Source organism: Anomaloglossus baeobatrachus, chromosome 2, assembly GCF_048569485.1.
Source record: "Anomaloglossus baeobatrachus isolate aAnoBae1 chromosome 2, aAnoBae1.hap1, whole genome shotgun sequence".
NCBI classification, from domain to species: domain Eukaryota; kingdom Metazoa; phylum Chordata; class Amphibia; order Anura; family Aromobatidae; genus Anomaloglossus; species Anomaloglossus baeobatrachus.
The window spans coordinates 739345790-739479051 of NC_134354.1; the positions used below are offsets into that span (position 1 = coordinate 739345790).

The 133262-nt window shown below is 47.8% G+C and overlaps 1 protein-coding gene across 3 annotated transcripts; it reads right to left on the reverse strand.

Annotated features, from left to right (window-relative positions):
• Positions 1-10758: 10758 nt before the first annotated feature.
• On the reverse strand, positions 10759-109244 carry C2H11orf65 (chromosome 2 C11orf65 homolog). Of its 3 annotated transcripts, XM_075334646.1 has the most exons (9): positions 109126-109244; positions 89225-89342; positions 76938-77030; positions 57788-57841; positions 52053-52262; positions 50920-51053; positions 48391-48561; positions 20283-20338; positions 10759-11047 (listed from the first exon to the last, which is right to left on the reverse strand). In XM_075334646.1, the coding sequence occupies exons 2-9, from the start codon at positions 89324-89326 to the stop codon at positions 10947-10949; spliced, it is 921 nt and encodes a 306-aa protein (XP_075190761.1). In that variant the 5' UTR covers positions 89327-89342; positions 109126-109244; the 3' UTR covers positions 10759-10946. The 3 variants fall into 3 exon arrangements, with proteins under 3 accessions (XP_075190761.1, XP_075190762.1, XP_075190763.1); XM_075334647.1 differs by lacking the exon at positions 89225-89342; XM_075334648.1 differs by lacking the exon at positions 20283-20338.
• Between the last annotated feature and the right edge of the window lie 24018 nt (positions 109245-133262).

Consider the following 133262-nt stretch of genomic DNA (forward strand, 5'->3'; position numbering starts at 1 on the left):
ATAAACAATATATCAGATCAAGATTTTTGTCCATAAGGGGCTAATATTAGGCTATGTTCACATGTTCTGTGGTCATCCGTTAGAATGGATCTGTTGGGAAACTGATTTCTGTCAGATACATGTTTTTAAACATGGCAATTTTCACAGAAAAATTCACTTCTAAAATATCGATTGCACAAAAAAAATTAAATATTTTTTTTTACATAGAAATCCTCAAGGATACACACATAGACAACAAATAGCCAAATATGAAAGACTCCAGCTGGTCATACAGCAGAAAGACCAGTGATTTACCCCAAAAAAAAAATTTGGGGGTAAAAAATCACTGCGCCAATCGACCTACAATATATGCGATTGGACTATATTGTATGCATATATTGTAGGTCGATTGGCGCAGTGATATATTTACCCCCAATTTCTATTTTTGGGGTATATCACTGGTCTTTCTGCTGTATGACCAGCTGGAGTATTTCATATATGGCTGTTTGTTGTCTATGTGTGTATCCTTAAGGATTTATATGTAAAAATATTTTTAAACTTTTTTTGTACAATAAAGAATCGATATTTTAGAAGTGATTTTTTTCTGTGAAAATTGCCTAGTTAGATCACTTCAAACTACTTTTTCTCTGTGAATCATGTTTTTACACATGGGAGTCTATGGACAACAGATCCGTTAACAAATTGCTATTGATATATCCTTTGAACTTGTATGTGGAATGGATCCGTTGTTTTCTTAACAGATCCATTTCAAATGGACGATAAATAGCAATCCATTAACAGATCCATTGTCCATAGACTCCACACGTTAAGAATGGATCCGGTATGTGGCGATTTTGATATCAAGAACCTGTCCCATTCAAGTTACTACCTCCCTGGCAGACCCACAGGGTAGATACCTTATCCTACAAGGGACATATAAGGAAGTTCCAATCCTTTTGTGTAACATTTATGCCCCTAACACCTCCCAGATCCTCTTTTTGAACCGGGTATTCCTCAAACTCACACGCCTTCCCTCCTCAGCGTGGATTGTGGGTGGAGATTTTAACACTATTTTCTCTGACTCTTTAGACAGGTTGACCATTAACAATCAATTGTCGAGCCCGTCTCAGCGTAAATTGACAGCTGCCTTTCGAAGACTGATCCGCAGGTTTGCCTTATTTGATTTGTGGCGAGTTAAACATCCCTCAGAAAAAACCTTTACCTTCTACTCTCCCCCTCATGGTACACACACCAGGATCGATTTCTTCTTTGGCAACGTTCAAGCCCTTAGATTGACGAGCAGTGTAGATATTGGTGCAATAACGTGGTCAGACCACGCGCCAATGACTTTCACCCTAGATCAGACAACTTCACGTACAAGAGTCTGCCACTGGAGGCTCAATGAGTCCCTCCTCAAGAGAACTCCCTACAGAGACAAACTGGAAGCAGGACTGATAGAATACTTCGAGAACAACGAGGGGTCAGTGCCTAATTTTTCCACTGTTTGGGAAGCCCATAAGGCCGTCTTTAGAGGGCAATGCATAGCATTAAGCTCCCGTATCAAAAGAGATAGACTATATCAGAGAAATCAGCTTCTCAGAAGTCTCAGAGACTTAGAAAATAGGATGGCCCTTAACCCATCAATATGTACCCTTATAGGTATAGTAAAGACTCGTGCCCAACTGAAGGACCTAGAGGTCAATATAACAGAAAAATTACTACTTTATAGTAGGCATAAATACTATGACAAAGGAAATAAATCTCACTCCCTTTTGGCCCGCCAACTTAGAGAGGATAGGGGGAACTCATCCGTTTATGCCTTGAGAGATTCGGGGGGCAATATTTTCTATGACCCCACTAAAGTTGCAAAGATCTTTCAGGATTATCTGTCGAGACTGTATTCTTTGCCTAGCTCGCTCCCTGCAGACCCAGGAAAGCAGAGGGAGCTAATCCACTCCTTTCTTGAGCAGTGTAAGCTGCCTACTCTTACTCAGAGTGCTGTAAATACACTGAATAAAGAAATCACGTGTGAAGAGGTAGAAGAGGTGCTTAAATTACTTCCTAATGGAAAATCACCGGGTCCAGACGGCCTGACATACTTCTACTACAAGGCATTTGCGGATCGACTTACCCCTTATTTAGTTAAATTATTTAATAGCTTCCTCATGGGCTCCCCTATACCCACAAGTATGTTACATTCTTATATTACGCTTATACCCAAACCGGGGAAGGATGCTATGGAATGTGCCAATTATAGGCCCATAGCACTCCTTAATGCTGATTTGAAAATCTTTACTAAACTACTGGCTCTACGTCTTTCGGTCCTGCTCCCTCACCTAATACACAAAGACCAGGTGGGTTTTGTCCCATGTAGGCAAGGGGCGGACAACACCAGGAAGATCATTGACTTAGTAGAAGTTGTTAATAAGACAGAGAGTGAAGCACTCCTTCTTAGTTTGGATGCGGAGAAGGCGTTTGTCCGTCTGGGGTGGCCATTCATGTTCGAAACATTGCATCATTTTGGAATTTCGGGTGCATTCATTACTGCCCTGAAAAGTCTATATTCATGCCCCTCAGCCTCGGTCAAGCTTCCTTATGCCACATCTCAACCCTTTCAAATACACAATGGCACTCGTCAGGGATGCCCTTTGTCCCCCCTTCTCTTTGTTATGTGTATTGAGCCATTGGCTGCTGCTATTCGCATTGACCCTAATATACGTGGAGTAATGGTGAGAGACAAGGAGTTTAAGCTATCCTTATATGCGGATGATGTCCTATTGATTTTGTCCCAACCACATACCACCCTCCCGAATTTGCATTCCCTATTACTACAATTTGGAAGGCTGTCAGGGTATAGGGTCAACCAGAGAAAAACGGAACCCTGTCTATTAATATTCCACAGGGGCGAATTTCCTCCTTACAGGAAAACTACAATTATAAATGGAAAAATATATCCTTGACATACCTGGGGATACAACTAACATCTAAAGGTCCAGTCACACTAAGCGACTTACCAGCGATCCCAACAACGATAGGGATCACTGGTAAGTTGCTAGGAGGTTGCTGGTGAGATGTCACACTGCGACGCTCCAGCGATCCCACCAGCAACCTGACCTGGCAGGGATCGCTGGAGCGTCGCTACACAAGTTGCTGGTGAGCTCACCAGCAACCAGTGACAAGCCCCCAGCGCCACGTGGAAGATGCTGCGCTTGGTAACTAAGGTAAATATCGGGTAACCAACCCAATATTTACCTTGGTTACCACCGCACGCAGCTACACGTGCAGAGAGCAGGGAGCAGCGCACACTGAGCGCTGGCTCCTTGCTCTCCTAGTTACAGTACACATCGGGTTAATTACCCGATGTGTGCTGCAGCTAAATGTGCACAGAGCAGGAGCAGCGCACAATGCTTAGCGCTGGCTCCTTGCTCTCCTAGTTACAGCACACATCGGGTTAATTACCCGATGTGTGCTGCAGCTAAATGTGCACAGAGCAGGAGCAGCGCACAATGCTTAGCGCTGGCTCCTTGCTCTCTTAGTTACAGCACACATCGGGTTAATTAACCTGATGTGTGCTACAGCTAAATGTGCACAGAGCAGGGAGCAGCGCACAATGCTTAGCGCTGGCTCCTTGCTCTCTTAGTTACAGCACACATCGGGTTAATTAACCCGATGTGTGCTGCAGCTACATGTGCACAGAGCAGGAGCCGGCACTGACAGTGAGAGCGGCGGAGGCTGGTAACAAAGGTAAATATCGGGTAACCAAGGACAGGGCTTCTTGGTTACCCGATGTTTACATTGGTTACCAGCCTCCGCAGAAGCCGGCTCCTGCTGCCTGCACATTTAGTTGTTGCTGTCTCGCTGTCACACACAGCGATCTGTGCTTCACAGCGGGACAGCAACAACTAAAAAATGGCCCAGGACATTCAGCAACAACCAACGACCTCACAGCAGGGGCCAGGTTGTTGCTGGATGTCACACACCGCAACATCGCTAGCAACGTCACAAAAGTTGTTCGTTAGCAGCGATGTTGCTAGCGATGTTGCTTAGTGTGACGGGGCCTTAAGTATAAGCTCTTGTACCAGCAGAACTATCCTAGCTTATTTACTGAGATAAAAAGGCTCCTGCTCAATTGGAGCAAGCTCCCATTTTCTCTGTTTGGAAGAATCTCTGCAGTCAAAATGTCTGTCCTGCCGAAGCTACTTTACCTATGAGACCCTTCCGGAGTGTGTACCATACAAAGAATTGCGCAACATTCAGTCTAGTATACTTCAATTCGTTTGGGCCCACAAGAGACATAGAATTAAGAAAGCGACTTTGTTTGACAGTAAACTGAGAGGAGGCCTGGGGGTCCCTGATATTACTAAGTACTATTGGGCAGTACACTTACGTCACATCCCTGCATGGTCTAATCGCAGTGCCTTCTCTAGATGGATGGAAATAGAGAAGTTATGGCTCGCCCCAATACACCCTAACTCCTACCTTTGGGGCACCTCATCAAACAAGCCTGACCCACATACTCTGGGCCCTATAGCCTTTACGAAGAGGATATGGGACTGTTGTGTCAAAACGTTTCCACTTAAATCGGAACACTCTCCATTGACTTCTTTTCTTTTTAATCCCAGAATGCCAGACGGTATGCAGGGTACAGGGATTAAAACATGGTTTGACAGGAAACTCTTTTGCTTTGCTGACATAGTAGACGCACACTCCAGAGTCCTTCTCCCCTATGCCACCATAGCTGCTAAATTTAATCTCCCTGGCAATTCCCAATATCGGTATTCACAAATTAGACACCTGATGCACTCCCTTTTTACCTCCTTAGAAGTCTCTATCCCTACACTTTTTGAGAGATTATGCAGAGCTGGGGTCTCTACTAAAGGCCTCATCTCAGATATATACCGTATTTTAATTACCCCCTGCCCAATAGACAAGCCAGATCATACATATATGAGGAAATGGGAAGATTTCCTTGGTGAGACCATTCCCTTGTGTATGTGGAAACGGATCTGGGATACGGCTTCTAAGACATCCTCATGCTATGTCTATAAGGAAAATCAATATAAATTACTTATGTATTGGTATCACACCCCATCACTACTACATAAACTAAACCCAACTATACCCGACAATTGTTGGAGGTGTGGAGCTACAGGGGGAGATATACCACACATATTCTGGGTATGCCCCATTATCCAGTGCTTCTGGAGGTTGGTGCAATCTCTTATTTATAAAGTAACTGACCTTCGGGTTTCCCTGGATCCTAAATTCTATCTATTAAATATACCACTTGCTCAGCTGGGGAAAAGAGTGAAGCGGTTACTGTTACATATAACTACAACAGCTAGATGTCTGATTGCCCGTAACTGGAGATCGGCCCATCCACCCTCACTTACAGATCTCCAATCTCGGATCCAAGATGTGAGAAGGATGGAGTATCTATCTGCCCTGTCAAATAATACAGTAGATCACTTTGAGAGCGTTTGGTCACTCTGGGACACTTATTGGGCCAATAAAGAATAATAGTGAGGTATGGTCTTGATGGAAGCCTGATATATTCACCCTCCCCACTCCACCCCCCCTTCCTTAAACTTCCCTGTTTAGTCTTGTATTGTTTGTCTTGTCACATCCCCTGTTTTTATTGTATCAGTGGATAATAAGATATGTATACTGATTTTTGGTTTACAGTTATTGCTCACATGCTTGTGAGACATACCTATGCATCCATGTACTTTTTCCATGTCTGTTAAAAAATTTAATAAAACATTCAGTTATATAAAAAAAAAAAAAAAGAATGGATCCGGTAGACATCCGTTATTTAACAAAGGACAAAAAAGTTGTGATTGCACAATTTTTTTGCAAACTCATCCATGATAACAGATGACTACAGGACATGTGAACACAGTACTGTATACTACTAGACGATAAGAAAATTCATCCTATTTGAGACACTTTGCCGATCCAAAAGTATGGATTGGAGCAATTGACTTCTCTCTTATGGGCCATTTACACGCTGGGACATCGCTAACGATATATTGGCGGGGTCACGGTGTTTGTGACGCACATACGGAGTCGTCAGCGACGTCGCAACGTGTAACACGTATGAGCGACCTTAAACGATCGCAAAAAAGGCAAAAATCGTTGGTATGTGAGACGTCGTTCACTTACCAAAAATCGTTGTCTATTAGGTAGCGAGGTTGTTTGTCGTTCCTGCAGCAGCACAAATCGCTATGTGAATGAGGAAGGAAGGAGGTGGGCGGGATGTTCGTCCCGCTCATCTCCGCCCCTCCGCTTCTATTGGATGGCTGCCGTGTGACGCCGCTGTGACGCCGCACGTACCGCCCCCTTAGAAAGCGACGTCACAGGGAAGGTAAGTCCATGTGATGGGCGTAAGCGATGTTGTGCGCCACGGGCAGCGATTTGCCCGTGACGCACAACTGGCGGGGGCTGGTATGCTCGATAACGATATCGATAGCGATATCGCAGCGTGCAAAGTACCCTATACTCCTCATTTAAAGTGCATTTCTCCCCTGAGAGGGTGAAATAACGCTGCCCGGATGGTTACTGCACAAGTGATACTAACTGTGATAACATCTGTGATTGGAAATGGCCTTGATGTAGGTTTTTGTATTTGTACAAGACCCGAGAGAGCTGAGAACGTATGAAGCTGTCACATTTACGAGGGCGGCTGATGACAGGCCGGCTCCTTTATGTCCAAGGCTGATATTTACATATTGCTGACGTGCAGTATTATTTTTATTTTTTCTTTTGCTCCTCGATAAAAGCATTAAGATGAGACAAGGACTGACGGATGCATTGAAGAGACTCTGGCACTGTGAGAAAGCGGTAATCGTATGTCAGCATAAAACTCAAGTGGTGAAGGATTAGGTTTGGATGCAGAACTACAAAGCTATAAACATGACTTTGGAGGGTGATTTGCAGCGTAGGAAGAATTTTGTTACATTTTTTCAGAAATAAGTATGTCTATGATACCATTTACTGAGGCTCATCCTTCTCAAAACCAAGAAGGAAAATTTATGGACACGGATTGACATGTCACAGGATGGATAGACATGGTAATGATAAGCAAATTCTGAAAAAATGGAAACAAAATAAATACTGTATTTTTCATTTTATAAGACACACTGATTAAAAGACACAGCCGAAATTTAGAGGAGGAAAATAGGAAAAAATACTTTTTAATGTTAAAATGAGGGTCCGTCTTATAATCCTAGTGCGTCTTAATCCTAATGCTCACCAGGTGGGAGCGGCGGTGGTGGAGCGGCTCAGGAAGGTCACAGGAGGTAGGGTAAGTGATGCTGTGGGCTCTTAGGAGGGGGTGTGGCAGCTCAGTGATACTGCGGTTTGGGAGGGTCGCGGCGGGAGCGGTGCTATTGATCTGCCGGCGTGCTGTCATAGTGTGAGCGGGGGCCATTGATCTGCTGGCAGGCTGCAAGGGTGTCACTGCAGTGGAGCGACTCAGGAGGGTCATTGGACGGGGCGTCTGGGTGGCGGGTGATTTGACTACATGCTCTGTTGAATCATCCGCGGTTGACAAGATGGACTTGAAGAAAATGGTTGTGGAGGTGGCTCGTGTCCAGATAGGACTCCGTGGCCATTTTCTTGAAGTCCTTTGCATCAATCTGCCCATGTGCTGCCTCCGAGGCCATTTTTTTGACGTCCATCGCATCAACCGCGGGCGATTCAATAGAGCCCACAGTCAGAACAATCCACCCGCCGCCAAGACACTCCCTCCTGTGACCCTCCTGAGTTGCTCCACCAACCCTGCCTCCTATGACCCTGCTCCACCATCTCCGTCCCGGTAAGCCATATCTGGATTGTACACACCCCCATTTGACCCCCAGTTTTGGGGGGGGGGGAAAGTGCATCATATAATCCGGAAAATACAGAATATTGATTTATTCAGTGTCAAGTATGAGCACTACACACAGAAATCCCGGCATTTACACACTTTGGCTGCAATCAATGTGGTTGTTAATGTTTTTTTGAGGAAAGTTCTGCCACACTGAATGCACTTGGGCGAATCATCAAGATCCACTGTTGGCAGCTCCCTTTGAAATGACCAACCAATTACATCCCCGATGTGCTCGATGATAGATGTCCAGAAAATGCAGACAATGGTAGCATGCTTAGGCCACATAGGCTGTTCACAGTAGCATCTACAATCCGCAAGATCAGTCCTTGAGTAGGACTGGCACTGCTCACATGGTTGTCGGACCAATCTAGCTATCATTGTGTCCAAGACAAAAGTGGGACTGATCACTGAAGAGAAAAGACGTCTGTTAGAGACTCCTTCGTCATATTCTCTGCATCATGATAATTTTTAAGAGTAGTTGAATACAGTAAGGTTTATGCAACAGCTGTAGCTGGACCTGTAGTCCAAAAAAATGCTATTGCAGTGTACTGCCAGCATAATGATATATAAAGAGCATGTTTGCTAAAATAATTCACCTCCGGCCCATTGATCTCCCAGCAGCGGACTTAAGGAAAATTGCGAGGTGGCGTGTGCACAGATGAGATCTCGGCTTGTCATTCAGCCAATAGCTAAATCTGCACACGCGCTCAATCCGGGCGCTATTTCTTTGAAGCCTGCACTGCCAACATCTTCTGGATGTCCCCTGTCTCACCACAGCTTGCAGCACACTGCCCACCCACAGCACAAAGCACTGCCCGCCCACTTCACAGAGCAGAGCACCGCCCGCAGCACAGAGCAGCGCAGCGCACCGACCATCCGCAGAGCACCGCCCACAGTGCACCACCCGCAGCATAGAGCAGCTCACAGCCAGCAGCATTGCCCCTGCCTCCTGTGACAGTTCCTGGATGTTTTCTCTGCCTCACAGTGCTGCAAGCATCTAGGACAACCGCCTCACCATCGTCCTGCTCCACAACTGCCCCTGCCTCCTGGGACCTCCGCTCACCATTGCTGCCATCTCCCCGGTAAGACACCACCGGATTATAAGACGGATCCCATCCCCACCCCCTTTTTTTTTCTTTAAATTTGGGTGCGTTTTATAAAATGAAAAATACAATATATAATAATTGTAAGAAAATAATTGTTAACTTATTGGTAAAGCTCTGGTAAACTTGGTTTGCAATTAATATGTTCATAAGCGCTATCTTTTAAGGCTTATAAGTATTTTGGAAATTATTTCCTGATTGCGAGGGTACGACTGTTTGAATGGAACAGAGGCTGAACATGTGCACTTGTGCTCCATTCATTCTCCATTGTACTGATGGAGCACTGTCCTTGGCGATCTCCAGCAGTTTTATAGAGAATAAATGTAGCAAAGGTGAGAATGCTTACGTTTTCTTAATTCAGACAAGACTCTGTTGAGCCCCATTTTTGCGGTTGATTTGGATCGCAGTTGTTGTGTAATGCACCCATTTCATTTTCATGGCCGAGATCTCTTTTTCTCTCCTACGGTCACCACTCTTTCCTATGCTCCACATCAGTTCTTACAAGTGGCTAGTTTTCAGTGACAATATCTCTCAAGGCCTTTTATGGCCCACTTGGACACATCTCTCTGTCTGGTAAATGACACAGTAATGTGTTCAGTTGCTGTTGGTATGGCGTTTGCCACCATCTAGTGTCTTCTGTTGCATTCATCTTTGCGACCTCCTGTGATTTCTACAAACCCTCTGATCTGCTTGTTTACCCGATGGTTAAGTAACCATCTCAAGCTGATATTTAGAGCCTAGTCATACTTAGAGACTATACTGCATTCATCTTGAGAATCATGAGGTCAAAGTAACTTCCCAAGGGAGCTCAGACAGAATTGTGGCAAGAAACAGATTTGGCCAAGGTTACGAAAAAATTCTGAAGTACTCAAGGTTCCTAAGAGCACAGTGGCCTCCATAATCCTTAAATAGAAGAAGTTTCCTAAAAATCCAAAGACCTGCTGGTTAACCCTCCTCTTGCTAACTGCTGGTTAAATCATTTCTTGCAAGTAGAATTACGAACTGATATTTAGAGGCTATTCATACTACACTGTACTCATCTTTGCAAATGTCTATAGGGTACTTTACACGCTGCGATATCGGTACCGATATCGCTAGCGAGCATACCCGCCCCCGTGGGTTGTGCATCACAGGCAAATCGCTGCCCGTGGTGCACAACATTGCTAACACCCGTCACACGGACTTACCTTCCCTGCGACGTCGCTGTGACCGGCAAACTGCCTCCTTTCTAAGGGGGTGGTTCGTGCGTCGTCACAGCGACGTCACACGGCAGCCGTCCAATAGTAGAGGAGGGGCGGAGATGAGTGGCTGGAACATGCCGCCCACCTCCTTGCTTCCTCATTGCCGGTGGACGGAGGTAAGGAGATGTTCGTCGCTCCTGCGGTGTCACACATAGCGATGTGTGATGCCGCAGGAACGAGGAACAATATCGCTAGTGCCCAAACAACGATATATGGTGTTAGAACGACCTCTCCAAAACCAACCAATTTTACCACTTTTGGGATCGTTGAAGGTCGCACGTACGTGTCACATGCTGCGAAGTCGCTAACGACGCCGGATGTGCGTCACAAACACCGTGACACCGACGATATATCGTTAGTGGTGATGTTGTAGCGTGTAAAGCACCCTTAGTTTTACAAACTCTCAGACCTTCTGGTTAACCATCCACTTGCTACCTGCCAGTTAACACAAACACTCAGGGTTTGTTTATATTCTGTTACCTTGGAGACATTTAGGTGTATATAGGAGCTACAAGCACAAAACACCTGCATCATTTAAAGTGGATATACCCTTTAATGGTCATGTATGTCCCAAGTCTTATGTCCGTTCTTTACGTATAAGAAGGAATAATTTGGTTAGACACATTTTAGGACGGTAGATCTTATTCATAATAAATATAACTATTGTAAATGAGGTGCTGTCTGAAAACCAAGAAGAAGAAGGGATTACACATCTGTCCATGTCACATTCAGGATCCCAGGTCTCTAATGTTATTCTACTTCTTCCATACTGGTGGTCAGCGAGAACAAGGCTGGTGGGGACAGCTGGGAGAACTCATAGACGTCGTACGGAGAGCGGACAAGTGCTGTTCCTGTAAATTAATAGGGATTACAGCCATGAAATGTCCCAGAGAAGCACAGACCTGTTATATTCTAGCAATAATTGTACTTATAATATATCCTAGAAATGTCAAAAGGGAAAGAACAAAATGATTAACTGCAAATTACAACATTTACTTTTTCATCATATTGTGATCTTGTAGAAGACATCTCTGTTATGTAGAGAGATTGACAATAGGCAATGGCCAACTTAGGAAAATTGTTCTTGAACCTTCTATTTAAATGTCTGGTCTGCAGTTTTACTTTTTCATTGGTGTGTTCTTCAGGCTTCTGGAGTTTAGCGTGCTTAGTAAAATACATGACTTCCTATGTGCATGACCATGATTTGAGTACACATGAAATCATACTAACTGGCCTATACAATGGTACAGAAAGTGTTCAGACCGCTTTAAATTTTTCCCTCTTTGTTTCATTGCAGCTATTTGGTAAATTCCAAAAAGTCAATTTTTTTTCTCATTAATGTACACTCTGCACCCCATCTTGACAGAAAAAAAACAGAAATGTAGAAATTTTTGCAATTTTTTTTAAAGAAGAAAGACTGAAATATCACATGGTCATAAGTATTCAGACCCTTTCCTCAGACGCTCATATTTAAGTCACATGCTGTCCATTTCCTTGTGATCCTTCTTGAGATGGTTCTACGCCTTCATTGGAGTCCAGATGTGTTTAATTAAACTGATTGGACTTGATTTGGAAAGGCGCACACCTGTCTATATAAGACCTCACAGCGCACAGTGCATGTCACACCAAATGAGAATCATGAGGTCAAAGGAACTGCCCAAGGAGCTCAGAGACAGAATTGTAGCAAGGCACAGATCTGGCCAAGGATACAAAAAAATTTCTGAAGTACTCAATGTTCCTAAGAGCACCGTGGCCTCCATAATCCTTAAATAGAAGAAGTTTGGGACCACCAGAACTCTTCCTAGACCTGGCTGTCCAGCCAAACTGAGCAATCATGGGAGAAGAGCCTTGGTGAGAGAGGTAAAGAAGAACCCCAAAACCACTGTGGCTGAGCTCCAGAGATGCAGTAGGGAGATGGGAGAAAGTTCCACAAAGTCAACTATCACTGCAGCCCTCCACCAGTCGGGTCTTTATGGCAGAGTGGCCTGACAGAAGCCTCTCGTCAGTGCAAGACATATGAAAGCCCGCATAGAGTTTGCAAAAAAACACATGAAGGACTCCCAGTCTATGAGTGATAAGTTTCTCTGGTCTGATGAGACGAAGATAGAACTTTTTGGTGATATTTCTAAGCGGTATGTGTGGAGAAAACCAGGTACCTCATCACCTGCCCAATACAATCCCAACAGTGAAACATGGTGGTGGCAGCATCATGCTATGGGGGTGTTTTTAAGCTGCAGAGACAGGACGACTGGTTGAAATTGAAGGAAAGATGAATGCGGCCAAGTACAGACATCTCCTGGAAGAAAACTTCTTCGAGAGTGCTCTGGACCTCAGATTTGGCCAAAGGTTCACCTTCCAACAAGACAATGACCCTAAGCACACAGCTAAAATAACAAAAGAGTGGCTATGGAACAACTCTGTGACCATTATTGACCGGCCCAGCCAGAGCCCTGACCTAAACCCAATTGAGCATCTCTGGAGAGACCTGAAAATGGCTGTCCACCAACGTTCACCATCCAACCTGACGAAACTGGAGAGGATCTGCAAGGAAGAATGGCAGAAGATCCCCAAATCCAAGTGGAAAAAACTTATTTCATTATTCCAAAGAAGACTCATGACTGTACTAGCTCAAAAGGGGTCTTCTCAATACTGAGCAAAGGGTCTGAATACTTATGACCATGTGATATTTTGGTTTTTCTTGGTTAAAAAAATTAGCAAAAATGTCTACAATTCTGTTTTTTTTCTGTCAAGATGGGGTGCAGAGTGTACATTAATGAGAAAAAAATGAACTTTTTTGAATTTATCAAATGACTGCAATGAAACAAAGAGTGAAAAATGTAAAGGGGTCTGAATACTTTCCGTACCCACTGTAGTACCCACTGTATATCCATGTCACTGTATATCCATGTTCTTCTGTTGCAACCTCTAACTTCACCATCTTTACTGTAGAATGGCAGCACCTCTGGTAATATACACGTCCCTGGTGCCTTAATAATGTGTAGCCATATTACATCTAGCTGAATCTGTGTCCTGACAGAGTTTTACAGCGCTCTGCGTGTAGTGCAACACAAGGGTAACAACAGAAATGGTATAGAAGGAAGGACCTGGCGTTAGGGAGCAGGGAGAGAAACACCTATTGCAACTCACCTGAGTCTGTACCATTTGTTCCCTAACGTCCCTAAACAGGTCCTTTACCCTGTCACCGTCATGTGCCTAAGCCCTCGCTTGCCCTGACCTCATGGTGGCTAGTGAGAAGGCTGGCGAGAACACTAGTCTCACCACTGCAACAATACAACACAAGGTAAGGGAGAGAGACAGCGTGAGAATAGACACTAAAAGGAAAACACTCCAAGCTCCTCCAATGCAGCTAAACACCACCACTGCAATGAATGAATAGCTATGAGTGCCAAGCTTCTTCCAGACACAGGCTGATTCCAAATTGGTCAGCATAGAAATAAGAATCTATAACCAGCATCGCCTGATAAGACATGTGACTTTTTATAGTGACGGGGAGTGAGCACAAAAGAGCTGCACCTGAAATTAAGGCTACAAAGGACAACCAGATAGGAAAGAGTCCATAACCCCTACATAAGTAAAATCAAGTAGCTTTATTCAAATACAAGTTGTAGACCTGCGAACAATAAGGCTTTGTGACCTTCTAGTCCCAGACTCGTCAGAGGTTTCCCAGAGCAGGACACACTCATGACACAATGGTGATATAGATGATTCCAAATGCTGATCAGGTTTCTGGTCTACCTCACAGGAGAAGGCACAGACTGTACCTGTGCAATAGCACGCAGGTCACAGGCAGGGTTTCTCACCAGCCAATAGCACAAAGAGGCAGCCATGCTACAGCAAGGGTCTACAACTTGTGTCTCAAAGACCACGTGTGGCTCTTGATAGCATTTTGTGTGGCCCCTATCCATGCTGGTCTGTAGTTGCTCACATCTATTTCCCATGCAAAAAATGAACAGTATGAAGTAGTGTGGATGCAGGGATGGAGAAGTACAAATAGTGCACTGTGACCATTTGTTGGCATACTTAGCAACATTTAAAAGTCAAAATTAAGGATATTTTAAGCCCCACGGCAATGAATGTCTCTACATAAGCCACTTTTGCACTTGGTCCCTCTTTTGTTTGGGCAAAAAAGGGACTGTTAAAAATTATGTCAGTGGCATCAACAGAATGCGGACCACTGTGTTTCACTCCAATAAGGAGCAGATGAGGTGGAGAGGTGTCTAGTATGTTTTTGGGAGTAGTGGAACAATATGCATTTGACCCTGGTTTCATCCTTTCTGGAGTGCAAATAAAGAAGAAAAAGAAGACCACAGGTCTCCCGATAATTGCAGGTTTCACTTTCAGGACTCCCACCTAAGAGACATTTATAACATGTATAATTTCAACATGCCATAAATGTCTTGGATGGTAATACCTCTTTAATTTTACTGCAGTCCTTGAGAGTGGTTCAGCCTGACAATATTGCCCTTTGAACAGAAACGATTGTGCAGTCCTGATCTACAGGAAGCAGCCGGGAAGAGATTCATCATAAATAGTAGAATACTTAAAGGGAACCTGTCAGGTGCAATATGCACCCAGAACCACGAGCAGTTCTGGGTGCATATTGCTAATCCCTGCCTAACTGCCCCTGTATACACTAGCATAGATAAAGAGATCTTTAGAAAAAGTATGTCTAAAGATCTCATATGGAATGTTAATGAGGACAGCAACTAGTCCCCTGGGCGTTTTTTTCCTTGGCTAGTCAACCCCCCTTAACATGTTTCCTTGGCTAGTTAACCCTCTTAGTTCTGGGCACCACATTTTAAAAAAGACATCAACAAACTGGAGCAAGTTCAGAGAAGAGTGACTAGAATGGTGACTGGACTGCAAACCATGTCCTATGAGGAACGGTTACAGGATATAGGATTGTTTAGCTTGAAAAAGAGAAGACTGAGAGGAGACTTAATAGCGGTCTACAAATATCTTAAAGGCTGTCACACTGTAGAGGGATCAGTTTTATTATTATTTTCAGAAGGAAAGACTAGAAGCAATGGGATGAAACTGATGGGGAGGAGACACAGATTAGATATTAGAAAAAAACGTTTTGACAGTGAGGGTGATCAACGAGTGGAACAGGCTGCCATGAGAGGTGGTGAGGTCTCCTTCAATGGAAGTCTTTAAAAAGAGGTTGGACGGACATCTGTCTGGGATGATTTAGTGAATCCTGCTTTGGGCAGGGGGTTGGACTAGATGACCCAGGAGGTCCATTCCAACTCTAATATTCTATGATTCTATGTAAGCACACCCCTGTAGGCGTGCTAACATGCTAATGAATGCGCAGCGTCAGAGGATGATCTCACTCCCCTCTCTCCTGCTATCGCATTCGACGCTGGACTTTGGCTCAGTGCACATGATCCCCGCACTTGCGGTCATGCGTACTACACAAGTTTGAAGCCAGGACGTGTACACCCGGCTTTATAGTATGCATGACTGAAAGTCAGGGATCATGCACACTGAGCCGAAATTCAGGAGTCGGATGCGATGGCAGCAGAGAAGTGAGAGCGACCATCCTCTGACACATGTTAACAAACCCACAGGAGCATGCTTACATGCTAAGGGGGCCGATTAGCCAAGGGAACTAACGCCCTTGCGACTAGTCCCCGGCCTCATTGGCATTTCATATGGGATCTTTATAAATACGTTTTCTAAAGATCTCTTTTATCTATGCTAGTGTATACAGGGACAGTTAGGCAGGGACTAGAAATATGCACCCAGAACTGCTCGTGGTTCTGGGTGTATATTGCACCTGACAGGTTCCCTTTAAGGCACCAAAGTGTTTGTCACCCACTCCATTCTTGGGTTTTGCTATGACGAAGCCCAGATATTTTATATTTTAACCTCCTAAATGCTGCTCTCAATCTCAAACAGCAACATTTAAGGGAGCAATTTGGCTCAGGCGTCCATTGCCTCCTCACCCCTAATCTTCCTAAAACGGTGCCGATGGGCTGCCATACAAGCTGTGGGATGAGGGGCTTCCTAGAAGGCCGTTATTATACTACATACCGCAATATTGTAGTATTGCATTATAACAAACAAGTCATCAAATGATTGCAAAAAATAGTGTATAAAGCAACATTTTAAAAATACAAAACAAATATTTCAATCACTATCTCTTCTCTTTTTCCCTCCTAAGTTAAAATAAATGAATTATATAAAAGTATGGCTGGAAGGGAGCATGGCGAAGAACAAATTGAAGAACTGTATTACTGGTGAGCTCCTAAAGTCCTGCAAAGTCTTTTATGTGTTCAGGGGCAGTGTTACAGGTTTTTTTGTCAGTGCTCCAGTTGTGTAGTTATAAAACTTGTGTGGTGAGAAGTCTGGCAGATTGCTGTACAGTTATAAATGAGATAAAAATCATGCCTTTTCCCTGGAGAGCCGGAGATCATCAAACTCCAGTTACCAATCTCATCCACTGTAGGGAACGGCTTGACTGCAGACTAAGGGCGGCTTTGCACACTACGACATCGCAGGTGCGATGTCGGTGGGGTCAAATTGAAAGTGACGCATATCCGGTATCGCATGCGACATCGCAGTGTGTAAAGCCTAGATGATACGATTAACGAGCGCAAAAGCGTCGTAATCGTATCATCGGTGCAGCGTCGGCGTAATCCATAATTACGCTGACGCGACGGTCCGATGTTGTTCCTCGTTCCTGCGGCAGCACACATCGCTGTGTATGAAGCCGCAGGAGCGAGGAACATCTCCTACCGGCGTCACTGCGGCTTCCGTAGGATATGCGGAAGGAAGGAGCTGGGCAGGATGTTTACATCCTGCTCATCTCCGCCCCTCTGCCGCTATTGGCCGCCTGCCGTGTGACGTCGCTATGACGCCGCACGACCCGCCCCCTTAGGAAGGAGGCGGGTCGCCGGCCAGAGCGACGGTCCCAGGCCAGGTGAGTGCATGTGAAGCTGGCGTAGCGATAATTTTCGCTACGCCAGCTATCACACGATATCGTACCTGCGACGGGGGCGGGAACTATCGCGTGCGACATCGCAGCATCGGCTTGCGATGTCGCAACGTGCAAAGCCCGCCTAAGAGCTATGTATCAAAATATCCTGCGCGCTACAAAACTGCAGATTTATCAAAGATCATCATCCCAGGGGACAGAGCGAGGTCTCAGAATGAAGAAAGAATCTTCAAAATTGCAGTTATTTAATGGCAGCTGGTGGAAATATTCATGGACTTTCTTTAGACTAGTCTTCATGGTCAGTGACCACATTTATGTAAGCCGTCTTCTCATCCATCATCTACACTGTTAAGGCTAGGATTGATAAAACATTTTGTAAGTACGTCCACATGTGGAACTGTCGCGGGCGGAGGAGGGGACGCTGCGCTCGCCCACTGCTCGGGTCCGGCTACTTCTGCTGCTGCTGCTCGGTGGTGGCTCGAGTGGTGGGCCGGATCCCGGGGACTCGAGCGGCGTTCCTTGCCCGTGAGTGAAAGGGGGTTTGGTGTGTGGTTTGGGGGATATTGTCCGTGATGCCACCCACGGTTGTGGTGAAGTTGTGACACCACCGCTGCTCTGGACGGGGATCCCGGGAGCGATGACAGGGAGCAGCTTGGATGTTGTTTTCTCCCCTCCGTGGGTAGGGGGATTGGTTGTCCCGGGGCCCGGTGAGGGTTTTAGGGATGGCAGGCGGGTTACGGGGCCTGGTGAGGTGCAGGGTCGCGGGGGCAGCGCTGTGCCGCACGGCACGGTGGTACTCACTCAGCCTATGAATAATGCAAAGTCTCCGGTAAAACAAACGGCTGGATGGACGGGTCCCACAGACGGCTGCGGTGTTTTTCCCCTGACCCCAGGTTGGTAGTGTAAGTCCTTTCCTTCACCTTCGTGTACGCTCCTCCTGCGCTCCGGTTTCCAGCTGGCTCCCCGGTTCGGTACCAGTGGGCCACCGCCCAGCCCCGGCTACCTACGGTTCCACCAAGACTGTCTTCCTGGCTCCCGCAGACGGCCACTACCGTCTGCCTGACTCTCTACACGAGGGCCCTAGGCTCCAACCTAGGCCCCAGTCTGCGTCTGCCTCTCTGCAGACCTCCTCTCTCTTCCTCTGCCTGGACTTCACTGCGTTGTTTCCTGCCTCAGACCAGCTAGACTCCTGGGTGGGCGTCTCCATCTGCCTGACTCCGCCCACCTGGTGTGTCTGTCTGAGCCCGAGGGAGGAAATCAGGTCTCCCTGGGGGTGCCCGCTGTGAACTGCTGGGGGTGGGTGTGTGTGTGTGTGTGTGTTGTTACCTGTGGCCCCTGGCTTGTCCAGGGCGCCACAGAACTATGAGGGGGATTATGGAGATATTTATGGAAACTTTGGCCGGAGTAGATGTAGACCATGACACTCTTTAAACAGGAACATGTACACTATAAGGGCAAAAGTATTGGAACAACAACACTTCACACTCACAGGAGATTTTATGACCTCTCATTCTAAATCCAAAGGCATTAATATGGAGCCCATCCCTTATTTTCAGCTATAACAGCTTCACTCTTCTAGGAAGGATTTCTACAAGATCTTGGAGGTGTCTGTTGGAACATTTGCCCATTCATCATCCAGAAGAACATTTGTGACGTTAGACATTGATGTTGGAGGAGAGGGTCAGGCTCACTATCTCCATCCTAGTTCACAGGAAAGGTGTTGAAAGGGGTTGAGGTTCAGGCTCTTTGAAGGCTGTCATGTTCTTCATGTGACCCTCCTGAGCCACTTCACTGCTTCTCTGAGCCCTCAGTTTTGCTGACCCTGCTTACTATGCTCCTGCTCTACCACTACTGCCCTGGTAAGCCATATCTGGATTGTAAGACGCAGCCCCATTTTACTCAAAGTTTTTGGGGTAAAAAAGTGCATCTTATAATCCGGAACATACGGATGCGGATACGGAATATATGTATATACGGATACGGAACATAATTGTCCGAAATGTCTAGGTATGCTGAAGCATGAATATTTCACTTCTCTGGAATTAAGGGGATTCAGCGACCCCTGGAAAATAACCCTACAACATTACCCTTCTCTTACAGTTTGCACAATGCACTCAGGCAGGCAACGTTCTCCTGGCATACTCTAAACCTAGACTCGTCCATCAGACAACAGATAGAGAGGTGTGATCTGTCACTCAGAAGGAAAAAAAGATGATCCAGCTCAGCTGTGGTAAGGTCCAGCATGCAAGGAAAACACTCTGGCAGTGCAGGGATCCAATGAAAGAAAAAACAATCCAGCTTCTGGAATAATATAAAATCTTGTGCAAGCTTTATTTTAAAGGACGTAAAAATTATAATTACAAGGGACAAAATAGGGAGCCCATGTGCGGCTACGCGTTTCGAATGCTGCCTGCATTCTTTGTTAAGCCTGAATCTGGTCTGTCACTGCACAGAACCTGTTTCCACTGCTCCAGAGTCCAGTGGTGGTGGCTTTACTCCCCTCCATCTGACACTTGGCATTGTACTTTGCGATGTAAAGTTTACATGCAACTGCTCAGCCATGGAAACCCATGTCAAGAAGCTTCTGGTGGGGCCCAGTTTTGTGATCATGTTAATACCAGAGGAGATTGGACTCTGCAGTTATGGAGACACAAGAGTGGTGGTGACTCTTCTGCCCTCTGCTCCTCAGCACTTGGCCATCTGCTCTGTAACGTTACGTGGTCTCCACTCCGTTGCTGAGTTGCTGCAGTTCCTTACACTTTTTAATCATCACTCACAAGTGATAGTTGAACATTTAGGTGGGAAGAAATGTCATGAACTGACTTGTTACACCAGAGGCTCCTATTTTAGGACCGCACTGGTATCAGTGAGCACTCTACCACCAGCCGTTCTGTCACCCGTTGGTAGAGGCAGACACTATGGCAAGGGGATGAATTTTAAACACCTGTGGCAATGGCTGAATGAATAACCTGAATTCAGTGATTAAGATGTGGGTCCAAATACTTTTTCCATATAGTGTGGGTATTCATCTATATCTTTTTTTGCGTCATAAAGACCACACATCTTGCTGTATAAGGTGATCTTCCGTGTTCCATCAGTAGATTCAGAGATGAATCCCTTACCTGTGAATGCGCAGGATGATTTACTCGTTCCTACTGCCTTCCAGCTGCTTATATACCTGCAGGGGAAATTGACAAAATTACACTTATGATAAAATTCCTGTTCTCGGACGGAGATCAGGACAAGAATGTTCATCGCTCTGCTAGATGAATGGTGGTGTCAAAAACGCCCAGGGATTGTCCTCAGCTGTTTCATCTCACCTCTAGGTATGATGCAAGGTTAAACAGCCCAATTCTTCAAGGCTTTCTTTAAACACAACGGGGCAGATTTACTAATCCTGTCCTATGTTAAAAAAGACAGTCTTGGAAAGTGTCAGATTTATCAGTGGCTCCTGGTCTGCATTTAAAATCTGGCACATGTTATTTTAAGCAATGCCCAAAAAAATATGCCCCACCTCTGTGAAACTGCACCCCACACCCTTTTTAGTCCATGTGCACATGTGATGCCCTGGCAAAACCAGGTAGTCACACATTAGGCCCCCGCATAACACCATCCCTCACAGGGTTACATACAGCCGACCTGAAACCCTAGTCACCCCCCCTCAGGGCAAGATAGCCACACCAGTGGGCAGGACCAGGCGGTTAGGAAACGCCCACCTAGGGATCTAGACAGCCCGGGGCGAGAAAACAAACAGTCAAGTTCAAGTCTAGAGTTGAAGTGTAAGGTTCAAGTTGAGAGGAGTGGAGGCTGGGGCTAGGTGTAGCTCCAGCAGAGGAGAAGCTCAAGTTGAACGGTGCCAGGGTTGGAGCTCTGGTACCTTGGCTAGGTGGCAGACGGTGGTCTCCGTCGGCAGGCGACGGGAAGATGGCAGCCGGAGATTCGAGGTGGACCGGCACAGGGTTGGAGCCCGCCGGTACCGACACCAGATACCCGACCCGGAAACCGTGCACAGAGGGGGTACTCGGATCCTGAAGTCAGGACCGGAACCAACGGCCTAACTAATCAACCGATTGAGGGCAGGATTATAGGTCCTTTCCCAACCAAAGTCCTAAAAGCAAACAACCACCCACAGAGAGGGATAGGGCAACCGCCAGGGCCCATAGATCCCACTGGTCAGCGTCAGCGTGCACGGCTCCTCAGGTACTCAAAAATCCGGGAGCGGACTCCCGTGTTCCATACTGGGAAGTCTAAACAAACAACAGAACTAGTGCAGAGGAAAAGACGGCGACCACCAGCCTGGGTGGGGGACCAGAGTACAACCGGCCGCGGCGGCCGGCCACCAGCACCTTGGTTTACCAAAAGACTCGTGTGATTCATTTAATTGTGAGTAACCAAACATCCCCTGGTACATCCGGGCGCGCAAGCCCCTGCCATCGCCATACCCTGCACAGAGACATTGGGTCTCGGGGCAACCATCCGTACCCACGGAGGGGTTAACATCCAGCTGCCACTACATCTCCCCCGGGTGTCCCACAACAGCAGCGGTGGTGTTTCACTTCACCACACATTGTGGGTGGCGTCACGAACTGAATACGGCCAAGGCCGTACAACTACGTCCCCCTTTTCATTTGGCATGTCCGCGTGACCCCCAGGTCCGGAGGATCCCTTGAGCCACACAGCGGGTCCGGATCCGAGCAGCCCGGCTGCTACAGGCGTGGGGGCGGCACACACACGTTGAGTATTTGTGTTATGGGGTGTGGTGGGATGACCGGGGCTCCTAAACTGGCCCCCAGGCTAGGGGGGACACTAGCTGTCCCCGATACCAGAGAATCATCTGATGGTGATGATGTCTGAACCTCCTTCCTTCCCCTACCCCTGTACAGCCCTGATTTAATACCCTTCTATATCACCCCAGGGGAGGGCCAGGACAGGATTGGTAGAACGGGCGGGATGTTATGTCCCACTCATCTCCGCCCCTCCGCTTCTATTGGCCGGCCGCTTAGTGACGCCGCAGTGACGTCGCTATGACGCCGAACGCCCCTCTCTCTTGAAGGAGGGATTTTTCAGCGGGCACGGCAACGCCGCTGACCAGGTATGTGCGTGTGACGCTGCCGTAGCGATAATGTTCGCTATGGCAGCGATCACCAAATGTCGCACATACGATGGGGGCGGGTGCTATCGCGCTCAACATCGCTAGCAACCGCTAGCGATGTCGCAGCGTGTAAAGCACCCTTTAGAGTCTGTCGTGTGAACAGCATTGATACCGCCAGGACACACGGCGAGTTATGGACCATGTGACAGTTTGGTGAATTTTTTATCTCAGTATTTGTTAGCCAACATCCAGAGTGGGTAAAAAATACAGAAGTGGTGCCCGTGTTTCTATTATACTTTTGCTCTGATTTTGCAACTACTGGTTTTGCCTTACAAATGCTGAGGTAAAAGACTCACCAAATACTCAGTGTGTGCACGTGGCCTTAAGGGAACCAGACAACTGATTGATGGTGCCCATACTGTATATGAAGAATGAATCAGATACTGGCTCTGTATTTCATGTGTGTAACGAGACAACTGTCACTCAAGGGGTACAAGGTGGGGAGATGCTGCCAGAGCCCGCTTCAAAACTAATCACCCAAGCCACTTGGTACTGGCCAGCTGTTACATGTACTGTATGTATGTCTTATCTGGCTTTAGTGACAGAGACAGTGCCTGATTCATGTTGCACATTGGTTCGGTTACACCGTCTTTGAAAAGTAAGATTTTAATCAATCCTCAATCCTCAACACTGAGGACATTTTTTAGATATTCAATTGGGTTCAAACCAGAAGACATATTGTCACACACAGAATAGGGGATGTCTGGAGCACGGCGTAACACAGAGGTTACAACAGGGATTTAAAGGGGGTGGAAGGCTCTTACGGAGGAAGAGGGGAGACGGGTCACCACCGCCGATCACTGCAGAAACACCAGCCGCTGCCGACCCCAGCAGATGCACCGGCCGCCAAGGCACACAGCAGCTCCGCCGGCCACCGCACAGATTCTCTGACTCCTGTGACCCCTCTCAATCACCACCTGGTAAGCTACATTCGGATTTTAAGACGCACCCCTCATTTTCCTCCCAAATTTTTGAGGGGAAAAGTGCGTCTTATAATCTGAAAAATACGGTATGTCAGTGTTTCATATCAGTGTACAGAGTAATTGCCAGGAGCCGATCACGAGCCTTCTGACCCAAATTAATAGTATCTAAGCTTAGGAGGCTAATACTTCGGGTCAGGAGATTCCCCATCGGTTTGCGGTCTGTAAGTGGATTGTGAAAAATGGACATAGGAATGCAGCATAAAGGAAATCATACTCATCATACAGTTTCAGGATGAAATCCAAGAAAGATAGGCGGTGGAGCACTGGGGGTTATGTACTCAGAAATAGGCTTCAGACAACTTTAGCAATGACTGGTCCATTATGAAAAGGAGGTGCCGCTGTACACAGGGACAATGTATGAGATATGAAAGCCTGTAACATTAGCGGGATTTAGTGCAGCCCTGTGATATCACTAAGAAGCAGAATTTGCTTTCAGGCACAAAACTGGATAATATCGGATCCTGCGCAGAGTAAACACAGATGTCCTTATGGGTTTTTCCTCTGCTAACCAGCTTTTCTATGAGAATATTCTGTTTATTGCCGCAGCCCCGGTCCCAGGACTCCGATTATTTCCCTGCTTCTGGCGCAGAGACTTAAATTCTTATCTCATTGTTGGCACTTAAAGTGAATTGCAAACATCATATTAAGGGGGTGCTACAGTAATAGGGGGGCCGCACTACCGGAGAGCTAATACACAGTAGTCCACAGGGTGGTATCTGTATCCCGAGGGGGGTACTGCAGCCTGGGAAACTCCGGACGTGCAGCAAATAACACACAGATACTGCCAGCAGCACGAACCGCACTAGATTATATTTTCTATCATTTTTTGCATTTATTCTCATACCGCCTTAATATCTTCACTGTCAATTCTAGCAGAAAGACATAAAATACCATAGAGCAGAAGCTGCAGATCTGTATAATAATGGTTAAAAGATGCAGCCGCAGAGATCTGATGTCGGCTGAGCTGGGCTGTGGACTGTCTCCTCTATATGCAATAGAGGTGAGGTTACACACAGCTCATCAATGAGAAAACTAGCAGAGCTGCAGCAGAAAAAACTGTATTTTTTATCAAAATTACAGCAAGAAGCCCAGTAAGTGAAACACCACTGGAATAAGGGTCTGTGTCTCTACTTTGTGCTGTCCTTGGAGTGAAAAGTAACATCTGGTGACAGATTCCCTTTACATAGTTACCGTACATATTTACTTAGGTTGAAAAAAGACCCCGGTCCATTTAATTCAACCTTCCTCCACCAATTATACACTTTGTCACTAAGGCTGAAGGAAGACCTTATGTTCATCTAGCCTATTTTTAGTGCCGCTATTCTCTATTGTTGAACCTGTGGAAGGCAAAAACCCACAGAGTAGAAGCCAGTTTTCTTCATAGGGAAAAAAAATATTTCCCGACTCCTAAGCTGGGTCAACTATCTACCTGTAATATTGTTATTCATTACCTTCTATACTGTTGCTATCAAGAAAATCATCCATTCCTCTCTTAAATTCATTCAGTGAGTTGGCCATCACCACTTCCTCATTAAGAGAGTTCCAGAGCCTCACTGCTCTTACCGTGAAGAACCCTCTTCTATGCTGGTGCAGAAATTTTCTTTCCTCCAAATGAAGAGAACGCCCCCTTGTTCTTGTCATAGTCTTTGGTACAACCAGATCATGGGAGAGATCTCTGTATTGCCCTCTGATATACTTGTACAAATTTATTAGGTCTCCCCTAAGTCTTCTCTTTTCTAGAGTAAATAGGTAAGTCCGTGTGACGGGCCTGGCGATATTGTGCGCCATGGGCAGTCATTTGCCCGTGATGCACAAACGACGGGGGCGGATGCTTTCACGAGCGACATTGCTAGCAATGTCGTTGCGTGTAAAGCAGCCTTAAGTCTTTTTCCATGTCTGATTTCCCCTGCAGTTTTCCATTTAGTAAGTAATCGTAGCATCTGTTTCTCCTTCCCATGTGCATAACCTTACACTTATCTGTGTTAAACCTTATTTGCCATTTTTCAGCCCAATTCTCCAATTTAATCAAATCCATCTGTAGTTCCAAACTGTCCTCCTTTGTGTTAACTACCTTACATAGTTTTGTATCATCTGCAAATACTGATATTTTACTCTGTAAGCCATTCACCAGATCAATAAATATATTAAAAAGTAGAGGGGCCCAATACAGACCCCTGTGGCACCCCACTAGTAACCCTGGCCAAAACTGAGTATGCACCATTAATAGCCACTCTTAATGCACCATTAATAACCAACAATGTTGTGTACTGAGGAAATCATCCAGCCCTTTTATAAAAAGCTGTTATAGTATCTGCCATTACTACCTCTTGAGGTAGGGTATTCCACGGTCTGACTGCTCTAACTGTAAAGAACCCTTTCCTATTTAGCTGCCGGAATCGCTTTTCTTCCACTTGCAGTGTATGCCCCCTGGTCCTTAGTATTGTCTTTGGAAGGAAAAAGTCAGGTGCTAGTCCTTTACTGTATATTGGCCACACATGTATTTATACATATAAATGAGATCTCTAAAGCCTGCTTTACACGAGACGATAGATTGTGCGATAGCACAATCGATCGTACCCGCCCCCGTCGTTTTTGCGTCACGGGCAATTAGTTGCCCGTGGCGCACAAACTCGTTTAACCCCCGTCACACGTACTTACCTTCCGGACGACCTCGCATTGGGCGACGAACGTCCACTTCCTGGAGTGGGAGGGACGTTCGGCGTCACAGCGACGTCACACGGCAGCCGGCCAATAGAAGCGGGGGGGCGGAGATGAGCGAGATGTAAACATCCCGCCCACCTCTTTCCTTCCATTAAGCCATCGGATGCCACGGGACGCAGGTAAAGCTGCTGTTCATCGTTCCCGTGATGTCACACGGAGCAACGTGTGATCCCACGGAAACAATGAACAACCGCCGCCATTTTAATTAAACAATTTTATGAAACCTAGCGACGAGTACACGATTTACGATTTGTGAGCGATACTGTGTTGCTAGGAGGTGTCACACGAGACGACGTTGTGTGGTATGCCGGATGTGCATCACGAAAACCGTGACCCCAACGACACATCGCACAATCTATCGTCTCGTGTAAAGCCCGCTTAAGACGTCTTTTTTAAATTAATCAGATGGAACTGATTTTGAACCTGCTTTTATCAGATACTTTACATTTGCACAGTCTGTTGTTGCCTATATCCTTGAACCTGCCCATCTGCGTTGGTCAACATATGTGCGATTTTACAGTAAGCCATATGACCATTGTCCTATGTAAGTTGGCACGGTAATGGCTGATTGCAGCACTGGACCATGTGGTTATGCCCTAAGGGTATGTGCGCACGTTGCTTTTTACCTGCTTTTTTGCTGCTTTTTTGCTGCTTTTTCTTCTGCGCTGTTTAATGCCAAAATGGATGTGTTCTTCTATTCAAGCAAAGTCTATGGGAATTTGGGTTTCTTGTTCACACTATGTTGTTCAAAATGCTGCCTTTTTGAGGCAGAACTTTGGTCAAAAACTCAGCTTTTCAAAGAAGCAACATGTCAATTGTTTTTGCCATTTGGGTTTTGCACTGCAAAGCTGAGTTTTTGACCAAAGTTCTGCCACAAAAAGGCAGCATTTTGAACAACATAGTGTGAACAAGAAACCCAAATTCCCATAGACTTTGCTTGAATAGAAGAACACATCCATTTTGGCATTAAACAGCGCAGAAGAAAAAGCAGCAAAAAAGCAGGTAAAAAGCAGGTAAAAAGCAACGTGCGCACATACCCTAAGAGAGTCTTTCAGTTTCTGAAAATTTATCTGAGTGACGAACTACACCTGACTACAGCTTTGGAGCAACACAACTCCGATGCTTTCATTGAGATATGTTACTGATATATACAGTAATGTGCAAAGGCTTTAGTTAGGTGTAAAAAAATGCTGCAAAGCAAGAATGTTTCAAAAAAGAAATGCTAACCACTGCTCGTGGTCCTGGGTGAATATTGCACCTGACAGGTTCCCTTTAAGGGGTACTTTGCACACTGCGACATCGCTAGGCGATTGCAGCGATGCCGAGCGCGATTATCCCTGCCCCCGTCGCAGATGCGATATCTTGTGATAGCTGCCATAGCAAACATTATCGCTACGGCAGCTTTACATGCACTCACCTGCCCTGCGACGTCGCTCTGGCCGGCGACCCGCCTCCTTCCTAAGGGGGCGGGTTGTGCGGCGACACAGCGACGTCACATGACAGGAGGCCAATAGAAGCGGAGGGGCGGAGATGAGCGGGACGTAAACATCCCGCCCACCTTCCTTCCTCATTGCAGGCGGGACGCAGGTAAGGAGATGTTCCTCGCTCCTGTGGCTTCATACACAGCGATGTGTGCTGCCGCAGGAACGAGGAACAACATCGTACCTGTCGCTGCAGCGCAATTATGGAAATGACTGACACTACACAGATCACCGATTTACGACGCTTTTGCGGTGCTTCTAGGCTTTACACGTTGCGACGTCGTTACCAGCGCCGGATGTGCGTCACTTTCGATTTGACCCCGCCGAGATCGCAGTAGCGATCTCGCAACGTGCAAAGTACCCCTAAGTGAACTATAGGAAGTCTGGAGAGCAAAATTAAAGAAAAACTGTCCAAGGAACAATTGAGTAAGCTCAATTCTGACCTGGATAGTGAATTTCAAAAATGGGACAAGTCTATACGTGAGGTCAAAACCAAAAAGTTTCATAGAGATTTGAATGATCTCACTAATATAATAAATAACAATAGAATAAGGGTCAGCGCTAGACCCAATGTTGCAATGATTCTGCAGCTAATTTTACTAGGCTAAAAACCCTTTAATGCCCAGAAATAAATTCATCTGTATAATATAGAATTACCTATATGTAAAAATTTGCGCTGAACCACAACAATGCATTGAGAAATAATGTTTTATTCTGTTTTATTCTCCACTCACACCAAAAAATATATAGAACCTCTACTAAAACATCACATAACATAAAAAACAAATATACAAGTACTTGATTATGATTTAAAACTACTGAATATAAGTCTCAAGAAAGGGTTTTATATGAGTCTTTACAAAATACACAAAAGCCCATAATATAAATGAATAATAATTTGTATTACTACACCAGAGTCCTCAAATGTCACTTTGAGTCACGCACTTCACATAAGCTGCAGTTGCCTTTATAGGGTTAAATATTAACACCACATCTAGCGCATTAACGCCAGATGTGTCCAAAATGTAACAATTCAGCAGGCAATGAAAGTCTCTGCACTATATGTTTGTTTCTTCAGTGCAAGGCTCCAGCAAATTAAAGACAACTTATGCTCTGTGGATTTCAAAGTGTGCCTGAATACAAGTTTACAACGGGACACCACAGATTCTTCCTTTGCAGGCTCCTGGATTCCTAAAAAGCAGATAACACTTCAGTGTTTAAATAACAACTTAAATACACAGGCTCCGGCAGATTAAAGGAATTTCTGCGCTGCCGGTTTTTAATTGTGCCTGATTGCAGGTCCACAGCAGGGCACTGTAAACTTCTCCTGTGCAGGCTCCTGGATTCCTAGAAAGCAGACACCGCTTGATTACCAACCACGGGACTCCAGGGTATGAATGCCTTCCCGGGTAAGAAGTTTGAATGAAGGACACAGTCCACTTATTCTGCCACGGGTAAATTAACACTTTGACAGGTAGACAAGTCTCTATATTGTGGGTTATTATTAAAGGTACCTGATCGCAGAATCTTCAGCGGGGGTGCAGTGATTCCTCCCCTATGTGAGCTCCTGCGTTCCTGTAGTGGAGATACCGCCAAGGCTTTTAGTTTGCAGCAGAGCTCCAAGGTACAAAATCCTTCTAGATTCCGAAGAATTGATTAGGGCATTCACTCTTTCCAGCAAAGTTAAACTTTGGAGGTTTGAATCCACACACAATCCGGCTGTTCCGCCGTAGAAAGAAAGTAGGTGCAAATGAGCTTGATCCGACGCGCGTTTCGGGGGCGTTGCCGGTCCCCTTGAGACTTATATTCAGTAGTTTTAAATCATAATCAAGTACTTGTATATTTGTTTTTTATGTTATGTGATGTTTTAGTAGAGGTTCTATATATTTTTTGGTGTGAGTGGAGAATAAAACAGAATAAAACATTATTTCTCAATGCATTGTTGTGGTTCAGCGCAAATTTTTACATATAGGTAATTCTATATTATACAGACTAATATAATAAAGTCTATAAATGGAATTATAAAAGGAACAGAAACTTTAACAGCATGTCGTGAAGTGGATCTATTTTTTCGGTCTCAGTGACCTCTGGAGAAGGTGGACAAGAGGAACGGACAGAGTTAGCGATTAGTAAAAGGTTACGATCCAATAAAAATCAACAATCCAATTCAAGCAAGACATCTAAGGGTAACAACAATCAGGGAAAGGGGGAGAGAGATGATTAGATGCAGGTAATTAACCAATCCGCACATAGGCTCAATAAATTCCAGTTAGAAGTTTTAAGGTACCGTCACACTAAGCGACGCTCCAGTGATCCCACCAGCAACCTGACCTGGCAGGGATCGCTGGAGCGTCGCTACAACGGGTTGCTGGTGAGCTGTCAAACAGGCAGATCTCACCAGCAACCAGTGATCAGCCCCCAGCCAGCAGCGACGCGTGGAAGCGATGCTGCGCTTGGTAACTAAGGTAAATATCGGGCAACCAACCCAATATTTACCTTGGTTACCAGCGCACACTGCTTAGCGCTGGCTCCCTGCACTCCTAGCCAGAGTACACATCGGGTTAATTACGCTGGTAACGAAGGTAAATATCGGGTAACCAAGCAAAGGGCTTCTTGGTTACCCGATATTTACATTGGTTACCAGCGTCCGCAGAAGCCGGCTCCCTGCTCACTGCACATTCAGTTGTTGCTCTCTCGCTGTCACACACAGCGATGTGTGCTTCACAGCGGGAGAGCAACAACTAAAAAATGGTCCAGGACATTCAGCAACAACCAGCGACCTCACAGCAGGGGCCAGGTTGTTGCTGGATGTCACACACAGCAACATCGCTAGCAACATCGCTGTTGCGTCGCAAAAGTCGTGCCTCAGCAGCGATGTTGCTAGCGATGTTGCTTAGTGAGACGTGGCCTTTAGAGAGAGGGCTAACCTTTTCACCAGTGGCTAATTTTAATCTTTTTACAGCCATCAAAGATACCCAGCTCTTCTCTCGTAAACTTGTCCTGAAGAAATTACACTCAAGGGGTAAACAAGAAAATAAGATGGAGCCTTTAGTTGGAGACAGTGCGGAGGAAATTTTGGAGAGTCTTTTGGATGAACAAGAATTGGAGTCAAAAGGTATGTTTCCTCTATATACGGCCCCTAAAGTAACCACATTTCCCTCCTTGTCCCTTTGTCCGGCAGTGGAGATGTTCACTAATTTAGTAATAAAGGAGTTTGAGCAGATCTCCACAAAACGCTGAAGGAACAATTTACTTATAACCAAAGAAGGGCCCTTAAGGAACTCCAATCCTTTGATGATATAGTAATTAAACCAGCGGACAAGGGGAGAAATGTGGTGTTTTGGCCCAAAACTATGTATGAGAGGGAGGCACAGCGGCAGTTGCATGACAAAAAAACCCCAAAAACATACTTAAAATTAAATTCCGGGGTGTGGCCTGGCCTTGGAGGAGACAAGACGCGTGTAAGCACAGCTCCTGGCCCGAGCCAAGAACTAACAGCGAAATAGAGCAGGAAACCAGCCCAAAGCCAGCCCATGGGAATCAAGAAGAAACGGGGACCGAAGGCAACGCTTGTGGGACAGTCTGCAACAGTAACTGGAGGCATAACCTGGTACCTAACAGGCCCCAGGCAAGCAGTCATGGCAGAAGTGACACCCAGCACAGCTTCACATACTTCTGACCGAGTGACTCCAGAGACGCAGGAAACCCTAGCGGGCGGTGAGTCAGCGTCCACGTGGAAGCAAGATGGCGCTGTGAGCTCAGGAACTGTACAGCAGACAGTGTCATGGTCACCAAGTGAATGTGAGTCCCTGTCAGGGGAGATACAGGAGCCGACCGAGCTGTGCAGCGGCAGCATGGGGCAGACGGAGCAGCCACAAACATTGGCTCTAAATAACAGTGCAGCAGGCACATGCAAGGCAGGGATCAGTTCAGAGCAGGAGATAACCCGTTCCTGATGGGGGAGGGGGGGAATAGTGGAGCAGCTATCAGAACACACAGCTCCTTCCAGCAAAGTTCCCTCTCACATCTCAAATTACCTAACACAGAAGCCCACTACCAGGTGGGTCAGAGGTCTGCAGGCACAAAAATGCTAAATATAAATACAGCACCAAGAAGTGAGCTCACATCACAGCTCCAAAGCACAGAGGCTGAGACAGACAACAAGGGGGACTCACGCTGGCCATGGATATTCAAAGCCTTGCTGCTTATATTAGGAACATTCCAACTACACATGATATGGAGCAGTATGTTGAAAGATTAGAAAAATCCTATGAAGCTGAATTGACAGTGCTGAAAGATGAGGTTCAGCACTGGGGTGGAAGAGTAACAGCAGTCGAGGCAACCACATCCACATTGTCTGCCCAAATCACAACACAAAAAGAGGACATGTCCTTTCACTCTTTTCCACTTCACTACCTGGCAGATAAGATAGATGACGCCGAGAACAGAGGAAGAAGAAACAATATAAGAATCAGAGGGCTCTCCCAGAATCGGTGTCCCCAGGCGAGCTGCATACTACACTTCACAAAATATTTAACCCCTTGCTCGGCTCCCCCAGAGATTCCCATCTGGAGCTGGATAGAGCCCACAGAGCCTTGGGCCCTAAACCTGTAGACCCAAACTACCCACAGGATGTAATCTGTAGAGTTCACAGATACCAAGTGAAAGACTCAATAATGACACAAGCCCGGGCGGCCGGAGATATTTGCTTTCAGGGATCCCGCTTGCAGATTCTCCCGGATTTGTCGAGATGGACCCTACAGAAAAGAAAAGCCCTGAGGCCCTTACTAGATATCCTAAGACGAGATAGCGCACATGCCGATGTCAGCTGCTGGCCACTGCACACCTACTACAAAGTATACTGGGCGGTGAGGGAGGTGAGTAGAATGGGGATTTTTTTGCTGTTTTTTTTTTATGAGCTAGAGACAGAACGGGGACTGTATATACCAGAAAATGGCTCAGGATAAGGACATATAGATACCAAGATGGGCGTAAGAAAGGGTCCTTATACACCAGGATGTGGATCATTTATATCAGGATGGGCCCAGGATAAGAACATATATACCAAGATAGGCCCAAGATAAGGCATAAATACCAGGATGGGCCCAGCATGAGGACATATATACCAGGATAAGTACATATGTGACGCCCTGGCTATACCAGGGTGTTGCGGGGGTCTGCACTGCCTTTATCTTAGGTGTAGGGCCCACCCTCCTTGGTTCTGTGAGCCTTGACCCGGGGCACTGAACACCAGCACACAAAATCCTAAGCCACCTCACACTACACCCTGCAAGTGTGCCGCCCCCGTGCCAGCAGCCAGGCTGCTCGGATCCGGATCCGCGGTGGCTCGAGGGGTCGCCAGCCCGGGGGTCGTGCGGCCACTCAAATGAAGGGGGTATTTACAGGGGATTGTATTAAAGTTCATGACGCCACCCCTGGTATGTGGTAATTTGGAGTACCACCGCTGCAGTTGGGAGTACCCGGGGTGATGGAATAGGGCAGCCAGGTGTTGTGACCCTCCACAGGTAGGGGGGATACCCCGGGACTCGGTGATGGTGAGGGGGAGTGCCGTTGGGTGTGAAGGGGTCACTTGCGTACTCACTCAGTTCATAAAGCTGACACCGACAACTGGATAAACCTACGTTCTGGATACAGCTGCAGCTTAGGGAAGCTCGTTCAGGTCCCGTCCCCGATGGTGCTACCTGGTGATCCGAGACCTGCCTCCTGGCACTAAGTTTACTTGTCTGTTGGTCCCAGTAGTATGGAACTTGCCGGGTCCCACTCCCCACTATGGCTAAGTGTGGGATCTTGCTCTCAGGGTTCACGCTTGGGATTTCCTGGACCGTTTATGTGGAAAGTCCTATCCCCCTCGTTGCGCTAGCACCCCGATTTTGGAGCGGGTGGAGAGCGGATCTTGAAGGCTCCGTTCTCGTCGGGTCAATTGTCAGGTTGCCTGAAGCTGCTCCCTGACCTAGGGTCCACGAACCCTGTGGTGCCCTGGTCCCAGCCCGGTGATGGTGCAAGGCCGCCGGCTGTCCTCCTCGACAGTTCCGTGCCCCTTGCCACGATCCCGTGACCAGGGGTCCAGCTCCTCTAGGCCCAGACCACCGTCTGCCACTTAGATCTACTTAAGAGCCCTGCTCCTGACCTCCTCTCTCCTTCACTTCCAAACTACAACTTCCTTGTTCCTGACACTTCTGACCTCCCCTAACCAACCCCCCTAGTGGGCGACCCTATTCCACTCAGGCCGTCCACTGGTGTGTCTGGTGGGTGTGGTGCAGAGTGTACCTAGGATTTTCATTAGCTGATGTTGGCAACACCATACAGTTGGGGACCCATAACCAAGAAGGAGGTGGATATTGCACGGGAGGGCAGGTTGTGCAATACCCTGTGACGACCTGATAGTCCAGGGGCATCAAACCAGCACACCAGTGGGTAGGACCAGTTGTGAATGGGCCTGTCCACCTAGGGGCTAGAAAGGATGGTGGGAGGGATATAGTAAACAGTTCAGGAAGTAGCAGGGAATTAAGTGGTGACTCTCAAGAGGAGAGGTCACAGGGAGTTGGAGCTCCCAGGGAGGGCTTGCAGCCCCTAGAAGACGGCTAGGTTGCAGACAGGTGGTCCACAGGGACCACAGGAGTCAGAGACCTGGTCGCGGTGGACTGGATTGGTGGTCCAGTAACCGGTCCAGGACTGAGCACGGCAGGGTACATGGACCCTAGGTCGGGGTGAAGCTATATGCAACTCGGCAATTAGCCTGTAGCGAGTAGAGTCTTCATGTTCTACTCCCATGCGCCAGCACACCGAGGGGGATAGGCTTCCCAAATAACGGCCAGAAAATCCCACGTGCGTGTAGCCAAGGGCATTGCTCCACATAACTGGGGAGCGGAACCTGGATGGTTTCAAGCCTAAAGGCCGCTTTACACGCAGCGACATCGCTAAAGCGATGTCGTTGGGGGTCACGGAATTCGTGACGCACATCCGGCCTCGTTAGCGATGTCGTTGCGTGTGACACCTATGTGCGATCAAAAAAGGTCGCAAAATCATGCAAAATCTGCTCCCCTATTCCCAAATATCGTTGCAGCTGCAGGTACGCTGTTGTTCGTCATTCCTGCGGCAGCACACATCGCTATGTGTGACACCGCAGGAACGAGGAACCTCACCTTACCTGCGGCCGCCGGCAATAAGGAAGGAAGGAGGTGGGCGGGATGTTACGTCCCGCTTATCTCCGCCCCTCCGCTTCTATTGGGCGGCCGCTTAGTGACGTCGCTGTGACGTCGAACGAACCGCCCCCTTAGAAAGGAGGTGGTTCGCAGTCACAGCGACGTCGCTAGGCGGGTAAGTAGTGTGACTGTTACTAGCGATGTTGTGCGCCACGGGCAACGATTTGCCCGTGATGCACAACCGATGGGGTCGGGTACGCATGCTAGCGATCTCGGCCTTAAGGGTCAACAATTAACAATTTGTGCATGGAGGAGAGCCTTCGGATCACCCAACAGAGCTATAGGAAGAGGCATACCCGGACGGGTTCTCCCAGGAGGCAGCGGCACCTAGAAACTTAGTTTAACATCTGTGCCTGTGAATTCTTCTCGCCTGCTTGCTACTACTATGGTGATCTGAGGAGAGTTAGGGAGATAGAGGTCAGCTTGAGGTACTGAACTCTTGACTTTTGTATTTCCCTTTCTCCTTTTTCATTCTTCTTCTTCCTAAAGGAATTCTAGTCTCCTCTCCACTTATACCTCTATACTTCTTTTCTCCCCACCCCCCCTCCCTTCGTCAACCCCCCTACTGCCCATAGTGTTCTTCCCCTTAGGAAGTAGTGCTGCACTGGGACAGAATGCTGGGGCTCAAAATAGGCTCACTAAATGTTAGGGGACTCAACATGCCCCAAAAGAGGTCACATATCCTATACGAAATGCACAAAGAACCCAGATTCTTATCATTCAGGAAACGCACTTTAAAACTGGCCATATACCAAATCTACACAATAGATACTTTACACATTGGTACCACAGCGCGAACAATAAGTCAAGATCTAAAGGGTTCTCAATCGCAATACACAAAAACCTGGTTCACACAATTTTGAACTCCAAGATAGATGAGGCAGGCAGATACGCACTGCTAAACATCAAAATAGGCTCTGTGGTCTATACGAATGCAGGTTGGTACGGACCAAATATTAACCAAACTAACGCATGCCGCTCTTTTTTAAAGGTTCTATCAGAATTCACTGAGGGGAAGGTGTTGCTGGGAGGAGACTTTAACTTTGCATTAAATCCCACAATGGTCGTGTCGACGGGGAGGAGCGCCATACCTCTGAGACGCCTGAATGGCTAACTCACGTTTCAGGGCAATCTCCACCTGGTTGATGCTTGGAGAATCATGCACCCCACAGACAGGGACTATACATTTTTCTCCAATCCCCACCAGACTTACAGTCGCATCGATTTTATTCTGGTCAGCCAGAGAGTCCTTTCGTGGCACTCGATCTCTGTTATAGGGAATGAGGTCTGGTCTGATCATGCCCCAGTATTCTTGGAGGTTTCTCCGCCAGATTATCCAAACCGAGCATGGACTTGGAGGCTTAACGACTCCTTATTGAGAGACGAATAATGTGTAACAGACTTAAGGGAGTCTATGGAATTCTTCATAGCCACCCACGCAGTGGACTCCACACCCCTACCATTTCAGTGGGAGGCATTTAAATGTGTGCTAAGGGGGACCCTAATAAAGCATGGGACACGGATCAAAAAAAGAGACAGCACAGGAGGTAGCCCAGCTTTTCCAAAAGATCACTACACTAGAGATAACACATAAATCTAATCCCTCCCCGGATGTACTAGCCAACCTCACAACAGCAAGAGATAAAGTAAGGAAGCTTTTGGATTGTAGGCTTCTTAAGGCCCCGTCACACTAAGCAACATCGCTAGTAACGAACAACTTTTGTGACGTTGCTAGCGATGTTGCTGTGTGTGACATCCAGCAACAACCTGGCCCCTGCTGTGAGGTCGTTGGTTGTTGCTGAATGTCCTGGGCCATTTTTTAGTTGTTGCTGTCCTGCTGTGAAGCACAGATCGCTGTGTGTGACAGCGAGACAGCAACAACTAAATGTGCAGGCAGCAGGAGCCGGCTTCTGCAGAGGCTGGTAACCAATGTAAACATCGGGTAACCAAGAAGCCCTGTCCTTGGTTACCCGATATTTACCTTCGATACCAGCCTCTGCCGCTCTCACTGCCTGTGCCGGCTCTTGCTCTGTGCACATGTAGCTAGCTGCAGGACACATCGGGTTAATTAACCCGATGTGTGCTGTAGCTAGGAGAGCAGGGAGCCAGCGCTAAGCATTGTGCGCTGCTCCCTGCTCTGTGCACATTTAGCTGCAGCACACATCGGGTTAATTAACCCGATGTGTGTTGTAGCTAGGAGAGCAGGGAGCCAGCGCTCAGTGTGCGCTGCTCCCTGCTCTCTGCACGTGTAGCTGCGTGCAGTGGTAACCAAGGTAAATATCGGGTTGGTTACCGATATTTACCTTAGTTACCAAGCGCAGCATCTTCCACGCGGCGCTGGGGGCTTGTCACTGGTCACTGGTGAGCTCACCAGCAACTCGTGTAGCCACGCTCCAGCGATCCCTGCCAGGTCAGGTTGCTGGTGGGATCGCTGGAGCGTAGCAGTGTGACATCTCACCAGCAACCTCCTAGCAACTTACCAGCGATCCCTATCGTTGTTGGGATCGCTGGTAAGTTGCTTAGTGTGACGGTACCTTTAGGTTCCACAATCAATTTAAAAGACTACTATACAGCCACTCAGACAAAAGCGGGCGACAACTCTCGCTCCTATTACAACCAAGCTTTACATGTTACTAAAATAAAGACCCAGGGAAACAGACACGCAAGACCCAGTAAAAATCTTAAACCATTTTAAAGAATATTATACAGATCTATACAATATTCGGTGTAAATTCTCCGAAATGGCTCAGTGGGATCTACAGACCCGAATGGATTCATACATTATAGAGACAGCCCTACCTACATTAGACCAGGAAGACGCCAGGGGTTTGGACGCGGCATTTGGGGAGGGGGAGGTGGCCACGGCAATAGAAGACTCTCCAAGCGGCAAAAGCCCGGGACCAGACGGGTTCTCTCCCGCGTTTTATAAACTTTTCAAAACTCAAATTACTCCATTCCTCACAAAATTATATTACTCAGTATCCGAGTCGTACCCATTTACTTCACAATCACTAGAAGCCCATATCACGGTCTTACCTAAACCCGGAAAAGATCAAACACTGGTGGCCAACTACCGCCCAATCTCACTAATAAATATTGACGTAAAAATCTTCGCGAAAGTATTGGCCAACCGGTTAACGCCTCTATTGCCCTCCATTATACACACAGATTAGGTTGGGTTCGTGCAGGGTAGCGAGGCCTGAGACAATGAACAAAACAATACACCTAATAGCCAGAGCTACGTGGAGAGGAGAGCTCCTAGGACGTCTTTCGATAGATGCAGAAAAGGCTTTTGGCCGGGTACACTGGGGATTCATGTATCGCGGGCGGGGAGGACGCCGCTGCGCTACGCTCGCTAACGCTCGGGTCCGGCGCTGCTGCGATGGCTGCTCGGTGGCTCGAGCGGTGCTCCTCGCCTGTGAGTGCTTTCAGGGGGGTAGTTTGGTTTGGGGATTTGGTCCGTGACACCACCCACGGGTTGTGGTGAGGTGGGACACCACCAGTGCTGGTGACGGGGATCCCGGGAGCGATGGTAGGGAGCAGCTGGGATGTTGTTTCCTCCCTCCATGGGTAGGGGTTGGTGGTCCCGGGGCCCGGTGAGGTGACGGGGAGGCAGGGTTGGAAAGGTGCAGGGTCGCCTGGACTGCGCAGCGCGGTGCCGGACGGCACGGTTGTACTCACTCAGCCACAAATGTACGCAAAGTCTCTGGTAAACCAAACGGCTGGATGGACGGGTCCCGCAGCCGGCTGCTGTGACTTCTCCCGGACGGTTGGTGGTGGCTGCCTTTCCCTGCACCTTTGTGTATGTTCGTTCCCGATGGATTCCCACCGGTAACCCGCTCCCCAGCGTGTATATGTGCCGGAGGAGCCCTTTTGCCCGCAGGCTCTGGCCCTTGGAACTCTAGCTGTGGCGGTAGCTGTATTTCCTTTTGCTGGTCGGACGGTTGCCTTCAATCGGGTCTTGGCTGTTAGGAAACCCCTGGGGTTCCGGTCACTGACGGATTTGACCTCTAATGGCGACTCCAAGCCTGGTCGGGGTCCGCAGGCCCTGCCTGTGTGTGCTGGCTTCACTTTGCTCCCCGGTTCGGTACTGGAAGGCCACCGCCCGTCCCCGGTCCTACGGTTCCACGATGATCTGCCTCTCCTGCAGACGGCCACCACCGTCTGCCAACCTTGCTCTTAGTGCCTGGGCCACACACCCGGACACAATCAGTTTACTCCTCACTTCACTCCTCTCTCTTCCACTTCCCTAACTGATCTCCACTGACTTCCTTCTCCCGCCTCTAGGACTGTGAACTCCTCAGTGGGTGGGGCCAACCGCCTGGCTCCACCCCACGTGGTGTGGACATCAGCCCCTGGAGGGAGGCAACAAGGATTTTGTGTCTGGCTGATGTGCCTGTCTCGGGGTGGGGGTGTATGTTGTAGTACCTGTGACGACCTGGCTAGTCCAGGGCGCCACACATGAACTCGGCATTAAGGCAGATTGGTATAGGCCCGAACTTTGTGAGTAAGATAATGGCATTATACTCCAGACCATCGGCCCAAGTCAGGGTTAACGGGGCCCTCTCGGACCCAGTGGAATTTAGAAACGGTACCCGTCAGGGATGCCCTCTATCCCCTCTCTTATATGTCATTGTTATGGAGCACCTTGCGGCAGCCATTAGACAGAACCCCAGTGGGAATTTAAGACGGCTATGTACGCGGATAACCTCCTGCTTTACACGTCCCAACCTCTGATCACCTTCCCTTCCCTACTAAAAGAATTTGAGCGATTCGGAAATCTGAGCAATTTTAAAATAAACTACTACAAAACAGAGGCATTAAACATCTCCCTTAAAACAGAAGTCTCTCTATTAAAAGAAAATTTCCCGTTTTGATGGCAGACATCTTCGATAAAATATCTAGGGGCATCGATTCCATCCAATTTGGGGATGCTTTATTCCTTAAACTACCAACCCTTGTTAAATAGAACCCTAAAGGACATGGAAGAGTACAACAAACGGCCCCTTTCGTGGTTCGGTCGCATAAACGCTTTTAAAATGGATATACTACCACAATTCCTCTACATTTTTCAGACAATACCTATAAACCCCCCTCCAGCCTTCTTCAAGACACTGAGGTCCGCATTGGTACGCTTCCTATGTAAAGGGGGAAAACCAAGGATTAGTTATCAGACTTTGACCAGGCCCAAACAGAGGGGGAGGGCCGGATTGCCGTACCTATCATCGTGCTGCTCTGGTGGCCAGGCTGGTAGACTGGCGATTCCACCAGGAGACCAAGCGGTGGGTGGCGTTAGAGCAGCTTTATATCCCGGTTCCACTTGGTTCGCTTCCCTGGCTGATGCCAAAAGAAATAGAGGACATAAGGAGGCAGGTGGAGCCAAACGGAATATTGCTCAAAGTGACATTAGAGGCATGGGAGGCCATAAAGATGAAAGGTGGCCTGATTAGCTCGCCCACTTCCCTGGCAATCCGGGCTTCCCCCCAGGGTATACGGCGGAGAGATTTCTTGGATGACAAAGGAGATCAGACATCAGATTGGGGAAGATCCAACAGGGCAACGACTTGCCCTCTTTTGTAGACCTACAGGCTGCATTCCCGGGGAGACGATTGAGGTGGCTCGAATATATTCAACTTCGCTCCTTTGTGTAATCCTGGCTGGGAGGGGGGCGGCCCCCCCCCTCCGGACACGTCCACCCAGCTTGAACGTATATTTTTGCGGGATTCGGCTCTGTCACACCAGATCTCCCTCATTTCTGGTATGATGAACAGAAACCTTCACCCTGGGGATCCTAGTCATATTAGAAGATGGGAATCGGAATTAGGCTTCAGCCTCTCCGATGATGAAAAACAGAAAGCGTACGTGTTCTCCCACAAGATCTCAGTAGCATGCAATGCCCAGGAAAAGAGCTACAAGTTATTGGCAAGATGGTACCAATGTCCGGCTAACCTGCATAGAGCCTTCCCCTCGGTCCCAGAGGAGTGCTGGTGCTGTGGCTCAGGTAGGGGCACGTTATCACACATTTGGTGGGGATGTAACAGAATATCCAATTTCTGTATTCAGGTTTTTACAATCTACAACCAAATGACAGGAGAAAACATAGCTCCCTCCATAAAGATTGCTCTTCTTTATATTCTTCCCGGCTCATTGGGGTGTCAAAAGAAGTGCCTTTTGTGGTTCTTTTTGATTGCGGCCAGAGCAGTCATCGTAAGACACTGGAGGTCCACAGTGACCCCTGGAATGGGGGAATGGCAGGCGGAGCTATCTCATCTGTGCCATATGGAGGAACTTTCATCTTGGGTTACGGGCACCAACGAGAAGTTTATCAGACTCTGGCAGCCGTGGATCATGTTCAAGGAGTCCCCTGCCTTCAGGGATCTGTTCCAGTAACAGGACACTTATAACTCCCCTTTTACCTCCCTCCCTAGTCCCCTTGTGAATGCTTTCCCCACCCTTCCTTTCTCCCTATTCTGCTATCGACACACTCTCTAACATAGCTGCTTTCTAGTATGGTATAACATATAGATTGGTGGGCTTAGCAATGCAAAAGCAGAAAATAAAACACTATAGCAACATGTAAATACAAAACTGTCACAAGGGTTCTGGGATACCAAGAGATAGAGCAGATAAACTAGCAAATCCTAAATAAAAGTATATATTGGTCAGTAAGTGTATTATGAGGGCTATATATGTACCAAGGGCAGTAACCCAACTAAGGAAACTGTAGTGGCAAATCCTCTCTTCTCTTTTTTCTGTATGTATGTTATATTTTCTTCTTTTAAAGAATTTCAATAAAAACGGATTGGTTAAAAAAAAAAAATTAAATTCCTCTCCACGGAATTAGACTCCCTTCTTTATGATGCCTTCTCACAGGGTGTAATCACCAAGCGGATATATGAAGGCCTCTTAAATAAAGAGGCCAAGATTCCAACTATATATTTTATGCCAAAAATTCATAAAAATGCCCTTGATCCGCCTGGCCGCCCTATAGTCTCTGGACTGAAAGGCCTTTGTGAGCCTGTATGTAAATTTATAGACTTCTACCTCAAACCGCTTTCCGAAACACTGCCGTCGTACGTAAGAGATACCACCAATATTTTACAACGTATAGATGGTATGACAATTGAGGAAAATATGATTATGGCGACGGCAGATGTTGAGGCTTTATACACGTGTATACAACACGAACATGGCCTTAGAGCGGTGCGTTTCTACCTTATGGGTAGTAGATTGGATGGCAGAGTAGTTGAGCTGGTTCTGGAGCTCCTCGAGTTCGTTCTCACGGATAATTTTTTTGTTTTTAAAGATCAATTCTATATCCAAAAGTGTGGCACCGCAATGGGTGCGGCCTGTGCGCCCTCCTTCGCCAACCTCTTCCTTAGATATTGGGAGAGGGAGGTGTTTGGCGGGGGAGGGCTGCAGGCCATAGCCCATATTAATATGTGGGCCAGATATATAGATGATATTTTTATTATTTATCAAGGAAGTGAGAGCGAGCTCGGGGACCTTATGAACCAGCTCAACATGAATGAATTGAATATAAAGTTGACTCATAAATGCAGTGGGGAGAAAGTGGAATTTTTGGATGTCAGAATTGAGAAGGATTCTCAAAATTTGTTAAAATCTGATGTATATAGAAAACTGACTTCCACGAACTCCCTACTGCATGCTACGTCTAGCCATCCCATCTCTACTATTAGGGCAACACCCATAGGACAATATCTTAGAATGAAACGCATCTGCTCTACGGATGCGCGGTTTGAGGTACAAGCACAGGATCTTCAAGAGGTTCAGGTCTAGGGGCTATAGTGGTCGTTCCATTAAAACGGGCTATCAAAGGGCAAGAAGGACTAAACGTGGGGAGCTGCTCCGAGTTAAAAATAGATCAAAAGATGGGAATGATGTTATAAGGTTTATTTCCACTTATAATGATGGGTGGGAAGAGATGCGAGATATTTTAAACAAATATTGGCCAATAATTAAATCAGATTCGAGTTTTGGAAATTATCTCCCAGATCGTCCTGCCATGACATCTAGGCGCAGTAAAAACTTGCGGGACCTACTTGTGAGCAGCCACTACATTCCGCAAATTCAGTACCCGTTTGGTGAACGGACCCGTGAGAGGATGTTTCCCCTGTGGGGATTGTGTTGCCTGTAAGAACATCTGTAGGGCAACTACCTTCAGGAATGTAAAACAAGATAAAGAATTTAAAATTGAGAGTTACATTACCTGCAACACAAGTAATATAATTTACTATGCGACCTATACGTGCCCAAAAGTATATGTGGGATTAACCTCCCGTACTCTCAAGGTGAGAACCAGAGAGCACGATTTAAAGACCATCTCGAAACATTATAAGAAATACCATGGATCCAATCCCTCCACTTTTAAAGTGCGGGGAATTGAGTCTATACATTTGGGGGTAAGAGGTGGAGACGTAAAGAAAAAGCTTGCACAGCGTGAGTGCTATTGGATCAATATGATAGGATCCATGGCACCAGCGGGTTTAAATGAGAGCCTGAGCTTTTCAAGCTTTCTATGAACACGCCTCCTGGTCCCCCCTCATTTTTTAATAAATAAATAACCCCTCTCCCTTCCTTCTTACCTCCTCTTCTTAAAAAACTCCCCCATTAACATATATCGGGTATTTAATTTTGCATGTTCTTTATTTTCCGTTAATGAGCGTGGACTGTGTCCCTCTGCATCCCTTATCACTTTAACTTATTGCTTTTTAGATTTTTTTTTAAATCATTGTTTTAAGAATCTCTTTTTTTCTTTTCTATAGTCATTATGGATAAAGCCATGCCTGGAGATGTCTCGAATGACCCCTTTTTGAGTGAACTTCATAACACCTGCTTTATGGGAATCGGTATTTTTTTATTGTTATGTAGGTCCTTATGTGTGAACCCTGCCTAAGAGCTGTGGACGCGTGTTTGCCGGGTCTGGTGCCTTCTGGTGACGTGCGCCACTCAATAACGGGTTCGCCTCCTCCCATGCAACCAGCCTGGCCAGCGTGCGTGGGGGGGGTGAGGTCTCGGGAGAGACGGCGTCGCTACGGTGGGGCCGTGGGCGGTGCCCATGCGCCCAATCAGGCTCTCTGATAGGGTGATTTGGACCATGTGATTCCAGAATGGACAGACAAAGAGAGGCTTCAGAGTTCTCCAGGCCACGCCCCCTGACGAAGTGGAATCTTTATGTCTGTGAAACAGTTGTAGGGGCAGGAGCCTTCTTCACACAAACACAGCTCCCTGGCTCCCACATGGGTAATGGCGAACATTGTAACCTTGGATCTTTAATCAGCATTGGTTTAATCTTGTGAGCACAATCGGGGATCATAATAAGAACATCTATGCATATGTATAGTGAAGCACTGCTCTGCTAAACGTTTGTTGATCTGCTCTGTATCTGCATTGTTTTGTATGCAATACAGTGGGAACCTTGGTTAACGAGAACAATCCGTTCTGGGAGTGTGCTTGTTAACCAAGTTACTCGTTCAGCAAAGCAAGATTTCCCATAGGAAATCATTGCAATGCAGACAATTCGTTACACAACTTGTTAAATATCCCATCCTGGTCCCCTATTCTGTCATTCCACACTTCCACACATGCACAAACACGTACAAACTCACACAAACACACAAGCACGCACGCACATATTATGCTCACCTTACCTTCCGTTCCATCGCCAGTCTCCTGGGACTTGCTGTTCTCCGGTACGGGCTGTGTATCGGGTTACCACAACGACGAGGTAGGAACTTCCGCTGCCAGAGCTCTGACATCAAAGGCAGGTGCCGTTTGTCTCTGAGTGGCCAGCGCTCTGCCTTTGAGTAGCGGTGACAGAGGAAGTTCCTGCTTCATCGCTATGGTTGCCGATGCACAGCCTGGAGTGGAGCGGAGCGGCGAACTACAGGACCCAGGATGCCGGCAATGGAACTGGAGGTACACATATTATGCTCACCTTACCTTACGTTCCATCGCCGGCTTCCTGGGTCTTGTAGTTCGCCGCAAGGACGTCGCGATGAGCCGGCGGACTACAAGAACCATGAGGCCGGCGATGGAACGGAAGGTAAGGTGAGCATAATATGTGTGTGTGTATTTGTGCGTGCTTGTGTGTATTTGTGTGGACTGCAAGAGCGGGTCAGAGCGCGGTGGATGTACGGAACCGGAAGTGTGTGCGGTGAGGATTTTGCTCGTACAGCAAGACTTTCTCGTAAACCGAGTTACAAATTTACAGAAAGCTTTGCTTGTTAAGCGAAATTCTCGTTAAGTGGGTTACCGTACTCGTTAAGTGAGGTTCCACTGTATAATGTTGCCAGTTTACTATTGGCTGTGCTATCTGTAAAGAGGGCCCCTTTGTCTTCCCTTTATCCATGTAATTTACCGTTGAAACATTATCTGTGAAATTGTCCATACAAAAAATAATCTGTGTTTTAAGCACTAAGTTATAATAAAATTGATTGCACTTTTGTAAAAGATAAAAAATCGGTGTAATGACTCTAGTTTTTCGGATAATATCATCCCTTTAAGTGTATTTGCTTTCTTTTGGTGCAGCAAGAGTTAAAGACTTTTTTCTTGTCAGTAGTTCCTTGTTACTCCAATCTCAGGTGCAGCCGGTTTGTGACCACTCCCCTTCCTTCTCAATAGTAATGTAGCAACCCTGAGGTATCAGGTGCCGCAAAATATGTAACCATGTGGAAACCCAAACCCTGGAATACCAGTGCCAGGAAAACACACCAGCACCATCAGACACACACAAAACCCAATGTCCAGCCTGGGAGACTGCCTAGTAACAGATTAGAGGGATGGCCACTCATAGGTTGGTAAGCATCCAATCTGCTAGGGAGAGACACATAAAAGGGGCGGAGCTAGTAGCGTGGTGAGGTAAAATAGGCGGAGCTAAGTTTGAAAGTGGACAGTTGACAGAGTCAGTCAGTCAGTTGGAGGGAGGAGTTAAGCTTAAGAGGACATTAGCAGAGTGAAGAAGTAAGGTACAGTCAGGACTAGTGAAGAGTGGAGAAAGCAAAGTGGAAAACCTAAGAAACCAAGAGTTGAAAAAGGAGAGGAGTTGCTGTGGAGTAAGGCGCTGGTACTTAAACTGAAGGTTGCCGAGGAGTGCTGGACCAGTACTCACAGAACTCAGTACAGGCGGGGTGCAGAACCCTAGAATGGGAGTACGTGTCAAGTTACCTGTTAAATCTGCCCAAGTGAGGGGATCATCAGAGTCCCTCACCAACCTGAGTGTCCGGAGCAAAGCAGCAAAGAAGGGACCTGGGAACAGGGACAGTAGTCCAACCCATTAAAATTGTCCAGGCTGCCTGCTATACGGGCCAAGACTGAGAAACAGAGGGAATCCCAGGAAGCTTTAGGCCACGGGAATCCACCAAAAACTGAAGTTGTGCATGGAGGTCAACTCTACAGGTTACCAACTGGCACTGGGAACAAAGGGTGAGGGAACACCTGAGAACCAGCACCAAGCGGGAACTGAACCAGCATAGTGAGTAAAGAACTTAAACTGCAGTTCCTGTGTGGTTTGGTTTATTCCCCTCAATGTGCCCCCACAAGTCCCATTCCACAGCACTACTACCCCCCTTCATCCTCTTCCGGGGCCTAGCCCTACTTGCGGAGGGCCAGAACACCTGAGCTGCGTTATACTACCAGCCCCCGCAAGATCACACAGCGGCGGCTCCCACAAAATATCCGCAACCCACAAGTGTCAAAAAAGTTATTTACTTTATTTTTATTTTTTCACCCTTCTTTGGATCGACCCCCGAGGTCACGGAACCGGGCATCAGCCGCGGCCACAACTCCCCTGTTCACTGCACGCCCGGGACCGAGTATTCCACTGCCCTGGGGCGTCACATCACATGTCCCATCACTTGAAGCCGGCTATAGAATTCATTTTTAAAATGGCCACTGTGGAAGGAGAAAGCCTCTGGAAGCTGCTGGAGCTTTGCCATTTGCAGCCCTGGTGTTTGGCTGCAGCTTTGATGTTGATGTATATATATCCTTTTGTCTATGTTCCCCTTTCCATCTATAATATCCTCTGTGTTGCGCTGTGTACTGGGCATTCCCTTGCCAGAGCGTGACAAATTGATGCTGTTTTAAAGGCAAAGGGCAGTCACACTAAATACTGATTTTATTTTGATTTACTTTTTGTTCACTCACTTTGCATTTTATTAATTTATTAGAAAAAACCCCTCACATTTCTACTTTGGAAAACATTTTGCACAGTATTGTATCCGTATCATGTCTCAATGGAAGCATCAGAGTTGTGCACTGTATGTATAAACACACACAGGATATTAGAGGACAAAAAGGTAAGAGGTCGGCAGAACAATCTACCCTTGTGAAGTATGCTGACCAGGCAAAGCCATACATGCGGACTTCCAGTGGGTGCACAATTGTGGCACGAAAAGTGTGTAGCTGAAATATTTTTTCTCATAGACTGCCTTTTTCTAGGCCTGTCCACAGCCATTCCATGCTCCATAGACTCCCTATTTATAGGCCTCTCCCCAGCCATTCCATGCTCCATAGACTCCCTTTTTATAGACCTCTGCACAGCCATTCCATGCTCCATAGACTCCCTATTTATAGGCCTCTCCACAGCCATTCCATGCTCCATAGACTCCCTTTTTATAGACCTCTGCACAGCCATTCCATGCTCCATAGACTCCCTTTTTATAGACCTCTGCACAGCCATTCCATGCTCCATAGACTCCCTATTTATAGGCCTCTCCACAGCCATTCCATGCTCCATAGACTCCCTATTTATAGACCTCTCCACAGCCATGCCATGCTCCATAGACTCCCTATTTATAGGCCTCTCCACAGCCATTCCATGCTCCATAGACTCCCTATTTATAGGCCTCTCCACAGCCATTCCATGCTCCATAGACTCCCTATTTATAGGCCTCTCCACAGCCATTCCATGCTCCATAGACTCCCTATTTATAGACCTCTCCACAGCCATGCCATGCTCCATAGACTCCCTATTTATAGGCCTCTCCACAGCCATTCCATGCTCCATAGACTCCCTATTTATAGGCCTCTCCACAGCCATTCCCTGCTCCATTGACTCCCTTTTTATAGACCTCTCCACAGCCATGCCATGCTCCATAGACTCCCTATTTATAGGCCTCTCCACAGCCATTCCATGCTCCATAGACTCCCTTTTTATAGGCCTCTGCACAGCCATTCCATGCTCCATAGACTCCCTTTTTATAGACCTCTGCACAGCCATTCCATGCTCCATAGACTCCCTTTTTTATAGGCCTCTCCACAGCCATTCCATGCTCCATAGACTCCCTTTTTATAGGCCTCTCCACAGCCATTCCATGCTCCATAGACTCCCTATTTATAGGCCTCTCCACAGCCATTCCATGCTCCATAGACTCCCTTTATATAAGCCTCTTTCACAGCCATTCCATGCTCCATTGATTGCCCCCAATATGCTATTTGATGCAGGGGCTCAGTTTTATGGCACCATACACAAGAAACCTTCCAAAAGTGCTTTGCAAAAATGCTCCTTTCCATCACATTTTAAGAGGCTTTTGGAGCCCCCACGATAATTGCCGTCTCTTTAGAGAGATTGGGAGGTCTCCTAATCTGTGAGCCTCCCAGATGATCCAAGAGCGTGGGTACGTATAGCAGCACAGCACATCTCTACTTACTCATCATAGTTCAGGGCATTAGTCCAGTTGAGTAGTTCGTCCACCTCCCAGTCCAGGACCGCCTGAGGCCCATGCTGCTTCACAGACTTTATGACGCCCTCCGTGGCTCGTTGGACCAGAACTGCTGTATTGGGTTCCGTAGTCTGTGCATGTAAACTTCCTTCATAATACCTGATGAAGCCATATCAGAGAGAGAGAAAACAATGTGACCATAAAGCCATTCATATAGCAATGCTAAAGATCAGTGTTTCAGACTGGGAAGAGGCCGTCCAGCAGGTGGCGCTGCATGCACAGCTCTGGGAGGCTGCAGCGCGCTCGCTGAACGTGACAAGGCTCCGTAGAGCAGTCGTCACTTGTAGAAGATGATGATTTGCTGCGGCTAATCAATTCAAACAAGAAGGTTTTTTTAAAACTTCCTATAAAAAAGTTACAATCCTGTAATGTGGCCGCATTCTCCCCTCTAGTGCCTAGTAAATGGGCTTTTCAGCTGACGCTGATCCTTTACCGCGTATTCTCTTGCACTGAATGGATGGGATGAAGGTATCATCCACAATGCTGGTACTGTAACATGTAGTGGATTTTCCACCGGGATACAAAATCTGCTGCGTATTTAACCCGTAGGAACATTTCCTTGCAATGACAATGGAGCGACCCCTAGCACTATATATGCATATATCCTAAGGAGTTAACCAAGTTCTGCTGCTTCCACCCACAAGGGAGGAGGTGAACTACATGGTCATCCAAGGAAACGTGCGATATACCAGTACCTGCAAAGGGGAATACTGTAATACTCCGCTAAGCATGTACTGAAGTGTAAAATGTCCGTCTGATAGCAGGGGTGTGACTGTGATTTAGTGTAGATCCCAGCGATCATACTCCATTCTGCTGCTTCTAGATCCAGCCAAGGCAGATTGCGCCCCCCACAGTAACTGACGTGTCATGCGTATGGCACGGATGACAGCCAGTCATGTGGTTTCTGGCAATAGAAGGTCACAGCAATTGGCTGTGCAAAATGCTCCCTGACTTTCTATTGTTTCTGCTCCTAGCATTCATTGTATCAGATAGCTTTCCTGCTGGATTTTCATCTCTGCTCCTTTAGGACCCAGCAGGAGTACACCTTCCACCCAGCTGCTGATCACCAGTATTCTCTTGGTACTTAAATACTTCCCGGGACTGGTGCTGGGGATGTTATTCAGTTCATTCAAGCTCTGGATGCAAGCAGGTGGCTTGTACTCATCTGTGATATCGTAGCGGAAGCGTTGATGAACTTCTGCCTGAGTCATCTATAGATATGTTATTCATGCTTTTTCTCCAGTGTGTCTTCCTTGTGTCTTCCTTTAGTGTTTAGTGGGGTTGACAAAGAGCTCATCCCAACTTTTCCCTATTTAGGGTCCAGCACTAGGGATACTAAGGGGTATTTTGCACGCTGCGACATCGCTAGTCGATTGTAGGGATGCCAAGAGCGATAGTCCCCGCCCCTGTCGCAGCTGCAATATCTTGTGATAGCTGCCGTAGCGAACATTATCGCTACGGCAGCTTCACATGCACTTACCTGCCGTGTGACGTCGCTCTGGCCGGCGAACCACCTCCTTCCTAAGGGGGCGGGTCGTGGGGCGTCACAGTGACGTCACACGGCAGGCGGCCAATAGAAGCGGAGGGGTGGAGTTGAGCGGGACGTAAACATCCCGCCCACCTCCTTCCTTCCTCATTGCAGCTGGGACACAGGTAGGAGATGTTCCTCGCTCCTGCGGCTTCATACACAGTGATGTGTGTGGCCACAGGAAAGAGGAACAACATCGTAACATCGGTCCTTCTGAAATTATGCAAATGACCGACGCTGCACCAATCATACAATTTCGACACTTTTGCGTTTGTTAATCGAAGTAAAAATGATTCTCATACTCCGATGTTGACAGCGACCCCGGATGTGCGTCTCTTTTGATTTGACCCCATCGACATCGTACCCGCGATGTCGTAGTGTGCAAAGTACCCCTTAGGTTCCGCACCTATGTACCGAGCCGAATACCTGACCCTATCTAGGGTGGTGAGGGACCCCAGGGACCAGTAATAGGTCTGGTCAGGGGTGACCATCTCTCCATTCCCTAGACACAGACTTCCCCGTTTCTAGTGTGACAGTGTAACCCTCTATGTCACACTTCTTAATTAGGTTTAATTAAACATTTTACATTGTTTGCCTTCTACAGCCTTTTTCACTTAATATTGCTGTCTGCAGAATGAGTTAACAAAGAATCCTTCAGTGAGCTCATCCCGACAGTTTGAAAGTCGAGTTTGCAACTCTTTTATCTGTCTTTTTCTGAGCTCCTCTCAGCTGATTTATGTCCTCAGGCCACATCAAAGTGAAGGGAAATGAAATGTTTGTAAAAGGCAAAGGGTGCAACATTTTTAATAAAACCCAAATACAAAAATGCTTGTTTTTTTGTCATAATGCATGCATTTAAGGGAAAAAAATATTGTCCCCAAGGGCGCACAACCCCTTTGAGACAATGTAATGTTCCGCTATCTACTTACATCTTTCTCATCCATTCTATTTTCCTTTTCTTCTGCTTTTTTAGCACCTCCTGTTTTCTCTGCAGTTTGCTGTGGCTGAACGGTATCCTCCTCCTATTATCAGCCACAGTCACCTCATCTAATCTGTCAGAGAGCTGAGGAGATAAAGGAAGGATAAAGGACAAAGTGACAAGGTGCAGAAGAAGCCGTCGTGCGCTGGTTTGTTGTGACGCACACATTTATATACAATGAACAAGAATATAAACAACACTTTTTTTTTTTGCTCTCATTTTTCATGAGCTGAACTCAAAAATGTAAGACTTTTTGTATGTATAAGGTGGCGTCTTTACTAAATACCTTCAAGTATATAGAGCAGATGGCTTCAAATAAAAGAATAAGTTACGGTACTTCTTTAACTGCTTCAAGGTTTCCGAACCTGAAACGGTTATAAGACGTGACAGAGCTGAACATGTGCACAAGTAATCTTCATTTTTTTCAGGGGTTTTTGTAGTCAGATGTCATGAGCACAAAAACAAAGCCTAAAAGCTGCTTTACATGCAGCAAAATCGCTAGCAATGTCGCTGGTGAAAGCACCCGCCCCCGTCGTTTGTGCGTCACGGGCAAATCGCTGCCCGCGGCACACAATATAGCTAGTATTCTTCACACGGACTTGCCTTCCTAGCGACGTTGCTGTGGGCAACGAACTGCCTCTTTTCTAAGGGGATGGTTCGTGCGGCATCACAGCGACATCACACAGCAGGCGTCCAATAGAAGCGGAGGGGCGGAGAGCAGCTGCATGAAAGTGACGCCCGCCTCGTTGCCGGAGGACGCAGGTACGGTGTTGTTCGTCATTCCTGGGGTGTCACATGTAGCAATGTGTGCTGCCTCAGGAACGACAAACAACCTGCGTCCAGAACGAGCAACAATTTGATGGAAATGAACGACATGTCAACAATCAACGATAAGGTGAGTATTTTTGATCGTTAGCGGTCGCTCGTACGTGTCACACGCAACAACGTCGCTAACGAGGCCGGATGTGCGTCACGAAATACGTGACCCCAACGACATCTTGTTAGCGATGTCGTTGCGTGTAAAGGGGGCTTTAGGCATGTGAAAGCACATATAGAAATAACTGACCCACTGTAGTCACTGACCCGGAGTGTCAGGAGCCTCCACCCGTTGTTCTCCACTCTGGCGTACCACCCGTTGCGGTCTTGTTGGGGGATCACTCCGTGATTATGGATTTGTCCTGGCAGCAGTTGTTTCACAGATTGTTTGGTGTAATCCTTGGGGCTATTGGCGCACATATCCACAATCGGCCGGTGAGTAAACAGCTTGTAATATATGTTGGGTGGAAATCTCGTCTGCGTAAAGAATGAAAATCTTGTGCTATTACGGACATTACCATTTGATTAGAAGAGATGGAAATTATATTTGCTACTTGTACAACATACAGAGTCCTTCAATGTGGAGTATCCGATCTACAACACCAATCACTGATCATTTACCGGTCAGATTTATGTTTGTGATTTGTATAAATGTCATTGGTATTTATGGTATGTAGTATAACCCCACACCTTGGGTTTGGCCACAACAATAAAAATATGCAAGGTCGTACATTGATAATGATCGCCAAGGACTGTATGATGTTTACGCACTGTAAAAACAATGGTGGGTGTTGGTGGATGTGAAGTGTAGCTGTAGACAGGGCCAGGACATGGGATGGGCAGTGAAGGCAGCTGCCTAAAGTGCCACTAATGGGGGGTGGGTTTGTACTTAATAAAAAAAAAATTGGACAGACAATTGGAAACTAAGTTCAAAACCTGAGAGTATCACAAAAATAGGCAAAAAACAACCTTCCTTACCAACACCAGACCACAATACCTTCATTACTAGGCTGTGAGCCAGATACTGTACATCACGCATATACAGTATATAACAAAAGTGAGTACACCCCTCACATTTTTGTAAATATATTATATGGGACAACAATGAAGATCTGACACTTTGATACAATGTACAGTGTTAGTGTGCAGCTTGTATAAGTGTAAATTTGGTGCCTTCTAAATAACTCAACACACAGCCATTAATGTCTAAACCACTGGCAACAAAAGAACACCCCTAAGGAAAAATGGCCAAATTGTGCCCAATTAGCCATTTTCCCTCCCCGGTGTCATGTGACTCATTAGCGTTACAAGGTCTGAGGTGTGTATGGGGAACAGGAGTGTTACATTTGATATTATCGCTCATACACTCTCTCATCCCAGCCCTAGCCCATCTCCTAAACCAATCATTAAATTCTGGTACCTTTCCTTCTGCTTTCAAACATGCCATGGTCACACCTATCCTGAAAAAGACATCGCTTCACCAGACTTCTACAACCAGCTATTGTCCCATGTTGCTGCTCCAGTTCACCTAAAAACTTCTCAAATTTCCTCAATCTCTCATCTATCTCACTTTATGAAGACCTACAATCTGGCTCCGTCCCTACTACGCTCTGAAATTGCTGTGACCAAAATTACTAATAACTTGCTTAGCACCAAAGCAAACAGACAATTCCCGATACTGCTCCTTCTAGACTTGTCCTCTGCCTTCGACACGGTGGACTACTTTCCCCTACAACAGATCCTTTCTTCCCATGGCGTCAGAGACTTTGCCCTCCCCTGGATCTCTTCATAACTTTCTAACAGCACATTTTGCATATCCCACTCCCATACAACCTCCTCATCACTCCCTCTCTCTGATGGTGTCCCTCAAGGCTCTGTCTTGAGACCCCTGCTCTTATCATTCTATGCCTTTGACTTTGGAAAACTCATAATGTCCCATGGCTTCCAGTACTACCTATTCACTGAAATTTACCTCTCTGGCCCACATGTTACCTCTCTGCTGTACAGAATCACAGAATAACCATCAGCTATATTTTCCTTCTCTCCTTGTTTCCTAAAGCTCAATGTGAAAAAAACAGAACTCATCATCTTTCCTCCATCTCAATTAACTCCCCTACCGTTTCTACCTATCACAACAAGTGGCATCACGCTCTCCTCTGACCCAGAAGCCCAAACCAATGCCTCAGAGTAATATAACTCTGCCCTGTCCCTCAAACCGCACATCTAAGCTCTTGTCACTTACAACTCAAATATTTCCAAAATTGGTCCTTTCTTTAACCCTAAATCCACTAAATTATTAGTGCATGCCCTCATCACTTCCTGCCTCAACTACTGTAATATCCTCCTTTGTGGTCTCACTGCTAACACTCTCGCTACACTTCAGTTCATCTTAAACTCTGCTGCCTGACTACTCCACCTCTCTCCTAATCCTCTGCTTTTCTCCTCAGCAAATCCCTTAATTGGCTCCCAATTCCCCAATGTATCCAGTTCAAACTACTAACACTGACCTACAAAGCCATCCATAATCTGTCTCCTCTGTATATCATTGACCTAATCTCCTGATATATTCCAACACGTAATCAATGGTCCAGCCAAGAGCTCCTTCTCTCCTCCACACTTACTGTATACGTTCCTCACTAATCGCCTCCAAGACTTCTCTAGATTATCCCTCATCCTCTGGAATTCTGTGCCCTAACACATCCGATTATCCACCACATTTGGAACTTTTAAGCTGGAACTTGAAAACCCATCTCTTCAGAAAAGCTTACAGCCTGCGATGACCATCCTCACCACCACCGGAGCTGCCGCAACCTCCCATAGCCAGCCGTCTCATCCCCCATTATATCTTGGAAAATGTAAGCCCGCGAGGGCAGGGCCCTCTCCCCTCTGTACCTGTCTGACATTGTTAGTTTGTTTACTGTAATTTATATCTGTATTTTGTATGTAACCCCTTCTCATGTACAACGCCTAAACGGGATACTTAGTAAATATAAGCTGATCTGTGAGATAACAGGAGGCTGAGAAACTAAGTCCAAGTCTGATCTCACGTAGAAGAAGACATCGACCATCTGGTGATATCTGTACGTCAGGATATGGTCACCACCAACAGAAGAGGCGCTCACCCAACTGATGTCATACTCTCATATAGAGCTGGTGTACCAGTGACTCGAGATAAAGGGTCACACAGGAAATATTATCTTATCTGAACTTTACACTGTCAGATTAATACACATAACTGCTGATCTTTCAACCTGGAAAAACTGAGAAAAATACAGAGGAAAGTGATATCATTACAGACGGTTATTATCACCAGAGGCATCAGAAGTGTCCATTGCTTTAAGAGGACATTACATTTTTAGCAGCATCACAATTTTAGTTCTAATATTCTGTGAAAATATATGTTTTAGGGGTCAGTGCTCTATATTCCTCATAGAGATCTCCTTCTCACTGCCTAAAGAGACCACTAGGGGAGCTAATGAGTTCACGGTTATACAATTGAAAGGGGTTCAACCATGAACCTAGTCACAGAATAAGTGGTAATCGCTTGTTAATTGAGCTTGGACACTTTGGCTCTATTCACTGTCTATCAGACTGACAGATGTAGCAGAATATGGTGCTCAGCTAGCTCTCGCAGACAGTGAGTAGGTTGGCGGTGAACATCCAGAACCATTAATCCTTTCAAACTGGGCAAAACAGAGCTGCTTTCTAAGGAGTGATGGGAATCCAAGGGATAGGACCCCAGCAATCATCAAGGTATCACCAATCCTGTGTAGACTTACTTATGAAAAAAAAACCTTTAATAACATAACTTAGGGCAAACAAGGCCAAAGAGATTGAGTAGAACATAAGTCAATCTAAGGCCAGGGTCACACAACCGTGCATTCTCTCAGCCGAGAGCATCGGCTTGATTATGCTATTGACACTCCGATCAGAGTTTGATCCGAGTGTCAGCATAGTGTGATCCGATTCTCTCTGATGAGCACACTGAGAGGAGAAGATGAGGAACAGAATTCTCCATCTTCTCCATTGGGGATCAGTGCACGGAAATCGGACTGCAATCTGTCATCAGAGTGCAGTCCGATATTTTCCAAGCACCTATAGACTTGAATGGGTGAATCTCATCTGATTTTGGAGTGAAATCACAGGCTGCGGTGATTTTTTTCATCAACAGTGAAAAATATATCGGTCATCAGCCCTGCCCCATTGAATAACATTGGTCCCAGTGCTAACCGGTAGAAAATCATACAGCACTCATCCAATTTATATGGTGGTGTGAGTGAGCCCTAAGGCCGATTTCACACCTCTGACATTCACGACCTAAGTACGGACTGGTTGCAGGTCACCTGACCAGAACTCAACAACCTCATATATGACTACATCCAGGCCGGTGTAAGTCACAGTCCATATTTCAATTGCCAATGTCGGATGTGTAAAACCGGCTTTAGGACCATGTGCGCACACTGCGTTTTTACCTGCAGTTTTACCCGCGGTTTTGCTGCAGAAATTTCTTGAGAAATGTTTGTAATCTTTCTGCAGACATTTCCCAGCAAAACCTATGGGAAAAAAAAATAGCTGTGCGCACGCTGCGTTTTTTTCTCAAGAAAATTCTTTCTGCAGAATTTCTTGCGAAAATTTCTTGAGAAAATGTGCATGTCACTTCTTTTCCGTACCTGCGGTATTTCACTCCATTCACTGTAATGTAATCACGAAATACCACGGGTATAGGTAGCAAATGATGTGCGGTATACCCTCGGTATAGCCGTGGTTTACCTGCGGTAATGCTCATCGCTGCCTGCGTTTTGCAGGGAAGTGATGTCATTATGACAGGAAGAGGAAGCGGAGCAGAGTAAACACACACACATCACACTCCCTAGACGCCGCACGGAAGCACTTCCGTGTGACCTCCGGCGGGTGCCGTGCAGTCTGTGTCCCGCTCCAGCCCTGCAGATGCCAGCACTGCAGTGTCAGTGTCTGCCCGCAGTATCAGCAGCTTCTCACACTGCAGTGCGGGCAGCCGCAGGGATGACGAGCGCTGCTGTCAGGAGGTTAGATGAGATCATTACCTGCTGTGACTATCTCCTGCACTGCTGACGTCAGCGCTGTCACTGCCTTCTATGCCCGTCTCGCGAGCGGCCCGAGACTGTGACTAGTGGTGACGTCACGGGCTCTCGCGATACTGCTAAGAACACGGCGGGCATAGAAGGCAGTGACAGCGCTGACGTTAGCAGTGCAGGAGATCGTCACTGCAGGTAATGATCTCATCTAACCTCCTGACAGCAGCGCTCGTCATCCCCTGCAGTGACCTTGGCTGACCTATTGATGTTAGCTAAGGTCACTGCACTGCTCTCCCAGCCAATGGGGAACATTCTGTTCTTCATTGACTGGGACAGTAACTATGGTATGGATCCACGTGGGACCCCCTTATTGGATCACACCAGACCCGGATTTGATTGTTCTTTTCAATAAATTGGTGAAAGAGGGAATGTTTTGGGGAGTGTTTTTTCAAATAAAACTTTTTTTGTTGTCTATTTTTTATTTCTTACTGACTGGGTTAGTAATGTCAGGTATTTGATAGACGCTTGACATCACTAACCCCAGGGCTTGATGCCAGGTGACATTACACATCTGGCATCAACCCCATATATTACCTCGTTTGCGACCGCACCAGGGCAACGGGATGAGTTGGGGCACAGCGCCAGGATTGGCACATCTAATGGATGCGCCACTTCTGGGGCGGCTGCGTCCTGCTATTTTTAGGCTGGGGAGTGTCCAATAACAGTGGACCTCCCTAATCTGAGAATACCAGACCACAGCTGTCCGCTTTACCTTGACTGGTGATCCAATTTGGGGGGGACCCCACGTTTTTTGTTTTAAATTATTTATTTAATGTAAAATAACAGCGTGTGGTGCCCTCTGTTTTGGATTACCAGCCAAGGTAAAGCTGGCAGCTGTGGTCTGCAGGCTGCAGCCGTCTGCTTTACCCTAGCTACGATTATACTTACCCCTCCGAGTCTGAACCTGACATGTACACCAGTGGCCGCATCAATAAGTCCTGCCTGTAAAAGAAAAACAATAACTTAGATGGAGATACTACAGCAGTGTCCAACGTTTGACTGTCCGGCTACTGCAGAGCTCCAGTCTGCAGCTGCCAGGACGTCCTCATTTCAGAGGGAAAGTCGCAGATTGCAGACTGCTGTTGTATTAGCAAAAGTTGTAAGAGACTCATAGTAGTTCTGCCAGGCTGTGGCTAGAAGAGCGTCCTGGGAGATTCAGTGCTATCTCAGAGGAAGAGATTACCTGAGAACATTTTAAGAACAAGTCCTTAATCACTCATCATATAAGAAAATGGCTATGTACACAATCCCATAATATGATCAATAATATAGTAATAAACTCCAGATTCGTTACTATGCTCTATATACGACCTTGACCAAGTGCATCTCAATAAATTAGAATATCATCAAAAAGTTACTTTAGTTATTTCAGTAATTCAATACAAAAAGGGAAACACATATTATATAGAGTCATTACACACAGAGTGATCTATTCCTATATATTATATAGAGTCATTACACACAGAGTGATCTTTCCTATATATTGTATAGTCAATATAGAGTCATTACACACAGAGTGATCTTTCCTATATATTCTATAGAGTCATTACACACAGAGGGATCTATTCCTATATATTATATAGAGTCATTACACACAGAGTGATCTATTCCTATATATTGTATAGTCATTACACACAGAGGGATCTATTCCTATATATTATATAGAGTCATTACACACAGAGTGATCTATTCCTATATATTATATAGAGTCATTACACACAGTGTGATCTATTCTTATATATTATACTAGCTGTACTATCCGGCTTCGCCCGGGTTAATGTTCAATCTATTTTTATTGTAAACATGTTATATTGTACATATACAGCATGTAAAACTGAATATCTGACATGTCAAAGTTTATAAATTGCAAAGTAAAGAAATCAAACTGTCTCAACCTTTCTCAATTTGACCAAATAATAACCACTTTTCATCGATAAACATCAATATATACATCTTCAGGTTGGATTCCAACGAGAATCCAGGAAAAGGAAAGAAGAAGAGAAGAGAAAAAAAAAAAGGGGGGGGGGATTAGAGGGGGAAGTGGGGGGGGGAGGTAGGTAGCAGTGTGAGTAAGCTAGGGAGACGAAGGAAAACACACAAGGGAAAGGGGTGGGTGGTTTGGTTAGGTAGGGGGGGGGGGGGGTGGGCTCCCTCTATCGTCTGAGAATCAAGTGATACTACGTTCTTGTCCAGTTCATCCCTGACCATGCTTTACTCCACCAATCTGATAAGATGTCATGGCTCCATCAGAACAATTTAACAAAATCTGAAGAATCTTTAAATAGTATCCACTCCCCCCAGGTCCTGCAAAATTTGTCTCTAGTACCCGCAATGTCGGCAGAGAGCTCCTCCATCCTATATATGTTTGCCATTTCAGAGTACCACTCCGAGATAGGAGGAATCGTGGAAGACTTCCAGTACCTAGGTATGACGGAGCGCGCCGCCGCCAGGCAGAAGAGGAGTATGTCTCTCTTATGATAAGCGATTGAGTGTGGTAACATGGAGAGGAGGTCTATCTTGGGGCAGTTCTCCACTGTCTTCCCAGTTATAAGCTGATAATTGGCAAGGACCTTTCCCCAAAACTGTTTTATTCCATCACACTCCCACCAGATATGCGTCATTGTACCGACGTCTTGCCCGCATCTCCAGCACAGCGCAGACACTGAAGGCAATATAATATGTAATTTAGACGGAAACTGGTACCAACGTGTCAAAATTTTAATTTTTTTTTCCCCTGCAGAGCACGTGACTGACAATTTATGAGTAAATAAGAAACATTTCTTCCACTCATCGGGAGAGAAGTGTTGCTTCAGCTCCTTTTCCCAAGCTAATTGGTAGCCTCGTTTGCCTGAGACCACAACTCTAATAAGAATATCGTACAGAAGGGAGACTGTGTGTTCAGGCGGGACGTTTTTAGTAAACAGTTCTTCAAAGGCACTACAAGTGCTCCGAACTCGGCCAACGGGTCTTCCCGGAGAGACAAATGCCCTTAGTTGGAGGAACTCCAACCATTGCGAACCTCTAGACGGAAGTTGTGTCCGGAAGGCTTGGAATGAGGGTAATTTACCATCAATCAGTATGTGCCCCAAGCGGATGTCTTCCTCCGCCCTCCAGCCGAAGTAGTTTCTCTGTTTATATCCAGAGCAAAATGATGGAGTATAGAATAAGGGAGCAAGGGGACTAACGGGCTGCGTAGGGGATATTTTTTTGGATATTATGTGACTAAATTTCTCACGAAAAATGTAATACAAGGAGAGCTCAAAACTGGTTCACAGACTAAAAACTCCTTAATATAAAAAATATCAATTTTATTAACAAAAGCATTTAAAAACACTTCCACATTATATAGAAAATATTAATTGGTGCCATACAAAGATTCCAACATATGAAAATGTTTTAATAGGTGACATCATCATTCACCTTGAAAATACAGCCTTGTCCCGAATGAGATGACAAAAATTTGAAAAATATTTCTATAACGGGAATTCTCTGTTCGGTAATATCCACGCCAATATTTTGTGGAACTCTGTGTTACCTGGCAATTCTTGGAGACTAAAGGTACGACAGCACCAGAGGAGACTATAATAGTCATTTGTACAATCTGAAGATCATTTGTTTGATGTACTCTGTTTGGGGAGATTACAAAAACTATGTCTGTATTCACTGTATGATTGGAGGATAATGTATAAATTAATTGTATTTCTCTATACTACTTTTTGATGACCCCTGAAGAACCTTCTATTTGAAGGGGAAACGCGTCGGGTCGATTAGGGGTAGAAGGTTGACAGCCTCCTCACTAATATAGGAAGTGGCAGTATATACAGAATTATATCTCAGTGCAGAACTGACTAATTTAGGGTAAAAAAAGTGCTGCTTTTAGGGATCTTGACTGTAGGACCCTTGACTATTGGACTGTTTAGGGATATACTTGTATACTGCGCCTTACTGACATTTGTTCTTGCTCCTTAATTGGGGTAACACATAGGACTAGAATAATAAGGGGGATATATGTTGGAATCTTTGTATGGCACCAATTAATATTTTCTATATAATGTGGAAGTGTTTTTAAATGCTTTTGTTAATAAAATTGATATTTTTTATATTAAGGAGTTTTTAGTCTGTGAACCTATTATGTGACTAACTCTGAGCGTTTCTTTGATAAAATCTGAAAGCAGCCCCACGCTAGGAAGGTCTGAAGGAGGTATCCAAGGAAGGTGTTTGAAAGGGATCTCCAATCCTTCTTGCTCTACCCGAATCCATTGCTTAGAGTCACTATTGAAACGCCAGTCTAATATACGGGTCAAAGCTGCAGCCTGCATATAGACTCTGAAGTTAGGAAGGCCCGCTCCTCCACATTGCTTTGGAAGGGTAAGAGTGCGTAAGTTGATTCTAGGTTTAACATTACCCCATATGAATTGGATAATAGCAGATTGAAGGGTACGAAAAAAAACTATTGGGAGGAGAAATGGGAATGGTTTTAAAGTAGTACAAAAAGCGTGGCAGGATATCCATTTCAAGGACATTCATCCTGCCCATCCAAGACAATTTCAGTCTCCCGTAAGACTTTAGGTTTTTGATTGTACCTTCTAGTAGTGGTAAGTGGTTAAGTGTATATAGTTTAGAGAGATCCGCTGGAATTGAAATACCCATATATTTAATGGCCGAAGGTCTCCATTTGAATGGGAAGTTAGACATTGCCCGGGAAACTTCAGTTTGGGTCAAAGAGATGTTTTTCGCCCGGGTTAATAACTGTTAGTAACAAAATAGAATGTATTAACAAAAATTTATTCTGCACACAAAAAACACAAAACAAATAGATAGAAATGTAATTATTAAAAGGCAAAAACTAAGCAAATACAAGCATTTCACAACATAAATGTCTGTCTGTCTCTTTCCAGGTCTGTCTCTTTCCCCGTCTGTCTCCTTCCCTGTCTGTCTCTTTCCCCGTCTGCCTGTCTCTGTCTGTCTTTTTTGTCTGTCTCTATCTCTCTGTTTCTTTCCCCATCTGTCTCTTTCTAGGTCTGTCTCTTTCCCAGATCTGTCTCTTTCCCCGTCTGTCTACCCGTCTCTTTGTCTGTGTCTTTTCCTGTCTGTCTCTTTCCCTGTCTGCCTGTCTCTGTCTGTCTCTTTGCTTGTCTGTCTCTATTTCTCTGTCTCTTTCCCCGTCTGTCTCTATCAAGGTCTGTGTCTTTCCCCATCTATTTTTGTCTGTCTCTCTGGCTGTCTGCTCCTTCCCTGTCTGCCTGTCTCTGTCCCTGTCTGCATGTCTGTCTGTCTCTTTCCCCCTCTGTCTCTTTCCAGGTCTGTCTCTTTCCAGGTCAGTCTCTTTCCAGGTCAGTCTCTTTCCAGGTCAGTCTCTTTCCAGGTCTGTCTCTGTCTGTCTCTTTCCAGGTCTGTCTCTTTCCAGGTCTGTCTCTGTCTGTCTCTTTCTAGGTCTGTCTCTTTTCAGGTCTGTCTCTGTCTCTTTCACTGTCTGTCTCTTTCCCTGTCTGTCTCTATCTGTCTGTATCTCTGTCTGTCTCTCTGTCTGTCTCTCTGTCGGTCTCTCTGTCGGTCTCTCTGTCGGTCTCTCTCTATCCGTCTCCCCACCGGCATCTTATTACCTCACATATAAGCTTTTTTATACTATGAAATGTCTTTTGTTCCTATAGCAACTAATCACAGCTCCTACTAATAACCTGTAGTTCCAGGCTACATTTACTTTAATGGAGGCATGTTTTTTGGAGAGTAACTGTAAAGCGCGGAGTTAAATTTTCCTGTCAAAACAGTCTACGACGTTCCCTGGGGCACATGAGGTGTCTGTGCAAAATTTCGTGATTGTAAATGAGACAGTGCGGATACACTTTTCGTTTCACTTTTTCCCCATTATGTAGATAGGGTCAAAATTGATTGGTAAATTGGAACGCGCAGGGTTAAAATTTCACCTCACAACATAGCCTATGACGCTCTCGGGGTCCAGACGTGTGAGTGTGCAAAATTTTGTGGCTGTAGCGGCGACGGTGCAGATGCCAATCCCAAACATACACACACACATTCAGCTTTATATATTAGATAGAGTCATTACACACAGAGGGATCTATTTCAAGTGTTTATTTCTGTTAATGTTGATGATTATGGCTTACAGCCAATGAAAACTCAAAAGTCATTATCTCAGAAAATGAGAATATTATAGAAGACCAACTGAAAAAATGATTTTACACTCTGTACAGTAAATGCCTCAATATTTGGTGTGGGCTCCTTTTGCATGAATTCTGCATCAATGCGGCAATGTGGCATGGAGGTGATCAGCCTGTGGCACTGCTGAGGTGTTATGGAAGCCCAGGTTGCTTTGATAGCAGCCTTCAGCTCATCTGCATTGTTGGGTCTGGTGTCTCTCATAGATTCTCTATGGGGTTTAGGTCAGGCGAGTTTGCTGGTCAATCAAGCACAGTGATACTGTGGTTATTAAACCAGGTATTGATACTTTCGACAACGTGGACAGGTGCTAAGTCCCGCTGGAAAATGAAATTTCCATCTCCAAAAAAGCTTGTCGGCAGAGGGAAGCATGAAGTGCTCTAAAATTTCCTGGAAGACGGTTGCGCTGACTTTGGTTATGATAAAACACAGTGGATCTACACCAGCAGATAACATGGCTCCCCAAACCATCACTGATTGTGGAAACTTCACACTAGACCTCAGCAGATTGGATTGTGGCCTCTCCACTCTTCCTCCAGACTATGGGACTCTGAATTCCAAATGAAATGCAACATTTACTTTCATCTGAAAACAACACCTTGGACCACTGAGAACAGTCCAGGTCTTTTTCTCCTTGGATCAGGTAAGAAACTTCTGGCGTTGTCTATTGGTCATGAGTGGCCTGACACAAGGAACGTGACACTTGTAACCCATGTCCTGGATACGTCTGTGTGTGGTGGCTCTTGAGGCACTGACTCCAGCAGCAGTCCACTCCTTGTGAATGGATTTTTCTTAACAATCCTAACAAGGCTGTGGTTATCCCGGTTGCTTGTGCACCTTTTTTTTTTACCACACTTTTTCTTTCCACTCAACTTTCCATTAATGTGCTTGGATACAGCACTCTGTGAACAGTCAGCTTCTTTAGAAATGACCTTTTGTGGCTTACCCTCTTTGTGGAGTGTGTCAATGACTGCCTTCTGGACATCTGTGAAGTCAACAGTCTTCCCAATGATTGTGCAACCTACTGAACGAGACTTAAGCTGGGTTCACACTAAACGACAGCGACAACGACGTCGCTGTTACGTCACCATTTTCGGTGACGTAACAGCGACCTTGTAAGTCGCTGTTATGATCGCTGCTTAGCTGTCAAACACAGCAGAAGCAGCAGCGATCATAACGTCGCTGTGTTACATGTTCAGAGAGCAGGGAGCCGCGCTTAGCGCTGGCTCCTTGCTCTCCTAGGTACAGTACACATCGGGTTAATTAACCCGATGTGTGCTGCAGCTACATGTCACAGTGCAGAGAGCAGGGAGCCGCGCGCACTGCTTAGCGCTGGCTCCTTGCTCTCTTTGCTACAGTATACATCGGGTTAATTACCCGATGCATACTGCAGCCACATGTCACAGTGCAGGAGCCGGCGCTGGCAGCAAGAGCGGAGGCTGGTAACCAGCGTAAACATCGGGTAACCAGGGAAAGGACTTCCCTTGGTTACCCGATGTTTACGCTGGTTACAGCTTACCGCAGCTGCCAGTGCCGGCTCCTGCTCGCTTCATTTCGTCGCTCTCTCGCTGTCACACACAGCGATGTGTGTGTCACAGCGGGAGAGTGACGACGAAAAAATGAAGCTGGACATTCAGCAACGACCGGCGACCTCACAGCAGGGGCCAGGTCGTTGCTGGATGTCACACACAGCGACAGCGACGGGACGTCGCTGCAACGTCACAGAAAATGGTGACGTAGCAGCGACGTCGTTGTCGTTGTCGCTGTGTGTGACACCAGCTTAAGGGACCCTTTTAAGCCTTAGGAAGCCTTTGCAAGTGTTTTGTGGTAATTATTCTAATTTTCTGAGATAATGACTTTTGGGTTTTCTTTGGCTGTAAGCCATAATCATCAACATTAACAGAAATAAACACTTGAAATAGATCACTCTGTGTGTAATGACTTTATATAATATAAATGAATATATCATTCTGTGTGTAATGACCCTATATAATATATGTGTTTCCCTTTTCTGTATTTAATTACAGAAATAAATTACTATAACTTTTTTATGACATTCACATGTATTGAGATGCAGTTGTATAACAGATAGGAGGCCTCAGTACAGGTATACAGCCTATCATTATGGATAACAGTCATAAATCTCACTTAGGTTCTGTAATAAGGAAAGGTCACCAGTACATGGCCGCTTCCCCGGGCACAGCACAGTCACATTGTTTTGTGTAATCACTTTTCCAGTGAATTTTGGAATGAACTAATCGAAGACTGACGAGGCGATCACATCACAGATTTCAGGCAGATCATTTTACCATTAGGCCTCACTAGACCCATCTCTCAGGCTTATGCCAAAATTGACAGGATAGATGATACGTGTATGACTTGTGGAGGATCAGCTGCTGGGACCCCCAAGTAATCATGGCACCTCCGTGTGAATGGAGTAGTAATGTGCATGTGAGACCACCTCTCTATTCATTGTTTATTGGTGCGGAGGTCACACATGTGCACTAACACTCCCAGAGAGTCACAGAAGTGACGTGAGCGGTGAATATGAATTCGGACAACAGTGTCACATAGAACTTCAGGACCCCATTCTCAGAATTGGTGGGGGTCCCAGTGGTCAGATCTCCTCAATCATACTTTCATCACCTCTCCTATTGTTTGTAGGGTCAAACAGCTACGTGTCACCTCTCCAGGGTCTACTCCGGTGACGTCTGCCCCGGTCACCAGGTGCCGCTCTACTGTCATGTCTCCACCAGGTACTGCTCCGGTGACGTCTGCCCCGGTCACCAGGCGCCGCTCTACTGTCACCTCTCCACCAGGGCCTGCTCCGGTGATGTCTGCCCCGGTCACCAGGCGCCGCTCTACAGTCACGTCTCCACCAGGGCCTGCTCAGGTGACGTCTGCCCCGGTCACCAGGCGCCACTCTACAGTCACGTCTCCACCAGGGCCTGCTCCGGTGATGTCTGCCCCGGTCACCAGGCGCCGCTCTACAGTCACGTCTCCACCAGGGCATGCTTCGGTGACGTCTGCCCTAGTCACCAGGCGCCGCTCTACTGTCACGTCTCCACCGAGGCCTGCTCCGGTGCTGTCTGCCCCGGTCACCAGGTGCCGCTCTACTGTCACGTCTCCACCAGGGCTTGCTCTGGTGACGTCTGCCCCAGTCACCAGGCGCCGCTCTACTGTCACATCTCCACCAGGGCCTGCTCTGGTGACGTCTGTCCCGGTCACCAGGCGCCGCTCTACAGTCACGTCTCCACCAGGGCCTGCTCCGGTGACGTCTGCCCCGGTCACCAGGCGCCGCCCTACTGTCACGTCTCCACCAGGGCCTGCTCCGGTGCTGTCTGCCCCGGTCACCAGGCGCCGCTCTACTGTCACGTCTCCACCAGGGCCTGCTCCGGTGACGTCTGCCCCGGTCACCAGGCGCCGCTCTACTGTCACATCTCCACCAGGGCCTGCTCTGGTGACGTCTGCCCCGGTCACCAGGCGCCGCTCTACAGTCACGTCTCCACCAGGGCCTGCTCCGGTGACGTCTTCCCCGGGCACCAGGCGCCGCTCTGCTCACACTGAAGGTAGTGCTGGTGATGGGGGAGAAGTCAGTTCTAGTGGCCCTGGTGGGCGGAGTTGCCGCACATTCACCAAGCTTGGTCTGGCTGGAACTTGCAGTACTGCTGACTGACTGTAGGGGTGTGTGCTTTCCAGCTAGTATCAGCTTCTACTTCAGCCTAAGGGAAGGCACCACACCCTTTTTATATCCTTCAGTGTCCCTGGTTCCTTGCCAGATATAGTCTTGTGTTGCTGTGAGCCACATCCATCCTGGTACTGTGCACCTTGCCTTATATCTCATATTAACTTGGCTTTGTTTATTGACGTCCCTCCTGCTTGCTGTTTTGTACCTCGCCTGACATCTCGGTTTGACCTCGGCCTGTCGACTATCCCCATTTCTGGACTGCAGCCTACCATAGGCAGTGAACCCCTGGACCCTGCAGAAATTCCAGATCCCTGTATAGGGGTTAAAGAGTTTTGGGGTACCTCGGGGTCCTGCTTAGTGGGTGGCTTACCGTTACACTACTACTATAGTAGATGCATAACATGCACTTCTCTCCGGTATAAGGCTTGGAACTCTGTGTGGCAGTCTTACCTGCCGCATGTTTAAGGACCGGACTTTCACTTTTACCTCCACTCCTTTCAAGAGACATAATGGGGGGGTATTAACTAGTGATCATCAGAATAAGGGGCTGTCTACGTCAGCATGCACAACACTGATTTATTAATTGTCAATAGGACTGATTGAGGAGTGCTATCTCCTGCAGTTCCTTAGCCAATGAATAAAGCGATAGTGTCCAAATAAGACCACCGCTATTTTCAGACATATATTGTAGCGCACTGTATATACAGACAGAGTGCCGACTCTTAAGAGGCATTTACACTGAAAAATTATGATTATCTTGCCAGGTCAACATGCTGCCAATCAACCGAAGAAGAAGAAAAATTCCAGGGTCACACGACCGTAGATTCTCTCATCCAAGAGATTCAGTCGATTACGCTAATGACACTCCGATCAAACTCTGATCACAGTGTCCGCTTTAGGCTGAGTTCACATGTCCTGTAATCATCCATTAGAACGAATCCTGCAGAGATCAATTGGCTATATGATTTGTGCCGGATCCGGGGGGTTTTTCTACATGAGAGTCTATGGAATACAAATCCGTTAACGGATTGCTATTTATCGTACAATTGTAACGGATCCTGTAAGAAAAAAACAGATCTGTTACAAATACAAGTAAAATGGACATAAATAGCACTCAGTTAACGGATCCGTCCTTCATGTTAAAAAAAACGAATTCGGCAGCCATCAGTTATTTAACAACGGACAAAAAAAATTGTGTTTGCAGAACTTTTTTCCCAAAGGATCTCTGCAGGATCTATTCTAACGGATGCAGGACATGTGAATCCAGCCTAAAGGGTACTTTACACGCTGCAACATCGCTAATGATATATCGTCGGGGTCACGTCGTTAGTGACGCACATCCGGCACTGTTAGCGACATCGCAGCGTGTGACATCAATGAGCGACGATCAACGAGCGCCAAAATGTGAAAAATTGTTGCTCGTTGACACGTCGTTTATTTCCTTAATATCGTTGCTGCTGCAGGTACGATGTTGTTCGTCGTTCCTGCGGCAGCACACATCTCCTTACCTGCGTCCACCGGCAATGAGGAAGGAAGGAGGTGGGCGGTATGTTCCGGCCGCTCATCTCCGCCCCTCCTCTGCTATTGGATGGCTGCCGTGTGACGTCACTATGACGCTGCACAAACCGCCCCCTTAGAAACGAGGCGGATTGCCGGCCAGAGCGACGTCGCAGGGAAGGTAAGTCCGTGTGACAGGTGTAAGCGATGTTGTGCGCCACAGGCAGCGATTTGCCCGTGTCGCACAACTGACTGGGGCGGGTACAATCACTATCGGTACCGATATCGCAGCACGTAAAGTACCCTTAAGTGTGATCCAGTTCTCTCGGATGAGGAGAAGATGGAGAAAAAATGTTTTCCATCTTTTCCATTGTGTCAGTGAGCGGAAAGCGGACTGAACTCAGATGTCATCCGCGTGCAGTCCGATAGTTTCCATGCATTGACTGACCTGCATTGCCGAGTGAAAACCGAATATTGTATCAAATCATGACATGTGCATGGCCCCATAGCCTAACATTGGTCCGAGTGCAATCCAATGTTTTGTCGGATCGCACACAGACCGATAATACAGGGGTGTGAGCGAGCCCAAACACTCGGTCATCCGGAGAATGATCCTATGTGCAACACAAAATATCATCGTTCTTGGCGTTGTATCGTGCAGTGTAAGCAGAACTCGAGCTGCCGAGATCACTGGACTGAGCGATCTATTACAGATCTATTGCAGATCGCTCAGTGAGCGTCATTTAATTTCGTCTGACTGTGTAAACAGGTATTATGCTAATGTATGTAAAGTGCTATTGAATTAATAGTGCAATATAAGTGAATAAATATTATTATTAACAACAATAATAATAATAATAAACAACTGCTGACCGATGGTCTTATAGTACCGCAATTCGGTCTGCGTAAATGAACCCTAAGGCCAGCGTCACACTGAGGCAGCTCAGATCTGCGAGTTTTTACTCAGCCCTAATAAGAGGAAAAAATTGCACCATGCTGCGATTGTGAGTCTCTCATAGCTCGCACCGATACAAGTCTATGGGTACGAGAGAAACATCGGACTGCACTTGGATGACATCAAAGTCCGGTGTGATATACGCACAAGCTGACAATGGAGAAGATGGGGGGAATTAATCCATCCCTTTCCTACGCAGCTGTGATCCGATTGCAGGATCGGATCACAGTCACGTGACACTCGACTCACATTTGAAGCAGAGCCTGAGTCGAGGGTCATTAGCACATCGCATCTGATGCCGTACGCAAGTGTGACTCCAGCCTAAGTAAGTGTCTGGTGTGAGGTCCATATAACCTGACCCGTAGGCCCTCATTCACACATACGTAAAGAAAATGGAACCAGTATCATCGGTGTTTTGGGTCAGAGTATGGTCCGAGTGTCCATTTTTTTCATCAGTGTTTTTCATGGATGGATAACATAATAATTAAATTACAAAGCTTTTCATTCATTTTGCAATGGTAAATACAGTATACGAATTATACACTGATGTAATCCATATGATGTACATATTTTTCATGGACCCATAGACTCGTATTGACCCTTTTCATCCATGATACTGGAAAAAAAACGGACACGTGAAAATCACCATCTAATATCTATATCTATCTATCTATCTATCTATCTATATATATATATATATATATATATATTGTGAGGCAGTGACAGGGGTAATATTTGAAGACCGCTATGTGTCCCCCAGAATGTGTCTGGAAACCCTCTGAGTTTGCTATAGCTATTACTGGGAGTATAGCACAAAGGGTAACAGGGAGACAGATCCCTCCTCCCAGTCCAGGTTTTGTAGCAATCCTCATGTCCGGCATTTTCGTTTAAATCATGCAGAGCACAGCAGGGTGTGTCTCAGTTGAGAGCTAGGCTTGGTGAAGCTAACACATGCTGTGTGACCTGGGCTGGCTCTGTGTGGAGTGAACACAGGCCAAGAGTGTGAGCCTAGGAGAACCTTATACATATCCCTGCGGTTAACGGGGTCCCAAGGTAACAAGACTTTTTGATGCAAAGAATTTGTCTATATGCACCGGCTGTGATCCGGAAGAGACTTTGACTGTGGGAAATTGGATCTATTTATGCTGCAACAATAAATAGACTGTTGGTGTGAACACGCTGCTGCCTCACTGCCTCACGTTTTTGCCCAAACAACGCTGCTACCTCACATTATGGTGGAGAATGCGGGCATGGCAGCCTGGTTGCTAAGGGCAATGGCCTAATAGGTACTTACCCGGAAAAAAAAAACAATTTTTTTTTTCTACTGACTGTTTGCGGTGGATCGGCGGGTCCACAAAGCCTGCAGGCGTTGCAGCCTGGTTGCTAGGGGCAACAACACAGTTTTCACATGCTTATGATCAAGCCTGCAAAGTTACAGTTTACCTCAACAGCCACTATGGAGGATCTTGTAAAGCAGCTGGCCCAGTCTACTGCTCAACTACAGCAGGTTTTTGCACAAACCAGTGCACAACAGCAACAGGCTAATGCTCAGCACCAGCGGGCGTTAGCTCAGCAACAGGAGACAAACAGCTTGTTGATTAAACAGCTTTCTGCTCTGCGAGAAGTGCTCCCAGCGGTAACTCCAGGTCATCCAGTCCTTCCTGCGGCCCAGGACAGAGTAAGGGCGGCACTTACGAAGATGAGTGCAGAGGACGACCCAGAAGCCTTTCTCTCCGTGTTTGAGAGGACCGCTGAGCGAGAGAAATTGTCTACCGACCGTTGGACTGATGTCGTGGCCCCGTTCTTGGTAGGTGAACCCCAACCTACCTGGATCTCAGCACGGAGGATGCCAAGGACTATGGCATACTGAAAGGTGAGATCCTTGCACGAATGGGGGTTAACACTTATCTCCTTATCTCCGTGCCCAACGAGTGAACCAGTGGTCCTTTGAGGAGGGAAAACCTGCACGCTCACAGGCCCATGTCTTACTGGACCTTGTAAAAAAATGGCTGCAGCCGGAGACCTTGAACCCCGGACAGATGATTGAGCGGGTGGTGATTGAACGGTTTGTGCGGACTTTGCCAGCCCCCATTCAACGGTGGGTGGGACAGGGGGACCCCGGTACCCTAGACCAGCTAGTGAATTTGGTGGAACGCTACACAGCTACCCAGGAGTTGGTCCGGGACTCTGCTTCACGGCGGGCACTCCGTAGGGATACGCCCCCTTCACAGTTGGTAAAAGACTCCTGTCCCCCCTCGTGTGCTGTCCCGTCTTCAGCCCTGGCAGAGAGTAAACCCTAGACTAAGGTTAGCCGGAGTCCTGGTTCCCCAAAGTCAGACACCCGAAACAGGGACACCTCTGCTGTTATGTGCTGGCGGTGCCATCAGCTCGGGCATGTGATGGCACAGTGCCCACTCACATCAGAACCCATGGAATGCCGGTACGCTCGCCGGGTATCAATGTATGCCCATACTGTTTGTACCGCAAGCACTGTTACTATGGGGGAGGAGCCCCATCTCTGCAAAGTACCTGTTAATGGCTATACAGCAGAGGCTTTGTTGGACTCAGGAAGTGTAGTGACTCTTGTACATGCCTCCTTGGTCTCCGGGGAAAATCCTACGGGACATAAAGTAGGGGTACTTTGTATTCATGGAGACCTACGGGAATACCCTATGGAAAGGGTCACCATTGCTACCTCGTGTGGAGAGGTTCAACATGAAGTGGGGAAAAGACTTCCAAATGCTGTTATTTTGGGAAGAGACTTGCCCCTGTTCTGGACATTATGTGGGAGGCGACCTAGCCCTCCGAGGTGTATGATTGAACCAGGCCCTGAGCCGGACGATCCCGACTCAGGGATACCTGCCGTAGGGGTCACCAGTATAGGGACAGAGTGTAACCCTGCCAGGTTCCCCCTAGAGGTAATGGCAGGAGAGGTTGAGCCACCCGAGGCAATCCCGGAGTTGAACGTGTCTCCAGATAATTTCGGAACCGCACAGCTCCGGGACCCCACATTGGCTCCTGGACGTGGAAATGTACAGGTAATTGATGGGGTACCCCAGCGGCCTGGTGCCAGGCTGGAAACTCCCTACATGGCTCTAAAGCGAGAGTTGCTCTATCGGGTTGATACAATCCGGGGGGAAATAGTGGAACAGTTGGTGGTCCCTCAGCCGTACCGCCGTCAGACCTTGGAATTGGCTCATAACCACCTAATGAGTGGGCACCTAGGTGAAGAGAAAACGCGGGAACGCATGTTTCAGCGGTTTTACTGGCCAGGGGTCGGCGCAGAAATCAAGAGGTTCTGTGAGTCCTGCCCAGTTTGTCAGTTGACCGCACCAACGCACCGTTTCCGTAGTCCTCTGATACCTTTACCCATTATAGAGGTGCCTTTTGAGCGGATTGCTATGGATCTAATCGGACCCATTGTAAAATCAGCCCGTGGTCACCAGCACATCCTGGTAGTGATGGATTACGCGACACGTTATCCGGAGGCCATTCCACTACGTCACACCTCGGCGAGGCTTATTGCTCGGGAGTTGTTTGCTATGTTCTGTCGCGTGGGGTTACCCAAAGAAATCCTGACCGATCAGGGCACTCCCTTTATGTCTAACATTACAAAGGAACTGTGCAAACTCCTCCAGATCAAGCAGTTACGCACGTCAGTGTACCATCCCCAGACTGATGGTCTAGTGGAACGTTTTAATAAAACCCTGAAGGCTATGTTGAAAAAGGTGGTCTCCAAAGAGGGGAAAGATTGGGACATGTTATTGCCCTATTTAATGTTCGCTATCCGCGAGGTCCCACAATCTTCCACCGGGTTCTCGCCATTTGAGTTACTGTATGGCAGACATCCGCGGGGACTGCTGGATATAGTTAAGGAAACTTGGGAACAGGAGCCCACCCCTCACAAAAGCACAGTGGAATACGTTATGGGTATGCAGGATCGTATCACGGCAATAATGCCCATTGTTAAAGAGCATTTGCTGGATGCTCAGGCAGCCCAAAGTACTCAATATAATAGAAAGGCCTCCATCAGGTCTTTTAAACTGGGAGATCGTGTCTTAGTCCTAATACCTACTGCAGAAAGTAAGTTCTTAGCCAAATGGCAAGGTCCCTATGAGATCCGGGAGAAAGTGGGGGAAGTAAACTATAAGGTGTATCAGCCAGGTAGAAGAAAACCAGAGAAAATCTACCATGTAAACCTGCTGAAGGCGTGGAAAGACAGGGAATGTATGATGGCTGACGTAACGTTGGACCTAACCTTGTCAGGTGCTTTGACAACAACAAAGGAGGAGTCCCCTGATGATGAATTAGGAGTGAGGATAGGGGATTCTCTCTCAAAACAGCAGAGACGGGAGTCTCGGAGGTTAGTGCAGCGGAATACAGATGTGTTCTCAAGCCTACCAAGCCGAACAACCGTAATCCACCATGATATTGTCACCGAGCCTCAAGTAAGGGTACGCCTGAGGCCATACCGGGTACCAGAGGCTCGTAGGCAAGCCATTGAGGAGGAGGTAGAAAAGATGCTCCAACTAGGGGTTACTAAAAAATCCACGAGCGAATGGGCCAGTCCCATTGTGCTGATCCCGAAACCAGACGGTTCTTTAAGATTCTGTAATGACTTCCGAAAGTTAAATGAGGTTTCGAAATTTGATATGTATCCCATGCTCAGGGTCGACGAGCTGATAGAGAGACTGGGACGGGCCCAGTACTTCACGACTCTCGATCTCACTAAAGGTTACTGGCAGGTGCCGCTGACAGAGGCGACAAAAGAAAAGACCGCTTTTGTCACGCCAGGGGGGCTCTATCACTATGTCGTCTTGCCATTTGGTTTACATGGGGCTCCGGCCACGTTTCAGAGATTAATGGACATAGTGTTAGAACCCCATCAACCATATGCCTCCGCATATTTGGATGACATCATCATCTATAGCAGTGACTGGAGCACCCACTTATCTCAGGTACAAGCGGTAGTGGATTCGCTCAGAGCTGCTGGTCTGACGGCGAATCCAAGCAAATGTGCTATGGGTCTCAAAGAAGCCCGTTACTTGGGGTATGTGATAGGCCAAGGGGTTATCAAGCCACAAGTAAACAAAATCGAAGCCATTCAAAACTGGCCTCGTCCCCTTACCACAAAACAGGTAAGAGCCTTTCTGGGTATAATGGGGTATTACCGACGATTCATACCCAATTTTGCTGGAAGGTCGGCGCCTTTGACCGATCTCTTAAAAGGGAAGAAGTCGGTCATGGTCCACTGGACTACACAAGCAGAGGAAGCCTTTCAGGCGCTAAAGGTAGTCCTATGTTGTCAGCCTGTCCTTGTCAACCCTGACTTTCAAAAGGAGTTTATAGTACAGGCAGATGCCTCTGAAGTGGGTCTGGGTGCAGTTCTGTCCCAGGAGGTAGATGGAGAAGAGCACCCGGTCACCTATTTGAGTAGAAAACTCACCCCGGCAGAGAAGAACTATAGCATAGTGGAGAAGGAGTGCCTGGCCATAAAATAGGCTCTGGAATCCCTACGCTACTACCTGCCGGGGCGACACTTTCGCCTGGTGACAGACCACTCCCCTTTGGTCTGGATGAGGAATGCTAAGGAGAGAAATGAGAAATGCTAGAGTCACCAGGTGGTTTCTCTCCTTGCGGAACTTTCACTTTTCTGTGGAACACCGGGCTGGTAGGTTGCAGGGCAATGCGGATGCCCTGTCCAGAGGTCCCTGTATGTTGGCTAAAGTTCAACCCCGCCCGTTTGAACTGAGGGGGGGGATATGTGAGGCAGTGACAGGGGTAATATTTGAAGACCGCTATGTGTCCCCCAGAATGTGTCTGGAAACCCTCTGAGTTTGCTATAGCTATTACTGGGAGTATAGCACAAAGGGTAACAGGGAGACAGATCCCTCCTCCCAGTCCAGGTTTTGTAGCAATCCTCATGTCCGGCATTTTCGTTTAAATCATGCAGAGCACAGCAGGGTGGGTCTCAGTTGAGAGTCAGGCTTGGTGAAGCTAACACATGCTATGTGAGCTGGGCTGGCTCTGTGTGGAGTGAACACAGGCCAAGAGTGTCAGCCTAGGAGAACCTTACACAGATCCCTGCGGTTAACGGGGTCCTAAGGTAACAAGACTTTTTGATGCAAAGAATTTGTCTATATGCACCGGCTGTGATCCGGAAGAGACTTTGACTGTGGGTAATTGGATCTATTTATGCTGCAACAATAAATAGACTGTTGGTGTGAACACGCTGCTGCCTCACTGCCTCACGTGTTTGCCCAAACAACGCTGCTACCTCACAATATACAGTTACTCTCCAAAAGTAAAGTGAATGGAGCTGCGAGCTACAGGTTATTAATAGCAGCTGTGATTGGTTGCTATAGGAACAAAATAAATTTTTAGTATAATAAGCTTATGTGTGAGGTAATAGGATGTCAGTGTGGAGACAGATAGAGAGAAAGAGACAGACAGACAGACAGACAGAGAGAGGAGAGAGAGAAGGAGACGGGGAAAGAGACCGGGAGACATAGGTACAGACAGACTAAGAGGCAGAAAGGGAAAGAGACAGACAGAGATAGGCGGACAGAGAAAGAAACAGAGAGAGACAGACAGTCAAAGAGACAGACAGAGGCAGACAGACATGGACAGGTAAAGACAAACAGAGAAAGAGAAAGGCACAGACAGGGAAAGAGACAGACAGATAGGAAAAAAGACAGGGAAAGAAACAAAAACTGGGAAAGAGACAGACAAGGAAAAAGACAGGGAAAGAGACAGAGACAGGGAAAGAGACACACGGGGAAAGAGACAGACATGGAAAGAGATAGATGGGGAAAGAGACAAACCTGGAACGAGACAGACCTGGGACGAGACAGACGGCGAAAAAGACAGACACAGAGATAGAGAGAGACAGACAGAGAGACTGATACAGAGACAGAGAGATACACACAGACAGACATGGATAGAGACAGAGACACACATGGATAGAGAAAGACAGAGAAAGGGACAGAGAGACAGACACACAGAAACAGACAGACAAACAGAGAGACAGACAGAGACAGACACACAGAGACAGTTACTATCCCAGGCAATGCCGGGTACTACAGCTAGTAGGTTATAATGGTCACGTGTGGCATATGTGAACAAAAATGGATACAACATGGAGGTGTGAATGAGGCCTTAGTTACTGCTCTTGGGATGTCTCGAGCACTAAATGACCTAAAGTAATTCCTTGTGGGTAATTTGAATCATTTTCTTTTTCACCCAAAATGAAGAAATACTAATTAAAAGTATTTTTAACTACTATACCTACCAAACGTCTAAGTCACGCCATTGTGCCTCCATCATAATGCAAAGCTGTAATGTAAGACTTTTCTGTGAGATTAGCAGTATAGTTACAAGAATTAGCACGTACGACTATCTGCGGATGACAACCCAAGTAGAAAAAGGGGTATTGTGTTTGGCAGAAGAGCAGCCGTGAACACACCGCCAACTCCCTGACTATAATGGCTCTTATGTCTAAGGACACTACAAGAACACTCAACATCTGTTGTTCCTGGCATCCGCCATTAACAGCCAATGCCAAACACGGCTTCATACATCTGTACGTGCTCAATACTGAGGTCCTTAGAGCTAATGTCATGGGGCTTTTCTACTGTAAGTGCAAAATAAAACACATCTTAATAGTATAATGGAGGAGTCAGAGCCTTGCCGTCTATGGAAAGACGCGGTAATCATGTGCTCACCTCTCTGGGATTAATGCACTTGAGTAAAAGTCTCGGATCTCCTTGGGCTTTGAAGCTGAGAAGATTTTTGAAGTATCTGAAAACATTCATGTCCTGAAAGAAGAGAAAAATAGAAAGTTTCTGTAATTGCATATCTTAAAAAGGGGTTGTCCACTACTCTGACAACCTTCTCATTCCCAATGCTTGGCCTCATTAATATAAAAATCTCATACTTGCCTCCCATGCCAATGCGGTTCCAGAGTTGTCGGTGCTTGCATTCCCAGAGCTCATGTGAGGTTGTGACGTCCTACAGTCATATGAAAAAGTTTAGGCACCCCTATTAATGTTAACCTTTTTTCTTTATAACAATTTGGGTTTTTGCAACAGCTATTTCAGTTTCATATATCTAATAACTGATGGACTGAGTAATATTTCTGGATTGAAATGAGGTTTATTGTACTAACAGAAAATGTGCATTCCTCATTTAAACAAAATTTGACCGGAGCAAAAGTATGGGCACCCTTATCAATTTCTTGATTTGAACACTCCTAACTACTTTTTACTGACTTACTAAAGCACTAAATTGGTTTTGTAACCTCATTGAGCTTTGAACTTCATAGGCAGGTGTATCCAATCATGAGAAAAGGTATTTAAGGTGGCCACTTGCAAGTTGTTCTCCTATTTGAATCTCCTATGAAGAGTTGCATCATGGGCTCCTCAGAACTAGAGTTGAGCGCGGTTCGTGGTTCGAGGTTCTCCAGTTCGAGGCTCGAGTGATTTTGGGGCCTGTTCTAGATCGAACTAGAACTCGAGCTTTTTTGCAAAAGCTCGATAGTTCTAGAAACGTTCGAGAACGGTTCTAGCAGCAAAAAACCAGCTAAATCCTAGCTTGGTTTCTGCTGTAATAGTGTAAGTCACTCTGTGACTCACACTATTATGACATTTCAGTGTATAGTGTGCGGGAACAGCGCCTTCAGATCACTGCTGTTTCTATAATGGCAATCGCCATTTTATTTTTTTTTTTTCCTTGTCTTCCTTCCCTAAGCGCGCGCGTGTAGTGGGGCGGGCCAGCATGTCAGCCAATCCCAGACACACACACAGCTAAGTGGACTTTTAGCCAGAGAAGCAACGGCATGTGTGATAGGATGTCCATGTCACATGTCCCTGCATTATAAAACCGGACATTTTCCTCCAGGACGCCATTATCTCTTCTGCGTCCTTGGTGTCAGACATCAGTGTCGCAGCTCCGTCTTGAGTCCTATCGCTGATACAGCTGTATGCGCTCCATACACAGCGCTGGACAGCTTAGGGAGAGCACTTTCTAGCAGTCCTTTTAAGGGCTCAAACCGGCAGGGTCAGAGTTAAGGTGACAGGTCCTGAAAACAGCGACAGCGTCTGTGTAGCCAAGGTCAGGGATTTCCTCCCTGCATTTCCCTATTAGGAGGGAATAGAAAGGCAGGCTTCCATTCCTCTACCCAGACCCCACAATCCTGGCACTGTACCCTCCTGTCCTCTGCACACTCCAACTCATTATAACTAAGCCATTATACTAGCAAACACTCAGTGTACCTAGTGGCATCCTATACGTGGCTATTGGACTTTGCTATAGTCACACTAGTGCAAAGACATTTGCAGCACCTCTACCTGCATTGCACACTCCAACTCATTATAACTAAGCCATTATACTAGCAAACACTCAGTGTACCTAGTGGCATCCTATACGTGGCTATTGGACTTTGCTATAGTCACACTAGTGCAAAGACATTTGCAGCACCTCTACCTGCATTGCACACTCCAACTCATTATAACTAAGCCATTATACTAGCAAACACTCAGTGTACCTAGTGGCATCCTATACGTGGCTATTGGACTTTGCTATAGTCACACTAGTGCAAAGACATTTGCAGAGCGCGTCTGCCTGCATTGCACACTCCAACTCATTATAACTAAGCCATTATACTAGCAATTTTTGCTGCCAGTTTAAGGGCCGTAGTTGCATTGTCAGGGATATTTATTCTTTATTATTCTGCTGTTAATAAAGCTAGACCACCACTGCAATCTACACCACCTCTCAATTTTTACTACCACATTTTCAGTCCACAATCTTGTCGCAATCAACATGAGTGGCAAAATGACAGATGCTGGTGGAAAGGGCAAGAGGCGTGGTGGAAAAGGCAAAAAAGGTTTTGTCCGTGGGGAAGGTGGCAAAGCTCCATTATCATCTGCTGAAGATAGACCATCTACCAGCAAAAGTAAGATGTCTACTACTTACCGTGGACAATCCGATGTGCTCCCTTTTTTACGGACACGAACAACAGGAACAAAGGTAGATGATGGGCAAAAAAGGAAAATGCTTGAATGGATCTCAAGTGGTCCATCAAGTGCCCTCTCAGCCACTTCAAGTACCGCATCCAAAAAACACCAGTCCTCTGAGTTGTCATCCCAATCAAACTTGCTTTCTCCCAGCTCTGAAGTCTCCATCAGCCCTGCACAGTATGGTGGAACTGAGATGGCTGAGTCTGCAGAGCTGTTCAGTCACACTATAGCCTGGGAATCAGAGGTCTGCTCCCAAGCTACAGTGAGTACAGAACAGGAAATGGTCTGCAGTGATGCCCAGAACCTTTGTGACTCTGATTCAGGCCGTGAGGATCAAGTTTCTGAGCATAATGTTGACCCTTTGTCACAAACTGTAACACCTGTGGTTATAGACAATGAGGAACATACTGATGAAGATGAGACGCAGATACCCGATTGGGATGACAACTTAAATATTCGGTCAGGGCAAGAAGAGGTTCGGTCTGAGGGAGAGGGGAGTGCAAACACAACAATTGATGATGAAGTTCTAGATCCCACCTACTGTCAACCCCCAGTCAGGCACTCGAGGAGGTCAACAGAGGCGGTGGAGGAGGATGCAACCGACGACGAAGTTACCTTGCGCCTTCCTGGACAGAGTCGGAGCACTGGTAGCACGTCTACAACTGCATCCTCAGCCACCACTCTGCCTATGAGCATTATTCGGGGTGGATCAACAGGTCGCATGGCCTCTAAGCCTTGCCTAGCCTGGTCCTTTTTTGACATAGAAAAAGATCGCCCAAATTATGTGATCTGTAAACTTTGTCATGATTCTCTTAGTAGAGGTCAAAACCTCAGCAGTTTGACAACTTCTTCCATGAATCGTCACATGAATAAATATCATAGGTCCCGGTGGGAAGCTCACCGTGCTGCAATGCGGCCTAGCGGAGCGAACCATCCACCGCCTGCCCCTTCCAGTGCATCCGCGCGCTCTTCATCTTCTAGGACTGTGGGGACAGCTGTCACACCTGTTTTTCCACCCACAACTTCCACCACTGTAACCGCAACAGGCAGTTTGCTTGGTAGGTCGTCAGTTGTTTTGGAAGGGGAAACAAGTGAGTGTGTACAGCTCTCTCAGACATCGATAGCACCAACTTTGGATGAAGGCAACATCATGTCTCCGCCTGCACTTTCCTCACAAACCTGCATTTTTCCAGGGACACCCTACTCAACACCGTCTACACACAGCAGCCAGATCTCTGTCCCTCAGATGTGGACAAATAAAAGGCCATTTCCTGCGACCCATGACAAAGCTAAGAGGTTGACTCTATCCCTCTGTAAGCTGTCGGCTACAGAAATGCTGCCTTTCCGCCTAGTGGACACACAGGATTTTAGAGACCTTATGTCTGTCGCTGTGCCCCAGTACCAGATGCCTAGTCGCCACTACTTTTCTAAGAAAGGTGTGCCCGCGCTACACCAGCATGTCGCACACAACATCACCACTTCATTGAGAAACTCTGTGTGTGAACGGGTGCATTTCACCACCGATACTTGGACCAGTAAGCATGGACAGGGACGTTACATGTCGCTCACTGGGCACTGGGTAACTATGGTGATAGATGGTGAAGGGTCTGCTGCACAAGTCTTGCCGTCCCCACGACTTGTGTGTCAATCCTCTGTCTGTCCAAGTTCCGCCACTGCTTCTGCATCCTCCACCTCATCTGGGTCCTCCACCTCCGCCCCAAGCCTGCCTGGTCAGGCCACCAGCGTTCTCACTGCGCAGAAGGAATCACGCACCCCTCATTACTATGCTGGCAGCAGAGCGCAACGGCATCAGGCGGTCTTTAGCTTGACATGTCTTGGGAATAAGAGTCACACAGCTGAGGAGTTGTGGTCAGCTCTGCGGTCCGAGTTTAATAAATGGTTGTCTCCACTCAACCTGCAGCCTGGTAAGGCCGTGTGCGACAATGCTGCAAACCTGGGTGCGGCCCTTCGCCTGGGCAAGGTGACACACGTACCTTGTATGGCTCACGTGTTGAACCTTGTCGTGCAGCAATTTTTAACACAGTATCCCGGCCTTGATGGCCTTCTGAACAGGGCACGAAAACTGTCTGCTCACTTCCGCCGTTCAAGCGCCGCAGCTGAGCGACTTGCATCGCTCCAGAAGTCTTTCGGCCTGCCGGTTCATCGCCTGAAATGCGATGTGGCGACACGCTGGAATTCAACTCTCCACATGTTACAGCGACTGTGGCAGCACCGCCGTGCCCTGGTGCAATACGTCATGACGTATAGCCTGGGCCAACGAGATGCAGAGGTGGGGCAGATCACCCTGATGGAGTGGTCTCAGATCAAGGACCTATGCACCCTTCTGCACAGTTTCGACATGGCGACGAATATGTTTAGCGCTGACAATGCCATTATCAGCATGACGATTCCAGTCATTTACATGCTGGAACACACGCTAAACACTATTCGGAGTCAGGGGGTGGGACAACGAGAAGGGGATGAACTACAGGAGGATTCATATGCGCAAGACACAACAACATCACCAAGGTCCAGACGTTCATCATCACCAAGGCGCCAGGCATGGCAGCATGGGGGACAGGGATCAACAAGGGCGCATGGTAGCAGGCGAGATGTTGAGGAAGGTGCAGGAGGACATGAAGAAATGGAGGACGAACTGTCCATGGACATGGAAGACTCAGCAGATGAGGGAGACCTTGGTCAAATTTCAGTTGAAAGAGGTTGGGGGGAGATGTCAGAGGAAGAAAGAACGGTTAGCACCTCTATGCCACAAACACAGCGTGGACTTGGTCCGCATGGCTGCGCAAGACACATGAGTGCATTCTTGTTGCACTACCTCCAACATGACCCTCGTATTGTCAAAATTAGAAGTGATGATGACTACTGGCTTGCCACACTATTAGATCCCCGGTACAAGTCCAAATTTTGTGACATAATTCCAGCCATAGAAAGGGACGCACGTATGCAAGAGTATCAGCAGAAGCTGTTACTCGATCTTAGATCCGCTTTTCCACCAAACAACCGTGCAGGTGCAGGGAGTGATTCTCCCAGTTGTAACTTGACAAACATGGGACGGTCTCGTCATCTTCAACAGTCTACACGTACCAGTAGGACCGTATCTGGTGCTGGTAACAGCAATTTTATGGAATCTTTTCTTAATTTTTTTAGACCCTCCTTTGCAAGGCCACCAGAGACAACAAGTCTGACACATAGTCAACGGCTGGAGAGGATGATACAGGAGTATCTCCAAATGAACATCGATGCCATGACTTTGCAAATGGAGCCTTGCTCCTTTTGGGCTTCAAACCTCGAAAAATGGCCAGAGCTCTCCAGTTACGCCTTGGAGATTTTGTCGTGTCCAGCTGCCAGCGTTGTCTCTGAACGTGTCTTCAGTGCTGCTGGGTGTGTGCTGACAGATAAGCGCACGCGTCTGTCCAGTGACAATGTGGACAGACTGACGTTCATCAAAATGAACAAGTCATGGATCCAGAAGGAATTTACAACCCCTGTATCATCCTGGGGAGAGTAAATGCTTGTGGATTTGGAATGTGCTTGATGCAAATCTAGCTGTGAAGTGTACAACTAGGGCACAAGTGCTGCCACTGAATGGATGGGTGTGTGTGGGGCACAATTTTTGGAAAAAAAGGGAGACTCCGCTTGGAGTAACCCTTGCTTGCTGTGTTTTTAAAAGAAGCCAAGATGAACAGAGCTGGGATCAGATTTTTAGAAAAGAAATATCCCCTGGCCACTATCAAGAATGCCTATCGGGCTAACAAGGTTCTCAGTCAGACCGATCTTATTTGTAAGATTGGCTCAGTGAAGGATGTGGATCGAGGCAATGACAGATTTAATGCTAATTTTCTCACCACGTTTAGTTGTGATGGTGAATTGGTTAGGAGTATTCTAAGAAAACATTGGCCAATATTACTTAATGATCCCTATCTTAAGGAAGTATTACCCTTACACCCGGGCATTACGTTCCGTAGGGCTTCCAATTTGAGGAACCAACTAGCCCCAAGTAGACTTAGAAACCAGTTCTCCCCGGCTATAAACAATAATGCTATGGGAGCTTTCAGATGTGGTACCAAGAATTGTAAGTGTTGCAACAATATTCAACATGGGAGAGTGTTTTTTGGCCCCACCCCGGACGACAAGGACTGTATAATAAAGGGTTTTCTCACCTGTCAGTCCGAGTTTGTTATCTATTTGATCGAATGTGACTGTGGAAAACGTTATGTGGGGAGGACGACACAATCACTACACAACCGCATAAACTCCCATAGGCACAACATTAAGGTGGGTTTTATGCTCCACGGTCTGTCACGCCATACTACCTTAGTACATGGGAAGGAAATAAGACTTAAAGTCATTCCCATAGAACAAATTCCTCCACATGTCCCTGATAGAGTGAGGACACTAAATAAAAAAGAGACGTTCTGGATCTATAGGCTTAACACCCTTAAACCACGCGGCCTTAATGAAATTACAGATTTGTTTCATCATTAGGGTTACATTAGTTTCTATATTTATTATTCCTTATGGTATGTTTCTTTCGTGTTTTATCTTTCCATTTATATTTATTAGTGATAATGCATAGGCTACTGTTATATTTTATTTTATATTCTCTTATATCTATTGGATTTTATCTATTTTTGTATGGTCTGTGTCTGCGTGTATATTTTATAGAGATATATATTGTTTTTCCTATGTACATAATTGGTGTGTGGTTCGTGAATCTGGCCATCTGGACTAGCGGTATGTCCATGGTCAGGTCCTGCTTTGAAACCACACAGACAGATGGATACTTATGCTGGTTCGGATCGCGCCCTCCGATACGGGCTTAATGTGGGTTATCTAGTTATATGTTTATATTGCTTTATACCTTTGTTGCTTACTTCTTGTAAATCACTTTCTTAGCCGTCCGTAGGCTCCCTTACATTTGCATTTACACTTGGGTCTGGATTTGGAAGTTACGCATGCGCTCCTGTCTTTTTCCCACGGTGTTGAACTTCTTTGACCTGCCGGCTGCCAGGCGCAGGCGCTGTGTATTATTTTTTTCCCACGCTGTTGTACTCCTGTGAACTGTAGTCAGGAGGCAATAGCCTGCAGTATTTTCTTTTTTAGTTCACTCGTTTGTGTGTTCAACATGCATCTATTAGTTTTTTCACAGCCCAGTAAAGGGGTTTTTCTACCAGATCCATATTTTCTAATCACTTGATGAATAATATACTTTGTATTCTTGCCGTTTGGCTACAATGGCTCATGTTGGATGCTTCTCTTGCTCGTCTCTGTTTTTTTCTTTTTTAATCAACTGAGGGGGTTCTTGCCCCGGGTTACATGGTGATATATTATTAGCACACAAATAAATTTCACACATATTTATATGATTTGTACACCATTTTTATTGAATTTATTCTTGGGTTTTTAGGGCTCATATTTTTTTTTTTTAACATAGTTTCTGTATCTACGATTTTATGTAGAGTTTTTCATATACATTATGGTCCACATTTCTATTCATTTGTCATGTTTCATACCTCTAATGTTTTATACGCACAGTGTTTTTAATGTGTATGTACATATGCTTCAGATGATGTCATGTTTTTTAGTTACAACGTGCTCTTCCCGCTCATTTTTTTCATGAGGGATGGCCCCCATGACGTCAATGGGGCTATTTATTGTATGTCAGCAGACACCATTTTAGATTTGATGTTTCTTGGTTCTGTACGGTCCTGAGGAAGGGAGCGGAGCTCCTGAAACGCGTAGACCTATGCCAATAAAGATACGTTAATCTTACGGTTCCTGAAGTGATCTGTGGCGCGGCATTATCACCTATATCCACCATTCTCTGTTATCTGCCATCGGGTGGCTGCTGCCTGGATCGTTAATCTACATGCTGTTTAAGGGGTTGTGACTTGCACAACTCCATCTGGTGAGTATATACTCTCCCCCCTCACCCCATTTTATTGGGGTAATACCCTATTGCGCTTCTTTGTCCACAGCTTATACACAGAGCTGGGATCAGGAAAGACTTTATCTACCTACCCCGGTGTCATGCTGGGGACGGTTAATTATGGCGCATTTTTGAATGTGCTTGATGCAAATCTAGCTGTGAAGTGTACAACTAGGGCACAAGTGCTGCCACTGAATGGGTGGGTGTGTGTGGGGCCCAATTTTTGGAAAAAAGGGAGACTCCGCTTGGAGTCACCTTGCGGTGTTTTACATGACTTTAGAAGGGCGTGCCATGCCTATATCTGTGTCTCCTCCTCTTTTTCCTTGTCCAGCTCTTTTGTTTTTGCATAAGTATATGTCCTTGTCACTTTCCCATGTGTTTGTGTTGTGTTGTGAGTTGTTTGTGACCTTTTGGACACCTTTGAGGGTGTTTTCTAGGTGTTTTTCTGTGTTTGTGATTGCCTGCCATTGTTTCCTATGCGGTTCGAGTTCGGTTCGTCGAACGTTCGACGAGCCGAACTCGAACGGGACCTCCGTTCGGCGAACCGGCCTCGAGCCGAACCGGGACCGGTTCGCTCATCTCTGCTCAGAACAACTCTCAAATGATCTGAAAACAAAGATTATTCAACATAGTTGTTCAGGGGAAGGATACAAAAACTTGTCTCAGAGATTTAAACTGTCAGTTTCCACTGTGAGGAACATAGTAGGGAAATGGAAGAACACAGGTACAGTTCTTGTTAAGCCCAGAAGTGGCAGGCCAAGAAAAATATCAGAAAGGCAGAAGAAGAAGAATGGTGAGAACAGTCAAGGACAATCCACAGACCACCTCCAAAGACCTGCAGCATCATCTTGCTGCAGATGGTGTCAATGTGCATCGGTCAACAATACAGCGCACGTTGCACAAGGAGAAGCTGTATGAAAGAGTGATGCGAAAGAAGCCGTTTCTGCAAGCACGCCACAAACAGAGTCGCCTGAGGTATGCAAAAGCACATTTGGACAAGCCAGTTACAGTTTGGAAGAAGGTCCTGTGGACTGATGAAACAAAGATTGAGTTGTTTGGTCATACAAAAAGGCGTTATGCATGGAGGCAAAAAAACACGGCATTCCAAGAAAAGCACTTGCTACCCACAGTAAAATTTGGTGGAGGTTCCATCATGCTTTGGGGCTGTGTGGCCAATGCCGGCACCGGGAATCTTGCTAAAGTTGAGGGTTGCATGGATTCAACTCAGTATCAGCAGATTCTTGACAATAATGTGCAAGAATCAGTGACGAAGTTGAAGTTACGCAGGGGATGGATATTTCAGCAAGACAATGATCCAAAACACCGCTCCAAATCTACTCAGGCATTCATGCAGAGGAACAATTACAATGTTCTGGAATGGCCATCCCAGTCCCCAGACCTGAATATCATTGAACATCTGTGGGATGATTTGAAGCGTGCTGTCCATGCTCGGCGACCATCAAACTTAACTGAACTGGAATTGTTTTGTAAAAAGGAATGGTCAAATATACCTTCATCCAGGAACTAATTAAAAGCTACAGGAAGCGACTACAGGCTCTGATTTTGGCAAAAGGAGGCTCTACAAAATATTAATGTCACTTTTATGTTGAGGTGCCCATACTTTTGCACCGGTCAAATTTTGTTTAAATGCGGATTGCACATTTTCTGTTAGTACAATAAACCTCATTTCAATCCAGAAATATTACTCAGTCCATCAGTTATTAGATATATGAAACTGAAATAGCTCTTGCAAAACCCCAAATTGTTATAAAGAAAAAAGGTTAACATTTATAGGGGTGCCCAAACTTTTTCATATGATTGTATGATCTCCGCATCCAATCACCGCCGGCTTCTCTCTCTTCACCTTCAGACGTATGAGTAATCAACAGGAAGTGAGAGCTGCGACTGCCAATCACTTCCTGTTGATTATTCATACAGAGAAGCCGGCGATGATTGGGTGTGGGGATCGGATGATGTAACAACCTCACGTGAGCCCAAGGAATGCAAGCGCTGACAACTCTAAAACTGCATCAGCACGGGAGGGATGTATGAGCTTTTTTTATATTAATGAGGCCAACGAGAAAGTGTTGTCCGAGTAGTGGACAACACTTATAATCCTAGGGGCCTCTATCATACAAGGTGGATGATATATATGCGCAACCCGATATAAAAAAATCCCCCCCCCCCCGATCAATTGATCACCACGGCCTATTGTTTTCACCATGCATTATTTAAAGGGGATGTTAAAATGGCAACAATTATAATCTATCCACAGGATAGATGGGTAAGATGGATAAGATAAGATGGGTCCAGCTGATGAGACACCCACTGATCCTGAGGAAGAGGGGACCAAAATTCGCTGTGGGAATGTAGAGGTTATGAGCATGTGTGAAATCCACTCCTGCAGACAATGGAGGGAGCAGAGATAGCTTATCAACACTCCATTCACATAGGGGAATTTGGGATCCTAGTTTCTGTGACTGGTAAAAGTCATGAAGGTTAAACCCCCAGAGATCACACATTAATCACAAATCCTGTAGTTTTATTATTTATATATATTTGTGTGTGTGTGTGTGTGTGTGTGGCTTATGAAGCAACACCTATTAGGTTTCATGTGATGCACATCTGGTAACTCCACTACCGCCCTATAGAGAGTGAATGGAGCGGATAAAGTGCACATTACTCTGTCCCAACAAGACAATTGATGGGATCCCAGTGATCAGACTGTTTCAGGTGCATCTCAATAAATTAGAATAACCCCAAAAAGTTAATTTCAGTAATTCAATACAAAAAGGGAAATCCATATATTATATAGTCATTATCTCAGAAAACTAGAATATTATATAAGACCAACTGAAAAAATCATGTTAAACTCAGAAATGTTGGCGCCTTCTGAAAAGTCTGTATAGTAAATGCCTCAATACTTGGTCAGGGTCCTCTTGCATGAATTACTGCATCAATGCGGCGTGGCATGGAGGTGATCAGCCTGTGGCACTGCTGAGGTGTTATGGAAGCCCAGGTTGCTTTGATAGCAGCCTTCAGCTCGTCTGCATTGTTGGGTCTGGTGGCTCTCATCTTCCTCTTGACAATTCCCCACAGATCCTCTATAGGGTTTAGGTCAGGCGAGTTTGCTGGTCAATCAAGCACAGTAATACTGTGGTTATAAAACCAGGTATTTGTCAGGCTGCCACTAGGGGGAGCTGGAGTCCTGCAGGGAAAGACACTTCACGGAACTGAATAAGCAAGGAGGGCAACTCACAGTGTGTGCTGGTTCAGTGTCTCGCAGCATCAGCCGGATAGCAGAAGCGGGGGATGGTCGGGCAAGCCAGGTCACACACAGTATGGGGAGAAGGACAACTGGAGGAACGAGCAGAGACGGGGTCGAGGTCAGGCCTAGGTCAGTACCAGAGGAGGCAACCGAGTTGGGGGGTAGGAGAGGGGGGAACAACCGGGGCTATTGTGAGAAGGAAGGAGGTGGGACAGAGGAATGACAGAACGACTAGGGTGACGGAACACAGAGAGACCAAAGGCACAGAGAGGGGACGGATCAGGATCACACTTACAGGGACCAGCAATCACAGGCAAAGCAGAGCTAAGCTTATAGCCGGCGCTGGTTCACCAGAGATGACAGAATTTAAAGCATCCAAGCTCCGGAAGTGAGGCCTGGGAGAAGGCTCCGCCCCCTAGCCATGTGGACGGGGAGGGGAAACCGTGACAGTATTGGTACTTTTGGCAGTGTGGACAGGTGCCAAGTCCTGTGGGGAAAATGACATTTCCATCTCCAGAAAGCAGAGGGAAGCATGAAGTGCCCTAAAATATCCTGGTAGCCAGGCACGCGTGTCAGTGGTGGCTTATCTCCAGCAGGAATAGAGGATATCCAACATCCAGGTCACTAAATACATGACATTTCTGGCTGATCCTATCAAAATTGCTGGATTCTGGAACTTTTATTACAAACATATGGACAGCTTTATTCCATAAGTGCATATGATGTATAAGAGTCCCATGACCAACACTATCTACCCCTGCAGGTGACACGTACCAGAATCCGGCGAAAAGCTTTCTGGATCACTCGTGCGGCTCTGTCTTCTTCCATGGTGTAAACATCTGGATCAATTGTTCTTGGGTCAGTGTCATCTCCCATCACTTTTTCTATAGTGCTGCAGAAGAAAATGTGATTGGATGTAGAGCTGAGCATTGTGTGTACAGCGTCCTTTGTCCATTGTCAGTATGTTATAACAGAAGAGCCTGGAGTGGTTGGCTAGTACAAGTCTATGGAAATGTCAGTAATAGTGATGGGGGTTCGGTACTCGTAATTAGTGATGAGCGGGCACTACCATACTCGGGTGCTCAGTAGTCGTAACTAGTGATGAGCGGGCACTACCATGCTCGGGTGCTCAGTACTCGTAACTAGTGATGAGCGGGCACTACCATGCTCGGGTGCTCAGTAGTCGTAACTAGTGATGAGCGGGCACTACCATACTCGGGTGCTCAGTAGTCGTAACTAGTGATGAGCGGGCACTACCATGCTCGGGTGCTCGGTACTCGTAACTAGTGATGAGCGGGCACTACCATGCTTGGGTGCTCAGTACTCGTAACTAGTGATGAGCGGGCACTACCATACTCGGGTGCTCAGTAGTCGTAACTAGTGATGAGCGAGCACTACCATGCTCAGGTGCTCAGTACTCGTAACTAGTGATGAGCGGGCACTACCATGCTCGGGTGCTCAGTAGTCGCAACTAGTTATGAGCAAGCACTACCATGCTCGGGTGCTCGTAACTAGTGATGAGCAAGCACTACCATGCTCAAGTGCTCAGTAGTCGTAACTAGTGATGAGCGAGCACTACCATGCTCAAGTGCTCAGTAGTCGTAACTAGTGATGAGCGGGCACTACCATGCTCAGGTGCTCAGTAGTCGTAACTAGTTATGAGCAAGCACTACCATGCTCGGGTACTCGTAACTAGTGATGAGCGAGCACTACCATACTCGGGTGCTCAGTAGTCGTAACTAGTGATGAGCGAGCACTACCATGCTCAGGTGCTCAGTACTCGTAACTAGTGATGAGCGGGCACTACCATGCTCGGGTGCTCAGTAGTCGTAACTAGTGATGAGCGAGCACTACCATGCTCAGGTGCTCAGTACTCGTAACTAGTGATGAGCGGGCACTACCATGCTCGGGTGCTCAGTACTCGTAACTAGTGATGAGCGGGCACTACCATGCTCGGGTGCTCAGTAGTCGTAACTAGTGATGAGCGGGCACTACCATGCTCAGGTGCTCAGTAGTCGTAACTAGTTATGAGCAAGCACTACCATGCTCGGGTACTCGTAACTAGTGATGAGCGGGCACTACCATACTCGGGTGCTCAGTAGTCGTAACTAGTGATGAGCGAGCACTACCATGCTCAGGTGCTCAGTACTCGTAACTAGTGATGAGCGGGCACTACCATGCTCGGGTGCTCAGTAGTCGTAACTAGTGATGAGCGGGCACTACCATACTCGGGTGCTCAGTAGTCGTAACTAGTGATGAGCGAGCACTACCATGCTCAGGTGCTCAGTACTCGTAACTAGTGATGAGCGGGCACTACCATGCTCGGGTGCTCAGTAGTCGCAACTAGTTATGAGCGGGCACTACCATGCTCAGGTGCTCAGTACTCGTAACTAGTGATGAGCGGGCACTACCATGCTCGGGTGCTCAGTAGTCGCAACTAGTTATGAGCAAGCACTACCATGCTCGGGTGCTCGTAACTAGTGATGAGCAAGCACTACCATGCTCAAGTGCTCAGTAGTCGTAACTAGTGATGAGCGAGCACTACCATGCTCAAGTGCTCAGTACTCGTAACTAGTGATGAGCGAGCACTACCATGCTCAGGTGCTCAGTAGTCGCAACTAGTTATGAGCAAGCACTACCATGCTCGGGTGCTCGTAACTAGTGATGAGCAAGCACTACCATGCTCAAGTGCTCAGTAGTCGTAACTAGTGATGAGCGAGCACTACCATGCTCAAGTGCTCAGTAGTCGTAACTAGTGATGAGCGGGCACTACCATGCTCAGGTGCTCAGTAGTCGTAACTAGTTATGAGCAAGCACTACCATGCTCGGGTACTCGTAACTAGTGATGAGCGAGCACTACCATACTCGGGTGCTCAGTAGTCGTAACTAGTGATGAGCGGGCACTACCATGCTCGGGTGCTCAGTAGTCGTAACTAGTGATGAGCGAGCACTACCATACTCGGGTGCTCAGTAGTCGTAACTAGTTATGAGCAAGCACTACCATGCTCGGGTGCTCGGTACTCGTAACTAGTGATGAGCGGGCACTACCATGCTCAAGTGCTCAGTAGTCGTAACTAGTGATGAGCGAGCACTACCATGCTCGGGTGTTCAGTACTCGTAACTAGTGATGAGCGAGCACTACCATGCTCAGGTGCTCAGTACTTGTAACTAGTGATGAGCGAGCACTACCATGCTCGGGTGCTCAGTAGTCGTAACTAGTGATGAGCGGGCACTACCATGCTCGGGTGCTCGGTACTCGTAACTAGTGATGAGCGGGCACTACCATGCTCGGGTGCTCAGTAGTCGTAACTAGTGATGAGCGGGCACTACCATGCTCGGGTGCTCGGTACTCGTAACTAGTGATGAGCGGGCACTACCATACTCGGGTGCTCAGTAGTCGTAACTAGTGATGAGCGGGCACTACCATGCTCGGGTGCTCGGTACTCGTAACTAGTGATGAGCGAGCACTACCATGCTCAGGTGCTCAGTACTTGTAACTAGTGATGAGCGGGCACTACCATGCTCGGGTGCTCAGTAGTCGTAACTAGTGATGAGCGGGCACTACCATACTCGGGTGCTCAGTAGTCGTAACTAGTGATGAGCGAGCACTACCATGCTCAGGTGCTCAGTACTCGTAACTAGTGATGAGCGGGCACTACCATGCTCGGGTGCTCAGTAGTCGCAACTAGTGATGAGCGAGCACTACCATGCTCAAGTGCTCAGTACTTGTAACTAGTGATGAGCGAGCACTACCATGCTCAGGTGCTCAGTAGTCGCAACTAGTTATGAGCAAGCACTACCATGCTCAGGTGCTCGTAACTAGTGATGAGCAAGCACTACCATGCTCAACTGCTCAGTAGTCGTAACTAGTGATGAGCGAGCACTACCATGCTCAAGTGCTCAGTAGTCGTAACTAGTGATGAGCGGGCACTACCATGCTCAGGTGCTCAGTAGTCGTAACTAGTTATGAGCAAGCACTACCATGCTCGGGTACTCGTAACTAGTGATGAGCGAGCACTACCATACTCGGGTGCTCAGTAGTCGTAACTAGTGATGAGCGGGCACTACCATACTCGGGTGCTCAGTAGTCGTAACTAGTTATGAGCAAGCACTACCATGCTCGGGTGCTCGGTACTCGTAACTAGTGATGAGCGGGCACTACCATGCTCGGGTGCTCGGTACTCGTAACTAGTGATGAGTGAGCACTACCATGCTCGGGTGTTCAGTACTCGTAACTAGTGATGAGCGGGCACTACCATGCTCGGGTGCTCAGTAGTCGTAACTAGTGATGAGCGGGCACTACCATGCTCGGGTGCTCGGTACTCGTAACTAGTGATGAGCGGGCACTACCATACTCGGGTGCTCAGTAGTCGTAACTAGTGATGAGCGAGCACTACCATGCTCAGGTGCTCAGTACTTGTAACTAGTGATGAGCGGGCACTACCATGCTCGGGTGCTCAGTAGTCGTAACTAGTGATGAGCGGGCACTACCATACTCGGGTGCTCAGTAGTCGTAACTAGTGATGAGCGAGCACTACCATGCTCAGGTGCTCAGTACTCGTAACTAGTGATGAGCGGGCACTACCATGCTCAAGTGCTCAGTAGTCGTAACTAGTGATGAGCGAGCACTACCATGCTCAAGTGCTCAGTAGTCGTAACTAGTGGTGAGCGAGCACTACCATGCTCGGGTGTTCAGTAGTCGTAACTAGTTATGAGCAAGCACTACCATGCTCAAGTGCTCAGTAGTCTTAACTAGTGATGAGCGAGCACTACCATGCTCAGGTGCTCAGTACTCGTAACTAGTGATGAGCGGGCACTACCATGCTCAAGTGCTCAGTAGTTGTAACTAGTGATGAGCGAGCACTACCATGCTCAGGTGCTCAGTAGTCGCAACTAGTTATGAGCAAGCACTACCATGCTCAGGTGCTCGTAACTAGTGATGAGCGGGCACTACCATGCTCAAGTGCTCAGTAGTCGTAACTAGTGATGAGCGAGCACTACCATGCTCAAGTGCTCAGTAGTCGTAACTAGTGATGAGCGAGCACTACCATGCTCAAGTGCTCAGTAGTCGTAACTAGTGATGAGCGAGCACTACCATGCTCAACTGCTCAGTAGTCGTAACTAGTGATGAGCGAGCACTACCATGCTCAAGTGCTCAGTAGTCGTAACTAGTGATGAGCGGGCACTACCATGCTCAGGTGCTCAGTAGTCGTAACTAGTTATGAGCAAGCACTACCATGCTCGGGTACTCGTAACTAGTGATGAGCGAGCACTACCATACTCGGGTGCTCAGTAGTCGTAACTAGTGATGAGCGAGCACTACCATGCTCAGGTGCTCAGTACTCGTAACTAGTGATGAGCGGGCACTACCATGCTCGGGTGCTCAGTAGTCGTAACTAGTGATGAGCGGGCACTACCATACTCGGGTGCTCAGTAGTCGTAACTAGTGATGAGCGAGCACTACCATGCTCAGGTGCTCAGTACTCGTAACTAGTGATGAGCGGGCACTACCATGCTCGGGTGCTCAGTAGTCGCAACTAGTTATGAGCAAGCACTACCATGCTCGGGTGCTCGTAACTAGTGATGAGCAAGCACTACCATGCTCAAGTGCTCAGTACTCGTAACTAGTGATGAGCGAGCACTACCATGCTCAGGTGCTCAGTAGTCGCAACTAGTGATGAGCAAGCACTACCATGCTCGGGTGCTCAGTACTCGTAACTAGTGATGAGCGGGCACTACCATGCTCAAGTGCTCAGTAGTCGTAACTAGTGATGAGTGAGCACTACCATGCTCGGGTGCTCAGTACTCGTAACTAGTGATGAGCGAGCACTACCATACTCGGGTGCTCAGTAGTCGTAACTAGTTATGAGCAAGCACTACCATGCTCGGGTGCTCGGTACTCGTAACTAGTGATGAGCGAGCACTACCATGCTCAGGTGCTCAGTACTCGTAACTAGTGATGAGCGGGCACTACCATGCTCAAGTGCTCAGTAGTCGTAACTAGTGATGAGCGAGCACTACCATGCTCAAGTGCTCAGTAGTCGTAACTAGTGGTGAGCGAGCACTACCATGCTCGGGTGTTCAGTAGTCGTAACTAGTTATGAGCAAGCACTACCATGCTCGGGTGTTCAGTACTCGTAACTAGTGATGAGCGAGCACTACCATGCTCAGGTGCTCAGTAGTCGTAACTAGTGATGAGCGAGCATTACCATGCTCGGGTGTTCAGTACTCGTAACTAGTGATGAGCGTGCACTACCATGCTCAGGTGCTCAGTACTTGTAACTAGTGATGAGCGAGCACTACCATGCTCGGGTGTTCAGTACTCGTAACTAGTGATGAGCGGGCACTACCATGCTCGGGTGCTCAGTAGTCGTAACTAGTGATGAGCGGGCACTACCATGCTCGGGTGCTCGGTACTCGTAACTAGTGATGAGCGGGCACTACCATACTCGGGTGCTCAGTAGTCGTAACTAGTGATGAGCGAGCACTACCATACTCGGGTGCTCAGTAGTCGTAACTAGTGATGAGCGAGCACTACCATGCTCAGGTGCTCAGTACTTGTAACTAGTGATGAGCGGGCACTACCATGCTCGGGTGGTTAGTAGTCGTAACTAGTGATGAGCGAGCACTACCATGTTCAGGTGCTCAGTACTTGTAACTAGTGATGAGCGGGCACTACCATGCTCGGGTGCTCAGTAGTCGTAACTAGTTATGAGCAAGCACTACCATGCTCGGGTACTCGTAACTAATGATGAGCGAGCACTACCATGCTCGGGTGCTCAGTAGTTGTAACTAGTGATGAGCGAGCACTACCATGCTCGGGTGCTCAGTAGTTGTAACTAGTGATGAGCGAGCACTACCATGCTCAGGTGCTCGTAACTAATGATGAGCGAGCACTACCATACTCGGGTGCTCAGTAGTTGTAACTAGTGATGAGCGAGCACTACCATGCTCGGGTGCTCGGTACTCGTAACTAGTGATGAGCGAGCACTACCATGCTCGGGTGCTCAGTAGTTGTAACTAGTGATGAGCGAGCACTACCATGCTCAGGTGCTCAGTACTTGTAACTAGTGATGAGCGGGCACTACCATGCTCGGGTGCTCAGTAGTCGTAACTAGTTATGAGCAAGCACTACCATGCTCGGGTACTCGTAACTAATGATGAGCGAGCACTACCATGCTCGGGTGCTCAGTAGTTGTAACTAGTGATGAGCGAGCACTACCATACTCGGGTGCTCAGTACTCGTAACTAGTGATGAGCGGGCACTACCATGCTCGGGTGCTCGGTACTCGTAACTAGTGATGAGCGAGCACTACCATGCTCGGGTGCTCAGTAGTTGTAACTAGTGATGAGCGGGCACTACCATACTCGGGTGCTCAGTAGTTGTAACAAGTGATGAGCGAGCACTACCATGCTCAGGTGCTCAGTACTCGTAACTAGTGATGAGCGAGCACTACCATACTCGGGTGCTCAGTAGTCGTAACTAGTGATGAGCGAGCACTACCATGCTCAGGTGCTCAGTACTTGTAACTAGTGATGAGCGGGCACTACCATGCTCGGGTGCTCAGTAGTCGTAACTAGTGATGAGCGGGCACTACCATGCTCGGGTGCTCAGTAGTCGTAACTAGTGATGAGCGAGCACTACCATGCTCAGGTGCTCAGTACTTGTAACTAGTGATGAGCGGGCACTACCATGCTCGGGTGCTCAGTAGTCGTAACTAGTGATGAGCGAGCACTACCATGCTCAGGTGCTCAGTACTTGTAACTAGTGATGAGCGAGCACTACCATGCTCGGGTGCTCGGTACTCGTAACTAGTGATGAGCGAGCACTACCATGCTCGGGTGCTCAGTACTTGTAACTAGTGATGAGCGGGCACTACCATGCTCGGGTGCTCGGTACTCGTAACTAGTGATGAGCGAGCACTACCATGCTCGGGTGCTCAGTACTTGTAACTAGTGATGAGCGAGCACTACCATGCTCGGGTGCTCGGTACTCGTAACTAGTGATGAGCGAGCACTACCATGCTCGGGTGCTCAGTACTTGTAACTAGTGATGAGCGAGCACTACCATGCTCAGGTGCTCAGTACTTGTAACTAGTGATGAGCGGGCACTACCATGCTCGGGTGCTCAGTAGTCGTAACTAGTGATGAGCGAGCACTACCATGCTCAGGTGCTCAGTACTTGTAACTAGTGATGAGCGAGCACTACCATGCTCGGGTGCTCGGTACTCGTAACTAGTGATGAGCGAGCACTACCATGCTCGGGTGCTCAGTAGTCGTAACTAGTGATGAGCGAGCACTACCATGCTCGGGTGCTCGGTACTCGTAACTAGTGATGAGCGAGCACTACCATACTCGGGTGCTCAGTAGTCGTAACTAGTGATGAGCGAGCACTACCATGCTCAGGTGCTCAGTACTTGTAACTAGTGATGAGCGGGCACTACCATGCTCGGGTGCTCAGTAGTCGTAACTAGTGATGAGCGGGCACTACCATACTCGGGTGCTCAGTAGTCGTAACTAGTGATGAGCGGGCACTACCATGCTCGGGTGCTCAGTACTCGTAACTAGTGATGAGCGGGCACTACCATGCTCGGGTGCTCAGTAGTTGTAACTAGTGATGAGCGAGCACTACCATGCTCAGGTGCTCAGTACTCGTAACTAGTGATGAGCGGGCACTACCATGCTCAAGTGCTCAGTAGTCGTAACTAGTGATGAGCGAGCACTACCATGCTCAAGTGCTCAGTAGTCGTAACTAGTGGTGAGCGAGCACTACCATGCTCGGGTGTTCAGTAGTGGTAACTAGTTATGAGCAAGCACTACCATGCTCAAGTGCTCAGTAGTCTTAACTAGTGATGAGCGAGCACTACCATGCTCAGGTGCTCAGTACTCGTAACTAGTGATGAGCGGGCACTACCATGCTCAAGTGCTCAGTAGTCGTAACTAGTGATGAGCGAGCACTACCATGCTCAGGTGCTCAGTAGTCGCAACTAGTTATGAGCAAGCACTACCATGCTCAGGTGCTCGTAACTAGTGATGAGCGGGCACTACCATGCTCAAGTGCTCAGTAGTCGTAACTAGTGATGAGCGAGCACTACCATGCTCAAGTGCTCAGTAGTCGTAACTAGTGATGAGCGAGCACTACCATGCTCAAGTGCTCAGTAGTCGTAACTAGTGATGAGCGAGCACTACCATGCTCAAGTGCTCAGTAGTCGTAACTAGTGATGAGCGAGCACTACCATGCTCAACTGCTCAGTAGTCGTAACTAGTGATGAGCGAGCACTACCATGCTCAAGTGCTCAGTAGTCGTAACTAGTGATGAGCGGGCACTACCATGCTCAGGTGCTCAGTAGTCGTAACTAGTTATGAGCAAGCACTACCATGCTCGGGTACTCGTAACTAGTGATGAGCGAGCACTACCATACTCGGGTGCTCAGTAGTCGTAACTAGTGATGAGCGAGCACTACCATGCTCAGGTGCTCAGTACTCGTAACTAGTGATGAGCGGGCACTACCATGCTCGGGTGCTCAGTAGTCGTAACTAGTGATGAGCAAGCACTACCATGCTCAAGTGCTCAGTAGTCGTAACTAGTGATGAGCGAGCACTACCATGCTCAAGTGCTCAGTACTCGTAACTAGTGATGAGCGAGCACTACCATGCTCAGGTGCTCAGTAGTCGCAACTAGTTATGAGCAAGCACTACCATGCTCAAGTGCTCAGTAGTCTTAACTAGTGATGAGCAAGCACTACCATGCTCGGGTGCTCAGTACTCGTAACTAGTGATGAGCGGGCACTACCATGCTCAAGTGCTCAGTAGTCGTAACTAGTGATGAGTGAGCACTACCATGCTCGGGTGCTCAGTACTCGTAACTAGTGATGAGCGAGCACTACCATACTCGGGTGCTCAGTAGTCGTAACTAGTGATGAGCGGGCACTACCATGCTCGGGTGCTCGGTACTCGTAACTAGTGATGAGCGAGCACTACCATGCTCAGGTGCTCAGTACTCGTAACTAGTGATGAGCGGGCACTACCATGCTCAAGTGCTCAGTAGTCGTAACTAGTGATGAGCGAGCACTACCATGCTCAAGTGCTCAGTAGTCGTAACTAGTGGTGAGCGAGCACTACCATGCTCGGGTGTTCAGTAGTCGTAACTAGTTATGAGCAAGCACTACCATGCTCGGGTGTTCAGTACTCGTAACTAGTGATGAGCGAGCACTACCATGCTCAGGTGCTCAGTAGTCGTAACTAGTGATGAGCGAGCACTACCATGCTCGGGTGTTCAGTACTCGTAACTAGTGATGAGCGTGCACTACCATGCTCAGGTGCTCAGTACTTGTAACTAGTGATGAGCGAGCACTACCATGCTCGGGTGTTCAGTACTCGTAACTAGTGATGAGCGGGCACTACCATGCTCGGGTGCTCAGTAGTCGTAACTAGTGATGAGCGGGCACTACCATGCTCGGGTGCTCGGTACTCGTAACTAGTGATGAGCGGGCACTACCATGCTCGGGTGCTCAGTAGTCGTAACTAGTGATGAGCGAGCACTACCATACTCGGGTGCTCAGTAGTCGTAACTAGTGATGAGCGAGCACTACCATACTCGGGTGCTCAGTAGTCGTAACTAGTGATGAGCGAGCACTACCATGCTCAGGTGCTCAGTACTTGTAACTAGTGATGAGCGGGCACTACCATGCTCGGGTGCTCAGTAGTCGAAACTAGTGATGAGCGAGCACTACCATGTTCAGGTGCTCAGTACTTGTAACTAGTGATGAGCGGGCACTACCATGCTCGGGTGCTCAGTAGTCGTAACTAGTTATGAGCAAGCACTACCATGCTCGGGTACTCGTAACTAATGATGAGCGAGCACTACCATGCTCGGGTGCTCAGTAGTTGTAACTAGTGATGAGCGAGCACTACCATGCTCGGGTGCTCAGTAGTTGTAACTAGTGATGAGCGAGCACTACCATGCTCAGGTGCTCGTAACTAATGATGAGCGAGCACTACCATACTCGGGTGCTCAGTAGTTGTAACTAGTGATGAGCGAGCACTACCATGCTCGGGTGCTCGGTACTCGTAACTAGTGATGAGCGAGCACTACCATGCTCGGGTGCTCAGTAGTTGTAACTAGTGATGAGCGAGCACTACCATGCTCAGGTGCTCAGTACTTGTAACTAGTGATGAGCGGGCACTACCATGCTCGGGTGCTCAGTAGTCGTAACTAGTTATGAGCAAGCACTACCATGCTCGGGTACTCGTAACTAATGATGAGCGAGCACTACCATGCTCGGGTGCTCAGTAGTTGTAACTAGTGATGAGCGAGCACTACCATACTCGGGTGCTCAGTACTCGTAACTAGTGATGAGCGGGCACTACCATGCTCGGGTGCTCGGTACTCGTAACTAGTGATGAGCGAGCACTACCATGCTCGGGTGCTCAGTAGTTGTAACTAGTGATGAGCGGGCACTACCATACTCGGGTGCTCAGTAGTTGTAACTAGTGATGAGCGAGCACTACCATGCTCAGGTGCTCAGTACTCGTAACTAGTGATGAGCGAGCACTACCATACTCGGGTGCTCAGTAGTCGTAACTAGTGATGAGCGAGCACTACCATGCTCAGGTGCTCAGTACTTGTAACTAGTGATGAGCGGGCACTACCATGCTCGGGTGCTCAGTAGTCGTAACTAGTGATGAGCGAGCACTACCATGCTCAGGTGCTCAGTACTTGTAACTAGTGATGAGCGGGCACTACCATGCTCGGGTGCTCAGTAGTCGTAACTAGTGATGAGCGAGCACTACCATGCTCAGGTGCTCAGTACTTGTAACTAGTGATGAGCGAGCACTACCATGCTCGGGTGCTCGGTACTCGTAACTAGTGATGAGCGAGCACTACCATGCTCGGGTGCTCAGTAGTCGTAACTAGTGATGAGCCAGCACTACCATGCTCGGGTGCTCGGTACTCGTAACTAGTGATGAGCGAGCACTACCATACTCGGGTGCTCAGTAGTCGTAACTAGTGATGAGCGAGCACTACCATGCTCAGGTGCTCAGTACTTGTAACTAGTGATGAGCGGGCACTACCATGCTCGGGTGCTCAGTAGTCGTAACTAGTGATGAGCGAGCACTACCATGCTCAGGTGCTCAGTACTTGTAACTAGTGATGAGCGGGCACTACCATGCTCGGGTGCTCAGTAGTCGTAACTAGTTATGAGCAAGCACTACCATGCTCGGGTGCTCGTAACTAATGATGAGCGAGCACTACCATGCTCGGGTGCTCAGTAGTTGTAACTAGTGATGAGTGAGCACTACCATGCTCGGGTGCTCGGTACTCGTAACTAGTGATGAGTGAGCACTACCATGCTCGGGTGCTCAGTAGTTGTAACTAGTGATGAGCGGGCACTACCATGCTCGGGTGCTCAGTACTCGTAACTAGTGATGAGCAAGCACTACCATGCTCGGGTGCTCAGTAGTTGTAACTAGTGATGAGCGGGCACTACCATGCTCGGGTGCTCAGTAGTTGTAACTAGTGATGAGCAAGCACTACCATGCTCGGGTGCTCAGTAGTTGTAACTAGTGATGAGCGGGCACTACCATGCTCGGGTGCTCAGTAGTTGTAACTAGTGATGAGCAAGCACTACCATGCTCGGGTGCTCAGTAGTTGTAACTAGTGATGAGCGGGCACTACCATGCTCGGGTGCTCAGTATTGGTAACTAGTGATGAGCAAGCACTACCATGCTCGGGTGCTCAGTAGTTGTAACTAGTGATGAGCGAGCACTACCATGCTCGGGTGCTCAGTAGTTGTAACTAGTGATGAGCAAGCACTACCATGCTCGGGTGCTCAGTAGTTGTAACTAGTGATGAGCGGGCACTACCATGCTCGGGTGCTCAGTAGTTGTAACTAGTGATGAGCAAGCACTACCATTCTCGGGTGCTCAGTAGTTGTAACTAGTGATGAGCAAGCACTACCATGCTCGGGTGCTCAGTAGTTGTAACTAGTGATGAGCGGGCACTGCCATGCTCGGGTGCTCAGTAGTTGTAACTAGTGATGAGCGGGCACTACCATGCTCGGGTGCTCTGTAGTTGTAACTAGTGATGAGCAAGCACTACCATGCTCGGGTGCTCAGTAGTTGTAACTAGTGATGAGCGGGCACTGCCATGCTCGGGTGCTCAGTAGTTGTAACTAGTGATGAGCAAGCACTACCATGCTCGGGTGCTCAGTAGTTGTAACTAGTGATGAGCGGGCACTACCATGCTCGGGTGCTCAGTAGTTGTAACTAGTGATGAGCAAGCACTACCATGCTCGGGTGCTCAGTAGTTGTAACTAATGATGAGCGAGCACTACCATGCTCAGGTGCTCAGTACTCGTAACTAGTGATGAGCGGGCACTACCATGCTCAAGTGCTCAGTAGTCGTAACTAGTGATGAGCGAGCACTACCATGCTCAAGTGCTCAGTAGTCGTAACTAGTGGTGAGCGAGCACTACCATGCTCGGGTGTTCAGTAGTCGTAACTAGTTATGAGCAAGCACTACCATGCTCGGGTGTTCAGTACTCGTAACTAGTGATGAGCGAGCACTACCATGCTCAGGTGCTCAGTAGTCGTAACTAGTGATGAGCGAGCACTACCATGCTCGGGTGTTCAGTACTCGTAACTAGTGATGAGCGTGCACTACCATGCTCAGGTGCTCAGTACTTGTAACTAGTGATGAGCGAGCACTACCATGCTCGGGTGTTCAGTACTCGTAACTAGTGATGAGCGGGCACTACCATGCTCGGGTGCTCAGTAGTCGTAACTAGTGATGAGCGGGCACTACCATGCTCGGGTGCTCGGTACTCGTAACTAGTGATGAGCGGGCACTACCATGCTCGGGTGCTCAGTAGTCGTAACTAGTGATGAGCGAGCACTACCATACTCGGGTGCTCAGTAGTCGTAACTAGTGATGAGCGAGCACTACCATACTCGGGTGCTCAGTACTCGTAACTAGTGATGAGCGAGCACTACCATGCTCAGGTGCTCAGTACTTGTAACTAGTGATGAGCGGGCACTACCATGCTCGGGTGCTCAGTAGTCATAACTAGTGATGAGCGAGCACTACCATGTTCAGGTGCTCAGTACTTGTAACTAGTGATGAGCGGGCACTACCATGCTCGGGTGCTCAGTAGTCGTAACTAGTTATGAGCAAGCACTACCATGCTCGGGTACTCGTAACTAATGATGAGCGAGCACTACCATGCTCGGGTGCTCAGTAGTTGTAACTAGTGATGAGCGAGCACTACCATGCTCGGGTGCTCAGTAGTTGTAACTAGTGATGAGCGAGCACTACCATGCTCAGGTGCTCGTAACTAATGATGAGCGAGCACTACCATACTCGGGTGCTCAGTAGTTGTAACTAGTGATGAGCGAGCACTACCATGCTCGGGTGCTCGGTACTCGTAACTAGTGATGAGCGAGCACTACCATGCTCGGGTGCTCAGTAGTTGTAACTAGTGATGAGCGAGCACTACCATGCTCAGGTGCTCAGTACTTGTAACTAGTTATGAGCAAGCACTACCATGCTCGGGTACTCGTAACTAATGATGAGCGAGCACTACCATGCTCGGGTGCTCAGTAGTTGTAACTAGTGATGAGCGAGCACTACCATACTCGGGTGCTCAGTACTCGTAACTAGTGATGAGCGGGCACTACCATGCTCGGGTGCTCGGTACTCGTAACTAGTGATGAGCGAGCACTACCATGCTCGGGTGCTCAGTAGTTGTAACTAGTGATGAGCGAGCACTACCATGCTCAGGTGCTCAGTACTCGTAACTAGTGATGAGCGAGCACTACCATGCTCAGGTGCTCTGTACTTGTAACTAGTGATGAGCGGGCACTACCATGCTCGGGTGCTCAGTAGTCGTAACTAGTGATGAGCGAGCACTACCATGCTCAGGTGCTCAGTACTTGTAACTAGTGATGAGCGGGCACTACCATGCTCGGGTGCTCAGTAGTCGTAACTAGTGATGAGCGAGCACTACCATGCTCAGGTGCTCAGTACTTGTAACTAGTGATGAGCGAGCACTACCATGCTCGGGTGCTCGGTACTCGTAACTAGTGATGAGCGAGCACTACCATGCTCGGGTGCTCAGTAGTCGTAACTAGTGATGAGCGAGCACTACCATGCTCGAGTGTTCAGTACTCGTAACTAGTGATGAGCGGGCACTACCATGCTCAGGTGCTCAGTACTTGTAACTAGTGATGAGCGGGCACTACCATGCTCGGGTGCTCGGTACTCGTAACTAGTGATGAGCGAGCACTACCATGCTCGGGTGCTCAGTAGTCGTAACTAGTGATGAGCGAGCACTACCATGCTCGGGTGCTCAGTAGTCGTAACTAGTGATGAGCGAGCACTACCATGCTCAGGTGCTCAGTACTTGTAACTAGTGATGAGCGGGCACTACCATGCTCGGGTGCTCAGTAGTCGTAACTAGTGATGAGCGAGCACTACCATTCTCGGGTGCTCAGTACTCGTAACTAGTGATGAGTGAGCACTACCATGCCCGGGTGCTCAGTACTCGTAACTAGTGATGAGTGAGCACTACCATGCCCGGGTGCTCAGTACTCGTAACTAGTGATGAGTGAGCACTACCATGCCCGGGTGCTCAGTACTCGTAACTAGTGATGAGCGAGCACTACCATGCTCAGGTGCTCAGTACTTGTAACTAGTGATGAGCGGGCACTACCATGCTCGGGTGCTCAGTAGTCGTAACTAGTTATGAGCGAGCACTACCATGCTCAGGTGCTCAGTACTTGTAACTAGTGATGAGTGGGCACTACCATGCTCGGGTGCTCAGTACTTGTAACTAGTGATGAGCGAGCACTACCATGCTCGGGTGCTCAGTACTTGTAACTAGTGATGAGCGAGCACTACCATGCTCGGGTGCTCAGTACTTGTAACTAGTGATGAGGTAGCACTACCATGCTCGGGTGCTCAGTACTTGTAACTAGTGATGAGCAAGCACTACCATGCTCGGGTGCTCAGTACTTGTAACTAGTGATGAGCGAGCACTACCATGCTCGGGTGCTCAGTACTTGTAACTAGTGATGAGCAAGCACTACCATGCTCGGGTGCTCAGTAGTTGTAACTAGTGATGAGCGGGCACTACCATGCTCAGGTGCTCAGCACTGGTAACTAGTGATGAGCGGGCACTACCATGCTCAAGTGCTCAGTACTTGTAACTAGTGATGAGCAAGCACTACCATGCTCGGGTGCTCAGTAGTTGTAACTAGTGATGAGCGGGCACTACCATGCTCAGGTGCTCAGCACTGGTAACTAGTGATGAGCGAGCACTACCATGCTCGGGTGCTCAGTAGTTGTAACTAGTGATGAGCGAGCACTACCATGCTCGAGTGCTCAGTACTTGTAACTAGTGATGAGCGGGCACTACCATGCTCGGGTGCTCAGTACTTGTAACTAGTGATGAGGTAGCACTACCATACTCGGGTGCTCAGTAGTTGTAACTAGTGATGAGCGGGCACTACCATGCTCGGGTGCTCAGTAGTTGTAACTAGTGATGAGCGAGTACTACCATGCTCGGGTGCTCAGTACTTGTAACTAGTGATGAGGTAGCACTACCATGCTCGAGTGCTCAGTACTTGTAACTAGTGATGAGCGGGCACTACCATGCTCGGGTGCTCAGTACTTGTAACTAGTGATGAGGTAGCACTACCATGCTCGGGTGCTCAGTACTTGTAACTAGTGATGAGGTAGCACTACCATGCTCAGGTGCTCAGTACTTGTAACTAGTGATGAGGTAGCACTACCATGCTCGGGTGCTCAGTAGTTGTAACTAGTGATGAGCGAGCACTACCATGCTCGGGTGCTCAGTAGTTGTAACTAGTGATGAGTGGGCACTACCATGCTCGGGTGCTCAGTAGTTGTAACTAGTGATGAGCGGGCACTACCATGCTCGGGTGCTCAGTAGTTGTAACTAGTGATGAGCGGGCACTACCATGCTCGGGTGCTCAGTACTTGTAACTAGTGATGAGCGGGCACTACCATGCTCGGGTGCTCAGTACTTGTAACTAGTGATGAGCGAGCACTACCATGCTCGGGTGCTCAGTACTTGTAACTAGTGATGAGCGGGCACTACCATGCTCGGGTGCTCGGTACTCGTAACTAGTGATGAGGTAGCACTACCATGCTCGGGTGCTCAGTACTTGTAACTAGTGATGAGCGGGCACTACCATGCTCGGGTGCTCAGTACTTGTAACTAGTGATGAGCGGGCACTACCATGCTCGGGTGTTCAGTACTCGTAACTAGTGATGAGGTAGCACTACCATGCTCGGGTGCTCAGTACTTGTAACTAGTGATGAGCGGGCACTACCATGCTCGGGTGCTCGGTACTCGTAACTAGTGATGAGGTAGCACTACCATGCTAGGGTGCTCAGTAGTTGTAACTAGTGATGAGTGGGCACTACCATGCTCGGGTGCTCAGTAGTTGTAACTAGTGATGAGCGGGCACTACCATGCTCGGGTGCTCAGTAGTTGTAACTAGTGATGAGCGAGCACTACCATGCTCAGGTGCTCAGTACTTGTAACTAGTGATGAGCGAGCACTACCATGCTCGGGTGCTCAGTACTTGTAACTAGTGATGAGCGGGCACTACCATGCTCGGGTGCTCAGTACTTGTAACTAGTGATGAGCGAGCACTACCATGCTCGGGTGCTCAGTACTTGTAACTAGTGATGAGCGGGCACTACCATGCTCGGGTGTTCAGTACTCGTAACTAGTGATGAGGTAGCACTACCATGCTCGGGTGCTCAGTACTTGTAACTAGTGATGAGCGGGCACTACCATGCTCGGGTGCTCGGTACTCGTAACTAGTGATGAGGTAGCACTACCATGCTCGGGTGCTCAGTACTTGTAACTAGTGATGAGCGGGCACTACCATGCTCGGGTGCTCAGTACTTGTAACTAGTGATGAGCGGGCACTACCATGCTCGGGTGTTCAGTACTCGTAACTAGTGATGAGGTAGCACTACCATGCTCGGGTGCTCAGTACTTGTAACTAGTGATGAGCGGGCACTACCATGCTCGGGTGCTCGGTACTCGTAACTAGTGATGAGGTAGCACTACCATGCTAGGGTGCTCAGTAGTTGTAACTAGTGATGAGTGGGCACTACCATGCTCGGGTGCTCAGTAGTTGTAACTAGTGATGAGCGGGCACTACCATGCTCGGGTGCTCAGTACTCGTAACTAGTGATGAGGTAGCACTACCATGCTCGGGTGCTCAGTAGTTGTAACTAGTGATGAGTGGGCACTACCATGCTCGGGTGCTCAGTACTCGTAACTAGTGATGAGCGGGCACTACCATGCTCGGGTGCTCAGTAGTTGTAACTAGTGATGAGCGGGCACTACCATGCTCAGGTGCTCAGTACTTGTAACTAGTGATGAGCGAGCACTACCATGCTCGGGTGCTCAGTAGTTGTAACTAGTGATGAGCTCGCTCACCACTAGTCAGTATATATGGTAGGTAATGCTGCAGATATATACAATGAATGCCCAGCACAGATGTGATGGGAAGAGAGCTCGATACCTGCACCTCACGGTGTACGGTGCTCTGTGTATACAGACTTTTGTATTTTCTACTCAAATCCTTTCCTGCATTTTCTAGATACATTTTTTTAGGCTAAGTTCAGGCGGGCGCTGATCTTTGTGGACTGGCCACGTCGGCAGCTCCGGGTGCTCGTCCACATACCAGATGGATGCAGGTGGCACCTATTATTTCCATGCATAATTCGCAACAATGCCGCTGGTCTGAACTGTCAGTTATCAGGAGCGTGCCTAGCCCAGGCGAGCAAGAAGCTGGGAGGCAAGAGAACAGTGGAGACCGTACATGGCGAATGGTAGACGTGGTAGAAGTCCCCTGTTTGAGCAATCATTGGGGTTCTGAGAGGTCGGACCACCAGTCGTCAGGTGTGGGCATATGAAGCGCACCACAAGAGGAGGATGCCAGCTGTGTTATACTGCCAGCATCGGCTCGTACCAGCACTCTGTTATCCTTAAAATGCCAATGTCGATATCTGACGCCTGCACTTAAAGGAGTTGTCCAAGTTTATCACGAAAGTGTCTGCTATTACTCTATGTGACTGCGGACTAGTGAGCCCTCACCTTGCCTGCAGCGTGTTTTGTCAGGATTCCTCGCTGTTGGTGGTGAGACCGGGCAGTCATGTGACCACAAGCATGCAATATAAAGACTACCAGACACATTCAGACTAGACGTGCGCAGCCTTGCTAAGCACAAGCTGGTACTCCATAGGCGGCAGTATATATGAAATTGGCGATCAGATATTCAGTCAGTGTGCTTTACACGCTGTGATATCGGTACCAATTTCGCTAGCGAGCGTACCCGCCCCCGTCGGTTGAGCGACACAAGCAAATCGCTGCCCGTGGTGCACAACATCGCGTACACCCGTCACACGGACTTACCTTCCTTGCAACGTCGCTGTGGGCGGCGATCCGCCTCCATTCTAAGGGGGCGGTTTGTTCGGCGTCATAGTGACGTCACTAAGCGGCCGCCCAATAGCAGAGGAGGGGCGGAGATGAGCGGCCGGAACATCCCACCCACCTCCTTCCTTCCTCATTGCCGGTGGATGCAGGTACGGCGAGTTTCCTCGTTGCTGCGGTGTCACACACAGCGATGTGTGCTGCCGCAGGAACGACAAACAACCTCGCTACTCACCTGTCAACGATTTTTAGTGTTGGAGCGACCTCTCCAAAACCAACGATTTTTACCGCTTTTGCGATCGTTTTAGGTCGCTCAGAGGTGTCACACGCTGTGATGTCACTAACGGCGCCGGATGTGCATCACAAACACCGTGACCCTGACGATATATCGTTAGCGATGTCGCAGCGTGTAAATGGCCCTGAAGGGGACTAAAAATAAAGTAAAAAAAAATAATTTTAAATATTAAATAAATAAATAAAAAAAAAAAAAAAACATGAAAAAAAAAAAAATCGATTTACACCCTTTTTTATTTTGAAAACTACAATGGAAGGAAAAAAAAAATCGGCTGCATTATGAAGGAATTAAATAATGACATCCTATAAAAGGGGTACAAGCTCTGGGCACCCAGGATCTGTGGCGTCCATGAACAGCGGCGCCCAAGATCAACGTCGTCCAGGATCAGCGTCACCCAGGATCAGTGGTGCCCAGCATCAGCGTCGCCCAGGATCAGCGGTGCCCAGGATCAGCGTCACCCAGGATCAGCGGTGCCCAGGATCAGCGGTGCCCAGGATCGGTGGTGCCCAGGATCGGTGGTGCCCAGGATCAGCGTCGTCCAGGATCAGCGTCACCCAGGATCGGTGGTACCCAGGATCAGCGTAGCCCAGGATCAGCGTAGCCCAGGATCAGCGTAGCCCAGGATCAGCGTAGCCCAGGATCAGCGTCACCCAGGATCGGTGGTACCCAGGATCAGCGTAGCCCAGGATCAGCGTAGCCCAGGATCAGCGTAGCCCAGGATCGGTGGTGCCCAGGATGGGTGGTGCCCAGGATCGGTGGTGCCCAGGATCGGTGGTGCCCAGGATCGGTGGTGCCCAGGATCAGCGTCGCCCAGGATCAGCGTCACAAGTAACAGCGGCGACCAGGATCAGCAGTGCCAGACTCACTGCAGACTACTAGCCCTTAACAAGTGATCTTACCCTTCCCGGGCCCCTCCGGCAGCCCCTCAGCTGTGATTACCGCGCAGACGCTGCCTGGGTCTCGTTCAGACACACATTTGCAGCTCTAACTTTTCCAGACGTCTCAAACCTGCAGCGTCTCGTCGTTATGGCAACAGATCACCAACCGGAAGTGATGTCACGTGAAACTTCAGTAACCTGGCTGCACTAGCGCTGGTCATCCAGTAGATGGCGCTGAAGAGTCATTATGACTCCCGGCTCCTTCAGGCTTGTACGGCCAGTCACATAGCTGCCGCCACAAACGGCAAAGGCCAAAGACTGCATTAGGATGTGCAGTGCTGGCTTATATAAAAGAGCACAAGTCACAGAAAATAATAATCAAAACCGTGAGAAAGCAGTAGTGTCTTATGTTGCCCATAGCAACAGTGGTGTAACTTGAAGCTCATGGGCTCTAATGCAAAAGCTGCAACGCGGGCCACAATTATTGCAAGTCTTCAATAGCATTGGTCTTTCTATATAGGCCTAAAGGAATTTTGGGGCCCCCTCAGCTGTAGGGCCCGGGTGCGATTGTAACCTTTGCACCTATTGTGGTTAAACCCCTGCATAGCAATCAATAAGGACTTTCTTAGGCCTCTTTCACACGTCCATGTCTCCGGCTAATTATTTCATGGCTGTTAAAGTCGTCCGATTCTGCGTTATGTTAGAGAATTACATTTTAGGAAATGCTTATGATTAGCAACGAAAGATGTAAAATCTATCACTAATGACTAATTCTGGATTGCATCTGCCATTTTCAGCAATTTTTTACAGTTTTCAAGACTATATTCTACAGGCTCGACAAATCGCATTATCGCTACATGACTGACTCCTGGACGCTACAGTTAATTAGATCTGCTTCTGGTGTGCGGGAATTTAATTAATTGAGTTTATTCCAGTATGTGTGATGGTTACTAAAAAGGAGTCCGAAGGTGACCGACTCTTTATAGAGACTTGCAGCCCCCAGCAGTGTAAGGCTATGTGTCCACGGGAGAGTGTAGCTGCGGATTTTTCTGCATCAAAATCCGCGGCTTTCCTGCAAAATCCGCACCTTTTCAAAGGTGCGGATTTACCGCGGATTTTTTTTTTTCCCAATTTTAAAGCCAAAATCCGGATGAAAATCCGCAACAATAATTGACATGTTGCAGATTTTTCCGGATCAAAATCCGCACCAAATCCGCTGCGGAAAAATCCGCAGCATGGGCACAGCATTTCCAAAATGCCATAGAAATGGCTGGGAAGTGCCACTGCTGCAGATTTTTGGGAAATCCACGGCTTTTCCGCAAGAAATCCGCGTCAAAATCCGCGCATTTTCCGCAGCGTGGACACATAGCCTAACAGTGTCGTACATGGGATGAAAGTGTGAACTGTGACGAAAAAATGTAGGTGGCTTTTCCAGTACTTTACACCTTGTACCAAGGAAGTCGATGCAATCCATGTGCTTCCCCAGTTTAAAGGATATGGACACTTTTGGGTTCCTTTTTTTCTCAGGTTTTTAGTCTCATGGTCAATCTTCAGGACTGTACTGCTCCCCTGCCTCCTGGCTACATGCCTGCTGGGGAACAATGTGCTCCAGATTGAGGTTTGGATTCTTTAAAGAGAATTTTTCTAGTGATTTTCTAGTACAATACTAATGTTATCTTTAAATAGGGCTAAAGCTGGTGTCACACACAGCGACAACGACAACGACGTCGCTGCTACGTCACCATTTTCTGTGACGTTGCAGCGATGTCCCGTCGCTGTCGCTGTGTGTGACATCCAGCAACGACCTGGCCCCTGCTGTGAGGTCGCCGGTCGTTGCTGAATGTCCAGCTTTATTTTTTGGTCGTCACTCTCCTGCTGTGACACACACATCGCTGTGTGTGACAGCGAGAGAGCGACGAAATGAAGCGAGCAGAGGGAGCAGGAGCCGGCGTCTGGCAGCTGCGGTAAGCTGTAACCAGCGTAAACATCGGGTAACCAAGGGAAGACCTTTCCCTGGTTACCCGATGTTTACGCTGGTTACCAGCCTCCGCTCTTGCTGCCAGTGCCGGCTCCTGCACTGTGACATGTGGCTGCAGTACACATCGGGTAATTAACCCGATGTATACTGTAGCAAGGAGCCAGCGCTAAGCAGTGCGCGCGGCTCCCTGCACTGTGACATGTAGCTGCAGCACACATCGGGTTAATTAACCCGATGTGTACTGTACCTAGGAGAGCAAGGAGCCAGCGCTAAGCAGTGTGCGCGGCTCCCTGCTCTCTGCACATGTAGCTGCATTACACATCGGGTTAATTAACCCGATGTGTACTGTAGCTAGGAGAGCAAGGAGCCAGCGCTCAGTGTGCGCGGCTCCCTGCACACACAGCTACGCGGTGTGCGCTGGTAACTAATGTAAACATCGGGTAACCGAAAATGGTGACGTAACAGCGACGTCGTTGTCGCTGTCGCTTAGTGTGAACCCAGCTTTAAGAACACCTTCAGAATCAGTAAGTTTTATTGCTCTATGTTATCCTGTTATCTTGTTGTAAGCTCCATAGAATTCAGTGTGTAGTAACCAGCCAAGCACATGTAAATATAAACTGCATATGCACCGCTCCCCCTCCCACCTCTTAGTAAAAGTAAAACTGAGCTGAATTTGCACTTCTGCCCCCACCCATACTCCCTCCCAAATCTCAGCAGGGAAAGTGAATACACTGGGAGGTTGCTGGGGAGTAATGAATAAGCAAATTGTATTTGCATTACACTTGACCATCATGCAGGTGACACTGATTTCTGAATTGCTTATATCAAGATAACAGGATGAGGTAGAGCAATAAAACTTACTGATCCTGAAAGGTCTCCTTAAGCTCTATTTAATGATAACATTAGCATTGTACTACAAATTCACCTGACAAACTCCCTTTCAATGGATGTATTTTTGATTAAAACTAATTTTTGCAGTTGGGTTTCATTAAAATTTTTGCACTGTTTGGCTTTTAGGCCACATGCACGCATGGAGTTTTTAAGTATACAAAAACCAGGAGTGGAACAATCAGCTGAAAAGTATAATGGAAACACGGGTATCACTTCTGCATTTTTTTACCCACTTCAGGTTTTGGCTTACAAATACTGAGGTAAAAAACTCACCAAATGCTGAACGTGTGAACGTAGGCTAGATGCTGCAGAATGAGTTAACTGAGAATCCTTTAGGGAGTTCATTCTAAACTGCAGGTCAAGGCCCGGCGCCCCCGCACACTCCCACTCTCAAGCCTTGGCGGGGCGCCATTCTCCTCACCTGCCCAGTTCGCCCATGCGCCCCCTTCCTGCCCCGGGGCCTGCTGCAGCCTCATCCTGCTTCCAGGTCACACCATGCCCTCTTTCTTAAAGGGCCGGCATCCTATTACCCGGAAGTGACCCTTGAGATCTACAATCACCCTGAAGGTATTTAAGGCACTCCCCCAAAAGGGGTGGTGCCTAAGCAACATTGCCTCTCCATCATGCATTGCTAGTTCTCAGGTCCCATACCTGTTACTGAGTCTAGTCCTGCTGTGTCACGTGTCCTAGTACCAGTTACCTGTACCCACTAGTCTGTGTCTCTTTCCTGAGCCTTCTGCTATCACCACCTCCGTGCTGCCACATCTGAGTTACCACCTCCGTGCTGCCACGTCTAAGTTACCACCTGTACTGGACTTCTGAGACTCTCCTGTCTGTAAGAGCCAAAACCACTTGTCCTGGCAGTCGTGCATTTAGGCTCCCTGGGGCTGCGCCTGACAGTCCCTGTATAGGGGTTAGCTCGAGGTTAGCTCCTCCAGGGGAGTCCGGTGTACGGTCCAGTGGGTCCACTCCCGGACGCTCGCTACTCCTCAGCGACCATAACATGAACTTTGTAACTCTTTTAGTTATCTTTTTCAAAGCTGCTCTCAGCTGATTTATAAGTTATGACAACAGGCCACTTCAAAATTGAGCTAAACTTTGATGTGGTCATAAATATCAATAAACTGGTTCTGACTGGTAGATTTTAACTTTTTTTGTCTTTCTTTTTGCTGAGCTGCCTTCAGCTTACTTATGTAACCCACGACACAAGTACCACTGTCTACAGTGATGTAGGCTGTATGGTTGGCCCCAGGCTCTCAGGCCATGTCTGGACTAACCACCAGTCTCCCCACCTAAATGTACAGCCTCGTAGGCACATAGGAGGCTGTATGTTTGGGTCAGGAGGCCGATAGTCAGTCAGTGGTCTGTATATCATCTGAACACAGCCTAAAATGTATGATATGGCTGAATTCCCACACTTCATAGTGCTAGGTATATTACGGCATTATTTATCAATGTCCTCATAGTCACGTCTACATCATTGGCACATGTATGTAAGTAAAGCTCTCCAAGACGGAAAATGTTTGTACTGTCACTCTTCCAAGTGTTCTGACTAAATGCCTCCATTGTCTCTGCAAACATCAATAAAACTAAAAACACCCCATAACTTGTCATCTGTAAAACGGCCTTATATGAGCTCTGCGTGGTACCGAAATACTCCACTAAACAGCCAAGCAAATACTCTAGTTTTATTAGTAATGGTGCCGATACAGCCTAGATGACGGTCAGCTGACAGCTCGCTCTCCGGACTCCCCCGCACACGGCATGGCATGGTACTGCAACCAGCTTATCTAACTGGTGGATAAAAGAATCAGGTGTTGGTGTCGCGGGCGGGGAGGGCGCTGCGCTCACCACGCTCGGGTCCGGCGCTGCTGCTTGCTTGCTGCTCGGTGGCTCGAGCGGTGGGCCGGATCCGGGGACTCAAGCGGCGCTCCTCGCCCGTGAGTGAAAGGGGATAGTTTTTGAGGTTTGGGATGTCGGTCCGTGACGCCACCCACGGTTTGTGGTGAGGTTTGGGACAGCACCGCTGCTCTGGACGGGGATCCCGGGAGCGATGACAGGGAGCAGCCGAGATGTTTCTCTCCCCTCCGTGGGTAGGGGGGTTGGTGGTCCCGGGGCCCGGTGAGGTGACGGGGAAGTGGATGTGCAGGGACGGTGAGGTGCAGGGTCGTGGGGGCAGCGCAGTGCCAGACGGCACGATGGTACTCACTCAGCCAATAACATACACGGAGTCTCTGGTAAAACAAACGGCTGGATGGACGAGTCCCACAGACGGCTGCGGTGGTCACTCCCGGTAGGTTGGCGGTGACTGCCTTTCCTTGCACCTGTAGTGTTTTCGGTCCCGATAGCTTCCCACCGGTAACCTGCTCCCCAGCTTGGATAGGCGCCGGAGGAGCTCCTTTTGCCCGCAGGCTCTGACCCTGGGAATTGTAGCTTTGGCGGTGACTGTATTTCCCTTCTCTGGTTGAGCGGTTGCCTTCAATCGGGTCTTTGTTGCTGGGAAACCCCGGAGGTTCCCGTCGCTAACGGATTTGACCGGTTTAACGGCGACTCCAAGCCTGGTCGGGGTCCGTAGGCCCTGCCGAATGGTGCTGGATTCTCTTCGCTCCCCGGTTCCGTACCGGCGGGCCACCGCCCGACCCCAGTCCTACGGTTCCGCGTCGATCGGCCTCTCCTGCAGACGGTCACCATCGTCTGCTAACCTTGCTCTTAGGTGCCCGGGCCACGTACCCGGACACGGTCAGTCTGCTCCACTACCACTTCACTCCTCTCCTTTCACTTTCCCTCACTCCACTGTTCTCTCTCCAACTCTAAACTGAACTGACTTCCTTTCCCGCCTCCAGGACTGTGAACTCCTCAGTGGGTGGGGCCAACCACCTGGCTCCACCCCACCTGGTGTGGACATCAGCCCCTGGAGGGAGGCAACAAGGATTTGTGTGTGACTGATGTGCCTAACTAGGGGTGTGGGGTGTGTTGTTGCAGTACCTGTGACGTCCTGGCTTGTCCAGGGCGCCACATTCCCCCTTGGTTAAATGCAGACCGTCCGCGGGCTGCCCGTCCACCACCGGTTTTATTTTTTTGTTAACTGCAAGAAAATAGAAAAACATATAAAACATCAAAACACAAGCATTCTTCATAAAACTTCCCTTAACGGGAGGCACTTCCTTTAACTTTACTAACGGTAAATTTTTATTAACGGTTACGGCTTCCGCTCTCCCCCCCGCCCAAACAACCTGGCCCTGATGCTGCCCCTAAGAAATGGGCAGCACCCCTTGCCCCAGTCCATCACCAGGCTGCCCGAGCGGGTACGGTCTCTTTCAGGGGACCCACGTCCATGGGGAACCCCTGAACCCCCGGAGGATCGCCACCGGTTACGGTAGTGGCGGGCCTGGGCCATCCCTTCCCTCCAGGCCCATCCTCCAAAACAGCCTCTCCGGAGGCGGTTACGGATTTTGCCAACAATTATTTACATGCCACAAGTTTGTGGTTGCCCTGCAAGTTCTCGGGCGTGTCCGTAAGCAGTTCCTTATGCACGGTGCAAAGGGTCCCTTCAGGGACAACTTACCGGCAACGGCCGGGTCAATCACGGATGCTAATCAGGTAACAGTTCGGTTGATTCATTTTCATTTACTCGGTTAACGGCACTAATGGTCCCAATGGGGGACAACTGCTGCCATGGTGGACCGCTGACTCACTTCAGGTCCACGGTATCGGCCGGAGGAGGGGGCTGGGCTGGTACTTGCGCCTCTTGACTGCGCCTCAGCTTAGCGTCCAGGGCAAACCAACCCCTCTCCTCGCAATGTCGGGTGTACTGGACCAAATCCCCCGGCATTAGGTTACGGCCCGGGTGGTCCTCCGGTTGGTGGGCATTAACGTCCCTTCAGGCTATAAAAACTTCGGCCTCCAGGCCCGGCTCGTATATGAACCCGTATCCCCGACGGACATCAAATCTCCTCACTTGCCCCTCATGGATCGGGCCCCGCACACGGAAGGTGGCTCTGCAGAGGCTTTCTTTCTCTTGAATGGTGCGGGCTATCAATTCAGCTTTCCGCCTCTCCCTCTCCGCAATTTCTCGGCCCAGCGGGGTCTGTTCCCTGTCCCAGTAAGGGGCCACTGCTTGCCCCTGCGCACGGGTCGGGCCCCGTGAGACTTCCACCATGCTGCCCATCACTGGCGCCTTCTGTGGAAGGTCACGCGGTGTCATGGCCTGGGGCGCTGCCTCGCACCAACGACCCGGCGCAGCCTCAGCCGAGGTGTGGGGGATGGGTACAGGGTTCCTCTCCCGCTTGACCTCCGCCTCCTCCGGTACGGAACGGGCCGCCGGTGCCGGAACGGGATCAGGCACGGTCACCACCGGTGTCTCCGGCACATCTTCATCGGCGGGCAGGGTCCTCGGCAGCTTCCACGGTAGCGGTTCAGGGCGGCTACGGGTCTCAGCTGCAGGTCGGTCGGGCAGGGTACCGCTACCGGTTGTTCGGGTAGCGGGCCTAGTGGCGGGGCGGCAGCAACTAACACGGGTAGCGGGGGAGGCAGCAGGGTGAGCGGGCGCAGGCCGGGCCCCTCAGCCGCAGCGGCCGATCCCTTCAGACTACAGGGGCGTGGGTCGCTTACCCGCTCCTCCAAATCTTCCTCCACCTCGCGTCTCCGTATAGCCGCCACTACATCCGCCATGTCGGCCTCCCACTCCTCCAGGAGGAGCTGCACACAGACCTGCAGAAGGCTGCTCAACTGGGCGGTCCGGACTTCCACCCACGCTGCGGTACCAGGCGCGGGCGCAGGGACTACGGTGTTACCGGTTGGACGGTGCATGTTGGCAGCGGCGTCTTCCAGGAACCAAAGATGGCCGCAGAGTCCTGGAGTCTCTGCTTTTATAGCCACGGTTTACATGCGGCCGGACGCCATCCGCCCCCCTTGGTCTTTTCTCAGCACCTCCTCTTCAGGGGCGGGGCTTCGGCTTTCGCGCCTCCACTGCTCGGGAAGACGCTCGAGCGGGGAATTTTTCGTGCCCAAGATGGCGGCTTCTGAAATTTTTCGGCCGGACACCTCCGGCGGGACACAAGGCGCACTTCTACCAGGCGGTAGAACGGTAAAATCCTGTTCGTGACGCCAAGTTGTCGCGGGCGGGGAGGGCGCTGCGCTCACCACACTCGGGTCCGGCGCTGCTTGCTTGCTGCTCGGTGGCTCAAGCGGTGGGCTGGATCCGGGGACTCGAGCGGCGCTCCTCGCCCGTGGGTGAAAGGGGATAGTTTTTGGGGTTTGGGATGTCGGTCCGTGACGCCACCCACGGTTTGTGGTGAGGTTTGGGACACCACCGCTGCTCTGGACGGGGATCCCGGGAGCGATGACAGGGAGCAGCCGAAATGTTTCTCTCCCCTCCGTGGGTAGGGGGGTTGGTGGTCCCGGGGCCCGGTGAGGTGACGGGGAAGTGGATGTGCAGGGACGGTGAGGTGCAGGGTCGCAGGGGCAGCGCAGTGCCAGACGGCACGATGGTACTCACTCAGCCAATAACGTACACGGAATCTCTGGTAAAACAAACGGCTGGATGGACGAGTCCCACAGACGGCTGCGGTGGTCACTCCTGGTAGGTTGGCGGTGACTGCCTTTGCCTGCACCTGTAGTGTTTTCGGTCCCGATGGCTTCCCACCGGTAACCTGCTCCCCAGCTTGGATAGGCGCCGGAGGAGCTCCTTTTGCCCGCAGGCTCTGGCCCTGGGAATTGTAGCCTTGGCGGTGACTGTATTTCCCTTCTCTGGTTGAGCGGTTGCCTTCAATCGGGTCTTTGTTGCTGGGAAACCCCGGAGGTTCCCGTCGCTAACGGATTTGACCGGTTTAACGGCGACTCCAAGCCTGGTCGGGGTCCGTAGGCCCTGCCGAATGGTGCTGGCTTCTCTTCGCTCCCCGGACAATCCAGGACGCCACATTGGCATTAGGCTGTGTGCCCACGATGCGTTTTTTCTTGCAGATTTTAGTCAATACTGCAGAGTCTATGAGAATCCTGGCTTCCTGTGCACGTTGCAGATTTTTTCCTTGCAGATTTTGGTGCGGAAAAAAGAAGCAGCATGTCAATTTTTTCAGTGTTTTTTCCTGCGTCTGATATAATCCCCTGCAGGGCTCATGCTTGATCACTACAGTGTATTATATGTCAGTGCTGCACTCGCAGCACTGACACTTTGGCTCACACACACCATACTTCCGGCATGGTGTGTGAGGCTTTCCATAGCTCAGTAACCCGGGGTCATCATTGTAATGACCCAGGATTGCCATGGCAGTGATCGGGCCTCTTTGATCGCATTAAATCGCCAGGGAGAGATAAGCGATTACTCTCCGGACCTCCTGAATGCTGCGATTGCATTGAGCACAGCATTCGGGAGGTTAAACTACCAGAAGTGGCGTGGGCACCGCTCCTGGTAGTGAGAGCCAGGTCCTGGCTGTAACATCTGCAGGTGGTCCAGACACGATCGCTGGGGTACAGTGCCTGAGACGCCGCAATCGTCAAGACTAAACAAATGAATGGAAAAACGCCAGAAAAAAAAGCTTAAAAAAACAAGCGAAAATGCGATAAAAAGCAAGTGTTTTTTTTCTGCTGGTTTTTCCTGCCAAAACATTCAGTTTTGTGTGCAGAAAATGTACACATAAATCTGCTACATGGTAGTTGTCAGGGAAAAGTTAGGATGTCCTGTGTAACAGACCCCTAATTCATGAGCCTTTGTAGGTTCACCACAGTCCAATTCCTGTATCTTGCGGTTCTGGTTCCATTTGTTGCCGGCCCACTGCTCTCCATTCCCTCTGCTTTTATCCCTCTGCTGTGACAGGGCGTGTGACGGAGAGGGCAGGGACAGCAGACCAGATAACAATCCAACAAACTTTACTGTCACTTGGAGAATATTCCACCAAACAGATATAATGAACAATCCCTGTTAGCGCCTAGCACAAGGATTGCATGATTACACTGACCTCAGGAGGTTAGATTAGGGCTTTTTAGTTAGACTAATTAATAAAGCAATGTCTGCCTGGTAACGCGAGCGAGCCTTGGTAACCAATGGCTTTGCTGTGCGCCGATTTTTCAAACCTTATGATTGGTGGTTCAAGTTTTGAGCCGGATCTTTTTCCTATTAGGGCTCATGTGCACATTGTGTAATAGCATGCATTTATGCTGCGTATAGCACTGCAGTGTAAATGCATGCGTCCTGTGTCCCCTGCACAATCTATGAAGATTGTGCATGAGACGTGCGCATGATGCTTTTATGAACGCAGCGATTTGGGTGCTAAAATTTTGACCCTAATCCGTGTGTTCATAAAATGAGCATGTTAATTATTCCGATTTTTCTCATGATTGTGTGGCGCCCCTGACCTGGTCAGGCACCACTGAGTACTGCACCCATGCTGGGGGCAGTCCAATACAGGTAATCCAGAAGGCTGACCGAGGTGTGGCTACACAGGCGCATAGTAATCAGGTATCACCCATGTACCTTTGGGAGGACTCCTGAGATCTTCCAGGAGGGCGCGTGCCTCCATGTCCACTTAAGGGGTGTGGTAGAGAGCCTGGTTGCTAGGCGGCGTAGGCAGACACAAAAGGGGAAAGAGAAAGAGGAGGAACAGACAGTCTGGAGCAGGGTGCTGAGGAGTGAGGAGCATGGAAGTGGAGCTCAGACAGGAGCAGATGTGCGGATCCCACGAGTGAGCCAGTTAGGCTAAGTTCACACTTCAGTTGTTTTCCATCAGTCACAATCCGTAGCCTTGAGGAATTACGGAATCCTGCAAAATATTTAGCAGGAATCCAGTATTTCCCCATAGACTTCTATTAGTGACGGATTGCGACTGATGACCCTGCGTTGCATCCACTGCGTCGCGGTCCGGCGTTTTTGACTGACCGCCGAGCGGGGAGCAACGCAGAATGTAACGTTTTTCGGGCCGTCAAAATAAACGCGCCCCGCAGGAATCCGTTGCCATCCGTCAAGCTTGTAATGTATGTCTATGGTGCTGGATTCCGTCGTAATCCGTCTTACGACGGAATCCAGCGCAGGATTCCGTCATGCTCTACTGAGCATGCCCAGCATGTTTGGCACACCCCCGGGCTGTCCCAAACACAAACGGATCATGACTGATCCGTCAAAAAACGGACGCATAACGGATGTAACGGACGCAACGGATCAGTTTTTTCACAGGATTCCTGTGAAAGGAATCCTGTAAAAAACACATCCGTTGCATCAGTTGACATCTTGAAAACAACTGATCCGTTGCTGACGGACCTGACGGATTTAAAACAACTGAAGTGTGAACTTAGCCTTAGTGAGTGCAGCTCAGGGAGAGCAGAAGCAGACTCTGGAGCTGTGGCAATCTAACAGCGCCCGCGCAGTGACTACTGACGGGGGAGATCGGTCACCTAGTAGTGCCACCCGAAATCCACCCAAGGCTAAAGAGAGAGCAAACTGGTGGCAGAGTAAGGGGACTGCTGGGGAGGTACCAGGCCCGCAAAGGGTAACAGGTCCCGGTGCAGAGATAGATTCATCTTTCTTCTGTTAAACCTGCCTGAGGGGGCATTTCAGACCCTCAAGACGACACCACAGAGTCCGCAGCCACGTAACAAAGAGAGGGCCCATAGTTCACAGGAGGCAAGCAGCCAGAGTGACCTGGTCCAGGCTACAAGCAAACGGGCCGAAACGAGGGGAGCAGCAACTTCCCTGGGTGACCCCTGTAGGGACTGCAAGTCGAGGTCATCAGAAACAACAGAAGGGCTAGAGAAGGCGAGTCAGTAGCCACCCTCACAAGTCAGCCTGAAGGACGCCTGGTTCATCCCAGCTACGCCTGGGTTACTCACCTTGCCACCTGATGTGAGTAAAACCCCTGAAAGACATTCTGCTTGTGTTTGAGTCATTCTGCGCCTTCCTTGTGGTGCCACACACCTACACAGGGCCCTGGGGCTTGCCTCACTCTCGGGAGGCCACTACAACTGACTGCACCCACCATCAGCCCCTTAATCTGCAGTGGCGGTCCCCACTGACCGCAACACCGAGAGTGGCGTCACGACAATTCCAATAGAAGATTCCCTACCTGTGACCAGACCATCCCGCCACGTGGAGTCCCTGAAGATAATGCACCAGCACAGACACAACACCTGTGGGGCTTCACAATTGTAGTCCATGTGCAATCCGTGTGTGATCCGTATGGGTCATTCCATGTCAAGTGGACCAGTGGTCCCCACTCGACCTTCTCCGATTTTGCTGAAAATTTATAAGGATGTACATGTATGTTTGAAAAGAGGTTCTGTAAATTTTTAGGGCCAGATCTCAAATACATTGGGCACTGTTGACCTTTCACTGGAGGTCCCACCAAGCCTGCAGCTTCAGCTAAGAGGATTTTGCAAACTTTGGCACATAGCCATTAGAGTTCTATACTGGCTATGATACTGAAATTTGGCATACTAGCTCAACTTTTGTTGCTAAACACGATAAAAGTATTACCGGCTATGACAAAACAATATTTCGGCCGCAATTTTGTGTCAAAGTAGCTTGTAAAACGTGTCGCATAAAATTTATGCCTAACTTTGCCCATATATAACTCAAGACCAAAAACCAATAGTAACTGGTGCTTTACCCTGTACACCAAACATCTACATGACTTTGCATTGCTGCAATATCACGGTCAAAGCATATGTATTTGTGGAAATATTCACACCCACATATGATGACAAACTTTAAAAAACCGAATTGTACCTATTTTTAGGTCAAATTTCTCAAAAAGGGTACCCCTAAAATATATTAATTCTGATATCATTAGAAAGAGCACATTTTTCTCTACAAGGATCATTGGGGTTTTTTTTGGAGTCTCTCAGTTTAGGAAAAGAAAAATGCCACTGAACATGGTGTTATTTATTAATACGCAATGAATGGTAACTGCACTATTCAAACCCTTGCGCTGGTCCATGGAGGTTATACCACAACCAATTCCCTAAGAATTGGTCTTATAATCCTATTAAGAATTGTAATAATGCTGTCTTTCGAGAATTGGCAGCCCCATCGCCTAGGAGCCATGGCTGATAGCCGTGCAAGGCCAGCCGCGGGCGGTCTCTTTATCGCAGGTTCCGAAGCCTGAGGGTGGGTGTCTTTGCCTAGGATCCCAAGCCTAATATTGGGTATCTTTTGTTGGTTCCCAAGCCATAATGTTCAGTCTAAGTAAGTGGTCTGGAATTGTTGCTTCAGCGATGGATCTGCAGCCCAGTACAAAAATTTCACCACAATGCTGATTTCAATATCAGCGCTGAATGGAATTTTTTTGGTACCAGTCATGGAAAGTCGCCCTGTGATGGGATTGCAGGGATAGCAAAGAGGTTGGCAGCTCGTGCCAGTCTTCAACGCCCAAGTGAAAACCAAATACTGACCCCGGTGGATTTATTCAACTTTTGCAACGAGCAACTGCATGGAATCAAGGTTTTTTTTGTTCCAAAAGAAAAAATTGATGAAATACGGGTAGTTCAAGAGGAAAGGTTCAAAGATGGACATACAATTGCTGGAACAAGAGAAAATCACCAGTTTGTGCCAATTGATGACAAAAAGATTCGCATTTCAAGGGTGTCAAATGACCCTTCATCTTTCATTGCCCATGTAGATGGATCTGTCAGATCAGAAATGCCTTTTGTGCCAATTGCAAACCTCCAGCCAGGGCAATACATTGCCTGCATTTACGATAGGAACTGGTGGATTGGAAATATTTCTGAAATTTCAGTCGACGACCATGATGCATTAATAAATGTTATGCATCCTCATGGACCAGCTAGCTTCTTTCACTGGCCTGTGAGAAATGATACATGCTGGATTCCCGAGCAGTCAATCATTGCAATAATTCCAGCACCATCTGCAACAGCAATGGGCCGACAATACTGCTTCTCTGAACCGATTATGTTGCAAATTCAGCAACAATTCCAGACCACTTACTTAGACTGAACATTATGGCTTGGGAACCAACAAAAGATACCCAATATTAGGCTTGGGATCCTAGGCAAAGACACCCACCCTCAGGCTTCGGAACCTGCGATAAAGAGACCGCCCGCGACTTGCCTTGCACGGCTATCGGCCATGGCTCCTAGGCGATGGGGCTGCCAATTCTCGAAAGCCAGCATTATTACAATTCTTAATAGGATTATAATACCAAATCTTAGGGAATTGGTTGTGGTAGAACCACCATGGACCAACGCAAGGGTTTGAATAGTGCAGTTACCATTCATTGCGTATTAATAAATAACACCATGTTCAGTGGCATTTTTCTTTTTCTAAAATGAGAGACTCCAAAAAAACCCCCAATGATCCTTGTAGAGAAAAATGTGCTCTTTCTAATGATATCAGAATTAATATATTTTAGGGGTACCCTTTTTGAGAAATTTGACCTAAAAATAGGTAAAATTCGTTTTTTTTAAAGTTTGTCATCATATGTGGGTGTGAATATTTCCACAAATACATATGCTTTGACCGTGATATTGCAGCAATGGAAAGTCATGAAGATGTTTGTTGTACAGGGCAAACCACCAGATACTATTGGTTTTTGGTCTTGAGTTATATATGGGCAAAGTTAGGCATAAATTTTATGCGACACATTTTACAAGCTACTTTGACACAAAATTGTGGCCGAAATTTTGTTTTGTCATAGCCGGTAATAATTTTATCATGTTTAGCAGCAAAAGTTGAGCTAGTATGCCAAATTTCAGCATCATAGCCAGTATAGAACTCTAATGGCTATGTGCCAAAGTTTGCAAAATCCCTTTAGCTGAAGCCGCAGGCTTGGGGGGGGGCCTCCAGTGAAAGGTCAACAGTGCCCAATATATTTGAGATCTGGCCCTAAAAATTTACAGAACCTCTTTTCAAACATACATGTACATCCTTATAAATTTTCAGCAAAATCGGAGAAGGTCGAGTGGGGACGATTTTTAAAACTGGTCCACTTGACATGGAATGACCCGTATGTGATCCGTTTTTATTCTCAGCAGCTATGTCATCTGCCATTCAACTCTGCTACATGGGCGCTGACAGCAGACACAGACAGAGCCGCGCGATCAAAATGAAGTCGGATAAACTTCACCTGACTTCATTGTCATCCCGCGGCTCTGTCTGTGTGTCATGACATGATTTTCGGTCACTGGTGAAGGTCTCACCGGTGACTGCAAATCCCCTGAGTGACTTAAGTGATCTGCACTATCAGCGGTGCCGTCACTGAGGTTACCTGCGGCCACAGCTGCAGTCCTCCAGCTGAGATCTGTGGCCACGGGTAACCTGAGTGACGTCATCGCTGATAGCGCGACTCCCTTCAGTCGCTGCGGGGAGGTCACAGAGAGCGGTTATGGTCTCTGACCGCTCCCTCTCAGCTTCTAATGTAGTGGAGCTTAGAGCGTCGTGGGACCTCTGTGGATTACGGCAGGCCTGGAGGGGTATTTGGGGACTTGAATAAAGTGATGAAAGAGGGTGGGTTTTTTTGTCATTTATTTCAAATAAAGGATTTTTGGGTGTTTGTCTTTATTTTCTTTAACTTACAGGTTAATCATGGAAGGTATCTCGGGGAGACGCCTGCCATGATTAACCTAGGACTTAGTGGCAGCTATGGGCTACTGCCATTAACTCCTTATTACCCCGTTTGCCACCGCACCAGGGTAATTCGGGATGAGCCGGGTACAGTCCCAGGACTGTCGCATCGAATGGATGCGGCAATTCTGGGTGGCTGCTGGCTGATATTTTTATGGTGGGGGCTCCCCATAACGTGGGGCTTCCCACCCTGACAAAACCAGCCTCCAGCCGTATGGCTTTTCCCTGGCTAGCATGAAAATTGGGGGGGACCGCACACAGGTTTTTTAAAATTAATTTTTTAATTTACTGCACGATATAGACCCGTCCACCGGCGGCTGTGATTGGTTGCAATGAGACAGCTGTCAACGTGGGGGCGTGTCTGACTGCAACCAATCATAGGCACCAGTGGGCGGGGAAAGCAGTGAATACGAGATGGAATAATGAGCGGCCGGCTTTTTCAAAAGATGAAAAGCCGCCGGAGCAGTGTGACAGCCGTGTAGCGCCGCGCCGGTCATCGGTAAGTATGACATAGGGGGTGGGAGAAACCGACAGAGAGAGAATAGAGACCGAGAGGGAGAGACCGACCGACAGAGAGAGAGAGAGACCGACGACAGGGAGACAGAGAGACCGACAGAGAGAGAGAGACCGACTGACAGAGATAAAGATTGACCAACATCGACAGACCTCACTCATTTCCAGTGTTTTCTGCAACGTGATAAATGTATTTATAAAAACGCATGTCACTAGGATGGTGTGTGTGCCGTCCGTGTGACATCCGTTTTTTTTCACGCACCCATAGACTTGCATTGGAGAAACTGTACAAAAAGCAGCATGCTGCGATTTTTTTCTCCGTCCGTTTGGGACTGAGAAATAAATAGCAGATTTGAGCTGAGTCATTGCTTAACATTGGTCCGAGTGCAATGCGAGATTTTCTCGCATTGCACTCATGCGAGTTAATCGCAAGTGTGACTCCAGCCTTAATGCAGGCTTGTGTGGTGAGCCCGCATTATTTCTCAAACGTCTGCTGATCTGATCAGTAGACATGTGCAGTTACTAGGCACGGGGGATCTCTGACCCACCTGCGCCTTTTAACAAGTTAGATCGGCGGCCCAATGACAAAGTCACGGGGCGCCAATGTGTTGTCATGACAGCATGGGGTCAGCTGATGACCCGTTACTGTCATGATTCCCTTCCTGTGAATATCGGCAGAGCACCACCACTCACAACTCAGCATTTCTGCTGATCAGAGCAGTACTGAAGCATCGTTCTGATCAGCAGAAGCGATCAGACAGTGCAGCCTTTAAGTTCCTTAAGGGGACTGGTAAAATCAATAAAAACTTTTTTTGTTAAGTTTTTAAAAATATGAAACTATTAAAAAAGACCTAAATGATCAAATCACCCCTTTGAAAATAAAGCAATAATAAAAAATACACATATTTGGTATCGCCGCGTTCAGTAAAGCTCGAACTATCAAAAAATAAAATCAATTAATCTGATCTGTAAAGGTAGTGCAAGAAAAAAATTAAAACACCAGAATTACTTTTTTTTGTTCTCCGCAAAATTGAATTAAAATGCAATAAGAGGTGATTAAAACATCACAAGTAGACAAAAATGAAATAATTAAAAACACTAGATTAAGATGCAATAAAATAGCAGTCACTGAGCTCCAGATCCCAAAAAATGAGACCGGGTCTTGGAAAATGGCGACAAAAGCACTATTCTTTTTTTGACAAATTTCAGAATTTTTTTCACCACTTAGATAAACGTAAAACTAGACATGTTTGGTGTCTACAAACTCATACTGACCTGAGGAATCATAATGTCATTTCAGTGTTACCATATAGTGAACATGGTAGATAAAAAAAAACAAAACAAAATAACGAAATTGTTCAATTATATTTTTTTTTTGCAATTTCCCCGCACTTGGAATTTTTTTTCCTGTTTTCCAGTACAATATGGGGAAAAATGAATTGTGTCGTTCAAAAGTACAACTCGTCCCGCAAAAAACAAGCCCTCATATGGCTATATGGAAAAATAAAAAAGTTATGGCTCTTGGAAGAATGGGATGAAAAATACAAACACCTGCTACATTCAATTAAAATAATGGAAGAGGGTCACTTAAGTCTTGCCTCTGGTTAGTCTACAAACCCATGAAGGAGGACCCCTGCAGAGAGGAGCAAAGACACACATGTCCTCCATCACATGCAGGACAGGGAATGCTAATGGAGGCTTAGTTACATTGTGGTCCATGCAGGCACACTAGGGGTGGCACACAATGGGAAATGGATAAAAACATTCACAAATTGCAGACATGGCCGAGTCCGTCTGCTCGTCTGCATAGTGGACGGTTGCAGGAGCTGCCTGCTATTCACATGTTCACATGTACTAGTCTGGTTCGTAAAAAAAAAATCGAACTGACTAGACTAGCGCAATATTTTTTTTCCACACTGTCCATTGATTAATGTGAAACATTTCTGGTGAGCAATGGCGCCCCGGGTTTTTAATTGGATAAGTGTGCGCTACATTGAGTGCACGAACCAAAAATACATGTCACGGGTGACAGACAGACAGTCATGTGGTTTCTGGCCATAGAAGGTCACAGCATTTGGCTGCGCAGAATTCTCCCTGACATTCCATTGTTCCTGCTGTCAGTAATCATTGGTATACAGTGTGTTCACCCATATCCTGTCCACCGCCATTAACTTAAGAACGGCAGCAGCTATAGGCAGAGAAGTGGTGTCTAGGTATAGTAAAGTAGCCATGCGCTACGCAATGAAACCACCTATTGCGCCACCTGGTGGAAAACAACAGAGTTAGCATTTTTATCTCGAAAACTGAACGAGATAGAGGAAAAAAAGCGAATTACTAAGTTGCAGGGCATCATCAATTCAATACGCATCAACACCTTGCATACAGAAATGCTATGATATGAAACCCATGACCCCCCAAAACATTGAATGCTGGTCACGCATATGGCGCTCATTTAACTTTGATGTGCAAAGTGGCCACCGTCAGCTGCAATGCACATCTGGACTCTGGACAGCATACTGTATCTTGCTGCACGTTGTGCAATATGGTAGGTGACACGTTTGCACATGCATCTGTGATACGTCCTTGTAGGTCCTGCAATGTTGGTGGAGGGGTCGCATAAACCTGCTGTTTGATGTGGCCTCACAGAAAGAAGTCCAATGAGGTCAGGTCAGGTGAGCGTGGAGGCCACTCCACACAGCCACCATACCCAATGACTTGTAGGAAGGTCTCCATGAGGTATCGCTTCACGTCCGCAGCCTTGTGAGTTTTACACATTCTAATCATAGCATTTCTGTATGCAAGGTGTCGATTCGTATTGAATTGATGATGCTCTACAACTTTATAATTCACTTTTTTTCTCTGTCTTGTTACGTTTTCGAGATAAAAATGCTAACTCCGTTGTTTTCCACCAGGTGGCGCTATAGGTGGTTTCATTGCGTAGCGCATGGCTACTTTACTATACCTAGACACCACTTCTATTCCTATAGCTGCCGCCGTTCTCAAGTTAATGGCGGTGGACAGGATATGGGTGGACACACTGTAAGTAGCTTTCCTGCTGGATTAATCTCTCTCCCTTTTGGACTCAGCAGGAGTCTACCTACCACCCAGCTGTTGATCATCAGAATTCTTTTGGTGTTTAAATACCTCTTTTTTCCTTTGGACTGGTGCTGGTGATATTTTTCTGTTCCTTCAAGCTGAGGTTGCAAGCAGGTGGCTTGTACTCTTCTCTGGTGTCATTGCTGAAAACTCTGCTGAACTTCTACCTGAGTCATCTAATGATAAGTAGTTCATGCTTTTCCCCCTTTATATCCTCCTTGTGTCTTCTATAGTTTTTTAGTGGGGTTGATGAAGAGCTCATCCTATCCATGCCCTATTTAGGGTCCAGCACTAGGGATACTTAGGGTCAGATATCCGGCTTGGCTCATAGGTGCGGAACCTATCTATGGTGATGAGGGACCCCAGGGACCAGCAGTAGGTTCAGTAACGGGTCCCCATCTTCCTTCTCCCAAGACACAGCATTACCTTCCCTTTCGCTGTGTGCTTGGTCCTTCCCCGTACCTAGCGTGACGATACTGCTGTCTGAACTGGCCCTTATCTTTAGTATGTATGGTACAGAGAAGAAGCTGAACGGATCAATTTTCAGTTTTGTGGTGAAACATTCAGTATAAGCTATATTTTAGTCATGTAAATTCATGCTCTTTCTATGCTTAGTAGTCCAGTGGGTGCTGCTACGCTGTTTTACAAGAAAGGCTGTCACCGGGTAGCACCTCCCACTGGACTCCTAAGCATAGAAATAGTAGGAATGTGTATGGTTAAAATAAATGTGGTTTACTGCTGCATTGCAGGGTAACGTAGGTGAAACAGACAACCAATTTCAACTGTCTGCAACTTGATTGTCATGGATATGGTACCCAGGGCATCACAATGTGTCATGGTCTGGATCCGCACTCATGGATCATAGCAATGGTGTCGGACCCCGTTCACATTGCAGAGTCCGACAGGCAACCTGGTTTCTCTTAGATGCTTAGCTCTGCTGGGCGTCGGCTGAGTTGTTTCCAATACTCTCAGCTGTGGAGCAGTGTGTGACTCTTATTCGACTCTGGTTGCTGATTACCATCCACAGCTGGCCCCTCCCTATTTAAGTATTTAAGGCAGGGAAGTTTGATAGGAGATCACTGAAGATAGCATCTGTTCTTGCAAAAATCATGTGTCCTCAGCGATCCTCTTTTGGTGATCTGCGATCTGTTGTTTGTGTGGAGTAGAAATGAGCCTTATTCCCTCTCTTATATTTTATTCCTTCCTGTGCTTTTAGTTGTCTTTTGTTCGTGGTTGTTTGCTAGGTGAGTTTCAGTTCTTTCCCCCCGTCCGTGTCTTTTGGGGAGGGGGTTATTACAGTGTGCCCTGCGCACCATGGGATGGGAAGGGGTACAGAAGGGGTAGTTAGGTCAGGGTCTGAGTAGGAGATAGGTCACACACTGAGGGCTCAGACTTCACTACTCTTAAGTGTACCTCTAGGTTGAGGGACCGTGCAGGGATCCCAGTCCACCGCTCTAGCTTAACTCACCCATGACACATTATGACCCCATTCACCTACATTACCCTACGATGTAATGGTTGCACAGGGCCTCCATCCTTACACCAGTAGGTAGGGGAATGAGTGGCGCTATGGAAGCGCAGGCAGGTTAGGGGGCGAATGGCCAGATAGAGGATAATGTGATGTGGTGCTATACTTGTGCTGACTGATCAGCTTTCTTTCTGTGGTGCAGAAGATGCCATATGTACTCAAATAAACTCCCATCACCTCAGTGCTACTCACAGGCCACAGTTATTGTGTTGGGCACAAGACCTGCCATTATTAAATAAGCTTGGGTGAGAGGATTCTGGGTACCACGGACGGGAGCGGTAATTACTGGAGCCACAGAATCATAACAATCTATCTTTAATTGTATATTATGCAACCAACCTTATGCAATGATCACATCTCGTGCTGCCAAGGGCTGCGGCCCGACCCGGGACTGAGTCACAAGCCGCATTTTTTTAACTTTATCAAGGTGTGTCGCGGATAGTGATAGAAATGTGAGAATAGTATGTGATACTGTGTCCTACAAAAACAATGTGTGGTTCAAACAGTTAAGGTGGCCTCATGATCCTGACAAGGTGCTGTTACTTGCAATATTATGCCCCGAAATGACTTACCAAGGAGAAGACTATTTCTTTATTATCAGACGCTTTGGTTTTTAGGTCTTGTTTAAAGATGGAGCTCCTTAGACGTATTACAGGGGTTGGACATTATATTTTAAAGAGAGTCGGTCACTGCCGAAATTACACTATTTGAACTTTGATAAAGGGGACTAAGCCCCTTGAAAAAATATCATACTTGTAGATTTTAGTAAATGTGTTGTAGAATGAATGTTTTGTTCCATATCTAAAGGAGGTTGCTTCGGTGCACAAGAACTCGCGGCACCCTTCTGCCCTCTCAATTATAATTGAACCCCACACGGTGATTGGCAGCACTTGCTACCTAATGTGGACCACCAGCCTTGGTACATATTGACACTACAGCAGCTGTTCAGTGTCGTTGTGGAGGGGCCGAGGTCTTACACCCCTTTCCTGTGTATAGCAGCCCACTGCTGCACACAGGATTACAAAAGGAGGAGCAGCCGACAAGAGAGAGAGAACATGCACAATGTCAAGAGTGCACTCCTCTCCAAATAACAGAGGAGCATGTGACCCACATCTGTACATCCTCCTCCGCCAATAGAAACACTACACAGGGGAAAGCTGTTTTCCCCATTGGTGGAGAGTGAAGTGATCAGGTCACCTGCTCCTCATCCAGCAGCCGTTCTGTGGGCAGGAGAGCTGTGCGGTCTATGAAGAAGGCTGTAAGCACACCCTGATTGACAGTCGGCTCAGCAGTGCATCAATACAGAGTGGGTGTCAGCCGCTGCGCTCACTGCTGCGAGTAGTGACTGTAATTGCTCCGGGCACGCCTGCAAGACTGAAAGTCGGCAGCTCCAGGGAGAAATAAAGTTAATTTTCACCCGTGTGCAGTACTTTCAGTGCTGCAGCCGCGCACCTGCCTAATGTTATTGACCCGAAGGTTAACCTCATATCATCAGGTGGTTAATAGCAATATCCATCATTTAAAGTCCCTTAAAAAAAAAATATAGTATTACATATATACACATACATACACCACACATTATGTGTATGTCGCTAAAGGAATCCGCACCGTCGCATTTCCAATTTCGAAATGTTGCACAGCTGCTTCATTTTACTCAGGGGAACCGTCATAGACTATGGTTTGAGGAGCACTTTTAACTCTGCACTTTACATTAATTCGCCAAAAAAACAGCTTACTTACTGTTTGGATGTGTGAGGTAATATATTGGACTGTTTTGACAGTTAGCCTGAATATTATCAAGTGGCCTATAGCAACTTTTATTTTGCTACAGGTCATTAATAGGAGCTGTGATTGGGTTGCTATAAGCAACGAAGAACATTCTTAGTATAAGAAGCTTATGTGTGGGGTAATATGATTTTGGTGGAGAGGTGGGGAGTGGGGAGTGGGAGAGTGGGAGAATGGGAGAATGGGAGAGTGGGAGAATGGGAGAGTGGGAGATGGAATGGGAGAGTGGGAGAGTGGGGGAGTGGGAGAATGGGAGAGAGGGAGAGTGGGAGAGAGGGAGAGAGGGAGAGTGGGAGAGAGGGAGAGTGGGAGGAGAGGGAGAGAGGGAGAGAGGGAGAATGGGAGAGTGGGAGAATGGGAGAGAGGGAGAATGGGAGAGAGGGAGAGTGGGAGAGAGGGAGAGTGGGAGAGAGGGAGAGTGGGAGAGAGGGAGAGAGGGAGAATGGGAGAGTGGGAGAATGGGAGAGAGGAAGAATGGGATGAGAGGAAGAATGGGAAGAGAGGGAGAGTTGGGAGAGGAGGGAGAGTGGGAGAGAGGGAGAGAGGGAGAATGGGAGAGTGGGAGAATGGGAGAGTGGGAGAATGGGAGAGAGGGAGAGTGGGAGAGAGGGAGAATGGGGAGAGAGGGGAGAGTGGGAGAGAGGGAGAGTGGGAGAGAGGGAGAGAGGGAGAATGGGAGAGTGGGAGAATGGGAGAGAGGGAGAATGGTGAGAGAGGAGAATGGGGAGAGAGGGAGAGTGGGAGAGAGGGAGAATGGGAGAGGGAGAGTGGGAGAGTGGGAGAGAGGGAGAATGGGAGAGAGGGAGAATGGGAGAGAGGGAGAGTGGGAGAGAGGGAGAGTGGGAGAGTGGGAGAGAGGGAGAGAGGGAGAGTGGGAGAGAGGGAGAATGGGAGAGAGGGAGAATGGGAGAGAGGGAGAGGGTCAGTGGGAAAGAGGGAGAGTGGGAGGAGGGAGAATGTGAGAGAGGGAGAATGGGAGAGTGGGAGAGGAGGGAGAATGGGAGAGAGGGAGAATGGGAGAGAGGAGAGTGGGAGAGAGGAGGAGTGGGAGAGAGGGAGAATGGGAGAGAGGGAGAGGGTCAGTGGGAAAGAGGGAGAGTGGGAGAGAGGGAGAATGTGAGAGAGGGAGAATGGGAGAGTGGGAGAGAGGGAGAGTGGGGAGAGAAGGAGAGTGGGAGAGTGTGAGAGAGGGAGAATGGGAGAGAGGGAGAATGGGAGAGAGGGAGAGCGGGAGAGAGGGAGAGTGGGAGAGAGACTTTTATTTATATATATATATATATATATATATTGTGAGACTGTGACCGGGGTTATCTATGACGGCCGGTATGTCTCGCCCCGGTTGTGCTCACTCCATGATAGAAAGTAAATCCACTATAGGGTTAATGCTGTTTCCCTACAGGCTGAAGGAAGGGTTAAATAGAATCAGGAACAAGGGCAGGTGTGCCGGGTGTGGGGGGAGTGACCAGAACTTCCTGAGCCCTCTGCTGGAGAGGCACATGTATTTTGTTATGGACTTTTTGTTTGGACATTAAAACCGTGTGCTGTGAACCTTGATGCCTGGATCCCGTGTCTCTGCTGCGCAGCCGACCGTGCTACCTCACATATGGTGGAGAATGCGGGCATGACAGCCGGTGAGGTGTAGCATCCATCCCTGGTGACCCAGCTGCGCATGTCCTGGATTCGAGCGGCTATACTACTGCCCAAACCCGGCGACGCCATGGAGGACATACTAAAGCATTTGGCTCAGGCTAATGCACAGCAGCAACAGGCTAATGCACAGCAGGCAACAGACCAATGCACAC

Bases quoted from the DNA above. Each gene is read 5' to 3' on its own strand.
- C2H11orf65 (XM_075334646.1), bottom strand. From the start codon at position 89,326: ATGGGAGATGACACTGACCCAAGAACAATTGATCCAGATGTTTACACC. The intron at 51,054-52,052 runs GTCAGTGACTAC...TTATCTCCTCAG, and splicing joins GGAGGCTCCTGACACTCCGG to CTCTCTGACAGATTAGATGA. The intron at 48,562-50,919 runs GTAAGTAGATAG...TGGCTTCATCAG, and splicing joins ATAGAATGGATGAGAAAGAT to GTATTATGAAGGAAGTTTAC.